This window comes from Nelumbo nucifera, chromosome 3 (assembly GCF_055504915.1).
Source record: "Nelumbo nucifera cultivar China Antique chromosome 3, China Antique-T2T, whole genome shotgun sequence".
Classification (NCBI taxonomy): domain Eukaryota; kingdom Viridiplantae; phylum Streptophyta; class Magnoliopsida; order Proteales; family Nelumbonaceae; genus Nelumbo; species Nelumbo nucifera.
In genome coordinates, this window is record NC_142651.1 from 61,239,688 (window position 1) to 61,361,200 (window position 121,513).

General features: G+C 37.7%; 2 protein-coding genes and 1 pseudogene across 3 annotated transcripts in view; 2 read left to right on the top strand and 1 right to left on the bottom strand.

The window, feature by feature from the left end:
- Positions 1–3,563, top strand: part of LOC104609453 (uncharacterized) — an 11,706-nt gene extending 8,143 nt beyond the window's left edge. The window contains exons 5-7 of the mRNA XM_010275778.1: positions 2,142–3,224; positions 3,361–3,425; positions 3,521–3,563. Of these exons, the coding sequence (XP_010274080.1) occupies positions 2,142–3,224; positions 3,361–3,425; positions 3,521–3,563 (1,191 nt within the window). The remainder of the gene's footprint in view (positions 1–2,141; positions 3,225–3,360; positions 3,426–3,520) is intronic.
- Positions 3,564–8,220: 4,657 nt separating this feature from the next.
- Positions 8,221–10,023, top strand: LOC148801257 (DNA replication licensing factor MCM5 pseudogene; annotated as a pseudogene).
- A 19,530-nt stretch (positions 10,024–29,553) lies between these two features.
- Positions 29,554–113,395, bottom strand: LOC104609403 (vacuolar protein sorting 38-like). 2 transcript variants are annotated; one of them, XM_010275697.3, is made up of 6 exons: positions 113,068–113,395; positions 112,671–112,877; positions 93,913–94,093; positions 64,818–64,957; positions 64,278–64,502; positions 29,554–29,945 (listed from the first exon to the last, which is right to left on the bottom strand). In XM_010275697.3, the coding sequence occupies exons 1-6, from the start codon at positions 113,209–113,211 to the stop codon at positions 29,838–29,840; spliced, it is 1,005 nt and encodes a 334-aa protein (XP_010273999.1). In that variant the 5' UTR covers positions 113,212–113,395; the 3' UTR covers positions 29,554–29,837. The 2 variants fall into 2 exon arrangements, with proteins under 2 accessions (XP_010273999.1, XP_010274000.1); XM_010275698.2 differs by having other exon boundaries at positions 112,671–112,899; positions 113,068–113,209.
- Between the last annotated feature and the right edge of the window lie 8,118 nt (positions 113,396–121,513).

Genomic DNA, 121,513 nt, shown 5'->3' on the forward strand with positions numbered 1-121,513 from the left:
TTAGTTTTAGGAAGGAAAGAATAACTCTTTTATATAACTTTGTGTTGCCATTGTGCATGAAATTTAGAATATAACTTTTTAAAAGAATTTGTTGTATTTGTAGAAAAAAACAAAACAAAAACTATTGTACAAAAATTTCTGACTGTACTATAAAATAATAACCAATAAGTAAAACATTCTTCCTTACAAACTTACTAATTACCATGCTAAAATGCCCGATACAATTTTTTAAACATATATGTTTTTTCGTGAAATATAAAATTAGTAGCAAGCAAAATGTGTTAAGGAAACTAAATAGTATTTTCACTACCTTAGGCTGTGCTTGGAAACAATGCAAATAAATGTGAGTGCAAATATATAGAGTGTAAAATGGTTCATATAAATTGCAAAGTTGGGTTAGTTTTGCACTGACAAATTTACTTTCTTACCAAACAGACTTTTAGTCGTAATGGATGCAAACATGAATTTCAAAAAAGCATATGCTTTTTTTTATCAAAAGCCAACTTGAATGCAAATTTACTTCTTTTTTATTGATGTACTTTTACATCTTATTATCAATGTAAATATGCATTGATCTGTCATTTGTAAATACATAAATGTAATGTTGCCAAACACCGGCAAAAGTGAACCAGAATGCAAATTTACCCTGAACCGGGATTTACACTCCATTTGCATCGTTTCCAAATGCAGCCTTAGTATCTTAAGATTGCATTTTTCCAAAACAAAGAAAACTATCTTTGTATCTAAAATCACTATACAATTGTTCAATGTTACATACATTAGGTTTTCATGTCACAATGCAATAGTATCAATGGATTTTTATATCACAAATCAACAATCCAATGATTTGACTGGTAACATTGAAGATCAGAGTCTATAAAAGCATAACATGAAAAAGTTTCAATGTTTCTTGTGCAACATGGATGATAGGATAGTGATTCACAATAACACCAAAGACTATTATTCGGTACCATAAAGTGTGCAACACATTTGTAACTTCCATTTTGTTTACAGTAGAATGAAGAAAAATAAAACGGTGCCATGTATGTTTGGTAAAATAGGAATGACACTAGTGATTTTTTAAAGTAATAATATTGAAGTTAATCCAAAATTCAAAGAAAAATCATTTGCTTCAAGTAGTAGAAAAATGTGAAGAACAAAAGTAGCGTTTCGAAATTGTATTGTTTCTCTTGTACAGTTATACTTCATAAATTAAAACCAAGGCAAATCATAACACAACTAAATGCTTGTTTAGCAAGAAAGGAAACAAAAGTTACAAGAGGTTTATTTGATTTTTTCATTTTAGATAAGACTTTGATGGGAATGAACCCAAATTTTATCCAATGTCTTGTTTATGCTATGTGCAAACAAGACATTGGAGATACTATATCCCAAATTTTCACTACTACACTACAAGGAACCATTCAACCTAAAAGCTTAATTTGTTAGGTAAAGATTCTGAAAAGGTTTTTATTCTCTAACACACCCCCTTTCATGAAAGCCCATTGGGCTTGAAGTGTGGATAAGAACAAGTGGAGGTTCCTGAATAGGCTTTTATTCTCTAACCAAAGCAATATTTTACATGTAAAGTTAAGCATCTTAAGTTATTGGATAATGTATAATGATATTCTTTGGCATGCATTTTATAATTAGTTAAAATACTTAGCATGCTATTATTTAAATGTCATGCTCTAGAAATCATCATGATAACTGTATGATGCATAAATTAACTATGTGTTAAAGAGTTTCAGCTAAATAGTTTTGCTCCATATCTTTAATATGGTATTTTTCTTTCATTCTACATTTTTCGAATCAGATTTAGACCCTTCATGTTTCATATTCATGGTTTTTACATTCCCTGGAATTGAATGCATGTATATGTGAGTTTTGTTGTGCTTTGACATATTTGTGTGTTTCTTATCATTATAAGCCATCATATGGTTAGCAATCACATAAAATAAAAAGTAGGTTTCCTAGGTTGAAAAAGGTTATTTTTTTCTTGATATACTAGGTTTATTTATTTGAATACAGTGAATTTGGTAGGCTTATTTAGAGTTGAATCCTTAAATTAATGTTTCTAATATGGTTTTTCCCTCACCTTATTTATGGACAATGGTGGCAATACTCATCACAATCTGTAGAAATACCGCATCTTCTTAAAGCGACTTAAGCAAGCAAGCCAAGCTCCTGAACCAAGTGTAGCAAGATCCTTGATTAGTAAATCAAGCTTTGCAGTAGGTCATCCTTCACTAGTGCTCCACTTACAAGGTAGACTTCCAGAGTTGCAGGATACTCAACAATTTACTGGAATGTCATTCAGGCCAAGACACGGAAGTTCTCCAATGTCTCAATTACATGAACATTCAATTTCAGCTAGCAATCAGGGGAACCTGAAGAAATCTAATTTTCTTGAATCATCTCTTGATCAACGAAATGGTACCAAACATTCAGGTTTTGAAGTGAGATCCCACATTGTCACAACATCTTCCTTGCTCGGTGATACTTCAAATAGTCATAGAAGTGGTGAAGATATAGTGCAGATGAACCATCAACAGCCTCAGATGCAATCGAGACCATTTGCCAGTAGCTCACTAGTTAATAGAAACATGGGGTCATCCAACAACCATAACCAGGTCCCTTATTTCAATTACACCAATTATAACCATGCTGGAATTCAGATTGCAAGTGCTGGAGAGCCAGTTGGATTTGGTAAAACTGTGCTCTTTGCTAATAGACCATCAAAGAGTATGAGTGGTAGCTACAACTCCATGAATGAGATGCAAAAAGGCAAGGGAATTGTCACAGCAACTGGGAAATATCCTCCATTTCTCGAGTTTGGCTCATTTCGTTCTGGTTTTTCTCCTCAAGGATTGGATTCTTCGTGTGGTTCCCAATGTGCAAACCATTTTCAGATGATGTTTCCTTGTGTGATTCAGAAACAACAACCTTCGATCCAATCATTCCTCAATGTGAGTAATCAACAACAACAACAATCTCTAGTGCCATCATTCCCCAATGTGATTCAAAAGCAACAACTTCCACTACCACTACAGCCATTGCCTGAACAGAAAAGACCAAACTTAACCGAGTTTGAAAGTGAACTTGATAGCCTCTTAGACCTTGTAACAAGCAGCCCTGACATTGAAAACACTTCAGCTATGCAACCATTTGATGAAATTAATGATCTCTGCGCTATCCTCAATCAAGTGGATCAGGATGATCAGGCATGTACAATGCTTATTTATTTAAAACCTGTCTTAATTTTCTTTACTGTTGGAAAGATGGCTTCCCTCTAGATTATTTTGTTTAAATCCTGGTAGTTCTCCTCACTAATTAAACTTTCTTTCTTTCTATTTATAGAGTCAAGGTGGTGAAGTACTCATGGACCCGGACTTCAATATCAACGAATATCAGATGGATGACTTGTAAGTTGGCCATGAAGAAGCTTTTATAACAAGATTGGATTCTCTTCTTTAGAGTAATGAACTTGTATATAATAATGTGAACTTGGTTATTTTAGTTGCTTAGTTGAGAATGTAGATAAAGAGTTTGAAGAACAATAATGTCTTTGTATATTTTATGTAGGAAAGAAATAGGTAACAACATTTATTTCAATGTTTATTTATTGATGGCCCCCAATGAAGTCTCATTTCTCTCTGAATGACCATACACCAAAAAGTTACAATCAACCTCAGTTGTGTTAAGGGTTTAGGTTGGACTACACTCAAGCTTAGTCCAAGTCTTAGGATTGGGTCTAGTTCGTCCTAGACCTAACCCAACACTACCCAAGTTCATAGCTATCAGATGGATCTAAAATGGAATTTGAATTTGAGTGTTGGCTTGGTATGATATGAAACTCATACTTTGTTGGTAGCCTAAACCATTATGTAGAAATTTAACAGTCAATCATCATAGTTACTAGCTCATTTCCTGTCAAAACACATATGGCTGAGATCCATCATTTTTAAGTTTATATCATTTGGATTTCTACCCAAAACTGAAATAAAGAAAATTGTCTCCAACCTACATCTAACTTCAGTTTAAAATTTTAGATGAAAAATCTTATGAACAAACCCAAATTATAACTATTCATAATCATGAACATGAGTTCACCGTATGTTTACTTTTCTGTAGAAGATAGCAAGATTCATGATGATTAGGTTAACTTATAAGTTGTTATGATGTGTAGTTGCAATGTATATATAGTTTCCCTTCATAACATTGAATGGAAATGGCTTCATGGTTCGGAGGTGATTAAAAGGGTGTGTGAACACCAGAGGTTGGCACAAGTCCATTACAAAGCCAAATACCCTCTCTCGTTCTTGCACAAATTAGCACTTCAGGCGTTGCATTGGGCCTAAATGAAGTGCCTAGGTAAGGTAGAAGGTGGTTGGTTGTGAAGTGGCTAAATCCAGGTGTAAACGGTATATAGGTGGCTAAAGCAAGAGTAAGGGTATACCTGAAAGACGGTGCATAGATGACCTAAGAGGAGGAAGAAGGCAGGAGGGTGGGTTGCAGAAGGTTGTGATGGGGGCTATAATGGAGGTTGAGGATGTAGTCCAGAAGAGCTTATGCAAGACGATGACTATGTAGTTTCTTAAGAGCTTTGGGCCTTTATTTATAAAGGAGTCTCCCTAATCGAATAGGAAAATCACACAGCATAAGAGGGAACTTTCCCCAAAGTGGGAAAGTTTATTATTCTATTATATATGAGGTAGAAAGGGAACAAGTAGGGTTTGGCCATGTGTTGTAGAGAGATCCTAGGATCTGGGCCCCTGCCCCTCCTCTCAAAATCTACACGTGAACCCGACTCCAACTACAACCCTACTTCTAGAAGCCTCTAACACCTTAGCCATTTGCTTGTGGCATTGTTACGCTAGTTAACACATTACGTTGTTGTAGTTTGGTGCTAAATCACAAGACACTAGTGTTTGAGATAAGCTCAATTGCATTTTGCATTGCGACCATGATTTACTACGTCTCATCACAAGGATGTCTATTTGTTGCGATTAACACTTAGATAGGACTTTGTTGTGAGGATTCTTGAGTTGTAAGTCATATGTGGGTGTTCTTCAACATTATTCAATTGCTGCTCAAGTATGGAAACTTGGCATTGTGAGTGTGCTATTGTCACTTACTCGAGTGTCCTCGGCACAATCTCCAAAGAGCATGAATCCACATACTTACATTAAAAGAACTTATTTATATATTTTTACATAGTCATCTTTTATTGGGCTTATGGTTCAATTTAAAAGTAGAATTGATTGAAAAAATGTACAAATTTCATTTACAAATTTACATAAACATAATTTATACATATACACATGTATGTATAATTAGAAAAAGATAGTTTATATAAATATAATACACATAATTATGTATTTTTTTCAAGTGATATCAAGTTGGGTTTGACTTGGGTTGTGTTAGGCCAGGCCTGAGTTTTCTGGCCCAAGCCCAACACATTCAAAACCTTGAGTTGGGCTCAGGTTGGAGTTGTACCCCTATTTAGGGGCCTCTACTAAGCTTTATGCATGTTATCTACTTTGTTGCCATTTACTAGAAAAGTGAAACATAGAGTTTTAATGCACTTCATGATACTATCAACTCAAGTTTGATAAACACCGAGCTAATGGAACTTCTATATAGGTTCACTCAATTCTATCATAAGCTTTTTCCACCTCTTAACTTTACCTACTTCTATTCCTTTTTCTTTAACTGAGTTCATCACATCTTGAGTTAGTAGTACGTTTAAACATTTGCCTTCTTAGAATAAAAGCATTGTACCAAGGTGATATAATTTTGTCAAAAAAAAAATCTCTCATTCTATTTATAACAATTTTCATTATAACCTTGTAAGCCATGTTACACAACTTTTTTTTTGTTGAAAAAACATGTTACATAACTTGCCTTCTCTAAAAAATTCTTTAACCACTTCACATGGACTAGGACTTGCATCATCTAAAAAAGATGAAAAGAATTCCATTGTAGGTCATTTAGGCTTAGAGCTTTCAATAGATGTACTTGCATTAAATATTATCTTATTTCCTTATCCATAATTGGACTACATAATTAAGCTACCCTTAGGTTCCTTCAAATTAGCTCGCTAATGATTGTAGTCTTTCTACTTTTCTTTGTTGCACAAATATTCTAAACCAAGAGAGGGTGAAGTGGCTATAAAAAATATTTTTCCCAACTAAAGCCTTTTAAGACAATGAACAAAAATTTGATGGAATGGAAGATTGTGTGAGTGTGTATGCGTGCTATGCAATACAATGCACATATTGGAATAATCAAATAAGTAAAGATAAACAAGTAAAGTGATTGATTGTAGCAAGCATACAAGGATTTTTATAGAGGTTCATCCAAACCTCACCCTATGGCCTCCCCTCGAGAACCCTCTTGAGAATTCTACTAAACAATTGGATTTATGGGTTCTAGCAAAACCTTACAACCAATCCGACTTTTGGGTGCCTATAAGACATGAACAATTGAATTTTTTGATGCTGCTAGCACCGAATTATTGCTCGGCCCCTTCACCCTACCTCCTTAAACTCTCTTTTTTAGACCCAAAATTTCAAAAGAAAAACAAATCAACCCGAGACCTATCAAAACCTATAAAATCCCTTTTTATCTGAAACTTCACAATTATGTGTTAAATTTCATAACCAAACTCTAAAGATCTATTGTTCATCACATCAACCCCCTTTCCAATAGTTTGATCTACGCGATGTTCAAATCTTGGTAACCCAAATCCAAATCCAACACATTAATTTCATTAAGGATACTAAAATACAATAAACCTCCAAATCTCACCTCAAATCCATGATGATCAACATTGAAAACAATAAGACTCTATTTCGATAGCCTTGACCAAAAGCTAATAAAGATAGACAACCAAGACCAATCAATTCTTTCTCAAATCAGAACCATCCACCTGATTCCTCACCTTAATCCATGCCCACATGCCAAATTTAATACCAAAATTACCTCGTTTGACCCTCCATCATGCAAAGATTTTGTTTCAATAAATCTCGTTGATCAAAGCTTACCAACCGTAGATCTTCACCATCATATCCTTGTTTGACCAATCAGACCTCACCACTATGTTCAAAAACCAAAAAAGTCCCCAACACATCAAAACTCCTTCGTTTGACTATTAGAAAAGTGAGATTCCATTTTAAGCCTCTTTATTAATTAATAAACCATATGCTAATAGAACCTTAACAAAATCCTATAATCCATACCTTTAATCAAATATCCATCACTTCCATCAGATTTGAGACATTCAAAAACGTTCATCCACCAAATCTCATCCTAAGATTCTCTCATTTGACCTTCAATCAAGCCAAAATTCTATTTCGGCAAATCTCGTTAATTAAAGCTTACTAGCCATAGAACTCTAGCATCCCAATTGCACTTATCCAATCAGACCTCACCATTATGTTCAAAGACCCAAAAAAACCCCAACACATCAAGTTTCATGACCTAATTCTCTCGTTTGATTGTTAAACTATAAAGATTTCATTCAAATGTTCCAGATTAAATTGTCACTTCATTTGTTCTAACTTGAAACATCAAAAGGGCGATGACTGATGTCAGATCCATACTTAACCTATTAAACACTTATACCAATAAAATTAGGCCTAGTATATTTAAAAATCCTAAAATCCCAAAGATATCCCTACTTAAAACCAATAAAAGACAAAATTATTGTTATGGGTGATTTAAATTTACATTTTATGCCACTAACCCCAAATACGATATTGCAATGGTAGGCATGCCCCAAAACCTCAATTGACACACAAAACCTGTGAAAATCAACCATAAATCAAGGATAATCCTTTCACCAAAAAGGAAAAGTCAACTAAGCCCCATTTTCTTTGAAAAATCTTTACCTTTTACTTAAAAAAGTTGTCTTGAAGCCCAAACTCTTTGATTGGGCAAATTTCAGACATGTTCCTTTCTTTTCTCTATAAAAAGTGGCCAACTCAATCTATAGAAGTAGACTTGAGAAGAGAGGAAAAAGGGGGAGAGGCCTGAGAAGCATATCTTGCCTCTATAAAACCCTCATTTACTTAAAATCCCCAAGCATGTGAACCTTAAACTTTGAATTTGCCCCTCTGCTCTCAGGCTGAAGATTTGCAACCAGAAGTACTCTCTAACTCAATAGCCTATTCAGGTTTCATTCTAACTCATTCTAACTACTAGAAAACCTTTTCCATGGTTCCACACAAGAGGTAAGCCTCTCACTCCTTTTTTAGCTCGAGTTTATAATTTCTGGTTTGTTTGAAGTTCCGAGACCATGGAGAACTTGCATTATCAAATTCTCCTAGACTGAGAAAAAGAGGTAAAGAGGTGAGATACTTGGGGAAATTAGTATCTAAGGCCTAATTACATCACCTCAAAGGTAACCTATTGCTTTTTCATTAGAAATTGAACCTAAACCATTCCTGTATTGGGCTACTAGAGTAGCTTGAAGAGATGAGTGCTTAACACCTGCGCTCTCACAATCCTTTGAATTGAAAATCTCTTAGTTAAGTGCATTTCCTGGTAGAGAACGGAATCACTATCAAAGAAGATATATCAATTTTTAAAGCTAGAAACAAAGGTCCATTTGCTCAAAAAAATGGGTGGCAACTCCATCTTTTTGAGCTGGTAATGAGCTTGTCGAAGCTTACAACTGGCAACTCCACTAGGAACAATAATTAATACCTTTACTAGGAGTTGTTTAGGCCTAATTTTGCACCTAAGTATTGTGAGTGATTAAAGTTAAAACTTCAAGAGTTAAAGTTGTTGGTTTTACAATTTGGAATCGCATAAGAGGTATCTCAAAGAGGCTTGGCACGATAAGCCCTCTCAACTTAGCTAGAAATTGTATTTTAGCAATGCTCAATGCAATAGACACCCCAATGTAGATTGAAACCACAACTTGGCGATACACAACGCAGCACGCTTTACCTCTATCCTACTTGTAATTGCACCCTAAGTCCCCATTGTAGCTACAATCACACCCAAAATCGCACCTTAGTCAAAATCACACTCAAAACCACACCTTAGTCAAAATCGCACCTAAAATATTACCCAAAACTGCACCTCACCCAAAATCACATATTAGACCTTGCAACCGAAAATTGTACCTTAGTTCAGCTCCATTGCAACACAATTAGTCAAAATCACACCTTATTTTAGCTTCATCGCAACCCAAGTGCAACCATCATGGAAATTTATAAAAGCAGTCAATTCTACTGCCAAGAAAGGAGTTGTTGCAGTTGGACAACCTTATATTTGAATTGTAGGAAATGAAGAAGCAAATGAAGTCTCCTCTCAGGGTCCCTCTACCTTCATACAAGAGGAATAGAAGAATTTTAAAAAGTTTGTTGCAGGTCAAAGTTCATATAAGAATACATGTTCCAAGATTGTTCCCTCTATATATGGACATGAAGAAAGATGTTGCATGTCTTTTATTTGGAGAATCAAGGAATGAATTACCAGATGGTGTACAACCAAGTGATGAAATCAATGTCTTATTGTTAGGGGACTCGTTTACTACCAAACCACAATTTCTTAAGTTTGTTGAGAACACATCGATTTGAGTTGTTTATACTTTAGGGAAAAGCTCATCTACTACTGGTCATATAGCTTTTGTGAATTGCGATTCGTGATAGAAGCTCACATGGATTTTATCTTGAAGGTGAAACCATAATTTTGACAAATGGTGGAGTTTGTCTGTATTGATGAATTTGAGAAAATGAGGTTTGAAGTCAAGTTTGCCACTCACGAGGCAGTGGAACCACATCCATTGCCAAAGCTGCCAACCCTATGCTTGCAACTGCTAACCCTCCGTCAAGATGTTATGATAATCTAAAAACTACACTGAATAACATTGATTTGTAGACAACAATTCTTTTCAAGTTCAATCTTATTTTAACTATGAAACATGTTAAGATGTATAGTAAGGATAAACTTATAGCTAGCCATATTATAAAGTCCATGTCTCACAATCAGTATTTGATTAGAAATTAAATTCAATGGGTATTTGATTGATAAATTTAAAGTTTAAAATTTCACAATGTATAGGCCTACGCGTTTTGTTTTAGGAGAGATCTTATACATGGAACATATAGGATTTCATAGTTTCATACTTTTCAATCGTATAAGACCAATACACACATTGTATCAACTGAGTTTAATTTTCCTCTCTTTTTACTTTTTAAATTCAAATTTAATATTTTTTATAAAACAAAAAAATTTAGTTTAATTTATCTCTTTTCTCTCTCATTTATATCACTTTTAATTAAACCTTTAGATTTGAGACATTGTTAAATGCTAATATTATTTAGTTAAATGCTTATGAGTTACCTTTAATTAAGGCATTTAAGACATCACTAAATTCTAGTTAAGTCAAATAACTTGTTAAAATCATAATTTGAAGGTAAGAAGTTTCAAACCCTAGTTATTTATTTACAAAAACAACAACTAATTAAGCACTATGTCAACCTTAATGGCTTATCTTAATACCATGAATTTTTATTCTTAAAGTTATTTTTCTTCTCTTAGTGGATGTTTCTTAATAAATGCTAAAATTTAACTATTAAAATTTATATAATAATAAGATTAATACAAATTATATTTATTTATTAAAAACTAACTAATAAATAACTTCAAAAAGATATTAACTAAAAATATTAGTATATATGTACACATACATTTTAGTTCTTCTATTATTTTTCAACAGTTACTAATTATGTCCCGATACTTTATATAAATCATTAAAGTATGGTTTTTATGTTTACATAAATTAGTTATAATCACATAAAAGTCATTTTTGTTGTTGTTACCATATATTTCAAAGGATTTTTTTTTATTTTCTAGCTTATTTATGTGTATCTTGATTTTTGTCTGTATCTATGCATTTCCAAAGAGTATCTCAATACATCTCTTAAATTTACCTTTCCGATACACCTTGCGTTTCTGATACTTTGGACTTTGGATTAATTACATAAAAAAATACACATACACATGCACTTGAAAATGGTTTTAAATTTCCCACCATAACTAGTTTTTTAACTTGGTTCTCTTCCTTTAAGCTTTGTCCCACATTGGAAAACTATTGAACATGACTTGAGTTTTCAATTAAGAGCTTGTTTACACTCCTTAAAATTATAGAAAGGAAAGTATAGAGACTTGCTACCGCACAATGCGTGTGCACGTGTGTGTGGAGTGCAACGAGGCACTTTAGTGCAATGACACTTGATGCGATGAGATGGTTTGTGATGGCACAATATGAAATTGCATATTGTAGACTGTAAACCTTGTGAAATCACAAATCATACAATGGACAAAATTGTAAATCGCATGTCATTTAAGAAATAGCAAGTTGTGATTCACGATTCACAACTACTCAAAAAACCACATTTGGTTTCAATCACATATAAGGATCTATTTGACTTGATTGAATGTAACCAAGAAACATTATTTAAACATTAACAATAACTGTGAACAATCACAAAATTTGAATTCATGATTGTACTAAGAGTCTCTACAAACGAAGCTGATTTATACAAGTTTTCATTCACTTTTAACTAAAACACATTATCTATTTCAGTCTAACCTGCTATTGTCTCACAGAAGGTTTCTTTAGAGAATCTTCAGCTTTGCTGGTTGTAGCTTCTCACCCAAGGCTTTGTTGTATTTCGAAAACGAATTTGCTAGTAATCCGAGAGCAAACTCAGTACCACTAAGTAAAACTGAGTGGAGGCAAAGAATGTTCTAAAGGCTATCTTTAGATACACCTCAAAGCTTCTCCTCCCGAGTTTTTGACCACATTTACCAACAATTTTAGAACATTATTTGGCTATGGAAGTAGAAGCCAACACAACTTCAACCAAGATGATGAACCAAGACCTTGTTTGACTTTACTAGTTCAATAGAGCCAATTTTAGGTAATAAAAAGATAAGATGATCCTCTTTCTAACTATGTTGAAATTGTACCATCTCTTGAATCCAATTCTGCAACCTCTTCCTTAAGTTACCAGCAAAAACACAACAAAATAATTGAAAAAATGAGCAAAATGAGAAGGACTCACTTTTGTAGTGAGACACATATTGAACGTTATTACACTGGTTCTACAACTTTTACAAGAAACTCTCATCTCTTAAAGAAATTTGAAGGCTTTGGAATTCAAGTACAAGTTGTAAGAAACAGGTATGAACAAATATCTCATTGTAGAATACTTTGATTTCGTCATGAATGAACATAAGCCCATATTAGAGCAAGTCACAAGTTACAGGTGATAGTCAATAAAATTCGGTTTCTAAACATCACCCTTTCCAAGTCTTTCCAAGTGTGAACAATAATTGTCAAACTTCCATCCTCTTACAGGAATAATCTTTTACACAAGGCAGAAGAATTTACCTTGGAGCAAATTCTACAACACCTTCGCATTGAAGAAGAGTCTTGAATTAAAGACTATAGGGATAAAACCCTAGCAGTATGTTGAACTCCAATGTTAATTTTGTAGAAAATGGACCGAAAAAAATAGGACAAAAACCTTAAGAAAAGAAGGGGCACTATCACTACAAAAAAATGCATATTTGTGACATTAGACAAATGTCACCAAAGATGGCCCAAACATCACAAAAACATTTTCATGACGTTTGCTCCCTTGTCACCCAATGTCATGTCAGTAAAGGTTTTCATGACGTTTACTTTAGTGATGGTGATGTATCGCAAACATCACTAAAAGTTTTCAAGAGTCACCTATGCACATTTTTTGTGACATTTATTTGTTTATTTTTGTTACATTTTCTAAAACGTCACAAAAAAGACATCCTTAAGTGACATTTATTTCAACGCCACAAATAATGCAAACAATGGTGATATTTTACAGGCATCACAAAAAGTTTTCAAGAGTTACTTAAATGTATATTATATTCATTCATTAAATCACATGAAACCATTCAAAATAAAAGATAATATCATTAAAAACTGAAATCCAGTATTAAATAAAATGTAATATATTTACAATTGTTCACATTATAGTTCGAATGGAATTAAAAGATTACAAAAAAAAGGAAAATAAAACAGTCATCAAAAGAGTGTATTTCCCTTGCTAAAATGATTACAAAAAAACGGAAAATAAAACACTCATTAAAAGACTATGTGGTAATCTTTTAATTCCATTAAATAAAACACTCATTAAATAAAACACTCTTTACCTTGGACTGTTTATATTAGCTAGGACAAATATGCAATTAATTCAACCAAGAGTCCATATCAGTTTTGCACTTTCAAGAGAGACTTTGTAGTAATATTTGGGCTATGAAAGATAAATCTTCTACTCTCCAACATATTGACCTTCTATGCTTTAAGCTCATTTGAGAAAGGTCCTTGTGAGCATTGGAAAATGGCTCACTTAGAGCTGATATGGAGTTGCCACCCATCATTCGTAAGAATTGGAGGTGAAAGGGCCTCCAAGAATTATATTCAATATCATTTTAATTCAATAGCGACTGCAAAACCCCAAGGCGTAGCTGAACCAGCCTAGGTAAGACTTAGGTGGGAGAGAGGGAAGGGGTTAGGCACCCCTCTCCCTATCTAATAAGTAAAGTCCACATGGAGCTCTGAAATATGGAAGATAACTTGAACTGTCCAGCATAGATTTTAAAACTACATATACCAAATTAAACATGTATTTGGCTATACTAAAGAGGAGAGGGAGTCGGTCCTTGGAAAAATATAGCAACAACCAAAAAGAGAAACTATATATTTGTCGATAACATGAAATCTAAACAAAGAACTACTTAACAATTAAAGGCTAGAAACAAGCCTCAATCTAGAAAAGAATCTTACATGATCACTGCCTTTTCCTCTATTAAGTAATTTTATAAAAAAAAATTCTAATGAAAAAATTAATAAATATTTTCAATTTTTATTAATTTGATTTTGGTTCACTTGTTCTCTTATTTTGAGTGGGAAACATATCAATTAGTGCATTTTATTATACTGTCACCAAACATATAGAGGTCAACTTTCAATTTTGTTTTCAAGAACACCAAGTTTATCATCAGAGTCGTCGCTAGTTGACACATATGGCTCCTCCTCCTCGGTGGTAGATTTGTCCAAGTCCTCTTCCTATAACAAGTCATTGATGAATTCACTATCTGGTTCTTCGGAAGTTCTACCATGTGCCATGTTGGGAGGCTTTTCCACCACATTTGGAGCAATGTCATCTCTAATCTATTCCATGTTTTCATCATTGATGCAAATATTTTCCCTCGCCAAATTAGATAAAATAGGTGCACCATCCCTATATGCAACATCTCTTTCAGGTTCTATGACACCTACATCATATAAATCCTGAGCCTTTGTGTTGATCACTATATGCCACTCCTTATTCAAATCATCTTCAATGTAGAATACTTGGTGAACTTGATTCACAAGCACAAATGGCTCATCATCATCTCTTTCTCCCGTATGACAAGGGTATTCTATATGTATATTTTTTATGCCAAATATGAACCTAATAGTTGATCCTAACAACCAGAAGGACCAGCAAGGCCACGTTGACCATATGTATAGGATCATCTAGTTGGTCAAACTTTTGTACCAAGAGATCTGCTAGGTACGTATATCCGTAGTTTTCTTTCTTAACTCCTTGCCAAGGGTTAACCCAATCACACCAAAACATTACAAAATTTACCTCCTTTGTATGTCTTAATTGAATTATCTCTTTCACCCTACCATAGTTTTGGAGGTCACTTCAGATACCCTGCATGTCTTTCCTATTTGTGTATGAGGTGGTGTCTGCAACAACTACCACCCCACTATTTTGATAGGCCTTTCCTTTGTCTGAAGAATATGGTCGGAATCTATATCTATTTGGCATACATCCAAATAACTTGAATGCATCAGCCATAGGCCTCATCGCTAGGGTTGCAACGAGTTTAGGGAACTGCCTACCAACCCCATGATCTTGAGCATCTAGCACACGACCCCGTAACCACTAAGAAAACACTTGTTGATGAGCCCTTTGTATTTGTTGTTGCTTTCTTGGAAATCTTGGGGCCAATGTTTTTAAATGGTCTCTGCACTAGTAAAGTTTGAGTCAGTTTAAGGAATTCATAAATTATAATCCATATTTAAATAATTTCCATAGGGTAGGAGCAATTACATAATTTATGAGGCCACCTCATCCACATGTTAACACATAATGGTGTGCTTGGGACAGTGAACGTGCATCTAGTTGCACAACTTTTTGCACACCAATTGCTCTACCCTTACCAAAGAAGGATATCTCCTCCACATCACCCTCAGAGTTCCTAATCGCATGAACCGAGTATCAACATTATAGAGATACATAGAACAAAATGTCATGTACTCCACTAGATACGCTTCTACGATTGAGCTTTCTGGATGTGCTCTATTCCACACAAGCCTTTTATACCTGCTAAGCACCCTTTAGAGGTTGACATGAATAAATAAGACAGAAATAAAGTTAGAGTATGTAATGAGATGAGTTCCACTAATAAATTGAACATGAATTGAGATCATTACCTCTTGACTAGATACACCCATCGATATTGGACTGGTCCTTCTAATTTGACTTTCTTCACAAGATGGATGCACAAGTGGACCATTATGACAAAGAACGATGGTGGGAAAATCATCTCTAGTTCACATAAAGTCACTGCTATCTTCTCTTCAAAATTGTTTAGATCCTGAGGTCGTATTACCTTATTACAAATTTCCTGGAAGAAATTGTTCAAGTCCATGAGGGGACAAGCAACATCCTTTGGAAGTGTATTCCTAACACATATAGGAAGGAATTGTTGCATGATGACATGATAGTCAATCGTGACTCTTCAATCCATGCAATCTCCCATCGGCTAGATTAACTCGTCTAGAGATATTTGAGGAGTATCCATCTGGCACTCGCACATTCTTCAAAACTTGGAGAAATCGTACTCTCTCATTTTTCTTGGGCAAACAATATCATCTGCATCGTATAGTTGTCCTACCTATACTATCATCTGTGACTAGGTGGAGAGATTGTCGAATGCCCATTTCAACTAAAACATATCTAGCCTTGATCATGTCCCTTGACTTCCCATCAGTGTTCAACATAGTTGCCAATATATCCATACATTTTTTCTCTATGTTCATGACATCTAAGCTATGATGTAGAAAATTATGCCTCCATGCAATAAGGCAACTAAAAGAATATGCTATACTTCTTAAAGTTTCCTACACCATTTCTGTCTGAATCTTCTATTAAGCATCATTTCTTCTGCACCTTTCCATACTCAAAATTCTTCCCCTCCAACTTTGAAACAATATCCACACCAAAAAGAGGAACCGATGGAGGTCTCAATTCTTGAGTTCCATCAAAGCTTCGCTTATTCTTTCTCCACCTGTGGTCTATAGTGAGGAATCTATGATGTCCAAGGTAGTAATGCTTCCCACTATAGTTCAACCACATAAACTGTATTTCAAATTGGCAACATGGACAAGCAAAATGTACCTTGGTGCTCCAACCAGACAATAATGCATGAGTTGGAAAATCATTATTTGTGCACATAAGGCATGCCCTCAGATTAAATTTTTGGTTACTAGCTACATCATAGGACCATACACCCTTTGACCACAAGATTTGAAGCTCATGCACAAGAGGTTGTAGGAACACATCAATGTCATTCACCAGGCCTCTAGGGCCCAGGATCAATAGAGTGAACATCACGTAGGGTGGTTTCATACACATCCAGGGTGGCAAGTTATATGCCATAACCATTACAAGCCAAATGTTGTTCACTGATCTCAATACAGAATGTGGATCGAATCCATCACTTGCTAATGCTAGTTGTATGTTTCTTTTATCAGCTAAAAAGTCAAGATACATCTAGTCGAAACACTTCCAAGCCTCACCATCAGCTAGATGGCGAAGCATACCATCCTTGACCCTCCTGTTCTCATGCCATATCATACTTTGGGCAGTCTTAGTTGACATGAATAGTTTTTGTAACCTTGGGATTAGTGGAAAGTACTGAAACACTTTCCAAGGCCTTTTCTTCCTTGAAAAGCTAACCTCATGCTTAGGATCATCTACTTCACTATTGTTCACACTTGTCCTTTCCCTCATTGTCACCCCAAAAAATGCATACAATCATGTGGACATACATCAATTTTTTCCATATTACACCTGATATTTACAATGATCTTCTTGCACTAGGAAAAACTATTGGGACATATGGCATCATCAGACATTGCCTTTATGAACACCTTCAATAGTTGATTGAAGGATACACCACTCCAACAATATAGTGATTTGAGATGGAGAATTGCCACAATGAATGTCATTACTGTGAAGTGTTTGTTTCCAAACAACAATGGCTCTTCTGCATCCTCAGTGAATTGTAAGAAAGTTTCCATATCCCCACATGGCTCTTCTAGAGATATTTCTAGTTTGTTTCCCTGATTGTTATCCTCAAAACACATGGGATAAACATCCTCAAGCATCTTTCTTACATCTTCCCCAACTCTCACGTTCACATCGTAAGAAAGTTTCCATATCCCCACATGGCTCTTCTAGAGATATTTCTAGTTTGTTTCCCTGATTGTTATCCTCAAAACACATGGGATAAACATCCTCAAGCATCTTTCTTACATCTTCCCCAACTCTCACGTTCACATCTGAATGGGATTTCAATCTAGTTGGACTAACATGTGATATTTTCTCACCATATATTGGGTCCAAACATCATAGTTCTCCATCATCCCCTCCCAAATACAATGATTCACAATCTCTTTTCATTCCTAAAATCTCATGTTGCAACACTTTTTGCAAGGAATATTACGTTGAGAATTAGCAACAACATGTTGGAATGCATATAACACCATGTTCATGACCCCTAATTTGTATTCCTTAGTATTCCTAATGAAGAAAAGCCAACACATCCCAAAGCATTGTTATCATTCAATAATTTTTACTTACTCTTTCCCAAGCACACCAAGAATAAAAAAGAATGGATGAAGATTTCTGTGGTGCCTTCATCCATGATTTATCTGGATGGTCTTCCATTTTTAACCCATGCTTTGACTTCAACCTATATAAGACACATCCAAACCCTTCAGCCTTGAAAAACAATATTTAACAAAGACATGCACCTGAGCTAAGGCACGAGTGCACTATACTTGAGCCTAGTCGGATTTCAAACCCTAAATAGTTTGCCCCTTGATGGATGTTTTGTTTTACTGAACCGAATGACCTCATGTATTGTTTTTTAGTGGATAAAATAGATAAATAATAAAATATTCAAGGGTATGGTAAGCTACCCTAGTTCAGATTCCTCCATTAAGGAGTCCAATATCATTCATACAAAGAAATAAACTTTTCAGCTTAGCTAGCCACTTTAATCTATTGTCATATATAAAAATGAGAATATGATAGTGTGGCTGAGCTTGTAACAATTATGGTGAGTGATTCTAGACACATTGTAAGTGATTTTGGGTACTCTATTCCACTCTATTTCCTTATCCATTTATTCAAAAAGCCAATATAGCCTCAACAACAATAAATTTCTGATCGAGGAAGATCATTCAACCTCCTCTCTCTCTCTCTCTCTCTCTCGTGATAGTTTATTCCAGCCCTACTACATTATTGTGTGTAGGTGGCATTCAGGTGGTGAATGTCTAGAAACTAGCCTTATATTTAGGCCCATACTGAGTTGGGCATTTGGACATAGATGTGCAAATGAAGAATTGACAAGATTGCCCTAATGGGTGGTTATAAGGCCAAACTATTGATAAAGTGAGAGTCATAAAGCTATTCTTATGTGGTTTATCATTTGGTTTTGTGTTTCTAGTTCTTTCAACCATCCTACAATTAATGATGCAATTCATAATTTGGATGAGGTAACTTAGGGGTCATTTGATAATAGATGAATATGCTGAATTATTAAAACTTATTGTTTTGTCTTTTAGCGAATAAGTTCTTAAGGAGGTTGTGGACTCCTTAATGGCATAAACTGAAGTTTGGTAGATTACTATGGCTACACTTAGCATTCCTTATTTTAAGGAGTTATCTCCTTCTTGTAGTTAACAACTCAGTGTTCATAGAGGCATTTTAAGTGCAAAAAAGAGACAAAGTCCTTAAAATAAGGAATGCCAAATGCAGCCTATACATATAATTTAATAATGACTCCCATTAACAATATTTCCAAAAACAATGTCCTTATTTAAGCCTTGGGCCTTACACATCACATGGCCAAAGGCTTAAAGGCATAGTACTCTAACAACTCGAGACCTAAGCCTTGGCAATGGAGACAAAGGCCTTTTTGGTCACCCTTGCCTCAATAGTTTTAAAACCATGTGAGAAATAGGGAGAACCTCAACGCCATGTTAGTTTAATAGATGGTAAGAGAGACATGAAAATCAAGGGAAAGTTCTTATTTTCTCAACTTTCTGTTTCTCTCTTATTTTTTATCAAATCATATACAACTTAAAGACCAAAAACAAGGTGAAAAAAACTTTGTTCTGCTTATGCATTTAATTCTTTGTGGTGACAGGCTTCATGAATCTGCCCCGAAATAATTTGAGAAAAAACCAAAGGAAAAATTTTATAGTGGTTTATGGTGGAAGTGTAGGGCTTGGGCCGCTAGCTAGGTCCGAACCGAATATGAAGGGTTATGTATTTCCAGGGGTTTTCTCTCTTGTACACTGCTGGTCTTTTGTATTGTGAGAGAGGAGACAGACATTGGGTGTATTTTGGAATTTTAGAGTTTTTTGTGAGTGAAATTGTGAGTACACAACTCAGTATTTCTTCTACATTGTTGACTTCATAGTGAAGATTTGCTCCTCCTTCGCCCATGGATGTAGGTTATAAGCCGAACCACATAAATCTGTGTGTTCCCTTGCTTGCTTCTCTTTATCTTTGTTTTACCTTTTATTTGGATGCTACTCGAATCTGTTTTCTTGGGTTTTTCCACTACAAACTTAAATAGAAATACTTGGTTGTATGGTTTTAGATGGGTTATTATGAGAGATGTTTTCCTCTAAGCTCAGTTCATTTTTTTTTTGAATAATAATAATTGTTTACATTTTTATAGAAATGTATTGAAAAAAATTGATTATTCTACAAATACTTAGAAAAATGAATATTATACAAATGAAAGAAATAGTATTGATGTTTACTAACAAGTAAAGGAATAAGATACAACCAAGAAATGAACTAATCCTAAGGTTCAATGCTAATAGATCCAAAATAAAAGCATGGGAGGTTTAAGGAATAAGGGAGAAAAAAAGATTCATCTCATGGGAAAAAGTAATAAAGAAGAGAAAAAAAAAAAAAAAAAGAAAAAGAAAGATCACAGACCTACACTTTGATTCAGCCGATATAATTTTAGGTTTTAATTTTTTCGACTTGAATATGCAACAACACCTCTTCCCTTTGTATTCACCTTTCTCTTTGTTCTCTCTGTATTTCTATCTCTGATTTCTCCCTTTCTTCTAGGGTTTTGATTTTGGACTTAGAACGTAGCAACAGCAACACCTCTGTTATCTCAGAAGCGACAACTCGTCTCTCTCTCTTTCTCGACAGCGGCACCTCCTCTCTCTATACCCAATGATCGGCACCTTCTCTCTCTATACTCAACGGCCAGCACATCCTCTCAATACTCTCCTCTCTTCTCCTGCTTTCTTTTTTTTATTCTCCTCTCCTTCGTTCTCTCTCGATAGCCACATGTCCTTCGTAAACCTCACTCTCTCTTCCTTCTTCGCGCTCACATGTGAATGTTATTTTAATTAATTTTTATTTTTTAACTTGAAATAAATTAGGATTAGTCCTAGTTGTGGGCTGGGGTAGGGTCGGGCATAGAGTAAGGTTCTAGGTGTAGGTCCAATAGGGTTAGGCATCCAAGCTTACCCATAGTAGAAAGTAATAAATTAATTATTTTTGGTCTCAAACTAATGGGATTGTAGTATTTGTTTTCAACTATGGGTTAAGGTAGGCCTGATGCCCGAAAATCTGAGGCCCGATCAAACACCTAATATGATTATTTCCGATTCAGATGATGTATTTATGCAATTAGATTGGATCGGATTTAGATTTGACCCATTGGTCTTATTAAAATCTGAATTCAATTATATTATAATATTTGTTAATTTTAATATATAATTTTTATATAAATATATTTAGAAGTGTAAAAATATATTCTATATATTGTATAATATATGAATTTATATATATAATAAATTTATTCTTTTACATTTATATTAATTTATTATATATAAATGTTGAAAATAAATATTTTTTTATTTTTTTATATTTTAGAAAATTTATAGCAGAGTCCAATTAAATTTGAGTAAGATCCAAGTCAATTAGGATTCGAACCTTACCCTTATTAATTAATTATTTTTTAGACTTGAAAATAGTGGCAACATAGGATCGAGTTCCAAGTGTGGGCCCAGGCAGCGTTTGACATCCGGATTTACCCAAGTTAGAAGTTATTTATTTATTTATTGGACTTGAACTTATGGGACCTTTTGGGTGTGGGCCTGGGCAGGATTAGGCATTCAAACTTACCCATAGGGATGGCAATTCATAGGAATTTTAGGGTATCTAACCCGTCTTGGCCCTAATATATAAGTAGGAATGGCAATGGGGTGGGGTAGGGCAAGGTAGGGTTGGGTTTTGCTTACTATATCCTCAACCCCAAACTCAAATGCCCACCCCTCCTGCCCCAAAACCTAGAGGAGTTAGAAATCCTAACACCATCCCCGTCCTCGTAGGGAATGAGCCAAAGCCTAAAGTGAATTTGGAGGGTGGGGGGAGAACAAATATGGATTGGCCATTCAGAGTGGCCAACCATTAAGGTAGGAAGTGGGGGAGGGGAATATAGACTTTCAAAAGTATGTATTTCTAGGGCATAGGGGCACCATGGGTCCCTTGGCTCCACCCCTAATAGTCAATGGATTAGGTGTAGGTACGGATGCAAACAGATCAAATCATATTTGTCTTTTAATCAAGGTATATTTGAATCAAATCCGATCATATTAGATATCATAAACTAACGTAGATTTGAATTTGAATCTGATAAGACCGTCGAATATTTGGATTTAATTTGATCCGATCTAATTTTAAAAAATAAATAAATAAATTATTAAAAGACAAATAAAATACAACAATTTAAATAAACACAAAAATACTAGTATCTTTTCAACTAATTTGATCATATGTATACATGTTTTTTATAAAAAAAGTAAATAATATAATACATTTACAAAAATGCAATATAAATAAATAATATATATGTTAAATGTATTTATATAAATAAATAACATATATGTTTGATTACATCTTCTCGAATCAAATAGGGGGCGATCTAAATCCAATCTGATTTATGATCAAATCCTATTATTTGATCCAATCCGAAGATCCAAACTAGGAGACCCGACTGATAGAATAGGATTAGATCTCAGATTAGTATGATCCATTTACACCCCTAGGTATAGGATACTTCTAGTTAATTAGGGTTAGGGTTGAGGCAAATCCATTGACATCCCAGCCTAATTAATTAATTTATAATTATTAATAAAATATAAAATTATAATGAAAATTTAAAACTAATTGATAGAAATGTAAAAGTAAATTAGCAACAATCATAAATTTGCAAAAATTTTCACAAAAAAAAAGAATTTTGGTGACATTCCTACCTAATTAATTAATTGATAATTATTAATAAAATATAAATTGCTAAGTTTTAGCAATAATAAATTGCTAACTTTTTCACAATTAGAAAACTTTTTGGTGATGTTTGGGAACATCACCATAGGTGGAAAAAAAATAAACTTTCCGTGATGTTATTTATAAACGTCACTAAAAGTGCTTTGCACAATGTGGCGGGAAGCTCTATTTTCGTGACATTTACAGATAAATGTCAGTGAAAGTGCTTTACGCGCTTTGGCAGTAAAGACCATGGTGGCAGGAAGTGCCATTTACTGACATTTCATGTAAATGTCACTATAAATAAAAACAAACATCAGAAAAGTGAATGTTTAACAACGGTTTTGAAGAACTGTTGCAGATACTGATTTTTTCACGACATTACCTATTAACATCACAAATACATAGCTTTAGGTGATGGTTTTTCTAAACATCACAAATATAACGTCACAAAAAGCCCCTTTTTTTGTAGTGCATGCCCGCATTTTTCGACATTAGAAAGGTGGAAACAAGTCTGCAAATATAATAGCAAAACAACTAGTGGCCATGATCACTAAAGTAAACATGGTAGAATCATCTCCTAGATGGTGGCTCGATTCAAGCACCATAGTCCATGTTTGCAAGGACGAGTCTTTATTCAAAAGGTATGAAGAAGTGATTGATGGCCTAGAGATACTAATGAAAAACCAAGCATGTGCTAAGGTTGCTAGAAAGGGCAATGTGGAATTGAACTTCACATCTATAAAAGCATTTACACTCTTGAATGTTCTGCATGTTCCTAACATTAGGAAAAACTTGGTCTTAGTAAATCTTATCTACAAGAGAAGATTTAGACTTGTCTTTGAATCCAACAAATTAATCTTATCTAAAAATGAAATGTTTGTTAGAAAGGGATATGATTGTAATGGGATATTGAAATTGGGCATTAATGAAGATACAAATTCTACTTATATTATTGATTCTTTTTCTTTATGTCATGGTAAATTAGCATGTTTGAATTTCAAACCCATAAAGAACATGAATAAACTTGATATGATTACGTACACTAATCATGTAGATGATAATTGTGAAGTATGTGTAAAATCTAAGATGGCTAAGAAACATTTCCTAAGTGTTGAAAGAAATTCTTAACTTTTGAATTAATTCATTCTGACACTAGGGGAGGTTCATAACCTTTATTGATGATCTTTCAAAGTATACCTATGTATACCTTGTGAAAACTAAGGATGGAGCCTTTGACATGTTTAAACAATACAAAACTAAAGATGAAAATAAAATAGAAAATAAATTTAAAATCCTTAGAAGTGATAGGGGTGTTGAATACTTTAAAAGTGGGTTTAATTCATTTTGTGAAGAATTTGGAATAATACATCAATGTTATACTCCTTATACCCCCCCAACAAAATGGTCTAAATAAAAGGAAAAATATGACACTTATAGAAATGATAAATTGTTTGCTAATGAATGCTAATGCACCATTGAATCTATAGAGGAAATACTCCTAAACAGTGTTTAGAAAACCAAACTAGACTAGTAGGTTGAATCATGACCTGGGGCTCTGACAAGTTCGGTTATACCTCAATAACTAGACTTGCTCAAAACCCATTGAAACTGGCTGATTAGCTAGTTAAACCAAAAAACCGATGAACCGGTCCCAGTTTCATAAAATCACTCAGGTCCATACGTAAGTGAAATTTTTAAATGTTATTAACAAGATTTGAACCCAAGACCTCTTATTTTACACAAATTACTTAATTACCACTAATCCACCCCTTTACTTATGATAATTAATGACTATTATTATACATATTACATTATTATGCATGTATTTTAAAGAAAATGTAGGTTAAAAGGCTTGAACGCTAGTCAATTGTTTTAAAATTAAGAAGCTTACCATCCATCACCATATTTAAGTATATTAAAAATTGTAAAATATATTATATAAATTATTTATATGACTCGTAGTATATATATGTATTTGCCATGTTATCACGGTTCGACCTCTGGTTTGACCCTAGTCAAACCTCTAACCCATGAACCTCTCCCTTTTTTGGTTCTATGCCCTGTTTGGTTCTCTAAAAATTGCTCCTAACTACCTTCCATTTACATAATAGAAATGTCTCTAGGACTAAAATAAATGTCCATATGAATTATGGAAAAAGGAGAAAACCTAACTTAGCACATCTAAAAGTGTTGGTGTGGTTAACATATTACAAAGTTCTAGACCCTAAAAGAACTAAGTTAGACTTAGGGTAAGGGAAAGTATGTTTGTTGGATATGCAGAATATAGCAAGGCCTATAGGCTTCTAGGTTTGGAATCCACCATAATTATTGAAACTAGAGATGCTGAATTCTTTGAAAATAAATTATATTCTAAATCCACAGAAAATGATAGCGAACCTAAAAGAGAAACTTGATTCCAAGACTTATTGGTAACAATGAAACTAAAAGAAGAAATGAAACAATTGTAATACCTATAATAGAACCCAGAAGGATTCAGAGACAAAGAAAAGAAAGACACTTATGGCATGTTTGGTTTGAAGGAAAAAGTAGGGAAAGGTGAGGAAACCTTTGCAAATCTTGTATAGGTGTTCATACCTTTCCCTTCCTTTCCCTACCTTTTCCTTCAAACCAAACATAGCTTTAGGTTTTGACTTCATTTCTACTCAATCGATTGTATTCCTAGTTGAGACTAATAGAGGAAAAGTGTTAAACAAGATACCCATTGTACTAAACATTAAAAATTATCCAAAAACCTACAATGAAGCAATGACATCTAGAGATGTTGCCTATTTGAAGAAAGATATAAATGATGAAATGGATTTGATAATGTCTAACAACACATGGGTATAAGTAAACTTGCCTCTAGGATCAAAATAAATCAAGCGTAAATGGAGGTTTTGAAAAAAAATACAACACTGATGGAACTATGTAAACATTTAAGGCTAGATTGGTAGCAAAGGGTTTAGTCAAAAAGAATGAATTGATTACTTTGACACCTATGCAGTAGCATCCATTTATCACTTGTTTGTTCATCAAATAGATATTAAAACGACTTTTTTAAATGATAATTTAAATGAAAAAGTTTATATGGAACAACCAAAGGGTTTTGTTCTTCCTGGAAATGTGAGGAAAGTTCATAAACTAGTTAAATCACTATACAGTTTTAAATAAGCACCCAACCAATGGCATGACAAATTCGTCTAGCATTTTAGCTTTTATATTTAAGCATAATAATGATGATATGTGAATTTATTCAAAACTTATTGAAAATTATGGTGTGATTGTATGTCTTTATATTGATGACATGCTTATTGTTGGTACTAACATGATTAGCATAAATGAAACCAAAAACTACTTATCTTCCTTTTTCAAGATAAAAGATCTAGGAGAAATAGATACCATCTTGGAAATCAAAGTTAAGAAACATAATTGGGTTTATGCATTAAACCAATCAAATATATTGAAAAAATACTTGAGATTTTTTTTTGTAATAAATACTTGAGAAATTTAAGCATTTAAAATTTAAATAATATAGCACACCATATGATAATAGTATAAAATTAGATGTATTATCACATTATAGTAAGTAAACTTAGTAGGTTTACAAGTAATCTTAGTGTAGAACATTTGAAGTCAATTAGGAGAGTCCTATGGTACCTTAAAATGACCTCAGAACTTGGTATATTGTTGTGATTATCCATCTATACTGGAAGGGTACATTGGTGCAAGTCCTAAGGTACACTTTGCTCGCACTTTGGTTCACATGAAATGACAAAAAAAAATTAGTGTGATGACACTTGATGCGATGAGATGGTTTTCGAAGGCACAATATGAAACCATAGACTACTATTTTACGAAACCACAAATCATAGATTCTGGACCTTGTGAAATCACAAATCATAGACTGCGTATCTTGCGAAATTGTAAGTTGCAAAATAGACAAAATCACAAATTGTATGTTGCAAAATGGTAAAACCGCAAGTTGTAATTTGCAATTCATAAGTAGCAACTCAGAAAACCACACGTGGTTTGAATTTTAGATAGGGATGTGTTTGGGTCTCGGAGGCTGAATCGTGACTGTTGACATTTTAAATTAATCCAACGGTCATGACTTGATCAAGTGTGATCTAGAGACATTATTAAATGTTAACAGTCATTAACTATTAACTAACTATGAATAGTTATATAATTTGAATTCTTAACTGTGCCAAGAGCCTCTTCAAAAGGACACTCCCCTCTTTGTGATGACTCTCCAAAAATTATAAAAGGGTGTAAACCAAGCCGATTTATACATAAGTTTTCACTCACTTCTCACTGAAAATACCTATGTGTCTCTTAGTCTAATTTGCTACTATCTTATAAAAGGTTTCTTGGAGAATCTTCAACTTTGTTGGTTGTCATTTCTCACCCAAGGCTCTGTTGTATCCTAGGAACGAATTTGCCAGTAACCCAATAGCAAAATCAATAAAACCAAATGGGGGCAAATAACGTTCTAAAGACTATCTTTAGATACGCATCAAAACTTCTCCTCTAGATTTTTGTGACCCCATTTACCAATAGTACAATCAGGATAAACTTAGCTAGCCATATTATAAAGTCCATGTCTTTATTGTAGTCTTAAATGACATTAGACTTTCAAAAGGAAAGAACTGACTACATACAATATTGCCGAACTGAATGCCATCTTTGTCTATTAGAGCCTATAGCTACCATGCTACAAAACAACTATGTTAAAATCAAATTAGACAGGGTATGAGGATGATGTTAATAAAAGGGTATAGTGAGGCACTTGCCAAGATGAATGTCTCAAATTTCAACTAAGGATGATGTTAACGAAGTAATATGTCTCTTCAATGTATCCACAAGGATGCAACATGATCTAGAATAAATCAACATATGAATTTGACTGCAAAAATGGCAAATGAGAAAAAAGCAAATTGAGATGTTTTTAAGGTATCTGACCCATCCCAACCCAATTGGACCCATTTATTAGGACCTTATAGGGTTTAGGACAGGTTTGGGTTTTGACCTTAGGGTATTTGGTACTCTAATTAATGTTATAAGTGGTGTGTTAAATAAGGTTAGTTATGAAGTCAATTATGATAAACTAGTGGGACCCGTGCAATGCACGAGCTTTGTTAAGCGAAAGCAAAACAATAAAAACACATAAGAGTATACAATTGTTTCATATTTTAACATTTTAAATAATTAATAATTATTTTTAATAATTTTTTACAATAAAAAAATAAAAATAATTAATTTCAACTAAGGTTGTTCATCAAACTGATGAAACCGGCCAACCTAATCCAACTCGTCCCGAGTTTGTCAGTTTTCAAATATTTCCAATCAGCTTTGGTTCAATAATTTCCCAACCTAACCAAGTTAGGTTAGTTTTGGTTTGGTCATTTGTAAACCGACCAAAACCGAACTGACCCGACCACATATATATATTAATATTTTATATTTTAAATATAATTATTTTAATACAAGAAAGTGGGAAAATTCACATATTTCTTAGTCTATAATATTTTATATTATAAATTTATTTTTTTAATAATACCACTGTAATGTTTAAATTTAAACTTAGTTTTTTTTTTTTTTTTACGTTTAATTCTTTTAAACCAATTGACCAAACAGAAAATCAACTCAAACTAATAAAACCTAAGTTGGCTAGTTTGCACCAATGGTTAGTCGATATCAGGTGAGCAACTACCCAACGTGGCCAGGTCAATTTGGTTGGCCAAACAACTTGTAACAAAACTGAACCAACTCGTGAACACTCCTAATTTCAACTAAATTAATAGTCTAATCTCTAATAGATAACAATAGTTTAATCTCTAACAACAATTGAAAATTTGTAGCGAAAGTACATAATTATTGAAAATAAATTTATTACGAAAGTACAATAAATAATTGATACAAATGAAATAAATACAATAATTACAAATAATACAACAAATATTGAAAATAAAATACATAAATACTAAAAATAAATTTATAACAAAAAGACAATAAATAAAACTAGTAAAATAAATTAATTTTAAAAAGTTAAATAATAGTGGTTTAATCTCTAATAATTATTGAAAATTTTCTGTTAAATAACAACACAGAAATAGATTTATACGCAACTATTGAAAATATATTTATCACAAAAGTACAATAAATAATTACTGAAAATACAATAATTATTCGTATATATAAATATATAATAAATATAGATTAAGGATTTAAATTGATTATTAATAAATATTAATTTAAATTTATTTGAAAAAAGTAAACGGGTTTGGAATCAAAGATACCTAAACGGATTCAGGAATGGGAAAGGCAACTTTCACGTTGCCATTTCTAGCTGTTGATTATGCACCAGAGAGATGAAGTTGAATACAAGCAAGAAAGCACGTTGTAGCTTATCCTCTCGGGAAAAATTTAGTGATGGAAACAAAGGAAGTTTCGCCACTAGAGTAACCAGCCTTGTTTGAATTACCAAGATGGAAGGAAGATAAGGTAATTGTTAGTTTGTAATCCGATACTCACCAAATCAGCTATTTCTTTTTTTTTTTTTTTTTCTATCTTTGATAATTAGGCTGCATTAAAACTGGTATTTTAATGCAATTAATTGAAAAAGCAATCCATCTTAAATTCAAAAAAAAAAAAAAGTCTGATATATGATATGATTTTTTTCTTCAATTTAATCAAAGCTGCACATGGAGTCTTTATTTGATAAATACCAGAAGCTAAATTAATGCACGTAAAAAGTATAGAAGAGGTATAGACATGCTAGTAGAGGATAAAATATAGAAACCATTCAATCTCATAGAAAAAAAAGTGTCCATTTTATAACACGTCCCAATTGTTATTCTCTTGATATTAGAATTTATGATAAGCTTGCCACAACAAATATTATTAGGTTTTGTAACAGAGTGCAAAATATCTGAAGGTTTAAGTCACCCTATTTACAGCTGTAAAATCAAGAAGTATGATTCACTTTGTGAAATACAATTTTCATTTTCATTCGGCATGACTTCTTACAGGGCTTTACAATCAAGGTGCTCCAGTAAAATATGCACCCTAATAGCAGTCAGTCGGGGTTAATACTACGAAGATTATCACATCACTCTATATTTCCAGAGATTGTATAGTCCTCAAGAGCTCATTTAAATTTGCCAATATGTGACGTGGCCCCAGACTCTTAACCCCAACAAAATTCAGTAACTGCTCTAAATCCTGCATAGAGAATATGGGAAAGCTCATTTGGATACTACAATCAATACAGAACATAACAGGACTTGAGCCTGTAGCTCAAGGCATTATTTTATGGCATCATTACTCATGATGCAGCCAGATAAATTTTACTCTCAAAATAAAAGTAAACTTAAAAATTGAATAAAAAGCATATCACTAAAATAAAGTGAAAGAAGTACATTGAAAAGACAGAACAAGAATAGGAAATCTGCAAATTCTTTGTCTCTATCCCTATGAAGTTCATTTACCCGTCATGTCCTAGCAAGACATATCTTATTCTCGTCATACATAACCAACCTTTTACCTTTCATCTAGAAAAAGAAAATTGAAAATATAAAATAATTGCTAAAGACTCCCTTAGAACTAATCTTGTCTCCCCAAGTACGAGGGACTTTTGTTTTTAAATGAAAAAACAACTGCAACATCAGCAAAAACCACCTTCATGCATTCAAATCATTCCAGTAATGATTACACTCCCATCCTATGACAGGACAAATTTAAGCAATAGGAGGAAACGAAGGCTCTAATTGCTGCAACTGAAAACAAGTTTTTGGTGGAGAAGGGCAAGAAAAACATGATCCAGTCAAAAGAACTGTTGATGCTGGCCTGGGGACTGAACGAAAATGGGGGAAGTGACAGCAGAGAAGCAATTTTTTTTTTTTTTTTTTCAATAACAACATTTCATTACTTAATCACAAAAGTAATTACAGTGAGGAAGATAAACTTTCTTATCTTCCAACTGGAGCTCAAACTCCCAAAAACAAAAAAGAAAAATTACACTTGTGCCCAAAACATTAACTCCCTCTCGACTCCTTGCTTAGCTAACCCATCAGCAAAAGAGTTAGCTGATCTTTTCACCCAGCTGATCTTAACTTCCATCTCTTGAACCAGCCACCTAAATTTCCCCCTCTCATTACTGTACATCCATAATCTGCTATTTTCTTTATTCAGCCACCCTACCACCACCTCCGAGTCCCCTTCAATGATGAGTTTTCTTATATTCATCTCCTTAGCTCTTTGAACTCCTTCCAAAACTGCAAAGATCTCAGCCCTAAGAGAGTCACCCACTCCAATTGGGCCAGAGAACATGGCTGAAACAAACCCATTCTCATCCCTAAACACACTTCCAATCCCCGATTGTCCAGGATTCCCCTGACTACTCCCATCAAAGTTAAGTTTTAAAAAGCCGGCCAGTGGGAGAGTCCAAGATACATACAAGACTGCTTTGGTCTGGGTGCAGTTAGCAATCTCACTCCACTTCTTCAACAAATCATCCATTGTGAAGTCTGTAAACAGCTCTGAAGGCTTCAGCCGCTGTACTACCCTTATATGGATCAGTTCTCTCAGTTCTTCATTGCTTTTTTCTACTTTAGAGAAGATTTTGGAATTCCTTTCCTCCCATAGGGCCCAACATACTGCAGCCCTCAAACATCTCGACATGGTCCTTCCCCTTTTCATTCGGCATTTGAAGAAGGAAGGGGAAAAAAGGCTTTGCAAATTTGATGGAGGATTCCATCTACACCCAAAAAGGGATAGTGCCCACATCCAAATGGACTTAGCAAACTGGCAAGTCACCAATAGGTGAAAACCAGTCTCCCCCTCCGCTTTACAAAGAACACACCAGTAAGGGGATAAACATGTCTTGGGTCTTAACCGGGAAGGGAGGGCCAATAGGACTAGGGGGCTGACTTAAGACTTTGAAAAAAGAGGCACAAGAAAATGAGCCAGTGGGGTTGGGGGTCAAATTCTAGAATCCAACTTAGTAGGGTCCAAGAAAACATTATCAATGATACCAAGGAGGCTCGAGATACTATCCAAGTCTGTATCTCTCACAACCCTTCTCAAACCCAAATTCCACCCAAACCCAGAAGAGGAAGGTGAAGGGGTAACAAAGGAAGAAAATGGCTCATTTTTTAAATCAGAGAGGGCATACACAGAAGGAAACAAGTCCTTAAGAGGGGCATTCCCCACCCAAGTTTGTTCCCAGGATTTTATGGAATTACCTGAGTTCAAATCATACCTGATGAGAGGGGTGTGTTGTTGCTTGTGGTGATTGAGAGAGAGAGAGAGAGAGAGAGAGAGAAAGAGAGGTACGGATGATAGAAAGAAAAGCAAAACTCAGTATTGGCAACCGCCAGTCTTCTATTTATATTAATCTTTATAAAAAAGACAAAATTACAAGTATGCCCCTGGTGGCATATCCTAGGATAAGAACAATAAGAAAAAAAAGAAAGAAAGGACTAGTAGCTGAAACTGTCCCACTAACATCAGTTACAAGGAACACTTAAGCCTTACAACACTCCCCCTCAAGTTGGGCTGAAGATGTCTATCATGCCCAGCTTGTCACATAGCTCATTGTGCCGCGAACACGGAAGTCCTTTTGTGAGGACATCAGCAAGTTGTTCCTTGGAGTTGACATAAGGGATACAAATTTCCCTTTTTTCTAGTTTTTCTCTAATGAAGTGCTTATCCACCTCAATATGCTTAGTCCTCTCATGTAGGACCGGGTTGCTGGTGATGTTTATTGCAGCCTTGTTGTCACAGTAAAGAGACATAGGATTATGAACAGAAACTCCAAGCTCACCTAGGAGGTTCTTTAGCCGAAGGACTTCAGCCACCCCATGTGCCATAGCTCTATAGTCAGCTTCTGCACTTGATCTTGCTACCACACTTTGCTTCTTGCTCTTCCAGGTCATCAGATTTCCTCCCACAAATGTGCAATACCCACTAGTGGACTTTCTATCATCTACGGCTCCTACCCAATCAGCATCTGTAAAGACTTCCACCTTTAGGTGATTGTGTTTACTGAATAGTAGGCCTGTTCCTGGATGTTTCTTCAGGTATCTAAGGACTCTCTCTGTTGCCTCCATGTGTGGCTTCTTAGGAGAGTGCATAAACTGGCTCAGAACTCCAACTGAATAGGCAATATCTGGACAGGTCATGGATAGATAAATCAGCTTTCCCACTAACCTTTGGAACTGCTTTACATCTTTCAGAGATTCACCAATACAGTCACCTAGCTTGTGGTCCGCATCCATAGGAGTGTCTGTCGGCCTTGCACCTAATTTACCTATATCCCGTAATAGATCAAGGGTGTATTTCCTTTGAGAGACAAAGATACCCCTTTTGAACGGGCAACTTCGATCCCAAGGAAATACTTTAGGAGTCCTAGATCTTTCACTTCAAATTTGGATGCAAGGAATTGTTTCAATTTCTGTATCTCTGAACTCCAACTCCCTGTAATGATGATATCGTCTACATACACTATCAATACGGCAACCTGCTCCTGACATCTCTTCACAAAAAGTGTATGATCAGACTGGCACTGTTGGAACCCCATCTCTTGAACTGCCATGTGAAACTTACTGAACTAGGCTCTGGGAGACTGTTTTAAGCCGTAGAGAGACTTCCGTAGCTTGCACACCTTGTTTTCACTTCCCTTGGCAGAGAATCCAGGAGGTTGAACCTTGTATACCTCTTCTTCCAAGTCACCATTCAGGAAGGCATTCTTTATGTCCAGTTGATGCAATTCCCAGTCAAAGTTAGCAGTTAAGGATAGGAGAACCCTAATTGAGTTCATCTTAGCCACCAGAGCAAAAGTCTCTGTAGAGAAGATGGGCCGAATGGTCCATAGGTTGCTTATTCCTTCTTGTTATTTATGTTTCTTTTCTGTAATGGGCCTTATTCTGGGTCCATCCTGTCAATATTAAGTTCTGTGTAAATTCTTGCCCAACTAAGGGCCTCCTTGTAATTATTCAAATATTTCTAATAAAACAGTGTTAGGGGGCTGAGAGAGTGTGAGTTCGAAATCCTCTTCTCAGACCCTCATTGCCGAACCCTCAACTCTCTTCTCTTCAGTTTTCTTCATGGTATCAGAGCATACTTGAACTTCAGTATCCTAGGGCTGGAAGCTTGACTCGTGTTGCCTGATTCTTGGAGGTCATTGGAAGTGCCCAAGACTTGAATCTCTTGGAGAAGTGGTTCGGTGGCCAGGAAGAATCAGAGAAAAGAAAAGGGGAAGAGGAACAATTCGGTTCTGTTTAAGCTCAAAACTGTAAGTTGTACTCAGATTTCTGGGTTCAGTTTTCTTCTGGTTCGAAACTGTAAGTTGTACTCAGATTTCTGGTTCGAAACTGTAAGTTGTACTCAGATTTCTGGGTTCAGTTTTCTTCTGGTTTGAAACTGTAAGTTGTACTCGAATTTCTGGGTTCAGTTTTCTTTCGGTTGTTCTGTATTGCTTTCGACTGTGTTTGGACTGTTGAACTGTCCGAAAGCTTTGGTTGTTCTGTACTACCTTCGGCTGCCATTGAAACTGGTTTAACCCAGAAATTTCTAGGCTGTTTTTCACTCCTTATTGGACTGTCAAACAGCCGAAACATCCCTGTAACAAGGCTGTGGATTGTTGCTTATATCTGGCTGTTTTTGGGGGGCTGTACGAACTGTTCTTGAGGCCTTTTTTCTCCTCTTGACAGTGGGGTTGTCTCTATTGCCCACATTGTGTTTGTAAAAAGGGTACTTCGGCTGAGTGTCAAGTGGTATTTACTTTGAAGTCCAGATTTGAAAAGGGTACTTCGGCTGAGTATCTAGAAGTTTCTGTTTTACTTCTTGAAGGCTGAACTCAGTGTATTGCCTACTTGTGGTCGGCTGAACTCTGTTCTTGCTTGTCCTTATTCAGTATACTTGTAGAAGTCATCTGAAATCATATTTGGAGTGTTTACATGATGTACTCCTCAGAGTTTGAAAACAAAAGTGGTGCTGAATATGGACTGGTTCAGGGGACTCCAAGTGACTCCTTATTGACTGTAACCACAGTTAAACTAGATGGAACTAATTATCTGGCATGGTCACAATCAGTAAAGATTCATGTATGTAGTAGAGGAAAGTGGGGGTTCATTTCCGGGAGTAAAAAGGCTCCCCCAGAAGATGATCCATCCTACAAGAAGTGGATGCAAGAAAATTACACTGTCATTGGGTGGCTTGTGAACTCAATGCAGCCACAAATCAGTCAACACTACCTATGGAAGAATTCAGCAAAGGAAATTTGGGACAGTGTTGCAGAAACCTATTCCCAAAAACTCTATGTGGCCTGGGCATATAAATTGAGAAGTGATGTAAAGAATTTAAGGCAAGGAGAGAAACCTCTTGCTGTATATTTCTCAACCCTTGAGTCCCTATGGCAAGAGATTGACCTAATAGAAGCTGTAACTTGGGACACCACCAATGATGCAGAGACCTACAGAAAATTGGTTGAAAGGAACAGGGTTTTTGAGTTCTTAACTGGACTAAACCCAGAATATGATATCACAAAACTGAATATTCTTTCCAAGGAGTGTGTCTCTTTGTCACAAGCTTATGCATTTGTGAGTAGTGAAGAGAGCAGAAGGGCTGTTCAGGTGCAAGGGGCTGATATTAATGATCACTTTGCCAATATGGGGATTAAACCTAAAGGTAATGCTGGAACTTCTAGTGGCACAGGAAAGAAAGAAGTTATATGTGAGTACTGCAAGAAGCCGAAGCACACCAAAGACAAGTGCTGGAAGTTACATCCTAATCTTGTTCCCATTCGGTTTTAGAAAAAATATGATAGTAAAAGATCAGGAAGTGCAAATGTAGCTGCCGGGCCAGATAGTGAAGAGATGTTTGCTTCTGCACAGTTGGCAGCCATGAGAGCAAAATATGAAAAGTTTGGGAAGATGATCAATCAGCTGAGTGATGTGACCTCTCCTTCCAACCCTTCAGGAAATTCTACTACTTCAGCATTTGCTCATTCAGGTATAAGGGCTTCTGCCAATCATGCTACCTCTTCAGGTAATCTCAAGATCCCTTGGATTATTGACTCAGGTGCTTCTGACCATATGACCAATCTGTCTACCTTGTTTGTTTCATATGACTTACTTCCTGGACGTGATAAAATCACTTTAATTGATGGTTCACTTGCCCCTATCTCTGGTAAGGGAACCATCAAGGCTACGAATTCCTTGTACCTACCTCCTGCCCTTCATGTACCTAAACTAAATACAAATCTGTTGTCTGTGAGTAGTTTAACCAAGTCACTAAACTGTTGTGTAACTTTTTTTCCTTCCAACTGTGTTTTTCAGGATCTGGAGTCTCAGAAGGTGATTGGGAGTGGCCATGAGGCGAACGGAATATACCTGCTTGATACTCTGGGACAATGCACTGATCATCTTGGGAATGTTGCTCTTGGATCTGTCTCTTCAGAGTCTGTTAGTCGGATTATGTTGTGTCATTATCGTTTTGGTCATCTGTCTTTTTTTGCCTTGAGTCATCTATTCCCTGAACTGTTTAAGGGAATTAGTCTGTCCAGTCTACATTGTGAGTCTTGTGAATTGTCAAAGCATTGTAGAAGCAATTATCCTTTGAGCAATAAAAGATCTTCTGTTCCTTTTAATATTGTGCATTCTGATGTGTGGGGACCTTACCACTTACCCTCCATGGGTGGCTACAAATATTTTATCCTGTTTATTGATGATTTTTCACGGTTCACTTCGATATTCCTGATGAAATCCCGTGATGACGTTCCAAGACTTGTAAAACAATTCCATGAATTTGTTCTAACCCAATTTGATACCAGGATTAGGATCTTCAGATCGGACAATGCAAAAGAATACTTTGAGAAAAACCTATCCTGCTATCTTTCTGACATGGGGGTTATTCATCAAAGCTCATGTGCTAGGACCCCAGAACAGAATCGGGTTGCTGAGAGGGGAAACAGGCATATTGTTGAGGTTGCAAGAAGTATCTTATTTGCCTCACATGTTCCTACCAGGTTTTGGGGTGATGCTGTACTTACTGCTACCTACCTTATAAACCGCATGCCATCCAGGGTTTTGGGGTTTAAGCCTCCCTTCACTCTTCTTCATCCGGACAAGGATCTTTTTCTTGTTCCTATTCGTGTCTTTGGCTGCACCTGTTATGTACATGTTCCAAGTGTCCAAAGGCATAAATTTGAACCCAAAGCTCAAAAGTGTATCTTCCTCGGTTATTCCCCCACATAGAAAGGTTATTGTTGTTTTGATCCAAAATCTGGCAATCGGTATGTCTCAATGGATGTCACATTTGATGAGCTTTCCCCCTTTTATGGTTCCTCTCCAGAAGGACATTGTCCACAGGGGGAGAATTTGACACAGGTGTTTGCTCTTCCTCTTCCTATCCCTGTTGAGTCTCTTGATGTGTCTGCCTCAGTCACTCCATTCTCCTTGTCCCAGTACTCTACCTCCTCGTCCTATCCTCAATCCCAAGGTGTATCACAGGCAAAGATCCAGAAATGTGCAGATTGTTTCTCCTACAACACATGAGACTCATACACTTCCAATCACAAAAGAGACAACAGGTACTGTTTCAGCACCTTTGGATTCATCCTTTCCTGACCTTGATATTCCCATTGCTGTTAGAAAAGGAAAACGGAAGTGCACTGCACACTGCATTTCCAAGCACCTTTCTTACAGTTTGCTTTCACCTTCATACTTTGCCTATCTCTCTTCTGTTGCTTCTCATCCTATTCCCAGGTCTGTGTTAGAAGCTCTTAAGATTCCAGAATGGAGGGATGCTATGAGATCTGAAATCAATGCCCGACACAAGAATGACACATGGGAAGTGGTGGATTTTCCTGAAGGGAAGGATCCTGTTGGTTGCAAGTGGGTCTTTACTATCAAATACAGAGTTGATTGCACCATTGAAAGGTACAAGGCCAGGCTGGTTGCAAAAGGCTATACACAGACATATGGGATTGATTATTTAGAGACTTTTGCACCTGTTGCCAAGATGACATCTATGAGGGTTCTTCTATCTTTAGCTGCTCACTTTGACTGGCCCCTTTATCAATTGGATGTGAAGAATGCATTTCTGAATGGTGAATTACATGAGGAGGTTTACATGTCTCTTCCTCCAGGGATGTATGGAACTGATATGAAAGGGAAGGTATGCAGGCTGAAATAATCTCTTTATGGACTAAAACAGTCCCCTAGAGCATGGTTTGAGAGATTTAGAACAGCACTTGTTAACTTTGGTTATGCGCAGACACAGTCCGATCATACTCTTTTTGTGAAGAGGAGTGGATCTCTGGCAGTATACCTCAATGTGTATGTAGATGATATTGTAGTGACTGGTAATGATGCCTCATAAATTCATGATCTAAAATCTTTTTTACATACAGAGTTTGAGATTAAAGATTTGGGGGAATTGAGATACTTTCTTGGCATAGAAGTGGCTCGATCCAAGGACGGGATTCTTATCTCCCAAAGGAAGTATGTTCTTGACTTAATCTCTGAAACTGGAAAGATGGGTGCTAGACCAGTTGCTACTCCTACTGATATGAGTCATAAACTCTCAGCCTCAGAAGGGACATTGTTAGAAAACAAAGGAATATTTCAGAGACTTCTTGGGAAACTTTTGTACCTATGCATGACTCGGCCAAATATTGCATATGCAGTCAGTTGCATTAGCCAATTCATGCATGCTCCCCGAGACACTCATATGGCAGCTGCAGAGAGAATCCTATGTTATTTGAAGGGCTCCCCAAGAAAGGGTATTCTGTTTGCCAAGCATGGTCATATGAAACTTGAAGCCTACACCGATGCTGACTGGGCCGGGAACATTGATGACAGAAGATCTACCTCTGGGTATTGCAGCTTGGTAGCTGGTAATGTTGTTTTTTGGAGTAGCAAGAAACAATCGGTTGTTGCTCGGTCTTCTGCTGAAGCAGAATACAAGGCCATGGCACATGGGGTTTCTGAATTATTATGGCTAAAATCTTTGATGGAAGAACTTGGAGTTGAATATGACAAGCCAATGATGTTGTACTGTGATAAACAGGCTGCCATCAGCATTGCTCACAACCCAGTGCAACATGATAGAACCAAGCATATTGAAGTTGATCGACACTTCATTAGGGAAAGGGTCTCTTCGGGTGAAGTGTCTTCCTTTCATCACATCTGAAGGACAGTTGGTAGATTTTCCCACCAAAGGCATTCCCAAGGCAAAACTTCAGCATGATACCAGCAAGCTTGGCATGATTGACATCTATGCTCAGCTTGAGGGGGAGTGTAGAGAAGATGGGCCGAATGGTCCATAGGTTGCTTATTCCTTCTTGTTATTTATGTTTCTTTTCTGTAATGGGCCTTATTCTGGGTCCATCCTGTCAATATTAAGTTATGTGTAAATTCTTATCCAACTAAGGGCCTCCTTGTAATTATTCAAATATTTCTAATAAAACAGTGTTAGGGGGCTAAGAGAGTGTGAGTTTGAAATCCTCTTCTCAGACCCTCATTGCCGAACCCTCAACTCTCTTCTCTTCAGTTTTCTTCAGTCTCATCATAGTCAACTCCATATACCTGTGTGTACCCTTTGGCTACTAGTCTTGCTTTGTACCTTTCAACTATTCCATCTGCCTTGTGCTTGACTGTGAACACCCATTTGCACCCCACGGGTTCTTTCCCCTCTAGAGGATCCACCAATTCCCAAGTCTGATTTTTGTAGGGGGCATCAATCTCCTCCTTCATGGCATCTATCCATTCAAGGTATTTTAAGGCTTTTGCAACATTCTTGGGAACAAGGATGCAGTCAACTACCAATAGGAAGGCTCGGTACGAGGGAGAGATGTGGTCATAGGAAACAAAGTGGGTAATGGGGTGTTTGTTAGTGCAAGACCTGACTCCCTTTCGTTGAGCAATAGGGATGTCTAGGTCGTCCACAGTGGGAGTAGGGTTAGGGGTTGGACTTACCTCCTGGGATTTTGATGATGTCAGTTGCTCAGTGTTTGGCTGCTCCACATTTCTATCACACTGCTGATCTCTCCGACGACTACGTTGGAAGACACGGAAGGGAGTGAGATAGAAGGAAGAGACACCTGAACCTGCTTCTCCTCTTCCACACTACGGCTCTCCCCCGGAGGAGGAGGGAAGAATGGCTCAGATTCAAAGAATGACACATCCATAGACACAATATTTATGACTAACTGGGTCAAAACACCGATACCCCTTTTGAGAGGATGGGTACCCTTGGAAGACACAAGGAATGGACCGAGGGTCTAACTTACCTCTGGATGGAGACAAATCATGGACAAAGGCCCAACAACCAAAGACTCTCATGGGGATGGAAAATAAAGGTGACTGAGGGTACAGTAACTGATGAGGGGCCATGTAATTCAATACTCTAGAGGGCATGCGGTTGATGACATACGCAGCTATAAGTATAGCATCCACCCAAAACCTTTTTGGGACATTCATGTGTAACATCATTCCGCGGGCTACCTCAAGGAGGTGTTTGTTTTTTCTTTCTACAACCCCATTTTGCTGTGGTGTTCTAGCGCATGAGCTTCTATGAATAGACCCATGGGAGGCGAAGAACTCATTTAGCTCCCCATGGAAGTATTCCTTCGCATTATCGGATTGGAAGATCTGTATTTCAACATGGAACTGTGTAAACACTATCCTCTAGAAGCCTTTCACTATCTTTGGAACCTCGTCTCTGCTACGCATAGGGATTACCCATGTATAGCGAGAGTAATCATCAATCAATGTAATAAAATACTTATATCCACCCTCAGAGATTACATTTGTAGGCCCCCATACATCAGAAAACACAACATGAAAATGAACATTTGATCTTTTATTGCTTGAATGAAAGGTTGTTCTACATTGTTTACTCAACTGACACGTTTGACACATGAACTCTGACACTGAACATGACTTAAATAAAAGTGGGAACAAACATTTTATTACTTCGAAAGAAACATGACCTAAACGAATGTGCCACAACAAAATTTGACTCTTATTTGACTGACTATGTGACTCTGAGGATGACACGGAGAGAGCAGCTTTGTTGTCAAGAATGTAGAGACCGTCCACCAGGCTTCCTCTACCAATCATCCTCCCAAAAGTTAGGTCCTGAAAAACACATGTGAAGAAAACTGAGGAGAGGAGAGCTTGAGAGTTCAGCAATGAGGGTCTGAGAATGAGAGTTTTCGAACCTTCACTCTCTCAGCACCCTAACATTCTTTTATTAAGATATATTTGAATAATTACAAGGAGGCCCTTAGGTGGGCAAGAATTTACAAAGAACTTAATATAGACAGGATGGGCCCAGAATAAGGCCCATTACAGAAAAGAAACATAAATAACAAGAAAGAATAAACAACCTATGGGCCATTCGGCCCATCTTCTCTACACTCCCCCTCAAGCTGAGCATAGATGTCAATCATGCCAAGCTTGTTGGTATCATGCTGAAGTTTTGCCTTGGGAATGCCTTTGCTGAGAAAATCTGCCAACTGTCCTTCAGATGTGATAAAAGGAAGACACACTTCACCAGAAGAGATCCTTTCCCAAATGAAGTGTCGATCAACTTCAATATGCTTGGTTCTATCATGTTGCACTGGGTTGTGAGCAATGTTGATGGCAGCCTGATTATCACAGTATAACTTCATTGGCTTGTCATATTCAACTCCAAGTTCTTCCATCAATGATTTTAGCCATAATAATTCAGAAACTCCATGTACCATGGCCCTGTATTCTGCTTCAGCAGAGGACCGAGCAACAACCGATTGTTTCTTGCTTCTCCAAGAAACAGCATTACCAACCACCAAGCTGCAATACCCAGAAGTAAATCTTCTCTCATCAATGTTTCCGGCCCAGTCAGCATCGGTGTAGGCTTCAAGTTTCATATGACCATGCTTGGCAAACAGAATACCTTTTCCTGGGGAGCCCTTCAAATAACATAGGATTCTCTCTGCTGCTGCCATATGAGTGTCTCGGGGAGCATGCATGAATTGGCTAATGCAACTGACTGCGTATGCAATATCTGGCTAAGTCATGCATAGATACAAAAGTTTCCCAAAAAGTCTCTAAAAGATTCCTTTGTCTTCTAACAATGTCCCTTCTGAGGTTGAGAGTTTATGACTCATATCAATAGGAGTAGCAACTGGTCTAGCACCCATCTTTCCAATCTCGGAGACCAAGTCAAGAACATAGTTCCTTCGGGAGATAAGAATCCCATCCTTGGATCGAGCCACTTCTATACCAAGAAAGTATCTCAAGTCCCCCAAATCTTTAGTCTCAAACTCTGTACGGAGAAAAGATTTTAGATCATGAATTCCTGAAACATCATTACCAGTCACTACAATATCATCTACATACACAATGAGATATACTGCCAGAGTTCCACTCCTCTTTACAAAAAGAGTATGATCGGACTGTGTCTGCACATAACCAAAGTTAACAAGTGTTGTTCTAAATCTCTCAAACCATGCTCTAGGGGACTGTTTTAGTCCATAAAGAGATTATTTCAGCCTGCATACCTTCCCTTTCATATCAGTTCCATACATCCCTGGAGGAAGAGATATATAAACCTCCTCATGTAATTCACCATTCAGAAATGCATTCTTCACATCTAATTGATAAAGGGGCCAGTCAAAGTGAGCAGCTAAAGATAGAACAACCTTCACAGATGTCATCTTGGCAACAGGTGCAAAGGTCTCTAAATAATCAATCCCATATGTCTGTGTATAGCCTTTTGCAACCAGCCTGGCCTTGTACCTTTCAATAGTGCCATCAGCTTGGTATTTGATAGTAAAGACCCACTTGCAACCGACTGGATCCGTCCCTTCAGGAAAATCCACCACTTCCCATATGTCATTCTTGTATAGGGCATCCATTTCAGATCTCATAGCATCCCTCCACTCTGGAATCTTAAGAGCTTCTAACACAGACCTGGGAATAGGATGAGAAGCAACAGAAGAGACATAGGCAAAGTATGGAGGTGAAAGCAAACTGTAAGAAAGGTGCTTGGAAATGTAGTGTGCAGTGCACTTCCGTTTTCCTTTCCTAACAGCAAAGGGAATATCAAGGTCAAGGAAGGATGAATCCAAAGATGCTGAAACAGTACCTGTTGTCTCTTCTGTGATTAGAAATGTATGAGGCCCATGTGTTGTAGGAGAAACAACCTGCACATTTCTGGATCTTTGCCTTTGATACACCTTGGGATTGAGGATAAGACGAGGAGGTAGAGTACTGAGACAAGGAGAAAGGAACGATTGATCCACCCTTGATGCATTTGAAGGAGAAGCAGACACATCAAGAGACTCAATAGGGACAGGAAGAGGAAGAGCAAACATCTGTGACAAATCCTCCCCCTGTGGACAATGTCCTTTTGGAGAGGAACCATAAAAGGGGGAAAGCTCATCAAAGGTGACATCCATTGAGACATACCGATTGCCAGACTTTGGATCAAAACAACAATAACCCTTCAGTGTGGGGGAATAACCAAGGAAGATACACTTTTGAGCTTTGGGTTCAAATTTATGCCTTTGGACACTTGGAACGTGTACATAACAGGTGCAGCCAAAGACACGAATAGGAACAGGAAAAATGTCCTTGTCTGGATGAAGAGGATTGAAGGGAGACTTAAACCCCAAAACCCTGGATGGCATACGGTTTATAAGATAGGTAGCAGTAAGAACAGCATCACCCCAAAACCTAGTAGGAACATGTGAGGCAAATAAGATACTTCTTGCAACTTCAACAATATGCCTATTTTTCCTCTCAGCAACCCCATTCTGTTCTGGGGTCCTAGCACATGAGCTTTGATGAATAACCCCCATGTCAGAGAGATGGCAGGATAGGTTTTTCTCAAAGTATTCTTTTGCATTGTCAGATCTGAAGATTTTAATCCTGGTATCAAATTGGGTTAAAACAAATTCATGGAATTGTCTTACAAGTCTTGGAACTTCATCACGGGATTTCATCAGGAATATCCAAGTGAACCGAGAAAATCATCAATAAACAGGATAAAATATTTATAGCCACCCATGGAAGGTAAGTGGTAAGGCCCCCACACATCAGAGTGCACAATATTAAAAGGAAAAGAAGATCTTTTATTACTCAAAGGATAATTGTTTCTACAATGCTTTGACAATTCACAAGACTCACAATGAAGACTAGACAAACTAATTCCCTTAAACAGTTCAGGGAAAAGATGACTCAAGGCAGAAAAAGATAGATGACCAAAACGACGATGACACAACATAATCCGACTAACAGACTCTGAAGAAACAGATCCAAGAGCAACATTCCCAAGATGATCAGGGCATTGTTCCGGGGTATCAAGCAGATATATTCCGTTCGCCTCATGGCCACTCCCAATCACCTTCTGAGACTCCGGATCCCGAAAAAACACAGTAGGAAGGAAAGAAGGTTACACAATAGTTTAGTGACTTGGTTAAACTGCTTACAGACAACAAATTTGTATTTAGTTTAGGTACATGAAGGGCAGAAGGTAGGAACAAGGAATCTGTAGCCTTGATGGTTCCCTTACCAGAGATAGGGGCAAATAAACCATTAGCTAAAGTGATTTTATCACGTCCAGGGAGCAAGTCATATGAAACAAATAGGGTAGAAAGATTGGTCATATGGTCAGAAGCACCTGAGTCAATAATCAGGGATCTTAAGATTACCTGAAGTGGTAGCATGATTGGCAGAAGCCCTTATACCTGAATGAGCAAATGCTGAAGCAGCAGAAGAATTGCCTGAAGGGTTTGAAGAAGAGGTCACATCACTTAGCTGACTGATCATCTTCCCAAACTTTTCATATTTTGCTCTCATGGCTGCCAACTGTGCAAAAGCAGACATTTCTTCACTATCTGGCCCGGCAGCTACATTTGCACTTCCTGATCTTTTACTATCATACTTTTTATGAAACCGACTGGGAACAAGATTAGGATGTAGTTTCCAACACTTATCTTTGGTGTGCTTTGACTTCTTGCAGTACTCACATATAACTTCTTTCTTTCCTATGCCACTAGAAGTTCCAGCATTCCCTTTGGGTTTAATCCCCATATTGGCAAAGTGATCATTTATATCAGCCCCTTGAACCTGAACAGCCCTTCTGCTCTCTTCACTACTCACCAATGCATAAGCTTGTGACAAAGAGACACACTCCTTGGAAAGAATATTCTGTTTTGTGATATCATATTCTAGGTTTAGTCCAGTTAAGAACTCAAATACCCGTTCCTTTCAACCAATTTTCTGTAGGTCTCTGCATCATTGGTGGTGTCCCAAGGTACAACTTCTATTAGGTCAATCTCTTGCCATAAGGACTTCAGGGTTGAGAAATATACAGCAAGAGGTTTCTCCCCTTGTCTTAAATTCTTTACATCACTTCTCAATTTATATGCCCGGGCCACATTGAGTTTTTGTGAATAGGTTTCCGCAACACTATCCCAAATTTCTTTGGATGAATTCATCCATAGGTAGTGTTGGCTGATTTGCGGCTGCATTGAGTTCACAAGCCACCCAATGACAGTGTAATTTTCTTGCATCCACTTCTCGTAGGATGGATCATCTTCTGGAAATGAATCCCCACTTTCCTCTACTACAAACATGAATCTTTACTGATTGTGACCATGCCAGATAATTAGTTCCATCTAGTTTAACTGTGGTCACAGTCAATAAGGAATCATTTGGAGTTCCCTGAACCAGTCCATATTCAGCACCACTTTTGTTTTCAAACTCAGATGAGTACCTCATGTAAACACTCTAAACAGAGTTCAACCGACCACAAGAAGACAATATACTGAGTTCAGCCTTCAAGAAGTAATCAGAAACTCCTAGGCATTGTGCAATCAGCCGAAGTACCTTTTCAAAGTTGTGCACTCAGCCAAGAAGAGTAAATACCAATCGGTATTGCTGAACAGGCCTTTTCACAAACACAGTGTGAGCAATAGAGACAGCCCCACTGTCAAGGAAGAGAAAAGACCCCAAAAAACAATTCGTACAGCCCCTTAAAACAGCCAAAATATGAGTAACAATACACAGCCTTGTTACAAGGATGTTTCGGCAGGTTTTAACAGTCCAAGAAGAAGAGAAAAACAACCTAGAAATTTCTGGGTTAAACCAGATTTAATGCAATTGAAGGTAGTACAGAACAGCTAGGGTTTTTGGACACTTCAACAGTCCAAACACAGTCGAAGATAATACAGAACAACCAGAAACTGAGCACAACTTACAGTTCGAGCTTCAACAGTCCAAACACAATCGAGCTTCAAAAACAGAACAACCAGTCCAAACACAGTCGAGCTTCAATAGTCCAAACACAGTCGAGCTTCAGAGCAGAAAACTGAGCACAACTTACAGTTCGAGCTTCAATAGTCCAAACACAGTCGAGCTTCAAAAACAGAACCGAGCTGTTCCCCTTCTCCTTCCCCTTTTTTTCTCTAATTCTTCCTGGCCACCGAACCCCTTCCCCAAGAGATTCTAGTCTTGGGCTCGTCCACTGACCTCCAAGAATTAGGCAGTATGTGACTAAGCTTCCAGCCCTATGATATTCAGGTTCAGATATGCTCTGATACCATGAAGAAAACTGAAGAGAGGAGAGCTTGAGAGTTCAGCAATGAGGGTCTGAGAATGAGAGTTTTCGAACCTTCACTCTCTCAGCACCCTAACATTCTCTTATTAAGATATTTGAATAATTACAAGGAGGCCCTTAGGTGGGCAAGAATTTACAAAGAACTTAATATAGACAGGATGGGCCCAGAATAAGGCCCATTACAGAAAAGAAACATAAATAACAAGAAAGAATAAACAACCTATGGGCCATTCGGCCCATCTTCTCTACAACATGAGTCAGCAAAAAAGGTTACACTACAGTTTAAAGAACTTGTAATGCTACTAATTGAAAGCAAATTTATGGGAAGTTGAGGAACATGCAATACACAATTCAGGTTAAGGCCATGGGGAAGGGATATCGATCATTGACCTGCAATGGAAGAAAAGGAACCATCTGCAACTCTCACTCTATCCCTTCTTGACAAAAGGCTATAAGAATGGAATAGGTTAGGCTTACTGGTCATGTGATTTGAGGCCCCTGAGTCAATATTCCAAGGGGAATCTGTGGGAGTGACATGGAATGCAGAAGCCACATTACCTGAAGTAGATGCAAAAGAGGTAGAGGGAGTACCAGTGACTGAGCTGTCCAATTGCCGCAATGCCCTACCATAAGATTCCAGATGCTCTCTGAATGAATTCATTATATCCTCCTTGGGGTCAGGCTTATTAGGAGGGTCCCGGGTACTACCGGCAACCTGAGTGTCTTGGGTTTCCACATGTGCTGCACTCATTCTTTTCAAGTGACCTTTACCCTATTCTTAATTCTTTGCTGCCCACTTGGGTTTCCCGTGGATGTCCCAACAGGTGTCACATGTATGTCATGACCTTCTACAGTGGGTACAAAAGAGTTTATCTTTATCATCTGCCTTCTTAGGATCACTTTTCTTCCCTGTTGAGTTGTTATTTACCACAGCCAAGGCAACTTGTCGCTCCCCCTCAGCTATAACCATCACACTTCGCCTGCTTTCTTCAGATTGGACAAGGGAGTATACTTCGTGTACTATAGGCAATTCTTTGCTTCCTAGGATCTACACCCTTAATGGTTCATATACAGGGTTCAGCCCTAACAAGAAAGCAAACACTCGTTGCTGAGAGATCAGCTTCCTGTAGGCCTTAGCATCATCATCGTGCTTCCACTCTATGGCCTGATAATGGTCCAACTCCTTCCATATGGAGGTAAGAGCTGAATAATATCAGGACAAGCTATTGTTTCCCTGTTTACATGTCGAGGACTCAGCTTGTAGTTGGTAAATCTTGGCATAATGCCTTTGCTCAAAATAGGTAACTCTGGCCTGTTCCCAGATCTCACTGGCGGTGTCTGCCCACATAAAATTATTTTTCACATCAGGTTCCATGGCTACGAGGAGCCAAGACATCACCATACTGTTTTCTTGGTCCCACCTATCATGTTCAGCCGTCTCACCCTTGGGTTCTTTCACCCTTCCATTGATGTAACCGGCCTTACCCCTTGCCGTTACATAGAGTTTTACACTCTTAGCCCACTCCAGGTAGTTCAGACCGTTCAAGGGGGTAATTGGCATGGAAAAAACCATGGTTTCACCTCCCATACCTGCTGTGTTGCGGGTTGGGGTGTTCCCTGGTGAAGTTAGTTCATGACTTTCCATTGAATATTACAACCAAGCAGTCCAAATGCCACCTAACAGCACAGCCGCCACAACTGGAATGTGGCAACTTAGGGTTTACTCCTAGAATGTGAGCAACAAACTATTGAATATTGCTGAGAGTACAAGAACTACTGCTGAGAATAAGAGATCAGTCACTACAACGTCCAAATAGAACAATAAATAGTCTGGTCATCGGTTCAACACCACCAATACAGACATTACTGTCAGTCTGAATGTGGTTCCCCCACTCTAACCATCCAATTATTCAAACTAGTAATCATATAATCAAGGCATAAGCCCTACGCACCATTGGATAAAGAATACTGAGATAAACTGAAACAAAACCACACCTGTTCAGCACTAGATCAAAACCTGCTAGGGTTTCATTGCACCATCAACACCCTCCTTCGATTAGGGTTTCAGCAGACCAGCACCATCCCACGGCCAGACACAGCTAGGGTTTTTCAGTAACTGTCACTTGGGGCCACTAGGGTTTCAGCAGAAGTACAACCGCAGGACTTACTAGGGTTTCTGCAAGCACAGCCGCCAGAGAAGATTGAAAACACAAGCCGCCGCTAGGTTTTTTTTTTTTTTTTTTTTTTGATAGAAAATTAGCCACGTCCAATCCTCTTTAGAAAGGCTGATGCTAGGATCGTAGGTCTTCTCCAACCCAGAAATTCCGCTCTGATACCATGTTGTTGCTTGTGGTGATTGAGAGAGAGAGAGAGAGAGGTACGGATGATAGAAAGAAAAGCAAAACTCAGTACTGGCAGCCGCCAGTCTTCTATTTATATTAATCTTTATAAAAAAGACAAAATTACAAGTATGCCCCTGCCGGCATATCCTAGGATAAGAATGATAAGAAAAAAAAAAGTAGCTGAAACTGTCCCATTAACATCAGTTACAAGGAACACTTAAGCCTTACAATAGGGTGAAAGCTGCAAGCAAATCGTGAATGGCTTTCCAAGGTGATGTACTTGTGGTCTTAGCTCGGATCCCAACATCCCATCCATTTTGCTCCATCCCATGTATGCTTACCACTATTTTAGCCCATAGTCTCTCCTTTTTATTGGGAGTCTCCACAGCCATTTCCCCATAAGAGCCATACTCCTTTTCCTGATGTTCCCAAGCCCCACAGAGCAGTAAATCATCAAGGAGATAATCTATGGACAGAATCGAATTAAGCACTTGGAGTATCCAGGCCTTGGCTAGGGAAGGACATTAGTTGCTGGCGGATTTTTAAGAGAAAGAAAACCAGATATTTTAATAATGTTGCTAGAAACCAAATTACAGAAGCTAAAAAGACAAAGGTCAAAAGTGTGTGGGGATCTGATCCATGCGATTCGTTAGACATTCCAGCAATTAACACAGCAGGTGGTGTGGCTCTAATCTGGAACAGCAACACTTTCAATCTACTAGATAAACAGGTGGTGGCTGTTTCTATTTCAGCAAGTGTTATGGACTCCCAGTAATTTGCAACTCATGATAACAGGAATCTATGGGCCAGTAAACGCTAGAATGAAGGAAGAGCGGGATTCTACCAAGGTCATAGTTGTTTTCCATGGTATATTTCTTGGGAGAAGAGAAAGAGAGAGAAAGAAGAGCAAGAGAGAATCTGAAGCCAAAAAAAAATAACGGGGTAACAACCCCTCCTGTTATTATAATAGGATGAATACAAAATAAACTGACAGAAATGCCCTTAAGACACTACACTGTACAATATAGACATTACATCATCAGAAGTTACATGAATCAGTCAGTGAAGATAGACAAGACCATAAGATTCAAGGGTTCTCATCTACTACAAAATCAAAGGAACTGACGAAGAAAGCAAGGGGTGATGGCAAGAAGGATTGTTCATTTGAAGTAGCAAACATTGCTTTATGTGGCCTTCAAGATACTATGATGGTCCTAAACAGCAGCTACTTGATTGTGGGTGGCAGAAATGGTGTTGAAGCAATGTTAAAGGATGATGACGAAGCTCAGTAGGGTAGACCATGGGCCAGGCCAGGTTTATTTTAAAGTTTAAACTTGTTATGTATTCCAGGCCAGGCTGGGCCTGATGGGTCTGGACATAAAGCTTGGTTCCAAGCCCGGAAATTTGCAGGCTGGTTTGGGCTAGAAATGGTCACCCCTAATAATTCTCAGGTTGGAATCTTTGATGGGACAAAGGAGGTGTACTGTGGGGGCAAGATCTGCTTTGAGAAGAGCAAGAATATAAGTATCTCAGCTATGTTTATGGAAAAGGTCAGTCCACATGTGATTTTTATACTTTTATCTTTTTCCAGAAGAGGTTTCTTTCTGGACAGCAGTGATAGAAAACATCAATTTTTCTAGATTACACTCGGGAAGGAAACATTTAGAACACTGGAATATTTGCCTACATTGAAGATGTCATTAATTTTTGATTGGTAACCAAGAAAACATTTTATTGATTATGGAAAAAAATAGTATGTAAAAGTGTCTGTGATTCTGTTTGTTAAGCTAACCAGCTACTTAACCCCAAACACTTCATGCCAATGAGAATTAAGTTAACCCTAAGTACAATGAAGATCTCTTATTACGGGAACAATGTTAGTTTGTCTCAGAAAATCAGTAGTGAAGAACACTCCAAGACAAGAATTCAGATTGTTCTTGTTAGAGGGGAGGACATGGTGATGCAGGCATGAAAGCATGGAAAGAATATTTGGAAGAGAAACCGAAATTCTTCATATTCTTAAACCAATGTTAATTTTGCAATTTTGGGTTATTCACTTGTTTGAAATTTTGACATTTTTAGCTTTTTTCTGTGTAATAGGATTTTTAATTCTTCAAGAAATTTACTTCTCTTAATAAAAAACGATTTTGAAATTACCATCCACAGTAAATTCCATTTTTTTTTGAAAGATGTAAGAAGAATTGTATTACTATGAAAAGTGGGAGGGCAAGAAACCCTCACCAAGTAATAAAAAGTCTGCCTCTAACAGATCATTTATATTCAGCTCCTAGACAAAAGCTCAAAAAGTAATAGACAACAAACTATTAGAAAATGCACTAGCCGGCACTCCCACAAAAGGATTCGAGCAACCATCCCAACTCTGAAAAGCCCACTCTGCTTTGCCAATAACTCCACTTGGATTTGAAGATTCTGTGGTTCCTTTCTTTACAGACTGTCCCAACATAGAGCAAAACGCAGAAAATTCCACAGAAATTTTCCTTTGGCTGTGAAGGCACCACACCTCCAAGAGGATAACAGGTCAGGTACAGAGCCGGATAAGATCCACTGAATGTGGAACAGCCCAAAGAAAGAGAACCACACCAGATGTGTAAACAGGCATAGTAATTTCCATAATTACTATTTATAGTAAAATCATTATTTATACTTTTAGTAATTTATGGAGTCTTTTACAATAAAGTAGTTTTAATAGGATTACTAACTGGTACTAAGAGTTATTTTAAGAATTAGAAGTCCCTATTTGAGAATCCCTATGGATTACCTATCAGGTTGCCTTAGTTTTAAAGTAGCTAGAATTTGTTTTGTGTCAGTTTCCTAAATGAAATTGGATCTGTAGAGGGACATCCAAGTTCTCATGTTTGTTCTATATACAGAGGTACTGTCATTGAACTTTTAAGAGTAGAATAAGTGGAATGAAAATTTTCTTTTGAAATTGCCTGCAGGTAATAGTTTGGTTTTCTTCTTTTTCTCTCTATTCTCCTAAATGTGCAATCTTTCTATTTAATGTGTGAATCTTTCTCTAATAATTCAGATCCCTAATTCTCCCTAACCTTCCAACCACGTTCAACCAGTAGGACTTTTCCATTTCCTGTCCTAAATCAAATGGTTGAGACATCTTCTGAGGAGGGAATGGATGTATTTCTCAAGAAGGTATTCCATAGTCTTGAAGTAGATGAGCCTGTAGCTGAAGTTGAAAAGGAGATTATGTAAAGAAGAGGCCCAATGTATGCTTTAAGTAAAAGAACAGATGGCTCAGTCTTCAAATTTATTAACAAAGAGATAATGAAGGTCAGCAAACATGATCTACTCAAGAAGTTTAGAATGAAATAAATGGGAAGCGAGGTTTGTGATGGAACAAAGTAGGAAGGTCTGAGGGAGATAATGCATTGAAGGAGGAAGGTGAGGAAAATGAAGACCAAGAGGTTCCTTAGATGAAGTGCACGAGGGTAAACAAAGTACACATTTGGAGAAAGTCATTGGCGAAGAGATTGAAATAGGAAGAGCATTGGAAGTGCTTTATTTAGAATGGAAAAGAAGCAGCAAAGAGGATATTTAAAGAGTTGGAATAAAGAAGGAAAGAAGAAGAAAGAATAATTTTGAAAGGATTCTGTTGAAATAATTTAGTTATTTGTGTTAGGGTCTGTTTGACTAGTTAAAGCCTTTTTTTTTATTTTCTGTTATTGTACTCACTTACAGCAGGGGCACAAGAGTCTTTTCTCTTCTTATTTCTGCCACCCTATATAATATAATAGAAGCTGGCGCCGCCAGTACTGTTCCATTGCTCCAAACCTTTTCTTCTTCCTTTCTTTCTTCTTCTCTTCTCTCTTCTTCCCTTCTCTTCTCTACTTCCTCATATTTCAATCGGATTTATTGCCAAGATGGTATCAGAGCAAGGCTGTTGAATCTGGGCGACCAAGTTTTCTCTTCAAGTTGCTGAATCTGGACAGAACAGAGGATTGAATCTGGGCTGATCAAATCAGATCTGCAACTGGTACAACCCTAAAGTTTTCTTTCTTCTTTTATTTCTTTCCTTGGTCGTGTACCAAGTGGAGAACAAATGAATCCAAACCACTGAATGTCGGCAGACTTTTGTGAGGGTTATACCTCTTTTATTTGTTAGATCGTGTGATCCGGTACCTGTGAAAAGGTGACTGTAAGTCACAGATGACCTGTTTTCTCTACTCATCAGTCTGATTTCATGTGTGGTAGGATCTTTCTTATTGATTAATGCTGTGGTGGAACTTACTGGAAAACCAGTAGGTTGGGGCTGTTCTTCATGCAGATCTGAAAATCAGTCTCGTCATAGTTCTTCTTTGGAAATCGGTGCTGTTTTTTGTACTTAGATTAAGTCCAAAACTGAATTGTTGTGCGTGGAGCTTTTGTCGATATAAGGAGGGATCCTAAGTTGAGAGTTTAGATAAAAAAAACTGTGTTTACCATGTCGTCTGAGAATTCTGCTACTTCAGAGATTTCAGGGAGCCACAATGGAATGAGTGGGGGAATGGATATGAATTTCCCCATGGTTGTTATTCCCTTTGATGGTCTGAACTACCTTGAGTGGTCTAGGGGAATAAAACTCTACATCACTGCTAGGGGGAAAATAGGATACATCAATGGGAGAGTGAAGGAACCGAAGAACGGAAGTGCTGAATATGATAGGTGGAACCAAGAGAATAGTATGGTGATGTCATGGCTCTTGGTTTCCATGCTGCCACAGGTAAGGAAAACTTTTATGTGGGCTGAAACTGCTTATGAGATATGGGAACAAGCAAAGTCCACCTAATTAGAGTAGAGACACTATGCCAAGATATACCAACTGCAAGCTGAATCCTCTACTTGTAAGCAGGGGGAGAGGAGTCTCTCGATGTACTATTCTGATTTGACATCGATATGGAAAGAACTTGATCACTACCAAAATGTGAATTGGAAGTGTGATGAAGATGCAAAGGCGTATAAGTCACTTGTATCTCAACAACGGGTCTTTGCCTTCCTCCTAGGGCTGAATCCTTCATATGAGTCCATCAGGGTGCAGATCTTGGGCAGTAAAGACTTGTCATCAGTTCAGGAGGTGTATGCCTTAGTGCAATCAGAAGAGAGTAGAAGAAGTGTGATGAATTGTGTAGAGCGGGAGTCAGTTGCCCTAGCTGTCCGGGGAAATTCAGATATAAATGTTGGAGGTGCTTTTAAGAAAGGTGACTCTCAGAAGAGAACAGATGATAAGAGTAAACTTTGGTGCACTCACTACCAGAAAACAAGACACACCAGAGATACATGTTGGGATCTCCATGGAAAGCCTAAATGGGCACAGGATTTGGGTAAGAAGTCAACACCTGATCAGGGCAAGAAACAAAGTCAGCAGAATCAGAAAAAGTATAACTTGGCTAATATGGCATCTCCAGAGACTAGTCCATTGGTAACTCAGGAGAGGAATCCCAATTCTAACCCCAAGGAAGAAATTATCAACTCCTTTCGTGACCATTTTGTTAGACAATGTATGCCCTTAGCTCCAATCAGAATGATGTACATTATGACATTTAATGTAAATGAATAAAGTATGTATTTGATTCATGTTATTATGATGTGTTTCTGTGTAATACCCTTAAACTGTACACATATGAGACTCGTGTTATTTTAGAATCTTCACAGTCGTTGGATAGATCTAGGGAGATCTATCCTGCCAAGGCTGACACTAATGTGCCGCCAAGTTGGATGGGGTGGCTTGTTTCAGCTGCCAGGGTGAGACCTGAGGTACATGTAGTGTGGGTTTTCTTGAAACCCTAAACCAGACCAGAATTCCAGTATTGCCCTGGACCTTGGAGATAAATAGGCAAAACTGGAATGTTACACCTGACCCCTAGACTTGATTATGATACTGCACTAGGTGTCGGATTGGGCTATCTTTGATATGCCAATCAGTGAGATCCTTAGAGGGGGTCAAAACCTGGGTATGTTGGGACAACCCGAGAATTCATCTGAGTGGGTGATCATATTGACAGGATCAGCCCCTTTGTCGGACAAAGTGAATGATCAGGGATGCACTCTCTCTGATGGAAACCAAAACTGCCGGCAGTCGATTGCAACCGTTGAAATTTGTTTTGCAAAATATATTTATATAGAGATATACATATATTATATATTATGGTTTCAAAATGTTTGCAAAAGATTTTAATTCCTGGGATCCATGTGAGTAGAGAGTGCAGCACTGTTACCTTGTAGCCGAGGGAGAGGACCTCTCTTGTCAGGTAGTGTTTGATCATTATGGGTTGAGAGGTTAAGTGTAAGACCATTGAGGGTAATACCAGATGGGCTAATCTTGCATCCGCCCACAGTCCTTGGGTTTTTTATAAGGTGGCTTGACCCAGGGACCATTTAGTGTAAATGTTGGGCCCATTAAGAGCCCATGGTGATGGACTCAAGGGTTCACTGTCTCCTACAGTGAATTCAGCCAGCCCTTGTAAAAGAGGCTGGGCTGAACCCATGTGGCTGATGTGTAGATCAATGTTTGGGTCCCACGCAATACAAGGATATCCAACTGGGCAGCAGTTAAGAGGCTAAGTGAGCAAATGAACTTAATGGGCCTAAAGCCCAATTCAAACTGGCTTAATGAGATTAATTAAAAGGGGGTGGTTCTGGGATTTAGATCAACAAATAGGATAAGGGATTATCCCTATCCACTCAGAGAGTCCAGATCCAAATAAAGATTTGGATTAGGAAACTCCTAATTAGATTAGGAGGGCTGATCTTTATCTGCAAATAAGATTAGGAATTATCCTTATCTCTTAAAGAGAGTCCAGATCCAAATACAAGATTTGGATTAGGAAACTCCTAATGGGATTAGGAGACACTCTCTTTAAAGGCTATAAATAGAGGAGCAGGGTGAACCTTCAAATTACAACATTCAGATCGCAGACTACAAAGAGAGAAGAATCTGCAGTTTGACTGCTCCTATTTTCTGCTCTTTCCTACTCTTGCCGCCCCTGCCAGTTCAATCTCCACCTATGGGAGTGATCAAGAAAGGTTCTTGATATTACCTTTTGGTAGAAAAGGTAATCTGAAGTCGTGCTCATTAGCCCTCCATCAGATTCTTGCTGAAGAATCAGGTTCTTGCTAAAGAACCATCTTGCTAGTTCTGCTTCATCCTGCACCGTGTCATCTTCGGTGGAAGCACTCTTTGGATCTTTCCTTGGGCATGAACACCTTCATTGGAGGTTATTGTTACTTCGTATCAAGTATATCCCTCAACTCCCTTTTGGTTTCATATCTGGTCTGGTTTAGGTTCAAGATTGAACCTTGAAAATGTAGTTTTCTAAAATAGGGAATGTGATTCCCACATGGGAGAGAGAAATTTTTGAAATTTCGCCCAACCTTCTTGCAAGGTTCGGCCATCCATATGATGGATCTCTCATCCCTTCACATTTAGAATTGTATGGTAGGACTCTCCGCCAGATGGATTCTGGTCCTACTCCCTCTACCTCTTTCGCGTCTACATCAGGTAATGCTGGCACTGCCTTCCATGTGTCATCTCATACCACTGATTCTCTTTGGGTTATTGACTCCGGAGCCTCAAACTACATGACCAGTAAGTCAAATTTATTTCAGACATATAACCTTCTCTCTGGAAGAGATAAGGTGAGACTAGCTGATGGTTCTTTCTCTACCATAGCTGGCCAAGGTACCATAACTCTCCCACTCGGCCTTACCCTTTCTAATGTATTGCATGTTCTGAAATTACCTATAAATTTGTTGTCCATTAGTAGTATAACTCACTCCTTGAACTGTTTAGTCACTTTCTTTCCGTCTTCATGTGTGTTTCTGGATTTGGCCTCAGGGAAGACGATTGGTAGAGGAAGCATGGTAGATGGTCTCTACGTGTTGGAGAATAAAGTTGGTCTTGTGGCTACAGAGTCCATGAGTTTGTCCAGTGAGAATCGAGCCTATTTATGGCACAGTCATCTTGGTCATCTTTCTTTTGAGTCATTAAAAGTTATGTTCCCAAAGTTGTTTGAGTCCTTGTTGTAAAGAGACTGGGTCGAATGGGCCCTAACAGCCTTTCGTGTGATATCCTTTATTTTATGTTGATGGGCCTCACTTAATGGGCCTGTTATTTGTTCTTAATTTATTTTCTTTATGTAACTGCCAAACTGGCCGCCCACTTAAGGGTATACTTGTCATCATCAATTTTTTAGAGATTAATAAAATAGGGTTAGAGGAGAAGGGTGATTAATTCGACTTCTTCTTCTCTTACCTCTTCTCTTCGCCATCTTCCTCTCTTATACAGTTATTCAGATCTGTTCTATTCTGCTAATCACTAAGTTTAATCTTGATATTAGAGGACTGATTTACATCTTGTTATCAGAGCAGGTTCAGTTCCTCTTCCTTCTTTTTTCTTTGTTCCTGTACACTCTAAAATCAAGAGAGTGTATGGAGAGATAGGTTATCTATAGTATAGAGAATCACTTGCCTAGTTGGTAGAAGGGTTTGGAGAGTTTAGTTCTGGCCAGATTTTGCCAAGAAGTGATGTTGTTTTGTTGCTACCCAAAACCCTCGCCGACTAGAGATTTTCGAGGTTACCAAGAAAGGTGAAGCTTGGGTGTGGCGCTCTGTGCTTGGAAGGTGTCTTGTAACTGCTAAAGGAGGGCAGTTCAGGTTTGGAAGAGTTTGGGTTAGTCTGGTGGGTGCGGCAGTGTCTTCTCTCTTCCTCTCATCTGCTGGACAGAGCAAAACCCTCGTTTTTCAAGCACCCAAGTTCTGGTTTGACTTCAAGTAAGTTTACATAGTCAAAATTTTCTGTTCTTTGATTTCCGTTTGATTAATGGAGGCATACGGAAGTGAGTTCAAGCAGGTGCCAGTTTCTAGACCTGCTTCAGTAGATTCTGTTTTGACTAGTGTTACCACAATTAAGCTAGATGGGACGAACTATCTTGCTTGGGCACAGTCTATAAAAATCTATGTTTGTAGTAGAGGAAAACTTGGGTATCTCACAGGCAGCAAGGTGAAACCCGAAGAGACAGACCCTTAATTTGAAAGATGGATGCAAGAGAACTATACTGTTATAGGATGGTTAGTCAACTCTATGCAACCCCATATAAGCTAGCACTATCTCTGGATGTCTTCAGCTAAGGAGATATGGGACAGTATAACTGAGACCTATTCACAGAAACTAAATGTAGCCAGAGCATACAAATTGAAAAGTGATGTGAAAAAACTGAGACAGGGGGAGAAGAGTGTGGCAATCTACTACTCTATACTAAAATCCCTATGGCAGGAAATTGATGTTATGGAGACAGTGATGTGGGAGAGTAAAAAGGATGCTAAAATGTATAGAAAGCTAGTGGAGAGAAATAGGGTGTTTGAGTTTCTCACTGGACTCAACCTCTGAGTTTAATATTATCAAACAGAACATTTTGGCCAGGGATGAGGTTACTCTTTCACAGGCATATGCTATGATAACTAGTGAGGAGAGTAGGCAGCAGGTGCAGTTTGTAGAGTCCATCTACAGAACATTTTGCACATGCGGGAATGAAACCGAAGGGCTCTACTGAGAAAAGAGAACAGATGTGTGAATATTGCAAGAAACCACGACATACAAAGGACACCTGCTGGAAGCTTCATCCTGAACTTCTTCCTGATAGGTTTAAGAACAAAAATAACCCTAAGAAGGGCAGTCAGGTGGGAAAATCCAAGACTGCTAATGCTGCTACAGTGCCTGAAGGGGGAAGTAAGGAAAGCGAAGAAAAATCAACTATTGAGCAATTGGCTGCAATGAAGCTGGATTTTGAGAAGTATGGGAGGCTCCTAAATCACTTGGAAGCTACAGTTTCTTCAACTCACCCTTCCAACAGTACATCATCTTCATTGGCTTTTGCTCACTCAGGTACTCGTGCTTCTGTGAATCATGCTTCAGCTTCAGATAATCATAAAATCCCTTGGATTATTGATTCCGGTACATCAGACCATATGACCAGCCTATCTAACCTGTTTTGCTCATATCACCTCCTCTCTGGGAAAGAGAAAATATCCCTTGCCGATGGGTCCCTTGCCCCCATCTCTAGTAAAGGTGATATAAAGACCTCTGACACCCTATTCTTATCTTCTATTCTTCATGTCCCTAAGCTTAACACAAACCTCTTATCTGTTAGTAGCTTAACAAAGTCAATGAATTGCAGCATAACTTTCTTTCCCACTCATTGTGTTTTTCAGGACCTGCAATCTCGGAGGATGATTGGGAGTGGCCATGAGGCGAACGGAATATACTTGCTGGACACACCAGATCAAGCTTTGGGACCAACTCATGGAGTTACCTTAGAGTCGGTCGTGTCAGAGTCTATTAACAAAATTTTATTATGTCATTTTCGGTTTGGTCACTTGTCCTTTTCTACTTTGAGTCATTTGTTCCCAGATATGTTTAAAGGAGTGTCTTTATCGAGTCTTCATTGTGAATCATGTGAGCTGGCAAAGCATTGTAGACATTCCTATTCAATTAGCAATAAAAGATCATTTTCTCCTTTCCATATTGTTCACTCTGATGTGTGGGGGCCATATCACATGCCAACCATGGGGGGTTACAGGTGCTTTATCCTTTTTATCTCATGCCAACCATGGGGGCCATATCACATGCCAACCATTCCTATTCAAAGCATTGTAGATGTTACACTTGGATTTATCTCATGAAATCCAGGGATGAAGTACCAGCTATTGTGAAAAATTTTCATGAACTCATCCTCACCCAATTTAATACCCGTATCAAAATATTACACTCTGACAATGCTAAGGAGTATTTTGAGAGAACCCTCTCCACCTATCTTGAAACTTTTGGGGTTATTCATCAAAGTTCTTGTTCCTACACTCCACAACAAAACGGGGTGGCGGAAAGAAAGAACAGGTATGTGGTTGAGGTTGCCAGATCCCTCTTATTTGCATCCCATGTTCCTATAAAGTTTTGGGGAGATGTTGTTCTTACTGCTACCTTTCTGATCAACCGTATGCCCTCCCGGGTCTTTGGCTTTAAAACCCCTTTTAGTCTTCTCTTCCCGGATCAGGATCTCTTTTCTCTTCCTCTTCGTGTGTTTGGGTGTATTTGCTATGTGCATATTCATAGTCACCAAAGGCACAAGTTTGAACCTAAGGCTCATAAGTGCGTGTTTCTGGGATATGCTTCCACACAGAAGGGTTATTGTTGTTTTGATCCAGTTCGTGGCACCCGCTTTGTATCTCGGGATGTCACCTTTGCAGAGTTGACTCCCTTCTTTAGTATTCCTCCTGAGGAGGAGAAATCTGATGAGTACTTTGCTATGTCTCCAGCTGTTCCTCTTCCCATCCCTTGTGAGCCCGATCATGGGGTGTCCACCTCTTCCACTGGACCTACCCTGATGTCCCTGCTGAAGCAGAATACAGGGCACTCTTGTCAGTGAGTCAGTTATAGTGTCAGACATGTCAATTGAGTAAACATTGTAGAAGTTCTTTTCCTTTGAGTAATAAAAGATCTGAATTTCCATTTCATATTGTTTATTCTGATGTTTGGGGCCCTGTTACTCTACCTACTGAGGCTGGATATAAGTACTTCATTACCTTGATTGATGATTACTCTAGATACACTTGGGTTTACCCTACGCGATCTAGAGATGAAGTGCCAAAAATTGTGAAAGACTTTCAACGCATGGTGTTCACTCAGTTCCAAACTGAAATCCATATCTTCCAGTTGAACAATGCGAAGGAATACTTCCATGGAGATCTCACGGAGTTTTCTGCTTCGAGTGGGTCACTTCAACAAAGCTCTTGTGCTAGGACACCCCAACAAAACGGTATTGCTAAACGAAAGAACCGTCACCTTCTCGAAGTAGCTCGTGGCTGATTAATTCATATAAATGTGCCAAAATGTTTTTGGATGGATGCAGTTTTGTATGCTACATACATCATCAACCGTATGCCATCTCGGTTACTAGAGTATAAGGCCCCACATCAGCTTCTGTTTCCTATAGCTCCGTTGTCCACCATTTCGATGCATGTTTTTGGGTGTCGTTGCTTTGTCCATAACTTGTCCCCTACTCGAGGTAAGCTTGATCCTCGGGTTATTCCTTATGTTTTCCTTGGTTAAACTTTATCTCAAAAGGGGTACCGTTGCTATGATCCTACCTCTCGCAAGTACTATGTCTCCATTGATGTATCCTTCTTTGAGAATCAACCTTTCATCTCGGTTTTTCCTCAGGGGGAGAGTAGGGTTGAGGAGAAACAGGTGGCTCAAACTCAACTACCTCCTTTACCCGATCCTCCTCCATTCCGTGTCTTCCATCGTCGCCATAAAAGCCAGTAGAGCTCAAGAGTCGTGGAACCTGACACTATGCAACCAACATCAACGGATTCGCCAGAGGCAGATCCTTCTCATCAGCCAGATACACTTGCTCCTATTGATATGCCTGTTCCTCTCAATGTTGATTCCCCTATCATCAATGATCTTGATGTTCCTATTGCTAAGAGAAAGGGTGTTAGATCTTGTACCACTAATCATCCTATCTCTAATTTTGTGTCCTATGATCACATTTCACCTTCATTCCATGCATTCCTCTCTTCTGTGGACAGTGTCCTCGTTCTTAAGAATGTGGCAGAAGCTTTATCTAAACCTAAATGGATAGATGCAATGCAAGAAGAAATTGATGCATTACACAAAAATGGCACTTGGGAGTTGGTGGATTTTCCTGAAGGGAAGGAACCAATGGGTTCCAAGTGGGTGTTCACAGTGAAACACAAGGCTGATGGAACTGTTGAAAGGTATAAGGCTAGACTGGTAGCAAGAGGTTTTACACAGGTATATAGAGTGGACTATGCAGAGACTTTTCCTCCAATAGCCAAGATGAACTCTATCAGGATTCTTCTTTCATTGGCAACAAATCTTGACTGGGAACTTCACCAATTGGACATCAAAAATGCTTTCTTGAATGGTGACTTGGAAGAGGAAGTGTACATGACGCAACCTCTAGGATTTTGTGCCAAAGGCAGTGAACAAAAAGTGTGCAGGTTAAAAAAATCTTTATATGGGTTGAAACAATCACCTCAGGCTTGGTTTAGTATGTTCCACTTAGCAGTTCAACAGATGGGGTTCAAACAATGTCAGTCAGATCACACTTTATTTGTGAAAAAAGGTGAAGGGAAAATTGCAGCTCTAATTGTGTATGTGGATGACATAGTGATTACAGGAGATTGGGAGGCTGAAATACGGAGACTAAAAAAGTTCTTAGCCACTCAATTTGAGGTGAAAGATCTAGGCCCCTTACGTTATTTCCGTGGAATTGAAGTTGCCCGCTCTCACAAGGGCATCTTTATTTCCCAATGGAAATATGTACTAGATCTACTAGAAGATACAGGCAAGTTGGGGGTAAAACAAATTGACTCACCAATTGAATCTAATCATCGGCTAGGAGACAGTTAGGGAGAGTTTTTGAAAGATGTGAAGAAGTTCCAAAGACTCGTAGGGAGACTCTTGTATTTGTCTATGACCAGGCTTAATATTGCTTAAGTAGTGGGTGTCCTTAGTCAGTTCATGCACAATCCTAGGGCAACTCACTTTGAAGCTGCAGAGAGGATCCTTAGATACCTCAAGAAGTTTCCCGGAGCTGGTTTGTTGTTCCAGAAACATGGGCACTTAAAGGTGGAAGTATATACTGATGTTGTGATTGGGCAGGAGCAGTTGATGACCAAAAGTCTACCAGTGGGTATTGTGCCTCTGTAGGAGGAAATCTGGTTACATGGAGAAGTAAAAAACAAAGTGTGGTGGCTAGATCTAGTGCTGAAGCAAAATATAGAGCGATGTCTCATGGGGTTGCTGAAATCATGTGGATAAGAAATTTGTTAGGTGAACTGGGTTTTGCAGTGAGCAACCCTATGTCACTCTACTGTGACAATAAAGCTGCCATCAATATTGCTGTTAATCTAGTCCTGCACGATAGGACGAAACACATTGAAGTGGACAAGCATTTTATTAGAGAGAAACTTGTAAATGGAGAAGTGTGTACTCCATATGTCAGCTCAGAAGATCAACTTGCAGATATCTTCACCAAAGGTCTTCATCATGTGTGGCACAATGATTTGTGTGACAAGTTGGGCATGATTGACATCTATGCTCCAACTTGAGGGGGAGTGTTGAAATAATTTAGTTATTTGTGTTAGGGTGTGTTTGGCTAGTTAAAGCCTTTTATTTATTTTCTATTATTGTACTCACTTACAGCAGGGGCACAAGAGTCTTTTCCCTTCTTATTTCTTCCACCCTATATAATATAATAGAAGTTGGCGCCGCCAGTACTGTTCCATTGCTCCAAACCTTTTCTTCTTCTCTTCTCTACTTCCTCATTTTTCAATCGGACTTATTGCCAAGAGATTCAATAGACAAAGGTCTTCTAACATGTATTTGGGAAGGACAAAAGGAGAGGCAAGGATGGTATTCACATTGGGTATGGAGGATTAGCAAAGAGGAGAAAAAGAGGTGGAGTTATAGGGGAGAAGGTTTGTCTTGGAAGATTTTATGGTGAGAAGAATGGGATAATAGGGCCAAATGAGAAAGTTTATTTTTATATGTTGTTGGTGGTTTTGGTTGCTTGAAGTGTGGGTATGGTTCTTGATCAAAGAGAGGCCAAGGTGTCAATCTCTGCAAGTAGTGGTCCCTTTGCTGGTCCAAATTTGCAATTTGAGTCTATTGTATGTAGTTTGATTGTATGTATTTGGGATTGGTTATGGTGGTGGTTACCCTTCGTCAGAAGCAATCAGAGTGATTGTTGTTATTCTTATCCTTAGTGGTTGATTCCTTTTAACCTAATGCTGATCTTCTTTTAGTGATTCTTTTTCTTTACTATGAAAAAAAAGTATCATTAGGAGATCAATACATCCACTGGGATGAGACATTCAAGCTCGGTACTAATACATGCCTCCCCAAGGAAATGCATTAATAGCCATAGCCTCCAAATAATGCCACCAAGCTAACCAACAAAAAATGGATCTTTTTTATCAGTGCACAGGCTCTATGGTAGTTAAGGGATAAAATCACATCCAGAATACCACAAAGGATAAAATGACTCTTTTTGATAGATAACTGATTTTATTAAAAGAGCATCAAAAAGTATATACAAAGCTTATATACAGACCCAAAGATTGGTGAACCATCCACCTATCCTCATAGAAATTTTCTTTAAAATTGAGTCCAAAACATCTGTTCCCTATTCACAGATCCAACACATTCTAGCATGCTAAAACAGCTTCCACAAGTCGGCCAAAAATTATAAGAACATCCAAATCTATTTATCAAGCATGAAGCCTAAAGCCATCTATGAACAGGTACCTCTATTTATCAATGGTGCACTCTAGATTTATCTACTACGGTTCCCACACTACCAAGTTTTTTTAACCAATTTTACTTTTCTAATCCATGACAGCAAAGAAAATCCAAGGAGTGCATAACAATATCTAGATGAGGTGGCATTCTAATCCATGACAGCAAAGAAAATCCAAGGAGTGCATAACAATATCTAGATGAGGTGGCAACCACTTCTAATATGCCTAGAAGAAAGAGATAACAAAGCAGAAAAGGCAAGCACACCTTGTTCAACAAGAATATAGCATAAGCTGCTCTAGTCGTATCTTGGCCTTCTAGGAAGAGAGGAAATTCTGTAGGCTTATAATCTGCGGAAGGTAATAAATTTGGCGTTGAATCGGACACTGGATCAATTGAAGGTGCATTGTCTATGATACATGAGTATGAACCTCCAAAGCGAAGAGGGTATCGCAAACGAACATCTAAGTAAGAAGCAATAAGTGAAACTGCCTGCAAGGCAACCAAACTAACAAATTACTCCAGCACAAAATTCCAAATTTCATTGGTGAATCAAAAGAAATTCTACCACTCGTACATATCATTTTTTATTGTTAATTCATATATATCATATTAACTAGAAAATTAAACGTAATAACTACATTCTCGATACAACATACCAAAAAAGAAAAAAAAATAGAAAAAAAATGTTTGGCATTGATCTATAGAAAATGAGAATAGTTTGAGAGAGAAAAAAACAAAAAGAACAACTAGCAAGAAGAATTTGCAATTGGATTATTTCATGTCAAGGAACATATCTATACTCACATGTGCAACATATCCCAAAGAACTTGCAGATTTCTTAACCTCTTCCTTACTGAAAAATTTCATCATCTTCAAAGAATGTGAAGTATGTTCCAGACCCAAAATGGTCAAGGATCTTGGATCAAGAGGTTTTGAGGAATTCCCTGCAAAATAAATATTTATCAGTATTTATCTTCAAATAATTTTTTGCTAATAAATCAAAAAGAAAAAATTTAATTAAAGAGAAAGAAAATGCAACTAGGTGACAAGATATCACCCATAAGATAGCTTGGGTTAACAGGGCTCAACCCAAGCTTTTCCATGATTTTTTTTTATGAGCAAAGAAATTCATTTATTAAATTAAATATTTGAAAATAAGTTACAGGTATATGGACCCCATAAATACTAGGTTACTACAATGCCCAAAATAAGGATGGTCTACTAGTTCCCTGCTTGGCTAACACATCGGCCAACCCATTTTCTTCCCTTTTAACCCATCTTTAATAGAGTTATATTTCTTTGAAAGTTGGTCAATCTGTCTGAAAATGAATCTGAGTTTCCAGGGTGCTGACTCAATTTGTTTTGTTCATGTTACGACCAGAAGGGAGTCTCCTTCAATTTCCAATTTTCTTGCCCCTAATTGTTCAGCAAATTTCAGTCCTTGCAACAGTGCTTTTGATCCAACCTGAATTGAGTCACCAAAACCGATTGATCCTGAGAATAAGGCCATCACTACTCCTTGATGATTTCGAAAACTCCCCCTTTTCCTACTCTTCCTGGATTTCCAAATTAAACTTGGTGGTTTCCACTCCATTCTTATATTTTCTCTATGTGGTTCTGAGAGTGCCACTTCTCTCCAATTTCATGGAAAGTTCCAAGGTTTTAACCCAATGTACTGATCTGATTTTAATGGCTTCAATCACCTCCTCTAAGGATTTACTTTTCTCATTGAAGACCCTCTGATTTCTTTCCTCCCAAATAGACCAAACCAAGGCTACAAGTACTACCTTCCACATACATCTTCCCCTTTTCTTTTGTTGCCTCAGGAAATTTGGGTTGAAAAGGCTCACTTCTCCTTGTGGGGGAGCCCATATGCAACCAAAGAGAGAACAGAAATAGTCCCAAATATAAGAAACAAATGAGAAAAAGAAAAGTAAGTGAGAAAGGGTTTCACCACAAGCCTTGCAAAGAACACACATATGGGGAGAAAGGCAAATATTTGGTCTTCTTTTCTGTAGCATGTCACAGGTGTTTTCCATCCCTAAGAACATTTCCCAACAAAGAGCTTCTACTTTAGGAGGAATTGGTTTGCACCAAATTTCTCTCACAAGGAGATTTACCCCCACTGAGTCCAATTAGGCAAGCACGTTAAAGAAAGAAACACGAAAAAACAAGCCAGCGGAAGTTGGATGCCAAATTCTTTTATCAAGGCCATTTTGATCCAGGTAAACCACTTCCAATTTTGAAAAAAGGACAAGGAGAGAATCACACCCATTGTCTCTTAAGCCCCTTCTGAACCCTAAGTCTCAATTGATCTCAGTTTCTGAGAGTGCAGCGACCCTAGCTATAGTTCATCTGTTCAAGCCTTTAGGTTTGATAGAGAGTAAAGATTAGGGAATTGCAAGCAAAGTGGTTAGTCCCCAAGACAAAGGTTTTCCAGATTAAAATCTTATTCCCACACCCAACATCAAGACAGATGAAATTAATAAATAAAGGCAAGATTTCAGAGATTTCTTTCCAGGGGAAATTTGAAGCTGCATTAGCTGCTACTTTTGCATCACAGTCATTATCTACTGCATCATGAATGCTTTCAATGACCCTGTGCCACAATCTATCTTCCTCACGGGGAAACCACCACAACCATTTCCCTAGTAGAGTTGTATTTCTCTTCATTAAACCACCACAATCTATCTTCCTCACTGGGGGTTCTTCGCTCGCTCACCGAAGCTCTGAGAACCCCCAATTTGGTGTTCATTCATTCATCCTAATAAAATGTCTTCTTAAAAAGCAATTAAAACTATAAAATCATTATTTTTTGTGTGAAAATTAAGAATTTAAGACCTAACGTGGACTTGTTTGGGCTTGCCTCGAGGGGCCTGGCACAAAGCCGGCTCATAGAATCAGGAATGTAATATGTTTTACACATTAGCTATGTGAAGTACTGCAATTGAGTGAAAAAAGAAATTAGAGGTTTTACATGCTTAAAAATGTTTTATATGTTTGATTTTATTTTTAAATTCTCATTTGAATATGCTTTACATCTTATGTTTATGTATTTTAATTTTAGATAATAGGTTTTTTAAAACATTATTTTAAAATTTTAGTTTATATTTTTTTATTAATATTATGTTTAATATTTTTTTTGATTTTTTGAATTTTTTTGGCATTTTTTTGAATTTTCTAACATTTTTCTTTATTTTTTAGCATTTTTTTTAATTTTTGCACCTTGTATCAAAAAGACGTGCGCCTCGCCTTGCACCTTAGGCACAAATTGACCCCTGCGCCTTGTGTTTTTAAAACACTGAACTTTCCTAATTGGACTGAACCAAACCGAGTGCAACCCATGCATGCATTATTTCTTAGGTTTTATTAACTATTTTTAGATAATATTGAAGCCAAAAGAGCTACGGAGGATGGACAACCCCTATTGTGTAGCCCAATGAAAATTTTGATAGTGTATTAGCAGTTTTTAAGGTTGCTTGGCCTAGCCCAACCCACACTTAAGTGTAATAATATTTGTTTGGGCCTACAAGCTTTGCCCATGTTAATTATAAAACTATGTTTCTTTTGCAAATTAAATTTTTTATTTAATTCTAGTATAGTATAAAAATATATAACATTTCCATATATATTAATATAAAATTTGTTATCTAAATATTATATAATAATGTTTACCATATATGCATATAACTTCCAGGTTGAGCTTATTAGGGGTTTGCTTAGCTTGGACCCTATCTACTAGGGTCGTCATTAAACTTTGAAAGTTCGACACCCAATTAAACTTCGAATCCGATCATCCTAGATTTGGATTCTAGAACTTGCATCTAGTTAATAATGTGGATTTAATCCTATCCAATTTGATTAAAATCCACACCTAATAAAAAATTATTGTTTTGTATATGTAGTATAATTATTGTATACACAGATATTATGTGTAATTATACATATATGCATTTAGAGTTTAAAATTCAAAATCCAACATAATAATAACCAAATGTGGATGCAGATCTAGAAATTTCATAATTGGATGTTGATGTGGATTTAACTGGATTTGATTTGAATATCGTTTACAACCCTACTACCCACATTATATGTGGGCTTGGTGGATATTTGAGCTAGACCTAACTCAAAAGAAAATAGTGGCTTGAGCATGAATTTATAGATTTAACAGGATTACGCCAAGTTATAAATGATTTGTTACATTTTATTATTAATTTTAATTATCCCATCAATACTAATTTTTATTAATTTCTTAGCTTTTAATAATTGCTAGATAAAAGCTGCTAAAATTTATAGCCCTACTGCGATCTGAGCTAGACCCAACTTAGAAGAAAATATTTGCTTGAGCCCAAGGTTGGGCTAAGTTATAAATGGAATGCAAATGGTCTATTTTATTATTTATTATTAATTTTAATTACCCTATTAATATTAGTTATATTTAAATAGAATTAAATTGTATTTTAATTTTTTAATTTATGAACTACTAATTTTTATTAATTTCTTAACTTTTAATAGTTGCTAGTAAAAACTTGCTAAAATTTAGTAATTTTTATTAATTATAGTTATCAGGTTTCAAATTTTATATTATTATTATATTAGTATTTATTATTTTATATATTTATTATCTAGATTACAATTATTTTTTTTGTATGTCTTGTATCACACGCTATGGGGTTTCTAGATGAACTGGAACCATTTTCGAAAATGGGTCAACACAGACCTGTTTAGCTTGTCTTTTTTGTTTGAGTGATAAAATGGGTTCTACATTTTAAATTTTCATTATTTTTCATTTTAGATCATTTTTAATGGGTCCTTTATTTTATGTAAGTCTCTTGAGCACTATGCACAATAAAGGTTTCAACTCATAGAAATTATTAATTTTAATTAGTGTTTTCAAAACCAGAAAAAATAGGAACCAGTCAGCTGAACAGTTTTGTTTCACCCCAAAGCCGCTTTTTGACTAAATACCGTTGATTTGGTCAGTGAACCGCTACCCCGAGTGATCGAACCGTCAACCCAGACAACGATTGGACCGAAAGGTCAAACCGTTCGACTTGGGGTTTGGTCCCCAGAACAGTTCCCTATACGATATGGTTTTAAAAACCTTGATTTTAACAATATTATTAATTAATTTATTAAAAATGCATTTATACATAGTTATCAATAAAATAAAAAGAATAAACAAAACATAATACAACATTAGAAAATAGGTTCTATTTGCAATATATCAAACCCATGTTTAAATCATAATATTATTAAAACTATCAATTAATATTTTTTGTATTTAAATTTCTTATTTTTATTAGTGTTTATTAAGTTTGATTTTTAAGTGGAACTGAAATGTTCTTAATTTTTATTAAGTTTTGTTAATATTTATTAGTTTTAAGGGAAAGTTTAGTGGATTTTTAAAATAATATTTTTATTTTTGTTGTTTTATGTTCGATTGCTTAACCTCAACCTATAATAACATGCATTAAAATAAGAGGTCTTGGAAAACCCAAAAGTCTCTCTCTCTATTAGTGTACAATTTTATTGATCTAATCAAAATATGATTAATTTTTTATATTTTTAAAACAAAAGAAAATAGAAAAATGTAAAAAATGGAGAAAATAGATAAATAGCTTCTCTCAAAAGAGAGACAAGCTAACATGGACTGTCCTATTTTATTATATATATATATATATATGGTCTTTTTTTCTCTCCTGTCTCCCATAAGAAATCCTTCATTATCTTCTCTAGCTATCTAACTAATTTTTTCGGGATCCTAAAGGTGGATAGAAAGTAAGTGGGCAAGTTTGCTAAGGTGGACTTAATCAACATAATCTTTCCCCCCATTGAGATGTAGTTTCTCTTCCACATGTCTAACTTCTTAGTGAATCACTCTACAAGGTTTCCAAAATCCCTCATATTTTCGATTTCTCTCTACAATTGGTTTCCAAAAGCCTTCATATTTTTTATTACCATCCAAAGGCAAACCAAGGTACTCTAGTGGCCAACTTTTTACCTCACAACCTAGTATTTGTGCCACTAATTGGATTTCATCCTCTTCCATATTAACTCCTGCCACACAACTCTTTCCCCAATTTAAATGTAACTTTGAGATCCTTTAAAACTCTTCCATTAAAGCTTGCAAATTCCTCAAGCTGAAATCACCAACATCCCTCACAAAATGATAATATCATCTGCAAATTCCAAGTGAGTTATTACCACCTCAAATCTCCTAACCCTCCAAACTTTGACAAGACCTTCTTGACCAACCTTGACGATTTGACTACTTAGAACCTCAGCCATAATTGTAAACAAGAAGGGAGAGAGAGGATCTCCTTGCCTTATTCTTCTTTTTGCTGGGAAGAAATCCTTAGCCACTCCATTGATTAATATTGAGTAATGCGCCAAACTAATACAACTTTTGATCCACTTTCCCCATCTCTCCTAGACCAATTTTCTCCAACAAACATAAGAGGAAGGACCAATCCACCATATTATAGGATTTCTTCAAGTCCAATTTACATATTTGGGTTGTAGGCTGGTATGTATATGAATATTTGAAAATGAAATTTGTATATATTTTCCAATCAATTCTTCTCCTAAATCGGACCATAAAGCCCAATAAAAGATGACTTTACAAAAACATATTCATAAATTCTTACAAATCAACCATCCCACCCTAGCTCGATTAAGCTCTGCCCAGTTGTGTTGGGTTAAGTTCAGGTTGGTCTTGGGTTGATAAACATGGGTTTCACCTTGGGTTAGGCCTGGGTTGACCCTCAACTCGACCCAACCTGCCCGAGTTGCACCCCTACCCAAAACTCTCCAAACCCTTTTAATACAGATTTTTCTTCACCAAATTTTTCAACACAACAATACTCACTACCAAAAACCAAGATACTTCAAAACCCACAAACCCCACTAAGATCCCCAACCCAACAATGACCCTAACAATTTTCAGCATTCAGACCTCCCCTCCAAAGCTTTCTTTGTTCAAAGGATATTTCTTTTCCAATTCCCAGAACATTGTAACATGCTGAAAAGTCATTGGACTAGACAGCTAAAAGGGGTATTCATTGAAAAAGAAAGAAGCACAATTCAAATATTTAAATCTGAAATAAGATACCTGCAAACTAGACAAATTTATAAAATCTCGAATAAATAAAATAATCAGATGTCATTAACTTTCTTTAGATACCAGGCTCAATGAAAAAGATGTGACACAAGTAGGGTTTTATGCCCTAGAAAAGAAAATCTGCAATATTGTTTTCTGAAAAGCATTTAGGGTCAGAAAGAGGATTGTTATTTTTTTTTTTAAGTAAGATGATTTAGAAGTGGAATTGTGTCTTATAATTTCCAAATAAGGGTTCTAGTTGACCATTTAGCCCACATTCAAATGTTATCATCATCGAGTATGTTGAAGACCAGAAAAAATGGAGCAGGTATCTCAAGGGCGGTTTCTCTATCCTTTAATTTTTCTTCTTTTTTATTTTAGGAAAGGTAAAGATACCTGTGTTGCAAAAAGATTTTTATACAAGGGAATGTACATTGATGTGCAAAAATGTGCAAATCAGCCCTCCACCAAAACAAAAGAAAAAAACCAGGTAAAGGGTTGTCACTAAAAACGGACCCTTTTCACCAACTCTAGCCAACCACCCACCACCTCATTGAGTTTTCTTGGAATCAATATGATATCAGAAGTTATGGCATCCAAGAATTCTGTGATTTCACTAAGTGAGCAAAACATTAAGCACCTCTTCCAACAAATTTGTTAAAACTGTTAAAAATCTGCAGTTTAGTACCACAGGAGCACATATGTAATTTTTTCTTTCTTTTTTTTTATATTTGGGTCGCCCTAATATAAATATAGAAGCTGGCGCTGCCAGCCAATGTTTTTTGACTACAAATCTCATCTCTCTTCTCTCTTCTCTCTTCTCTCTGTTCTGACTTTCTACTGGTCTTTTACCAAGAAAACATGGTATCAGAGCGGCAGATCTGGAATTAGAAGCATACAATCAAGATTTCTCTCAGATTCCTCAGTTTTTTCTTTTTCTTGTGTATCAAATCTAAGAAAGGGTGCATTGGGTTGACCTGAAAGGAGTTCCTGTGCAGTTCTTCCCTTTCCCTCTTGGTTGTGCCAAGAAATCACCAAGGAAAGGGAAGTTAGATGCTATGAGGGTGTTTTTTCTCAATTTTTTGTGGATCAAGTGATCCTTTTGTACCCAGGTAAGTGGGTTATGTAGGTTAGATGACCTGTGGCTTCTGTGAAGGTGTGTTTTCTCAGTTTGTGTGGATCGAGTGATCATTTTTTGTACCCAGATAGGTGGGCTGTGTAGGTCTGAATGATTTGTGACTGCTGTAACAGCAGTTTTCTTCTTGTTTGTTGGAGACTACAGTAGTCGTGTGGCCAAAAGTTTGATGAAGTGTTCTTTGTATGGACTGTTCAGACCTGAAATTGATCTTCTTTTGCTTCTGGAATTGGTTCAGTAGTGTGGTAGTGTGTGTGGCCTGAAGGGGATGATCATATAGTGCTGTCTGTGTGAGAACAAGTACCAAATTGTAACTTAACTGTGACTGAACTGAGAACATGTACCTTGACAGAACTGTGACTGAACTGAGAACAAGTACCTTGACTGAACTGTGACTGAACTGAAAACAAGTACCTTCCTTATCATGTCTTCTGAGGATTTTAGTATGTCTGGTGTGTCCTCTAGTCAAGGTGGAGTGAGTGGAGGATTTGACACGAGTCTCAATTACCTAGAATGGCCAAGGGGAATCAAACACTACATAACTGCAAGGAGAAAAGTGGGCTATATTAATGGTAAAGTCAAAGAACCGAAGTTTGGGGGTGTAGAACATGATAGGTGGGCCCAGGAAAACAGCATGGTGATGTCATGGCTGTTATTGTCTATGCTGCCATAGGTAAGGAGGACCTTCATGTGGGTAGAAACAATTTCTGAGATTTGGGAGCAAGCTAAATCTACCTATTCAAAACAACGGCATTATGCCAAAATCTATCAATTGCAAGTTGCATCCTCAACTTGTAAGCAGGGGGAGAGGAGTCTCTCTTTCTACTATTCAGATTTAACCTCAATTTGGAAAGAACTAGACCATTATCAGAACATAGACTAGAAATGTAATGCAAATGCTAAGGCCTACAAGTCTTTGGTTTCCCAACAACGAATCTTTGCCTTCCTCTCGGGGCTGAATCCTACATATGGCTCTATTAGGGTTCAAATATTGGGAAGTAAAAATCTCCCATCAATACAAGAAGTGTATGCCCTAGTACAGTCAAAAGAGAGCAGACAGAATGTGATGAATAATTCTGAGGAGCAAATTGCCTTAGCAGCTAAAGGGAGTGTAGTTACAGGAGGTGACAATTCCTTTAAGAGGTGACTTCCAAAAGAAAGTTGATGACAAGGATAAGTTATGGCGCACCCACTGTCAGAAGTCTAGGCATGCTCTAGATACATGTTGGGATCTTCATGGGAAGCCGAAGTGGGCCCAAGAGCTGAGTAAAAAATCAGATCAGAATAAGAAACTAGGACAACAAGTTTAGAAGAAGCTTAATGCAGCAAACATGGCCTCTCAAGAGTCTCAACCATCTACCACTACCTTGAGCTAAGACCACTCTTCCATGACTAATCCCAAGGAAAATATCATTAATTCTTTTCATGACCATTTAGAGTTGTATAGTAGGGTAATCCGCCAAATGGATTTTGCTCCACCTCCCTTGACTTCCTTTGCATCTACATCAGTTAATGGTAATTCTGCCACCGCTTTTCATGTGTCCTCTCATCCCTCAAACTCCTCTTGGATAATAGATTCTGGAGCCTCGAACCATATGATTGGTAAGTCAAACTGCTTTCAATCCTATTATCTCTCATCTGGCAGGGACAAGGTGAGACTAGCTGAGGGCTCTTTTTCTACCATAGCTGGTCAAGGAACTCCCTTCCTTTTGGAGTTACCTTTCTTAATGTGTTACATGTTCCAAAACTGCCTATAAACTTGTTTTCTGTTAGTAGTATTACAATTTCGTTAGACTATTCAGTAAGCTTCTTTCATTCTTGTGTGATATGAGATTTGGCATCAAGGAAGATGATCGGTAGAAGGCCATATGGTGGATGGTCTCTACATTAGAGAACAAAGCTAGTCTTTCGATTACTGAGTCTAAGAATCAGTCTAATAAGAATCAAGTTTGTTTATGGCATAGTCAGTTGGGTAATTTATCATTTGAGTTGCTAGAGTTTATGTCTCCAAAGTTGTTCAAGTCAATGTTAGTGTCTGAATTCACATGTCAAACTTGTTAGTTGAGCAAATATTGTGGAAACCATTTTGCTTCAAGAAATATTAGATCTGATTTTCCTTTCCATATTCTTTGTTCTGATGTTTGGGGCCCAATCACTTTACCATTTGAGATTGGCTATCAATACTTTATTACACTTACTGATGACTACTCCAAAAATACATGGGTGTATCCCATGCGGTCAGAGATGAGGTGCCAAAAATTGTACAAGATTTCCAAGGCATGATATTTACTCAACTTTAGATGGAGATCAAAATTTTCCAATCTGACAATTTTAAAGAGAATTTCCATCATGATCTCACGGAGTTTTTTGCTTCCTATGGGTCCACTCATCGTAGTTCTTGTGCCAAAACACCACAACAGAATGTTGTAGAAAGAAAAAACCATCATCCCTTGGAAGTTGCTCATGGACTACTCATACAAGTGAATGTTCCGAAACGATTCTAGTTGGATGTTGTGTTATGTGTTGCCTACCTTACCAATCGGATGCCATCTCGCTTGTTAGAGTACAAGATCCATCATCAGCTCCTATTCCCTAAAGTTCCCTTCTTTTCTATCCCTATCCTTGTGTTTGGTTATCGTTGTTTTGTTCAAGACTTGTTTCCTACTCGTGGTAAGCTTGACCCCTGTACTATTCCCTGTGTATTCTTGGGCTACCATTCTTCTCAAAAGGGCTGTCAGTGTTTTGATCCCATTTCCAAAAATACTATGTTTCTATGGATGTGTTTTTCTTTGAGAGTGATTCTTTATTTCCTATTTCTCCTCAGGGGGAGAGTAGGAGGAGAAATAGGTCCAAGTTCTTCCTCTACTACCTAACCCTCCTCCATTCCATGTTTTCCTCTGTCATCGAAGGACCAGCCAAGTTCAAGAACTGTAGAGCAACTTGAAGCTATACCAACATCATCATATTCACTGGGGACAAATCCTATCCAACCAAGTACTCTTATTCCCATTAATGTTTCTGACTCTATTGCTATTGATCCTTCTATTGCTAATGACTTTGACATTCCTATTGCACAAAGGAATGGAGTTAGATCTTGTACCACTAAGCATCGTATCACCCATTTTTCTTTTTATGAGAATATTTCACCTTCTTTTCATGCTTTCCTTTCTTCTATTGACAGTGCCCCTATCCCTAAAAATGTGGCAGAGACACTCTTAGTACCTGAATGGACAAATGCAATGAAAGAGAAAATCAATGCCTTACATAAAAATGGTACATGGGAGTTAGTGGATCTTCTTGAGGGTAAGGAACCGGTAGGGTGTAAGTGGGTGTTCACAATGAAGCACAGGGCTGATAACACAGTGGAAAAGTACAAGGGCCAGCTGGTGGTAAAAGGATTTACTCAAGTGTATGGAACAAATTATGCCAAGACATTTGCTCTAATAGCTAAGATGAATTATATCAAAATCTTTTTCCATCTAACTGCTAATCTTGATTGGGACCTTCATCAATTAGATATCAAAAATGCCTTCTTTAATGGTGATCTTGAACATGGTTTCAAATGTCGCCAAATGTCACTAATGTCGCCCGACATATGTCAATGTTGAGGCTCACCGACATGAGAAAATACAGTTTTTCCTATTATGTCGACTAATGTACATTAAAAATATAATATATTAGTATATTATATTAATATAATACAGTATATTAATATAGATTATTCCATTAATAATTTCTATTTCATATTTCAAATAAAAAATTTATAAAAAGAATTAACAAAATATAAAAACAAAAGAATAAATTAATTACTTTATAATATAAAACATAAAATATTTTTCAAGTAATAAAGTATTAACTAGTTAGTATTTTTAAAATATTTATTAAGATCATAAAATGTTTATTAAATTTTATAATAAACCATATTCTGCATTTAATATAAAAAATCAGAATAAATTTAATATATTTTATACTAAATCATAATTTATTATAAATTTAGTATTAAAAATCATAATAAATTCATTAAGTTTTATAAGAAATCAGAATTTATCATAACCTTAATACTACAAAAAGGAGAATCAGTTTATTAAATTTATAATAAAACATTATAACTTTAATATTTAAAAAATCAGAATAAATGTATTTCTATTTACTAGTGTGAAATAAATATATTAGAATTTATAATAAATCAGAATTAAAAATAAGAAAAGAAAATATCAGATAACCTTGTAAAAACATCAAAATGCATAATAAATCAGTAAATAGTCATTTACTAATTGTTATTGATCTTAGTTTCTTAGCTTTATATAATGGTTGGGAATAAGATAATAGTCTACAAATATGTATTAATGCTTCTTTTATCATTTTACAAAATATCTTTGCGTATTTCCACATATTTCCACAATGTCTCTAATTTTTACAATACTTCCCCTCGACATTTCCGACATATGTCCTATTATTTTGGTAAGCGACATTTCCATCGACATCGACATTTTAAACCTTGATCTTGAAGAGGAGGCATAAATGGTACAACCGCCTAGCTTTTGTGCCCAAGGCAAAGAGTAGAAAGTGTACAAGCTAAAGAAATCCTTGTATGGGCTAAAACAATTGTCAAGAGCTTGGTTTAGCAAGTTTCATCTAGCAGTGCAAAAAATTGGCAATAAAGACTACAGCCTTGTAGTGTATGTTGATGACATAGTAATCACGGGTGGTTGGAAAGTTGAAATCCATAAATTAAAGGAGTTTCTAGCCACTCAGTTTGAGGTGAAGGATACAGGACCCTTGGTATTTCCTTAAAATTGAAGTGGCCCACTCACAAAAGGGGATCTTCATTTCTCAAAGGAAATACATCCTAGATCTCTTACAGGATTCAGGAAAACTAGGGGTTAAGCCAACTAACTCTCCCATTGATCCAAACCACAAACTGGGTGATTGTTGTGGTGAGACTATCAAAGATGTAAAACAATTCCAGAGACTTGTGGGAAGGCTCTTGTACTTGTCGATGACCCGGCCAAACATTGCTTATGTCGTGGGTGTTCTTAGTCAATTCATGCATGCCCCTAAAACCACACAATTAGAAGCAGCTGAGAGAACCCTCAAGTACCTAAAGAAGTTTCTGGGAGTTGGTTTACTATTCCAGAAGAATGGGCATTTGAAGATTAAAGTGTACACAAATGTTGACTAGGTCGGGTCAGTTGATGACAGAAAGTCCACAAGTGGGTATTGTACCATTGTGGGAGGAAACCTAGTCACATGGAGAAGCAAAAAACAAACTATAGTGACTAGGTCTAGTGCTTAAGCCAAGTATAAAGCAATGTCCCATGGAGTAGCTAAGGTTATGTGAATAAAGAACCTGCATGAGCTGGATTTTCTAGTTGATAAACCCATATCCTTGTATTGTAACAACAAGGCTGCCACCAACATTACAGCCAACCCTGTTCTTCATGATAAAACTAAACATATTGAGATGGACAAACACTTTATCAGAGAGGAACTTGTTAATGGGGAAGTGTCCACTCTGTATGTTAGTTCCAAGGAGCAACTTGCAAACATTTTTACAAAGGGCCTACATCACTTGCAGCACAATGACTTATGTGACAAGTTGGGCATGATTGACATCTATGTCCCAACTTGAGGGGGAAGAGTTAAAACTGTTAAAAATTTGTAGTTAGTGTCACAGGGGAACATATGTAATTTTTCCTTTCTTTTTTGTATATCTATGTCGTCCTAATATAAATATAGAAGTTGGCACCACCAGCTAATGTTTTTTGACTCCAAATATTTTTTCTTCTCTCTTCTCTCTTCTCTCTTCTCTCTGTTCTTACTTTCTACTGGTCTTTTACCTAGAAAACAAAATTGGTTCCATCTAAAAGATTGCTGAATTTCCAACCATGACAATTACATGTTATAACCTTTACAATTGGAGATCCTATAGTCAACGTCACTAATGGGGCCACTAAATACCAAACGCATTTCTCCATTAGGTTTATAAATAATACTCCTATACCTGAAAGTCCTGGATTTCCTTGGTAGCTTCGCTCAAATTTAATCTTCTCACACCATGGTATGCAGGAGGTCCAAGAGCTCGCAAAATGGGGAAAGTAGGGTTGGATTGAAGAATCTCCAAGAGGTACACTTTTAGTTCATCAGGATATATATACCTTGAAATTCCTAGAAGACAAAGAATCTCCTTGGTCATTTCTCTTTTTTTTTTTGATAAAGATAAAAGAAATAAACTATTAAATAAGAAGAAAAAACAACATGGTGATAAGATATCTATCTTCCAATCGAAAATATAATTCAATACCTTTGCTTTTTTGATAAGCCACTAGTCAGTGTCTAAGGTTCCTTTTGGAGGGATACTACCATTATTCTTATGTAGGGGCATATGAAGGATAAAAGATACCAAATACTTGAAGATAATAGCTTTAAGGAATAAGAAAACTAGGTGATAGAATCATTTCACTAGGCCATGATTCTAGAGATTTCAGGTTAAATGGTTTCTATAGCCTATATTCAATCTACAATGTATTAATCTCTAATTCCCTGAGGTTTTCAGCTCATAAAGCTGATTTTTTTTAGAATTTCTACCTTAGTATTAATTAATAGCAAAAATAATGATGGTAGCAAAAACAAAAGCAATGAGCAACCAAGCCAAAAATAATAGTTGAACATACATCAAGTCACAGAGTCTCCACACTCCCCCTCAAATTGATGCCTAGACATAAGCATCAGTTTGTCTATAAGAAAGAGATGTCGAACTCTAGTCATAGTTTTGGTGAAGAATCGACAATCTGCATGTCCGAGGCTACATGAGGAAGCGATATAGAACCAATAGTGAAAAGATCTCGGATAAAGTGGCAGTCCACCTCGATGTGCTTGGTCCTCTTATAGAAGACAGGGTTAGATGCAATCTTGATAGCACTCATATTTCTGCATAGAGAGGAATAGGAGTAGGAAGCTGAATGCCAAGATCCATAAAGAGAGTTCATAACCAAACAATCTCACTGCAAACAGAAGACATGGCCCTATACTCTGCTTTAGTGGAAGACTTGGAGACTGTTTGTTGTTTCTTACACTTCCAAGAGATGAGTGAATCACCCATAAAGACACCACCCAGAAGTGGAATTACGAATGTCAGGACAACCAGCCCAATCTGCATCTGCATATGCTCTCAACTGAATAGGAGAGGAGGAGAAGAACAGTCCCTGAGAAGGTGTGCTTCTAACATATCGAATGATGCGATGAACAACAGTCATATGAGGCCAATGAGGAGCAGAAACAAATTGACTAACAACCTGAACAGCATGAGAAATATTAGGCCGAGTCATAGTGAGATAAATGAGGGACCCCACAAGCTGGCGATAAAAGGCAACATTGGGAAGTAATGGACCTTCGAATTTAGATAGTTTAAGATTTAGCTCCATAGGTGTATAAAGATGCTTCTCATCATTAAGACCAACAAGTTTATACAAGGTCAGAGGCATATTTCTACTGAAAAACAAACCCTCGATCACTACGATGAACTTCCAATCCCAAGAAATAGGTGAGAGGGCCCAAGTCCTTCATGTGAAAGGAATTATGAAGTAACAATTTTAATTCATGAATACCCTCAGCATCATTCCCAGTCAACAACATGTCATCAAGCTGGCAATACAAGGCAACATCAGGAAGTAATGGACCTTCAGATTTAGATAGCTTAAGATTTAGCTCCATAGGTGTATAAACATGCTTCTCATCATTAAGACCAGGAAGTTTATACAAGGTCAGAGGCATATTTCTACTGACAAACAAACCCTCAATCACTACGATGAACTTCCAATCCCAAGAAATAGGTGAGAGGACCCAAGTCCTTCATGTGAAAGGAATTATGAAGTAACAATTTTAATTCACGAATACCCTCAGCATCATTCCCTGTCAACAACATGTCATCAACATATAGTAGGAGAATGGTAATGCCCTGAGGCCATCGCCCAACAAAGAGAGAGTGATCAGAAGAACTCTAGCTATATCCAATAGCAACTACAACATCTCAAAAGCGTTCAGACCATGCCTGGGAGCTTGTTTTAGACCATATAGAGATTTTTTGAGGTGGCATGCTAAAGAAGAATCACTGCAATATCCATAAACAGCTTCAGCAATCAAGGATTCGAGTTGGAAGTCCAAAAAATGCAAGTTTTAGGACTGTCGAATCTAAAATCTCTCAAATGTCAATTCTAAAATCTGAAACAAATAAATGGGAAGTAAGAAAACCCTAGGACGACACCAGATCTAGTGTTATAGGTTGATCGATTCATCTGATTGAGAGAAAACTGTGGTTTACCAACATATCAGGCGTCTTTTCCAAGAACAAAGAAGTATCTTGTGCTGATCGAAACAGCCCTTAGAAGATTCCAAACCAGAAACTAAGTGTAAGGTTAAAAAGAGTTTGAACCCTTCAATCTGGAGAGTGTTTCCACTCCAAGAAGACCTTGTTGGAATAATGTTAAAATAACTTAGTTGCAGATGTTAGGGCCTATTTGGCTAATTAAAGTGTTTTTTTATTTCTGTTATGTCTGTTATTGTACTCAGGGGCACAAGGGTCTTTTCCCTTGTTATTTCTGTCGCCCTATATATAGTAAAATAAACACTGGCGCCGCCAGTACTGTTACATTACAAACCTTCTCTCTTCTCTCCTCTCTCCTCTCTTCTCTTCTCTTCTTCTTCTCTTCTCTTCTCTCCTCTTCCACTTATCTCTGGCTGGCTACACTGCCAAGATGGTATCAGAGCGGGAATGCTGATTAAAAGAGAGTAGATCGACCAACCCTACTGTCAAGAGAAGATCGATCAACCCAAAGAACAGATCGAACAGACTAGCAGAAAGGAAATCTGATTCTGGACTACAGAATAGCTACAACTGGTACAGTTCTCCCTATTTTTTCTCTTCTTTACTCTCCTTGGTCATGTGCCGAGTGAAAACCCTATGAATCTGGGGCGGCTGAATGCTGTCGAACCTGTGTAACCCTAGTTTTCTTGGATCGTGTGATCCTGTTCATGTGTTAAGACAACTGTAGGTCAATGCTGACCTGTCTTCTCAATGGTTTGAGTTGACTATAAGTAAGAAGGATCTCTCCTGCTGATTAGTGGCTGTTAGACATTCTGGAATTCTGGTAGGTGGGGACTGATAAAACTATACAGGTCTGAAATCTGCCGAATATTACCTCAGTTTTTGTCCGGAATTTAGTATTGTTTGTGCTCAATCTGGTTGGTAAACCCGAGTGTGTGGGTGTGAACTGAGTGGAGCATTGTTTTGTGGAGTAAGGAGGGGTCCTAAGTCCGGTGTGTGGGACTGATTAACTGCTTGACCATGTCGACTGAGAATTCTGCTACTTCAGAGATCTCAGGGAGCCACAATGGAGTGAGTGGGGGAATAGATATGAGCTTTCCCATGGCTGTCATTCCCTTTGATGGTCTGAATTACCTTGAGTGGTCTAGGGGGATAAAACTCTACATCACTGCTAGGGGGCGAATAGGATACATCAATGGGAGAGTAAAGGAACCGAAGTATGGAAGTGCTGAGCATGATAGGTGGAACCAAGAGAACAGTATGGTGATGTCTTGGCTCTTGGTTTCAATGCTACCACAAGGAAGACTTTTATATGGGCTGAAACTGCTTGTGAGATATGGGAACAAGCGAAGTCCACTTATTCAGAACAGAGACACTATGCCAAGATATATCAACTACAAGCTGAATCTTCTACTTGCAAGCAGGGGGAGAGGAGTCTCTCGATGTACTATTCTGATTTGACATCAATATGGAAAGAACTTGATCACTATCAGAATGTGAATTGGAAGTGTGATGAAGATGCAAAGGCCTATAAGTCACTTGTATCACAGCAACGCGTGTTTGCCTTCCTCTTAAGGCTGAATTCGTCATATGAGTCCATCAGGGTACAGATCTTGGGTAGTAAAGATTTGCCATCAGTCCAGGAGGTGTATGCCTTGGTGCAGTCAAAAGAAAGCAGAAGAAGTGTGATGAATGGTGTAGAGAGTCAGTTGCCCTAGCAGTCCGGGGAAATTTAGATACAAATGTCAAAGGTGGCTTTTAAAGGGGTGACACTCAGAAAAAATCAGAAGATAAAAGCAAGCTTTGGTGCACTCACTGCCAGAAGACACAACACACTAAAGATACATGTTGGGATCTCCATGGAAAACCTAAATGGGCACAGGATTTGGGTAAGAAGTCAGCACCGGATCAGGGCAAGAAACCAGGCCAGCAGAATCAAAAAAGGTATAACTCAGCTAATATGGCATCGACAGAGACTAGTCCTTCTGTAACTCAGGAGAGACATCCCGGTTCTGACCCTAAGGAAGATATTATCAACTCCTTCCGTGAACATTTGGAATTGTATGGTAGGAATCTTCGCCAGGTGGATTCTGGGCCTACTCCTACCTCATTTGCGTCTACATCAGGTAATGCCACAGCCTTCCATGTGTCATCTCATACAATTGATTCACCTTGGATTATTGACTCCGGAGCCTCAAATCACATGACCGGTAAGTCAAATTTGTTCCAGACATATAACCTTCTCTCTGCGAGAGATAAGGTAAGACTGGCTGATGGTTCTTTTTCTACCATAGCTGGCCGAGGCACCATATCTCTCCCACTTGGCCTTACTCTTCCTAATGTCCTGCATGTTCCGAAATTACCTATTAATTTGCTGTCCATTAGTAGTATTACTCACTCTTTGAACTGCTCAGTCACCTTTTTTCCGTCTTCATGTGTGTTTTAGGATTTGACCTCAGGGAAGACGATTGGTAGAGGAAGCATGGTGGATGGTCTCTACGTGTTGGAGAATAATGCTGGTCTAGTGGCGACTGAGTCCACAAGTTCGTCGAGTGAGAGTCAGGCCTATTTATGGCATAGTCGTTTAGGTCATCTTTCTTTTGAGTCGTTAAAAGTTATGTTCCCAAAGTTGTTTAAGTCCTTGTCAGTGAGTCAGTTACAGTGTCAAACTTGTCAGTTGAGTAAGCATTGTAGAAGTTCTTTACCTTTAAGAAATAAAAGATCTGAATTTCCGTTTCATATTGTTTATTCTGATGTTTGGGGCCCTGTTACTCTACCTACTGCGGCTGGCTATAAGTATTTTGTTACTTTGATTGATGATTATTCTCGATACACTTGGATTTACCCTATGCGATCTCGCGATGAAGTGCCACAAATTGTGAAAGATTTTCAACGCATGGTGTTCACTCAGTTCCAAACGGAAATTCATATTTTCCAGTCGGACAATGCAAAGGAATATTTCCATAGTGATCTCACGAAGTTCTTTGCTTCGAGTGGGTCACTTCAGCGAAGCTCTTGTGTCAGGACACCCCAACAAAATGGTGTGGCTGAACGAAAAAACCGTCACCTTCTCGAAGTTGCTCATGGCTTACTGATTCATATGAATGTGCCAAAACAGTTCTGGATGGATGCAGTATTGTGTGCGACATATATCATCAATCGCATGCCCTCTCGGCTACTAGAGTATAAGGCCCCACATCAGTTCTTGTTCCCTACAGCCCCGCTGTCCACCATTCCGATGCGTGTTTTTGGGTGTCATTGTTTTGTCCACAACTTGTCACCTACTCGTGGTAAACTTGACCCTCGGGCTATTCCTTGTGTTTTTCTTGGTTACCCTTCATCTCAAAAGGGGTATCGTTGCTATGATCCCATTGCCCGCAAGTACTATGTTCCATTGATGTCTCGTTCTTTGAGAGTCAACCGTTCTTCTCGGTTTCTCCTCAGGGGGAGAGTAGGGTTGAGGAGAAACAGGCGACGACTCAGATTCAACTACCTCCTTTACCCAATCCTCCTCCGTTCCGGGTTTTTCATCGTCGCCATAAGAGCCAGCAGAGTTCAAGAGCCATGGAGCCGGACACTATGCAACCAACATCATCGGATTCACCCGAGGCAGATCCGTCTCATCAGCCAGGTACACTTGCTCCCATTGCTCCTTTAAATGTTGATTCACCTGTCCCCAATGATCTTAATATTCCTATTGCTAAGAGAACGGGTGTTAGATCTTGTACCACTAATCATCCTATCTCTAACTTTGTGTCCTATGAGCATGTTTCACCTTTGTACCGTGCCTTTCTCTCTTCTGTGGATAGTGTCCCCATCCCTAAGACCATGGCAGAAGCTTTGTCAAAACCTGAATGGACAGATGCAATGCAGGAAGAAATTGATGCCTTACACAAAAATGGTACGTGGGAGTTGGTAGATCTTCCTAAGGGGAAGGAACCAGTGGGGTGCAAGTGGGTGTTCACAGTGAAACACAAAGCTGATGGAACTGTTGAAAGGTACAAGGCTAGACAAGTAGCAAGAGGCTTCACACAGGTATATGGAGTGGACTATGTAGAGACTTTTGCTCCAGTAGCGAAGATGAACTCCATCCGGATTCTCCTTTCCTTGGCAGCAAATCTTGATTGGGATCTTCACCAATTGGACATCAAGAATGCCTTCTTGAATGGTGACTTGGAAGAGGAGGTGTACATGACCCAACCCCCAGGGTTCTGTGCCAAAGGCAGTGAACAAAAGGTGTGAAGGTTAAAAAAGTTCCTATATGGGTTGAAACAATCACCTCGGGCTTGGTTTAGTAAGTTCCATTTAGCAGTCCAACAGATGGGATTCAAACAATGCCAGTCAGATCATACCCTGTTTGTAAAAAGAGGTGAAGGTAAAATTGCAGCTCTTATTGTGTATGTGGATGACATAGTGATTACAGGAGATTGGGAGGCAGAAATCCAGAGACTAAAAAAATTCTTAGCCACTAAATTTGAGGTGAAGGATCTAGGCCCCTTACGATACTTTCTTGGAATTGAAGTTGCCCGCTCTCACAAGGGCATCTTTATTTTCCAACGGAAGTATGTACTAGATCTACTAGAAGATACAGGCAAGTTGGGGGTAAAACCATCTGATTCACCTATTGAACCTAATCACCATCTGGGAGACAGTTAGGGAGAGTTTTTGAAAGATGTAAAGATGTTCCAGAGACTCGTGGGGAGACTTCTGTATTTGTCTATAACCAGGCCTGATATTGCCTATGCAGTGGGTGTCCTTTGTCAATTCATGCACAGCCCGGGGACAACTCACTTTGAGGCTGCAGAGAGGATCTTGAGATATCTCAAGAAGTTTCCTGGAGCTGGTTTGTTGTTCCAGAAACACAGTCACTTAAAAGTGGAAGTATATGCTAATGCAGATTGGGCAGGAGCAGTCAATGACCGAAAGTCTACCAGTGGTTATTGTGCCTTTGTAGGAGGAAACCTTGTCACATGGAGAAGCAAAAAACAAAGTGTGGTGGCTAGATCCAATGCTGAAGCAGAGTATAGAGCAATGGCTCATGGGGTTGCGGAAATCATGTGGATAAGAAATCTGTTAGGTGAACTGGGTTTCGCAGTAAGCAATCCTACGTCACTCTACTGTGACAATAAAGCTGCCATCAATATTGTTGTTAATCCAGTTCTACATGATAGGACGAAACACATTGAAGTGGACAAGCATTTTATCAAAGAGAAACTTGAAAGTGGAGAAATGTGCACACGATATGTCAGCTCGGAAGAGCAACTTGCAGATATCTTCACCAAAGGTCTTCATCATGTGCAGCACAAAGATTTGTGTGACAAGTTGGGCATGATTGACATCTATGCTCCAACTTGAGGGGGAGTGTTGGAATAATGTTAAAATAACCTAGTTGCAGATGTTAGGGCCTGTTTGGCTAATTAAAGTGTTTTTTTATTTTAGTTATGTCTGTTATTGTACTTAGGGGCACAAGGGTCTTTTCCCTTGTTATTTCTGTCGCCCTATATATAGTAAAATAAACACTGGCGCCGCCAGTATTGTTACATTGCAAACCTTCTCTCTTCTCTCCTCTCTTCTCTTCTCTTCTTCTTCTCTTCTCTTCTCTCCTCTTCCACTTATCTCTGGCCGGCTTCACTGCCAAGAGACCTGAAGTCCAAAGTTGTTGCTGTCCAAAAAAGGAAATTGTACAGTATTGCTGCCCGTAGAAGAAGATCAGAACTCCTTCAAAAACTTCACCGAATTAGATGTTGTTTGTAGGGAGAATAGATCAGGTCTAGGCAATACCAGATCTGAAGTTTGGCCTCGAACCAAAGTCTCCCAAGAGAGATCTAATTAAATCTCTCCTGATGGTTGTGCAGAGAAGACTTAACAGAAAATGGTTGATCAAAACAGCCCTGATACGACAAGATTACTGCTTCTAGTGAGGTTCAAAAGAGAGAAAGGATAGATCAGAGAACAATCCAATACCATGTCAACACTCTCGGCTGAATAGAGAAAAGAACAAGAATAATTTTAGAGGTGTCAAGAATGAATTGACACCCACCTCAAAGAGTCTCTTATATATTAAAAGATATGTACAATTACAAGAATACCCATATAGGGCCGAAAGAGAAAAACAAGAATAAGATACATAAGTAATATACAACAGGGACTATACTAATAAGATACATCAAGTCACAGAGTCTCCACAGAACAAATATACATTATATGCATAATATTAGAGCAACTAGCCATAATTTTTTAAAGGGAAAAAAGTACAGTAAAAAATGTGGTTAGACAAGATAAGGGAAGATACATCCAAATACAAATAGAAAGTTCAATACTAGCAGAAGATTCCTAATTTTTTTTCATTTTGCTTGATGGATTTTGGTTTCAGCATGTTGTGAAAGGAAAAGTAACCATACTTCTCTACTTTTTCCATTTATAGAAAACCCATTTTTTCAACTTTTCTCTAAGTTAACTATGTCTTTTATCCATGACTATAACACTTTTTGGGAATTTCCAACAGGAATTCTCTAAACAGGCATATCTTCCAGTAGAAATCACTAATTGCAGATTTAGTCGAATTTCTTGTGAAGGGAAAGAGGAGGAAGATGAAGATTTCAGCAGCAGAGAAGAAAAGAGAAGGAGAAAAGAGTAGGAAGTCAACCAGGACTCTTAGATGAACCCTAGCCGCCAACCCTTCATTATATTTATACTTAACTTAAAGGATGAGATATTACAACGATGCCCTTAGTAGGGTGGCTACTAATGTAGCTAAACAGTCACAACTTAAAAACATAAACTAATGGGCCTAAAGCCCAACAACTTCCTAACTAAATAACTTAAAATAAGAATAAAAACAACTAGGCCCAACTCAACACTCCCCCTCAAGTAGGGAGTAAATGTCACACATTCCCAACTTGCGTAGATCATGCTCCAGCTTGTTCTTTGCAACACCTTTTGTGAGAACATCAACGAGCTGTAGATCAGAAACAATGTATGGAAGACAAACTTCTCTAGAAGTCACTCTTTCTCTGATAAAATGTCTATCAACTTCAATGTGCTTAGTTCGGTCATGCTGGACTGGGTTATGGGCAATGTTAATTGCTGCCTGGTTATCACAATACAACATCATAGGTTCTTTAGCCTGTACACCAATTTCTTCTAATAGGGAACGGATCCAAAGAAGTTCTGAAACTCCATGTGCCATGGCCCTGTATTCAGCTTCAACACTTGATCTTGCCACCACTGTTTGTTTCTTACTCTTCCATGAGACAAGGTTACCCCCAACAAGGGTGCACACTCCTGAAGTCGATCTCCTGTCATCAAGGCATCCAGCCCAATCTGCATCTGTATAAGCCTCTAGTTTCAACTGTCCATGATCAGTAAACAATATGCCTCTACCTGGGTGTCCCTTCAGATAAGCAAGAATCCTGTCAACTGCCTCCCAATGCTGGACTCGTGGAGCATGCATGTATTGACTTACCACACTTATTGCATAGGAAACGTCGGGTCTTGTCATACACAAGTATAGCAGCCAACCCACAAGTCTCTAATATCTCCCAATGTCCTTTACTGGCTCACCTTCTAATGCATTGATTCTAAGGTTCTGATCAATAGGGGTACTAATTGCCTTCGTTCCAAGCTTCCCTATCTCTTGAAGAAGATCCAAGACATACTTCCTTTGAGAGATAAAAATTCCATGTTTTGATCATGCAACTTCAATGCCTAAGAAGTATCTCAGTTCTCCAAGATCCTTAATTTCAAATTCTTTATGTAGATTCCTTTTCAGACAATCAATCTCACTTAGGTCATTCCTCGTGACAACAATATCATCCGCATAAACAATTAGGACTGACACCAAAGATCCCCTTCACTTCACAAACAAGGTATGATCGGATTGAGTCTGAGTGTAGCCAAAAGCAATCAAGGCCTTTCTGAATCTGTTAAACCATGCTCTGGGAGATTGTTTCAAGTCATAAAGTAACTTCTTAAGCATGCATACCTTTCCCTTTTCAGCATCACTATAGAAGCCAGTAGGAAGATCCATATACACTTCCTCTTGCAGATCCCCATTTAGGAAAGCATTCTTCACATCAAGTTGAAACAAGGGCCAAGAGTATGAGGCAGCAAGAGAAAGAACTATCCGAACAGAGGTCATCTTTGCAACTGGTGCAAAGGTCTCTAAGTAATCAATGCCATAGGTCTGTGTGTACCCTTTTGCAATGAGTCTTGCCTTGTACCTTTCTATACTTCCATCTGCCTTATATTTTACTGTGTAAACCCATCTGCATCCAACTCTCTTTGCCTTCTGGTAGATCCACAATGCCCCATGCCTGATTCTTAATCAAAGCTGCCATCTCTTCTTGCATAGATGTATTCCACTCAAGTTTGGAGAGAACCTCACTAACACCCTTGGGTATAGACACTGATTCAAGAGAGGAAGGAAAAACACGATAGGAAGGAGAAAGTCCACTGTAGGATAAGTACAGTGAAATACAATGAGCAATACACTTTCTCTTCCTTTTTCTGAGAGCAATAGGAAGATCAAGGTTATCTGTAACAGGGTTAGTACAATCAATTGGAACTGTGAAAGGGATGAGAGATCCATCATATGGACGGCCGAACCCTGCAGGTAGGTTGGGCGAAATTTCAAAAATCTCTCTCTCCCATGTGGGAATCACATTCCCTATTTTAGAAAATTGTATTTTCAAGGATTAATCTTGAACCCAAACCGAACTAGATCTGAAACCAAAAGATAGGAGAGGGATATACTTGATACGGAGTAGTAGTAACCTACAACGAAGGTGTTCATGCCCAAGGAAAGATCCAAAGACTGCTCCCACTAAAGATGACACAGCGTAGGGTGGAGAAAAATCAGCAGGATGGCTCTTCAGCAAGAACCTGATTCTTCACCAAGAATCTGATGGAGGGCAAGAGAGCACAATTTCTGATTATCTTTTCTCCAAAAGATAATACCAAGAACCCCTTCTTGATCGCTCCTACAAGTGGAGAACGAACTGGTGATGGTGGCAATAGCAGGAGAAGGCAAGAGCAGAAGATGGTGTCAGTCTAACTGTAGGTTGTCTTCTCTCTTGAATCAGTAAGCTGAAGGATGAACTGGAGGTTCGCCCTTCTCCTCTATTTATAGACTTAAAGAGAGGTTCTCCTAACCTCATTAGGAGTTTCCTAATCCAAATCTTGTATTTGGATCTGGACTCTCTTTAAGAGATAAGGATAATCCCTTACCTTATCTGCAGATAAAGATCAACCCTCCTAATCTAATTAGGAGTTTCTTGATCCAAATCTTTATTTGGATCTGGACTCTCTGAGTGGATAGGGACAATCCCTTATCCTATCTGTTGATCTAAATCCCAGAACCGCACCTCCTTAATTAATCTAATTAAGCCAGTTCGAATTGGGCTTTAGGCCCATTAAGTCCATGTGCTCACTTATCCTCCAAACTGCTACCCAGTTGGATATCCTTGTATGGTGTGGGACCCAAAAATTGATCTACACATCAGCCACACGGTTTCAGACCAGCCTCTGTTACAAGGCCTGGCCGAATTCACTATAGGAGACAGTGAACCCCTGAGCCCATCACCATGGGCTCTTAATGGGCCCAACATTTACACTAAATGGTCCCTGGGTCAAGCCACCTTATAAAAACCCAAGGACTGTGGGCAGATGCAAGATTAGCCCATCAGGTATTACCCTCAGTGATCTTACACTTAACCTCTCAGCCCATAATGATCAAACACTGCCCGACAAGAGAGGACCTCTCCCTCGGCTGCAAGGCACAGTGCTGCACTCTCTACTCATATGGATCCCGGGAATTAAAACCTTTTGCAAACATTTTGAAACCATAATATATGTAAGTATATCTCTATATAAATATATTTTACAAAAACAAATTTCAACGGTTGAAATCGACTGCCGGCAGTTTTGGTTTCCATCAGAGAGAGTGCATCCCCGATCATTCACTTTGTCCGACAAAGGGGCTGATCCTGTCACTATGATCACCCACTCAGATGAATTCTCGGACTGCCCCAACATACCTAGGTTTTGACCCCCTCTAAGGATCTCACTAATTGGCATATCAAAGACAGCCCAATCCGACACCTAGTGCAGTATCATAATCGAGTCTAGGGGTCAGGTGTAACATTCCAGTTTTGCCCATCTATCTCCAAGGTCCAGGGCAATACTGAAATTCTAGTCCAGTTTAGGGTTTCAAGAAAACCCACACTGCATGTACCCCAGGTCTCACCCTGGGAGCTAAGACAAGCCACTCCAACCAACTTGGCGGCACATCAGAGTCAGCCTTGGTAGGATAAATCTCCCTAGATCTATCCAACGGCTGTGAAGATTCTAAACTAACACGAGTCTCATATGTGTCCAGTTTAAGGGTATTACACAGAAACACACCATAATAACATGAATCAAATATGTACTTTATTCATTTACATTAAATGTCATAACGTACATCATTCTGATTGGAGCTAAGGGCATACACTGTCTAACAAACTGAAACAGTAGCAGGACCAAGAGGAATACCTGAATCCATGTTAGTTGAATCTAGAGTCTCCAAGGAATCGACAAGAAGTGATGTGTTTTGTTGTAGTGGAATCAACTTCCTTGTGAAGTCTCTGTCGTAAGTAATGCTGAGAAGCAAGACGCAAAGGAGGTGGTAAGGTAGGTGACATAGGAGGGTCAAGCACAGGAGTAGACACAGGGACTGGAACTGGAACTGGGAGAGGAATAGACTGCTGACTCACTTCCCCAAAACACTCCCCCCGAGAAGGATTCTTTAAGAAGAAGTATGTGGATTCAAAAAAGGTGACATCCATGGTAACATATCGACTCCTAGAGACTGAATCATAGCTGCAGTACCCTTTCAGATTTTCTGCATATCCAAGGAAGACACACTTCTTTGCCTCGGGATCAAACTTCGAGCAGTGAGGACCAAGGATATGGGCAAAGCAGACACACCCAAACACCCTGAGAGGAATATGAAACATCTCCCCCTCAAGAAAAAGGAGATTGAATGGGGTGCTGAATCCAAGTATACGAGAGGGCACCCTGTTAATCAGATATACTACTGTGAGAACTACATCACCCCAAAACCGAACTGGAACTGGCTATATCCCGCTGGTTCAGAAGTTGCCCATACCTCTCAAATTCGGCCCTTACTGCAGCAGCTACAAGAGACTCTAGAGCAGTTGTAGCAGGAGAGGTCGGAATGTCACCAGTAACTGCCATGTGTGCATTTCCCTTCTTATTTTTCAGTCTAGTCGGCACAAGATGTGGGTGAAGCTTCCAGCAAGTATCTCTTGTGTGTTTAGGCTTCTTACAGTAGTCACAGATCAAATCTCTTTTATCTTCCTTCTTGATTTCACTGTCACCCCGATCTCCATTTTGTTTAGGTTTCACAGTACTCACCATCTCAGGCTAATTAGAAACAGGATTTTTCATCATCACATCTCTCCTGCTCTCATCCCCTAACACAAAAGCATATGCCTAGGTGAGGGTAACACTGTCCTTGGAAAGAAGATGTTGTCTTGCAATATCATACTCAGGATTAAGGCCAGCAAGAAATTCAAACACCCTATACTTCTCTGGATGCTTCTGATAGGTAGCTACATCCTTAGTGGTTTCCCAAGCAAATGTCTCTAAATGGTTAATCTCCTGCCATAGGGTTTTAAGGGCAGAAAAATATGCTGCAACAAGTCTATCTCCCTGCCTTGTAGAAATAATCTGATTTCTCAACTGATAAGCCCTAGCAACATTCTCCCTCTGTGAATAGGTTTCTGCAACCCCATCCCATATTTCCTTAGCTATATTTGCCCATAAAAAATTTTTACTTATATGGGGCAACATGGAATTACACAACCAAGTCATCACCATATAATTCTCCTATACCCACCGAGAGTTGCGAGTTTCGGGTTTCACTTCTTCACCAGTAATATACCCTAATTTCCCACGAGCACCAATGGCCATTTTTGCAGATTGTGACCATTCTAAGTAATTTGCACCATCCAAACTAACTATAGTAATGGTCCCAGTCCCGAAAAGGTCTCCAACACCTCTTCTCATTGGTTCCATTTCACTCCCGAGCTTATTTTCAACTCCGTGACCCTCCATGCTTCTCAAAAAGTGTAAAGAAAATAACTGAAATATGCAAAAAGATCAAACAAAACACTTCTGGAACCAACAACACCTTTCTGGTGTCCTAGACTGTCTTTCCACAAAAGATTCCTTTTTTGCGGGATGAGAGAAGAGAGAGAAGAGGTAGCCGCTCTCTCTAGAAGCCTCCAAATCAGGCAGGACTTGAACCACCCCTTACAGAAAACTCCAAACCCTAAAAAATTAGGGCGCCACTTCCTAGGTCAAAATTGAAGTGTCCAATAGAAACATAACTCTTCCCCTTTCTCCAGTTTTTCTTGATTTTGATGAAAAACCCTAGACCAGCTACAGGGCAAACAGATCCACCAAAAACTCCAAAAACTGGCTTACCTGAGAGCTTCGATCAGCCTCTTAAATCACCATGCAGTCGGCCGATCTAGGGCTGCATGAGAAAACAACTCAAGGAACCTTCGGCCTGCTCTGATACCAAGTAGAAATCACTGATTGCAGATTTAGTCGAATTTCTTGTGAAGGGAAAGAGGAGGAAGATGAAGATTTCAGCAGTAGAGAAGAAAAGAGAAGGAGAAAAGAGTAGGAAGTCAACCAGGATTCTTAGATGAACCCTAGCCGCCAGCCCCTCATTATATTTATACTTAACTTAAAGGATGAGATATTACAAGGATGCGCTTAGCAGGGCGGCTACTAATGTAGCTGAACAGTCACAACTTAAAAACATAAACTAATGGGCCTAAAGCCCAACAACTTCCTAACTAAATAACTTAAAATAAGAATAAAAACAACTAGGCCCAACTCAACACTTCCTTTGATGGAAAATTGTTTCAGCTACAAGGAGGATGATGTGGCCAATCTAGATTCTAGATTTTACCTCTGGATTGACTATATTCAGTGTCTTGATCCAGTGTAAACTCTACACACCACCATAAGCTTTTGTTCCTATCCATGCAATGATGAGCGATTCCAAGTTTTGTAATCCATCTGAAGAGGCTTTGTTTTTCACTCAAAAGAGGGTGTAGTGACCAACATATGGAGACTTTTGGACCCAAAACTAAGCTGTAATGTGAAATTCATCCAGTTACAGAGATCTCTATTTTTTTTTTTGACAAGTAGTTATAGAGACTTTTTTCCAAGATAACTCGTTTAAATTCATTCTAATAACAAAATTCAATATGTAGCAACAAAACAATCTTGAAAGTTTCATGGTGTACTAGTATGTTACCCAATTTGGTGCCATTAGAAGATGAGTCAAGCTTTACTGCACATGTTGATTCAGCTGATGGCTTCACAGGGTAAAGGGTGGAAACCTGGCTTATCATATATTGTTGCCTTTTTACTAACAACTTCAGCAAATTTTTAAGCTGACTGTGACCTCTTTGTCCAACTAGTAACCTATTTTCCTCCTGCAATTTAATCTGATCAGATTATTTGTAGCATACTAGCATCAACATTTATTTTCAACATACCATCAAAGGAAGAAATAAAGTAATTTTGAAATCTACTCTTAATGCTTGGTTTTTCTCCATTCTTTACATGCCACAAGCTTACAATCAACATACTGATGGAGATAAATTCACTTATAGAGCTCAATGCCTAAAAGCAAACACCACACAGCACCATAAGAAAGAAGCCTCTCTTTGGAAACCCATAAAATATGTTGCCTAAAGGGAAAAACACTTTTGGAGAGCAAGCTTTCAAGGAACCTCTCTTTGGATAGCTAAAAGACAGTAGCACCATAAAATATGTTTCCTAGCAGTCTAGAAATGAGGTCTGGAGTTTTAGTCATTTGGGGGTGAAATAATGCTTAATTTTAACCTTTAGATCCTGTAGCTTCCTGTGAAATTTCATTCTTTTCCACTTTACCCTTGGATTACATTCTTTCCACCACTTCTTAACCTATTGTTTAAACTCCAAATGACATAACCACATGTTTTCAAATCTAAAAGGTGTCAGGCCTCTCCTTCCTTGTTCTTCCTTAAAGATGGAAATTGGCCAATGATCTAAGGTTACCCTTGACAGAGCTCTTGAAACTTGTTAGAGTTGGCCGAGTAGGGTAACTTAGTCTTTTCATTATACTTTAAGTGGTGACTTGGCAATACTGTTTTGTTTAAAATTTCTTGTCCCATACTTAAGTAGGGGCATATTTGACTTTGTACCCTTAATGAATATAATAAAAGTTATGGTCGACTAGGAGGGTTTAGACTCTAGTTTGATAGATTTCCCCTTTCTCCTCCTCTCTTCTTTATCTTCTTCTTCTTCTTCTTCTTCTTCTTCTTCTTCTCTCTCTCTCTCTCTGAAGAGAACTTATCTGAACCATCAAAACACGGTATCAGAGCCATAAATATGAAAAAGGAAGGCTGCGATCTCAAAGTTTCTGGACCTGCGATCTCTCCTCTTCTTTTTTTCTCCTTTTTTCTAGGCTACAATCTGGGTTGCACCAAGTAGAAGGCTGCGACAACCTTTTTGGTGATTCCAGGACTGCCTCGTTTTCCATTACAGGTGTTAGGAAGGTGCAGCAGCCCTAGGTTGGTGATTCTATGATTGCTGTCACCACGAGTGACAGCCCTAGTGTTTGAGTGGTTGTGTATGGTGGTTCAGACCCTCTACTGAGCAGTTTCAAGAGGATTTTCTTCCTTTGTTTGTTGCAGTTATGGTGGTTGGCTATCAATAGTGGTGTGACGATGTTTTTTAAAGGAAATGGTCGAATGGGTCTGAATGTCTGAATGGTGGTAGTTTCTTTTTATGGTGGCTGATTGAAGAGTGCCGTGAGGTGATGTGTAGACTGCAGTAGTGTTGACTTAACAGCAGAAATAATTTTCTTTGGTTGGTTGATAATTCAGAAGTAGGAAGAGCAATTGATAGTTACCTGTATTGAAAACACCATGGCAGCAACCAGAGATGGTGGTAGTGATCAGAAATCTAGTGTGATGATCCCCTCAGACTACTTAGGTGTGCAGATGACATCAATTAAACTTAATGGTGAAAATTATGTGCCATTGGTCAAGTCGGTCGAGGTTTATCTCAAGGCCAATAGGAAGGTGAAACATGTGAAGGAAGATAAACCATCAGTTGAATCTCCAGGGTTTGATGATTGGGAACAAGAGGATGCTCAAATAATGGCATGGTTATGGAACAATATGGAACCCAAGATAAGTGCAAACTTTATGTTATTAGATACAGCTAAGGAAAGATGGGAACATGCAAAGAAACTTTATTCTGGACAGAACAAAGTTTACAGCAAGGAAATCAAACCCTTGAAGAGTATTATGCCAGTATGAGGAACCTCAGTAATGAACTTAATGTCTATCATCCCCTCACTTCAGATATGAAAATTCAGTAACAACAACGGGAGCAACTTGATGTAACCAGGTTCTTAGTAGGGCTGAAATCAGAATATGAACTAGTTAGAGCACAAATATTGGGAGGTTCTGCTCTTCCTACACTTGAGGAAGTATTTGTTCGGCTCCGTAGGATTTCCCTAGGACCCACAGAGAGTACCACAACTTCTGACATATCAGTGTTTGTTGTAGCGAGAGGAGGTAGACGTGGAAATAGAGGGGGAGGACATGCATTTCGAGGAGGCTGTGGTAGTCCCATGTTTGGTCGTGGTAGTGGAAGTGGTGGAGGTCGTGACTCAGGGGGAGGCCGTGGTAGAGGAAGAGGGCACACTACTAGGAAGTGTACACATTGTGGCAGTGGCCCACCTTCCACATGGGCTAACCATGCAGTCGTTGGTAGTGGTGATGTGAGTGCTAATCAACAAACAGATCAAACACATTCTACATCTACATCTGCTTCCAAGAAAGAGATGGTGAGTGTACCACGAGATGAGTATGAGAGGTTCTTGTAGGCCACTTCGCAACAGAACACTGCTAGCCTTGCTCATTCAGGTATGGCTTGCCTAGCATCCAAACATTCTCAATGGATCATTAATTTTGGAGCCTCTGATTAGATGACCGGGATTCCAAGTGTGTTCTCTTCCCTCTCTGAAACTTCCACATCCCAAACTGTTACCCTAGCCAACAGTTCTTGTTCTCCCATTTTTGGTGTTGGTAATGTTGATACTGCATCTCTTTCTTTATCCTTTGTTCTATGTGTCCAAATTTCCATTCAACCTTATGTTTGTTAGTAAATTAACTAAGGCCCTTCATTGTTATTTCACTTTTTACCCTTCATCTTATGTTTTTCAGGACCTCAAGACAAGGAAGAAGATTGGTGGAGAGCATAAAGCCGGTGAATTATATTATCTTGACGGTGGTGGATCTTCAGTTGCACTTCAGACTTCCCTGACTCCTCTCCAATGGCACTGTCATCTGGGGCATCCATTTCTCAAAGCTCTCAAGCTACTAGTTCCCTCTTTGAGTCATTTGTCTTCCTTGCAGTGTGAGTCACGTCAGTATGGGAAACACCATCGAGTTTCCTTTAGTCCTAGGGTCGATGGTTGTATGTTGCGTCCTTTTGCTTTAGTCCATTCAGATGCTTGGGGTCCAATCAGAATTGAATCCTATAATGGTTACAAGTATTTTTTCATTTTCATTGATGATTGTTCAAGAATGGCATGGATTTATTTAATGAAAGAAAGGAGAGAATTGTTTTCTATTTTTCAAAAATTCCATAATAAAATACGTACGCAATTTGGTATTCCAATAAAAATTCTTCGTTCAGATAACGGCAGAGAATACTTTCTTACTTCCTTTCAACAATATTTGGAGCAACATAGCATCATTCATCAGACTTCGTGTGCATCCACCCCTCAACAAAATGGGGTGGCTGAATGAAAGAACCATCATTTTCTTAAGACTGCTCGGTCTATCCTTCATCATATGAATGTTTCTAAGCATTTTTGGTGTGACACAGTGCTCACAGCTTGTTTCCTCATTAATTGGATGCCCTCATCCATCCTTCATGGTCGGTCTCCCTTTTCTATTTTGTTCCCCACTTTATCTCCATTTCCATTGCTTTATTCACAATCTAGGCTCTTGAATAGACAAGTTGGACGCATGTTCTATTAAGTGTATATTTCTTGGCTATTCTCAAACCCAGAAAGGGTATTAGTGTTACAATCCTATCACTCAGAAGTCATTTGTCTATCCTGATGTCACTTTTTTTGAGTTCGTGTTGTTCTTCTTGGGTCCTGATGTTCCGGCCTCTTACCATTTATCCCTCTTCCTCTTCCCATTAGTGATCCCATTCCAGTTGTTCCTGTTACGCCTGAGCCTTCACCTCCTCCAATGCAAATTCCTACTGAACGACCACCGATTCGGCATGTGTATACTCATCAACAAACACCGGAACCTCCTCCAGCTTCTACCTCATCTACGGATCCTGTCGTTGCTCCTATCCTAGAGCTGCCTACCTCTTTTGACCTAGATCTTCCCATTGTGTTGTAGAAAGGTAAACGTAGTTTTACCTTACATCCCATATCCAATTATGTTTCTGTTTCTCATCTTTCCACTTCACATCACCAGTTTGTTTCTTTGTTGTCCTCTATATCTATACCCAAGGATGTCCAAGAGGCTCTTACTTCAACAGGGTGGCGTCAAGCAATGGAAGAAGAACTCTCTGCTCTTCAACACAATCATACATGGGAGCTCACCACTCTTCCTCCAGGTAAGCATGTTGTAGGTTGTAAATTGGTATATATAGTTAAATATTTACCAGATGGAAGTGTGGAACGGTTGAAAGTTTGATTGGTTGCTAAGGGTTACTCTCAATTGTATGGAGTGGATACTATGGAGTCCTTCTCTCTCATTGCTAAGATTTGTTCAGTTCGTGTCTTGATTTCCTTGGCAGTTATGTATGATTGGCCTTTGTTTCAACTTGACATTAAAAATGCCTTTGTCCACGGTGATCTTTTGGAGGAGGTCTACATGGAGCAACCACCAGGGTTTGTTGCTCAAAGAGAGGATGGTAAAGTGTGTAGACTCAAAAAGGCAATTTATGGGCTGAAACAATCTCCTGGTGCTTGGTTTGGGAAGTTCAATGAAGTGGTGAAAGATTTCGGAATGAAACAATGTCAGGTCAATCACTCAGCGTTCAGTTATGATTCTAAAACTGGAAAGATTTTATTAGTGGCTTATGTGGATGATATAGTCATAACTGGTAGTGACAGACTAGGGATTGACAGGCCAAAGTCCTTCCTACAAGACCATTTCCAAACAGTTGAAGTATTTCTTGGGTATAGAAGTTGCCAGGTCAAAACAAGGTATAAATTTGTGCCAAAGAAAATATGTTCTTAATTTGTTGGAAGAAACAGGATTGTTAGGTGCTAAACCAATTGAAACACCCATGGAACCAAATGCTAAGTTGAGAAGTGATGCAAGTGAAATGTTTGATGATCCTGGAAGATATAGACGATTAGTGGGGAAGCTGAACTACCTAACTATTACTAGACCAAACATCTCCTTTGTCATCAGTGTGGTGAGCCAATTTATGCAAAATCCTTGAGTACCTCACTGGGATGTAATTCTTAGAATTGTATAGTACTTGAAGGGAGCTCTAGGTCACAGGTTGTTGTACAAGCTAGGAGGAAGTCTTGAGATAGTCGGATATATAGATGTAGATTGGGTAGGCTCAGTATCTGATAGGAGATCCACTACAGGGTATTGCACGTTTCATGGAAGAAATCTGGTGATATGGAAAAGTAAGAAGCAAACTGTTGTGGCAAGGAGTAGTGCTGAAGCTGAATACAGGGCCATGGCAAATACCACATGTGAACTAGTATGGTTGAAAAATCTTCTACAAGAAGTTGGATTCTCAATGAGCAAACCTATGAGATTGTACTATGATAACCAAGCTGCAATCCACATCTCATCTAATCCAGTTTTTCATGAGATGATGAAACATATAGAAGTTGATTGCCATTTTGTAAGGGAGAAAGTCCTTACTGGAGAAATAAGCACAGAGCACGTTAGTTCGAGTGATCAATGGACAAACTTGTTCACAAAAGGTTTGAGTTCAAGGAGAGTGAATTATATATGTAACAAGCTGGGATTATATGGCATATATTCTCCAGCTTGAGGGGGAGTGTTAGAGTTGGTCGAGTAGGGGGCATATTTGACTTTAAGTGGTGACTTGGCAATACTGTTTTGTTTTAAATTTCTTGTCCCATACTTAGGTAGGGGCATATTTGACTTTGTACCCTTAATGAATAAAATAAAAGGTTATGGTCGACTAGGAGGGTTTAGACTCTCTAGTTCGATAGATTTCCCCTTTCTCCTCCTCTCTTCTTTTTCTTCTCTCTCTCTCTCTCTCTCTCTCTCTCTTTGAACAGAACTTATCTGAACCATCAAAACAAAACTAAACCTCCCATTGGTTTAAAATGTCCCTAATTTCCATGACATATTTCCATTTCCATGGGTAGTGACACGAAATTTTACTGGAATGGACATTTCCCCAATGAACACTACCAACACAATGTGGAGTGCAAGAGATAGTTTCCACGACATACTTTCATTTCCACTTCCATGGGTAACATGAAATTTTATTGGAATTGACATATTCCCCATTGAACACTACCAATACTATGTGTAGTACAAGAGATAGTATTATAACATAATTTGGTAACAATATTGCAAGTATGTGAAGTAGCAAGTTATTGTCCACCTAACTTATATGATTACCACTTTGAGCTAACTCAATATTCATCTCAAGTATAAAGTTAAATATTAGTTTTTGTCTGTGTAATAGATTTCTTGGTCTATTACAACCATTTACATTTTCTATGAGTTCAAATTTTGCTTTAACTCATTCTATCATGAAGCTCCGAACCTTCAAGTTTATAGGGCAACTTTAGAATATATTTTTTTATCTATAACCGTTGTTTCTTAGCTTTGTTTAATGATTTAGAATAAGATAATAATTTAAAAAGGTGTGCCTATGCTTCTTTTATCGTTTCATAAAAAACATTCTATATTTTGCACATTTTACAATGTTTCCACCATATCTATAATTTTTACAATATTTCCATATGATATTTCCGACATGTTTCTTATATTTGGATGACCGACATGTCCACCGACATCGACATTTCAAACCTTGCCTCCCAATGCTCTTCCTAGTCCACTGGGAATAAGAATTTATCTAATTTTGAACAAATGGGATTGTCTTAGAGGTTTGCGCAGGTAAAACTACCATATGAGAGAGGCAATTCCTTAAGTTCAAAGGTATTGATAAACTAATTAAACCTTCTCATACTAGTAATGATACCTTGTCTACTGTTATTTGTCCCCTCTAGGAACCTAATTACATTGAAATCTCCTCCTATACACCAAGGTCCCTCCAACAATCCTCTAATGTCTCTCAACTCCTCCCACAATTCATTCCTTGCCCTATAACCGTTAGGACCATAAATATTTCTTAACACCCATTTGAACCCATCTTCCACCTATTGGAAGTTTATGGAAACTGTAAATTTACCCACTAGCACTTCTGTTCCAACCACCACCTCATCTCTCCATAATGTCACTATGCCTCCTGAGGACTCCTGAGATGGAGCCATCGCCCAACTTACACCCCTAGTCCTCCATAAACTTCTAGCCATCTAGCCCACCTTCTGTCAAATTCTACCAACTAGGACTCTTGAAAGATAATTACATCAGGCTTTTCTTTTCTTATTACCTCCTTAATGATTGAAGGATAATCTTCATTTTCAATACTTTGTTTTTACCTCTTGCTCCTCTACCTACTTTTTTCCTTTTGTCTTATCCCTTCTCCCACTAAATTCCTTATCTCCTACATTCAACCTCAATCTTTCTACTTTACTCAATTTCCTCTTCCTCACCTTTCCTTCCCCCTCATTCTTTCTGAACCCAATCATTTGGGTTCTTCACTTCACAACCAAGTTTCCCAACAAATTCGGCCACTATTTCTTCTTTGTCATTACATTCATTTTCACCCTCTCTCTCTCTCTCTCACTCTATTTTCCCCCTTATCCTCCACCTTCTTTCTTAAATCATTTCCTTCCTCCCTTTCTTTTAGAGTAATATCTCCTTCTATTTCTTTCCTCAACTCCTCAAACAGAACTATTAACTGTCACATTCTTTGTCCTTCCTCCTCTTCCACTAGTACTTCCTTCCCCTTGCTATTCTCATCCCCTTCCCTTCCAATAGTAAAATGGGTAGTACTGCCAGGGCCTTGCATCTCAGCAATTGGTTGGGAACGTAGAGAAAACTAGCAGACACAGAGAAGGAGTTTATATCAGAAACCGAAAGGACAACAGCACCTGAAGTTGAATGATGAATGGAAACAGCAGCTAGGATTGAAGGCTCTGTTGTTCTTCCCTGTAAACTTGGTTGGACAAAGCTATCCCCACCAGTAGGGTTTTGTTGGGAAAATCCCCCCGTCTCTATTAATACTTTTTTATTACTCCAAATGTTCTGTTGCTTGGACCCACCTGGATTCCGTCTAGCATACACATGAGGAGTCTTGACTATTTTCTTACGGACACTCTGCTCAAGGGTTTGGTTGGGTTCCAGTTTATCCATTTACAGGCTTCAGTTTTCTCCCCCAACAACCTCCTTGTACAAAGTGTTGCCATTGCCTTCTACAATATTAGTTGGAAACAAATTATAGGTTCGATTTTCCTTAACCCCTTCATCACCAAATAACAAGCCAACATTAAACATGTCCTCCTTATCCTCTTCATTCTGTTCAGCATCCCCTGAACTTCCAACGTGAGACACAGTATCAAAACTAGAATCTTCTTCATGCAATACATCACAATCCACCCAGCCCTGATAACCATCTTTAGAATCCTTCAATCGTACCCTTGTATATCTTGTGTTAAGTCGATCTGTAGCTGATTGATTAGAAGAGGCTTCTTGAGATTCCAACTTAGATGCCACTAGAGAGGACTTTTTCGATTCTTCCTTTGCCAAAGACCCAAAAGGAGAAAATGATGACATAACTTATCATCTCCTGTCGGAGCTCTTAAAAGCCTAACTTTTTTTAGGGCAAATTACTTAAAGTACCCCTAAGTTTAAGGAAATTGACTTACTCAGCCCTACTGTTTAGAAATTAACTTAAGTACCCTTAAGTTTTCTGACAATTGACTAATTCCTCCTTGCCATTAGTGTCCATTAACGGAAAGATGGAAAAGACTATTTTACCCACCATTCTTTAAATTTTCAAAATGTAACATTTGAGTAAAACTTGCTGTTAACAGAAATGTAAACACCAAACCTACTGCCCCACACCCCTGATGGTCTTCTCTTCAGTTTATTTTCAATTTTACGGTGAAAATTAGTGGTCCCTATCTTAGTTTCAAATGAAAAGGAACTGTTGATTATGTTCATGGATTCTCAACAACCCAGTTGTGTCTTTATTGAAGAACCCATCCTATGTTCTGAGATTTTTCTTACAATGTTAGACCCACCCCTGTAAACGAGAGATTTGAAACGCGCCTTACAATGTTAAGACTTTGTGTATATTTTTAAAGTGAATCAAAACCAGAAACCAGAACTGAGATTCACATCCTCTTAACCGAGCCTCTTCAACTCACACATGGCTCAAAACATGGAGAGAGAAACCACTTCTGAATGGTACAGTGCACATGAAATAATAAAATCACAAAATGAACGATCATAATGGAACCATACGGCACTGCACAACAACATGCTTTTGCACCAAATTTTAATTGGAAAAATGCCACTAGAGAGGGAGAAGATATTGATACATGAGACAGCATAAATACAGGTGCATTGAGTGTATGTACGAGTATATATGACATGTTTTCTGCTACATCATTTCCCCAGTTCGTGCATCCTTTATTTCTCAAATGGCATTCTCCGTCCATCACCACATTACACTCAAAGTTCCAGAAATTGGCTGCAGAAAAGTGTGTTGAAAAAACCATGTTTCTTTATGTCAATTTTAGGGTTTAAGTGCATTTTGGCAGTGTTTCAGTTGCAATATCTATGTTTTATTGAGAAAGAAAACAAGAAGAGGAAGAGGATAAGATACGAAAAGAAGAGAGAAAGGAAGTTTCAAATTGAGAAGAGAGAGTTGTTGTTCACTCTCTCAAACTTGAGATTTTATACTATTGAGAGAAATTAAAAGTAAACCCTCATATGGGTGCCTAAATAAAAAAGAACACCCAAATACAAATGAACAAAAAAGACAAGAATACCCTTATACCCAAACAATCTCAACACACCCCCTCAAGTTGACCATATATGTCAATCATGCCCAGCTTGTCTAAGTTCTTAGCAAACTTTGGATGATGAAGGCCTTTAGTGAGACAATCATCAAGTTAATCTTTTGACCTTAGAAAGGGTAGGCAAATCTCTCCATTTGCTACCCTCTCTCTAATGAAATGTCTATCCACTTCAATATGTTTTATATGGTCATGTTGCATAGGATTGTGGGCAATGTTTATGGCTGGCTTGATTGTCGCAATAGGGTCTAATTGGAGTATCAGTTTGGATGCCTATCTCAGTCAATAAGGTCTTCAATCAGAGTAATTTACACTTCATTGGCCATTGCCCTATATTCTGCCTCAGCACTAGATTGAGCAATAATTGATTGTTTCTTGCTTCTCCATGAAACAACATTACCTCCAACTAAGGCACAGTAACTAGATGTAGATCGTCTATCATCAATAGACCCTGCCCAGTTTGCATCTGTGTAGGCCTCAACCTTTAGATGCCCATGGTTGGAGTACAACATCCCTTTACCAAGATGTCCCTTCAAATAGGCTAGGATTCCATTAATAGCCTTCATGTGATAGGTTCTGGGCTCATGCATATATTGGCTGACCACCCCGACTACATATGATATATCAGGTCTAGTCAAACAAAGATAAAGGAGGTGGCCAAGCACTCTATAAAAGACCCCTTTGTCAGGAAGAACATCTCCTTCAGTAGTACTCAACTAGTGATTGGGATCAATTGGAGTTTCTATAGCTTGCATCCCAAGTTGAACCATCAGTAGTACTTTCTTGGAATTAGGTATATCCTTTGGCCACAAGGCGAGCTCTATACCTTTCAATTGAACCATCAACTTTGTGCTTAATAGTGTACACCCACTTACACCCAACAAGAACCTTATCCTTGAGACGAAGCACAATCTCCCAAGTTTGGTTCTTTATCAAGGCCTCCATCTCTTGGCTCATAACTTCCTTCCAGTGAGGAGACTGCACTACTTTTGTAACACTACAAGGAATAGAAAGAGAGGAGATGGCAGAAATATAGGCATAATAGGAAGGTAAGGAATTTGTTAAGAAAACAAAACCCGGATGTGGCTTTGATACAAGAAACTAAGCTGGAACATTTTGATTTTAGGATGATGGAGGAGATTTGGGGCTCTGATAGAGGGGAGTGGGCTGAACTGGATGCACTGGGTCTATCAAGAGGTTTGGTGGTTTTGTGGGACTCAAGTAGCTTAAGGAAAATTGGGGAAAAGAAGGGGAGATTTTCTATTTCTAGGAATGGAAATGGGGGCTGTCATGTGTGTACGAGCCAAACATAGAAGGGGAGAGAGGAGAGATGTGGGAAGAGCTGGAAGGGGCAAGGAGAGGGTGGGGGGGACTTTGGTGCTTGGGGGGGGGGGGGGGATTTTAATCTGTTGGCCTAGGCTGAATGGAAATAAGAAGGTAAATCTACTATGGAGATGCATCCCATTTGCAATCTGTTGGAACATTTTGAAGGAGAGGAACAAAAGGATATTTGAAAATAGAGCTTGCAGCATGGACAAGGTGGTTGTTGCTGTAGGTAGACCAGTGGTAGATTGGTTGCTAATTCTTCTAGAATTCAGCCAAGCTGAGAAAGAAAACTTTGGTTTTAGGTTAGGAGAACTAGATTTTCATATATGTACTGTGGAAAATGTTCTCTAATTTGAATTGTGGTCTATAATCGGGTGATGTCTTGTCTCCTCATGATTGTAGCTTCCGGATGTAACTCCTTTTCTCTTCGATAAAATTTTTATTTTTACTTATCAAAAAAAATAATAGGAAAGTGAGAGAGCACCATACAATACATAATTAGTAATGGGATACTCGATACATGTTCTCTTTCCCTTTTGAAGGGAAATAGGAAGATCAAGATCAGGTTTAGCAATAGAAATACTAGGAGGTTCAAGATTACCTAATTCTAAGGGATTAGATTGTGGTGGGCAATTAACGTCCAGAGCCACCCTCTTACTGTGTCCAAGGAAGAATTGTTGCTAGGATCAAACTTATGTCTAGAAGGACTCATATCATGAACAAAACAGACACATCCAAAGACCCTAAGAGGTAAATTGAAGATAAGTTCATCAGGAAGAAGAAGTTGGTAAGGGGACAAAATTTAGCACCCTTGATGGTAGCCGGTTAATAAATTGAAGGTGAGCTTCAATAGCATCTCCCCAGAAACAAGTAGGAACATGAGTCTGGAACAATAACCCATGAACAACTTCAACCACATGTCTATTCTTCCTCTCAATAACCCCATTTTTCTATGGAGTATGACTACATGAGCTCTGGTGAATAGTGCCCCGTTCTTTAAGAAACACACTAAGGCAGTTTTCGAAGTACTCCTTTGCATTGTTAGATCTTATTATCTTAATTCTTTTCTCAAACTGGGTTTCCACCATATTCATGAAATTTTGAACAATCATAGGAAATTCATCATGTTGTTTCATCAAATAAAGCCATGTATATCGAGTGTAGTCATCCATGCACAGAATGGTATATGGGCCCCAAACATTAATGTGAATTAAATGGAAAGCAACATTACTTCATCTATTACTCGCAAAATATGTGGTTCTACATTATTTGGATAAATGCAAACTTCACATTAAGGATTCAAGTTAGACACTAAAGTAAACAAAATTTGGAAACAAAAGTTTTACACACTTAAAAGACATATGACCAAGATGACAATGCCAAAATTGCAAAAGACTCAATTTCTCATTAGAATAAGACTCATCCTGGCGACAATCCATATTCTGAAGCTTCATCAAAAAGGTAGACTCCATCGATTTCATGCCCACGTCCAATCATCTTCCTCATGCTCAGATCCTAAAAAACACAATGGGTAGAAAAAAAGGTTACAAAACAATTATGGGACTTGGTAAGAGAATTGACAAATAATAAGTTTTTATGCAATTGAGGAACATGAAGAATAGATTCAAGGGAAAGGTTATGGGTAAGTTTGACTTCTCCCTGACCTGAAATAGGGGTCTAAGATCCATCTACAACAATAATCTTGCCCTTCCCAAGGGTTAACTTATATGAAGTAAAGTGTGAAGGCATACCAATCATATGGGCACTAGCCCCATAGTCAACAATCTATGGGCTGGAGGTAGAACAAGCAAGTGCAATACCTATATTAGCATATGCACTGGATGGATTACCAGAACCAAATGAGGAGGAAGCCCCACTCTTTTCCAAGTGCAATAGAAGACTCCAAAGTTTATCCATCATGTCAAAAGAGTCGTGAGATTGAATGGTCACATTAGAAGACTAACCCTCATTACCAATTATGGCCAAATGAGCATTGCCTTCCAATTTTAAACTTGTTTGGTTTCAAGTGAGGATTGAGTTTCCAACATCTTTCCTTAGTATGCCTCGGCTTCTTGCAATATTCATAGATGGCATCATTAGACTTCTTAGTAGTAGGATGCCTACTACCACTTGGCCTAGGCTTAGAGGGCATAAAGGCAGAGTGCCCAATCACAAAGGGTTGCATCATGGCTGCCCTTCTACTTTCTTCCCCTTGCACAAGAGAGTAAGTAGTAGCTAGAGAGACAATGCCCGAACTCAGAATATGTTGCCTAGTGAAATCAAACTTTGGATTCAAGCTAGCCAAAAAGTCAAAGACTTTGTTCTCTTCAATGTACTTCCTGTACTACTCGGCATCTATAGGATCCTTCCACTCAAAAGTTTTCAAATGGTCAATTTCTTCCCAAAGAGATTGTAGAGAGGAGAAATACATAGCCATTGTTCTCTCCCCCTGATGCATACTACAAGCTTCTCTCCTAAGCTGATATACTCTAGCAGTATTGTTAACCTGTAAGCGGCGACAACCCTACCCCAAATATCTTTAACAATTGAGACTCGAGAAGAACATGTAGTTACGAGAAATGTAATGTTGCATTGAAGAAGCAAGCCAAGATATTACCAGTGAGTTATCTTGTTCCCACTTTGCAAACTTAAGGTCTTCAATTTTCAACTTCACCTCCTTGCCTATAATGCATCCCAACTTACCTCTCCCTGTGATAGTAAGTTTAGCCGATTGGGATCACCCCAAAAAGTTGGTCCCATCAAGTTTTATAGTGGTTATCATACCACTAGAAACATCAACATTTCTAGGAAACACACTGGAACCCACCTGTACATCTTTTGGTGATTTCGTACCTCACAAATAACTATTTCGGCAACCAAGGAGCATCCCAACACCCAACCAAAACACAAACAAACCCAAAAGGAAAGGTCAAACTCAGATAAAAGCTAGAAAGGGGCCCAAAAAGCTAGCTAGCAATAAAATAAAGGGAGAAGAAAAACTCCCAAAAAGTTTTTAAGGTTCAGAAAAATATGGAACCACTTCCTGTCATTCCCAAAATATAAACTGACCTAGAAGAACCAGCTTTTGCAGAATAAAAACCCATCAAACAAGAGAAACAAGCCTCTAAACCCGATATGGAGTTTCTACGGTTTTTCACTTGAAAAATCCACAACAAATCATAAAAACATTAAACCACAACGAGACGTATACCAAAATTCATCTAAAATTAAGGTGAAACAAACCATACAATTTTTAGAGATTGCCATAGCCAATTGTACAAACTACTGATGTCACCCAGTGGCGGTTTGACGTCAGCAAGTCACCCTCCGAGCGAACACCAGTAGAGAAAGACTCTCCCACGACCTTCTAGTTTCTCTGATACTAAGTTGCAATATCTAGGTTTTATTGAGAAAGAAAACAAGAGAAGAAGAGAGAAAGGAAGTTTCAAGTAGAGAAGAGAGAGTTGTTGTTCACTCTCTCAAACTTGAGATTTTATACTACTGAGAGAAATTACAAGTAAGCCCTCATATGGGTGCCCAAATACAAAAGAACAAAAATGACAAGAATACCCTTGAACCCAAACAATATCAATAGTTTCAAAGTGGTTATCATTAGTTTTATTGTTAAGAAATGGATATTTTGCAGTGCCAGAGTTTGCTAGTTTCATTTCTTCATGACTTTAGGCTCTTTTTCGTTTCTTTGAGTCTAAAGGAAGCTTCAAACTATATACCTGCAGCTCCGACTAGCAACTAATCAACGTAGAAGATAAATGTTTGTTTCCAAAAAGGCCATTGTATCTTTTTGACCCAAAGTTTGCAGAGAAGGCACCCAAACTAGGTTCTGATTTATTAGTTCTTTGGTTCTATTTATCTAGGATTTGCAATTCTGGGCTGATAAAGAGGAGATTAGGGAAAACAGAAATTATGGATTGTGGGCAGAGATGTTAAAATTTCAAATTTTGTTGATGCTAAGCTGATATCTCTTTTGAAGTTTGTTGAACTATATTTTGAAAATTTAAAGAATAATGGAGGGAAAAATCAACCACAAAAGGGTAATTTTGGGTTTTAAAAAAATTTGTGTCATGCGATGTCACATGTGAATAGATTATGATGAAATATCAGCGAACACTAACGGCAGGGGAGGATTTAGTTGATTGTCAGAAAACTTATGGATACTTTAAGACAATATGTAAACAGAAGGGGTAAAGTTAGTCAATTTCCTAAAACTTAGGGGTACTTCAAGAAGTTTGCCCTTTTTTACTGAAAACAGTAACTTCATTAACATAAAATTAGGATACAACTGTCAACCCCTAAAATAGGGAGTTGAACCCAAAGTAATCTTCTTACAACACTACCCACAACAAACTCCCCCTCACAGTCCCTTGTTTGGCTAAGGTATAAGCTAGCCCATTAGTTGATCTTCTTGTCCACATGTAGCAAGCTCCAGTCTCCCTTGTTATGTTGAGGATTTCTCTTATGGGTTGTCTATATATCCAGGCTCCCAATCTATATGAATGCAACCGATCAATTAACAATTTAGAATCTCCTTCTATGTCAACTTGATGTACCCCCAGCTGTTTAGCATATCTTACCCCTTGAAGCAAAGCCATCACCACCGCTCTCAACGAGTCTCCCACTCCTATTGGCCCCGAAAACATCACAAAGGTTCTACCCTCTCCATTTTTGAATACTCTACCTATTCCTAAAGGACCCAAATTACCTCTAGAGCTCCCATCAAAGTTCAACTTTGTTCTTTGTTGTGTTAGTGGAGACCATAGTGCCTGCACAATAGGTCTTAGGGAAGTTGTAACTGCCACTTCTCCCCAGTTCCTATATATGTACTTAGCTGAGAAATTTTTGAACAAGTCCAAAGTTTTCAACTAGTGGATAATCATAATGGTTATTTTTTCTATAGTTTCCTCCTTGGATTTCTCCACTCCTTTAAAGATCCTATTATTCCTTTCTTCCCAAACAGACCAAAGAATAGCTACTCTTGTGGCTCTCCACCTAACCCTTCCACAGTTCTTTGGTTGCCTAAAAAAGCTTGGGTCAAATAGGCTCACCATGTCCAAGGGAGGTGTCCACCTGTAAGGCTGCAACCAAAGAGAGAAGAGAACCAGGACCAAATAAAGAACACAAAAGGACAAGAGACTCCGAGTGATCCTCTACCATTTTTGGTAAAATCCCATTGTGGTGGATCCATCAAGAGCGGAGGCTTTGTTTTGTCCATCTCAAACATTGCTATTTTCAAGCATTGTTTATGGAAAGAAAATATGTTGGTTGAGGCGGTGAGCAGCCTTGGTATTTTTAGGAATTAAGAGCTACAAAAGTTGCATTGACATCCCTACTGAAAATTCTATTTCCATGAAAATCTACAAATACCTCCATAAGTCCATCTTTAATGATCCCCTACCATTTTTGGTAAAATCCCATTGTGGATCCATCAAGAGCAGAGACTTTGTTTTTGTCCATCTCAAACATTGCTATTTTCACTTCATCTTCTCCAAGTGTCATTCCATTCTAACCACTCCACATGCAATTTCTCTTTGTGGAGGATGGGAGGAGGGAGAACTAAGCTGTTCCAACTTCAAACTTCAGAATGGTTATTCAAAACCTAGCTATATATATATATATATATATATATATATATATATATATATATATATATATATATTTTTTTTTTTTTGTAAAAGGTAAGGTATTTTATTAAATCAAATAATAGTACAAAGAAGCCTAGGCCAGTAAAGGCTGCCTAGAGCCACCTCAGATTACAAATGCATCCAAGTCTGACTAAACAACAATCTCAAATTCTGATTTTTAAATTCTTCCGTTGCCGATACCCAAGACAGTAGTTTACCCACAGCTTTCTGCACCATTGCCTCTGGAGATTTAGCTTTGCCCTGAAAAATTCTGTTATTTCTTTCAATCCAGATAGTCCAAAGCACTGCAGCCGGAATAGTTTTCCAAACCAAGGTTCCTTTCTTTCAATCCAGATAGTCCAGAGCAGAAACTTCACTTTAGAAGGACTAATTGAGTTCCAAACCTGCCTAGCCGGAAAGTTCCCCTGACCTGAACTTATCAACTTACTGAACATAGACTTTACAGTGAACCTGCCATCAGCCTCCCATTCCATCTCCAAGCATCCTTCTTGTTTGAGTCAATCCTCTGGTTATGAAGCAGGCACAACAAATTTGCAAACTCTTCGACTTCCCAATCAAAGAGGCACCTCCTACAAAATAGATTCCAACTGAAAGAGTTACCAGAGGCATTGAAATTCTCAGCCACCGAGGAATCCTGATTTACAGAAATTTGATACAAGAGAGGAAAGGCATCTTTCAAAACCTAGCTATATATTTTTGATTAGTCACCTCAATTCGATCAACTTCTACTTAAGAATCAGATTTTCCTTTTCCTACCATGAGTTACATTGTGGAAAAACCTCAAACTCCTATCTCCCTTTTCTATCCATCTCTATCTTGATTTCTGCATCTTGTTAATCTCTTCCCTTGTAAGCAATTTTTTAAACTCAATCTTTAAGTTTCTTCCTCCTCTTTTTCTCCAAATTCATTGAATTTTCTACCACTATTTTGTCAGTTTCTTCAATCTTTTTTAAGATGGATATTTTCCTTCCTCCTATCAAACCAAAGACCTCTTTACTTCATGCTCTTAATTTGTTTTTTATCTCTTTGTGCTTCTTCCAAAATCTGAAACCAGCCCATCCAATCGCCCTACACCCAAACACCAAGATTCCATACTCTCAGAGAAAAAAAAGGATAAGACAACCACATATGCTAAAAATAGAATGCAACAGACTACCCCTAAAATGAAAGAGTTCTGAATTCCACAGCTCCACAACAATGATCCAAGATTAGTCTAGGTATGGCTAAACAAGACAGATTTGGGATACATTCTTCCCAATCAAAGATCAGCAAGAGTCTGTCAAGATAGCAAACAAGGTTCTAAGGCATGGTGTGAAAAAGTGCATCAGAATTTTTTAAGATTTATGTCCATAATGAGTTGGTTGAATCCACATAAATCAGAGCAATTTGCTAACCGTCAAGAGATTCAAGACATACCGAAAGAAAGAAATAGGCACATCTTCAACGGAAGGACATGATCTGAGATCCATTAGTAGCCAAGTGGAGGATATAATTTTTTCTGGTAACTTATTTTGAAGCGCTATTCAGATCTTAATTTTTCTCATTCATGTAATAGTTTGCAGGATATCATTTTTCCCTGTAGTGTGGATGTTTAGACCTCAATTTATAAATTGTACATTTTCATAGACGGGACTCAGCCCCTTTCTGTCTTACAACTCTTACAATAATATAAATTTGAGATTCCTATCAACAACAGAAACAATTAATAATGGACAACAGCATTAACAATAGCAGCACAATGCATAGCATATGTCTCTTATAAACAAACTTCTAAAATGGTTAAACTGAATCAACAAAATATCATACTACCATACAAGATCAAGAGTAATTGCTAATTACCTGCAATTGCTTACTCGCCACACAAAGAGATTTTGCAGCAACTAGAAGTGATCCAAGTTCAATTTTAAGCTCCTCCTCTTGGTTCCTCACATCCTCCGAAACAACTTTTGAATACATCAACATTTTTCCCATCACCAACTTCCGAGCCCTCATTTTATCGAGCATCTCCTCCACCTCATTTGACCTACTTAGTGATTCTGCTTTTACCTACCCAACATATTGTCGCCCGCTATACAGCGGGATAATCAATTAAATCCCAGACTTTCAGAAGAGAGAGAATATCTTTCGAAAGCACAGTTCAACTTTTCTTTTAACTCTTTGAAGAGAGATAATCAAAAAAGAACTATTTTAAGGGCGAAGCACAAATGAAATTCTCAAGTTAGATATAAAACCCTACATGGATGAGTGATTCAAGTTGCTTTTCCAGTAAACTCTTCCTCTCCTTAGCTTTGTTAAGCACAGTTGAAAGGCTCCATAGTCGAACGACCTCCTGCTCAAAATCTTCCCACTGGATGATCTTCAAATTTTCCTTTTCGTTCATCTTCTTTTCCGAAGTCCTTTCCGATCCCACTGTGCAGAGAGCCAAGAGATGGAATATGCAGATTCAAAGTAATAAAATCATAAACTAACATTATCAATCCGGAATCACAGTTAGGGTTTAATGACAATCTATCCATGAAATGAGAATAAAAACAAGACAAGAGTTAGTTGAAGAAGAAGAAAAAGAAGTGTAACTGCGACCGGCAGGTGAACATGGAAGTCGTTTGGGTTTTGATCAAATGTGTCATGCCCTTCTAACTTTAGAACGGAGCCTTCTTATTTCTCCTGATCCACCAATCCAACGGTTGTAATCCGTACTTATATTTTTTTCATTCATGGGAGATGTTACCAATAAACGGCTAGGATGACGTTAGGACAAATTTTGTTAGGACCAAATCCGGATTCCTGAAAACACACGATCGACGGTACGTTCTGTCCACGTGATAAGTTAACCCACACGGTACCGTTATAATGTCGGGCCGTATTCCTATAAGTTGAACACAGAACGCTGGCCACATCCGGTACAAACATCTCCCCGTAAACGTCACTAGCAAGGTTTGACCGTGAAATCAATGATAAGATTCTAGGCCAGTATGTAAATACATGGACCCGTCCGCAACCTTACAGTGGTACTGGGGCCTATAAATTTATTACCGGCGTGGAATTTCATCATTGGTTCCACAGTCTATTGAAATTTGAATGTGACCGTGATCAAATAAGACTATAGAAGTACAAGTAAGGCGGGTTGGGCCAGATTTATGGTGAATGTGTATAATCAAGCCATGTTCCGGTTGAGCCGGGGCAAAAAAAAATGATTGAGCTAGAGATTAAGCCCAATCTTCTCAATTTAAGTTCAACCTGCACTATAATTTGATGCATTTGAGTTGGACTTGGCACAGGAGGGGTTTGATTTGCTCAACGAACCCATTTTAAAATTATACATGCATATATGCATTTATGCAAACTAGTACATGTGCATGTACTTTGCGCAAGACAATTTCAACTAATAACAACAACAACAATAATTCTATATATATTGGTGATTTATTGCCTTTCAACTTGAGGAGTTGTATCAAATCTTCTTATTCTATAACTTATATCTATATTTTCAATTTATTGTGCTAATTGAACCATTACTTGCCTAGACATCGATCAGACTAATTAAATAGTTACTTGACCAAGATTTTAGGTTCATTTTTCACTAAATTGCTTATTTGTAAAAAAAATCATTGACTTGACCAACACCATGGTGACCTGTCTAATCAAACTATTGAATCATTTGATTTGTTTAGTAAGGTGGTGGAATAGACATTAATTTTCTTTTTTCATAATTTTTGCATTCCATTTCCATCATTTAACAAACATGATAGTGGTTTCATTGCTAAGGCAGTTTTCAATTTTGTATTCCGTTTCTATTATTCATAAAAAATCTTCTTATTTATCATAGCTAAAAATTGGTTTTGTTTCCAAGCCAATTTTGAATTAAGTTTTTATACTATTAAAATTGTTATTCACAAATTTAATTATATTAAAATTTTATGCCAAGAAACAAAAATATATTAAATATACGATTTTATGAGAGAGAATGAAAATTAACCTTAAATATGAGACTTAATGAGAGAGAATAGGATGAAATTAAAAATAGTATTCAATTTACAACTTATATCTTCATAATAGAGAGAAGAGTATTTTAATTTAAGAAAAAGTCCAAAAGCTTTAAAGATCTATTGCCACTTCTTATAGATTCCAAGTAATTTGTAATTCATCTACAAATCAACATATAGCACCAAGTGTCTAGAGTAATTAAATTTGTCCAACTAAATATTCCTTGTTATTTCAATTACAACTCATTAAGTTCTATGATTTATATATGTCTACTTAGACACATTGTGAGTTATCAAAAAAAAAAAAAATCAGACATGTGTAGTTATTTAAGAAGCATAAAAGAATTTCATTTTTATCCTCTTATACAATTCAGCAAGAATTTAACAATGGATGGCTCAATTTGTCCTATTTTGATCTCATTTTAAACAATCAACAAAATATTTGATTTTCCCTCAAATTCAAATATGAAAGCATTAACATATAAGGGAAAAATACTTCTTATAAATTTGCTAGAAACTCTAGGGCTTTTTAGTAATTTTCCCAAAAATAAAAGTCATTAATTTGTAAAGCCTTTTCTAACTTATCCTACAATTTCTCCCTTGCCTTCTCTTGTGTCTCAATAGAATTGACTTTGAATTTTATCAATCTTTTGGGGAGTATATTCATTTGAACATCATTTGAAATAAAGGAATTACATTTTTTTTCTTTTTTTTTTTTTGCTCCATAGGGCTACACAATGGGGTGGCCCATTCCCCAAGCCCATAACCCCAACCTAGGTGCAGGTCGGATTTAATCCAAAAGACCTTATTGATTGGCCAGTTGACGCCTTGTAAATAGAAGAACTACATTCAAAACTTATTTGATAAGGATCACTCTTTCATCTTTAAAAACAATTTTCAATTTTCAACCCTAAATTTTCTTCTTAATTTTAGTTTGATGTTATTCAAAGCCTTCTTATCAATTATGCCTTGAATAATTGGGGAACCCAAGTATTTTTCTTTATTTGTTGATATTGAGATGCTCATAATAATATAAATCAATTTTTAAATCATATCTAGCAAAATTTTTAGGAAAAAGATTGATTTTTTGAAATGGATATTTCGGATGAGACCCTCTCAAACATATTGAGATTGAGCAAAAACTACTTATAAACCAATGGAAAAGCTAACCTAAAAACCATAATCAAAATTGTGGAACCACACTCAAAATTCACATTTTAAAATCATTAAATAGTGACAATTGAACCTACTTTTAAATATGACCAAATAATAATGATTTTGTTCAATATTAATTACAAGAGGGAGAGAGAGATCTAGCTAAACACTCTATGAATTTTCAGTTATAATTCATTACTAATTAAAAGAGAGATAAATACATCCAACTAAACACTCCATTAAAAATTCAGTTACAATTCATTTAAGTAACTCATTTAAAACAATCAACAAAATATCAATTTGTCCTCAAATTCAAATATAAAAATCTAAAAGCATTAACACAAAGGGGCAAAACTCGTCCAACTAAAATTCCAAAAATCTTTAGAGGCTATTCATACATTCTAAAGTAGTATATATATATATATATATATGCATGTATTAATGTGTATAATCAAGCCATGCTTTTTTGAATTACCTAAGGGTTGGGCCTAAAAAATAAAAATGCCTGAAATCTTGGGCCCAAACCTAGCTTGAGGACTGAAAATCCAAGCCCAGCCCATTAAAAATTTCGGATTGGATCAGTCTTGGCATGGGTTGGACCCATCTATGTTGCACCCCTTTGATCGAATAGCAGTATAAAACATATTCCCAATATATGGATATAAAGTGCTATTCACAACATATTGTGCTCAATAGATCCAAACTTGTCAGGAAAACATTGACTTGCTTATCGACCTCTACTCCGCATGACACGTGTTAACTAAACATTCCATTAATGGTGTTTTAGACATTTAGTGCAACTAGTAATGTGCAATTTGCAATTTTTTGTGATAGTGTATGTATATAGTGTCTCTCTCTATATATATACACAACTTTTTTTTTTATATTTGTCTATAAAAATTATTTTTATTTGGCGTAATTATTTTTTTAAAATGATGGATATACAATGTTAGAAATGTGCCCAAATGTTTTCTACATATTTTATATACTTTGTGTGTTTTAATATTTTTACTTTTTATTATTATTTCATTATCACACAAGGGGTTAACACATTTGACCCTAAAGGTTGAATTGTTGACTTACCACCAAATAGGAAAACAACTTCATTTTTCTGTTGGTTTTAAAATATATATTTCATTTCTATCATAAATAAAATTAATTATTCTTTGCCACACTTATTTTTCTATAATATGGTTAATTAATATAAAATATTAGAGATATACCCAAATGGTTTCTACATAATTTATATATGTTTTGCATTTTTATCTTTTTTACTTTTTATTAATTAATTATGACTTCACGGGTTGGTCTACCACCAAGTAGGGAAATAATTTATTTTTGGGTTAGTTTTAAATATTGTATTATATTCCCATCATCAATAAAAAAGATAAAATAATTTTTTTGTTGTATTTAATTTTTAATATGATGATGTGCCCAAATGTTTTCAATAGAGTTTTACATTTTCCATTTTTTGTAATTTTTATCTTCTTTAAATTTTATTATTAGTTATGAGATTAAGGGTTGATGCATATCACACAAAAGGTTGAATTGTTGACCTACCAGTAGAAAAAATTTTTCATTTTTGGGTTGGTTTTAAATTTTACATTTTATTCCCAACATCAATAAAAAACAACTATTATTTATCACATTAATATGATTAATATAAAATATTAGATACGTACCTAAACATTTATTTATAAAATTTCTGCATTATTACATAATGCTTTTTGTGTTTACTTATCTTTTTTTCATTTTTTATTTAATTATTATCAAGGGTCAACACATTTGGCTCGAAAGGTTCGATTGTTGATCTACCACCACAAAAATCATTTTTATTTTTATTTCATTCCAATATCAACAAGAATAATTATTATTTATCACTCTTATTTTTATTTAACATGATTAATATAAAACATTAGAGATGTGCCCGATTTTTTATTTTTTATTTATTTATATTTTAACCTTTTATTTAATTATGGCATAATGGATTGACAAATTTGATCTTGATGATTGAATTGTTTACTTGCCAAGAGGATTGAAGAATGGTTTTATTTTTGGGTCAATTTTTAAAGACATGTACTTTATATCATTAGAAGTATAAAACATAGATCTAACTGATAGAATTTATTAGAGAAAAGAATAGCTTAAATATAGGATCCAATGAAAGAATGAGAGTTAATACCAAGATTCAATGAGTGGAAATTGAATGAGGAGAAATGTAGTAGTTCAAATTACATTTTGTACCCTCACAACTAGAGAGGGACCAAATAATTCAAATTACATTCAGTATCATATCATGTCTTTCCAGCAACATATATTGTCCTTAATTTTTTTATACCAGAAGGGCTTTGATCAATCAACCCTCCCGCCTCCCAAATTTGATAAATAATTCATCCTAACAACAAAAACAACAATGATAATAATAAGGGGTTTTTACGGGCAACTCCACCTCAAAAAATGAAAACTCGAATAGCCCAGTACGGCATTCGAAACCTATCAACCCCACTTAACAAATCAGTATTTATGGGCAACTCCACCCACCTCATACGTCAACAAAACATTTGGGGTTTTTCCCATTATACTCCTGAACGCAAAAAGAAGAAGAATTTTCTTTTTCTGCTTCTTCCCGAGTTTTAAAACATTCGAAGGATTCTTAGTGCCCCCTTGTGTTCACCAATTTGGGGTTTTTCCCATTATCCACCAGTAGTAATTGCCAGTATGAGCAATCCAAAAGTGGTATGAACACCTTATCGGACATCAATATTTCTTTAGGTTTCAGCCACTGATACAAAACATCATGTCAGGCATCTAAAAAATACAACTACATTACAAATACACAACATTGAAATTATATTACAAAATGCATCGCCATGTTGTGTGGATTTTAACTACATTGCAAGCAATAACCCATACCGATGTCATTGAAGACACATAACATATCTTGATGGTGTTGATGGGTCTTGCCATCATACAAAACCCATACACATCCATCACCTACACAATGAATAACGTCAAATAAGCACAAGTAATGGGATTTTTTATGGGCAAGTTTACCTCAGAAACTGGATCGCCAATTAGCCTTATACGGCAAACAATACCTCCCTAAACCAAAATAGTACCTCATTGTAAATCCATGCTTCAAGGTTGAAGAGGGGCAACAAGAAATCTGGGATCAAAAACACCACACCATCTTTCCATACTAATTATTCACTGCCATGAGAATAACCATTCATCAACCTCATTACACAATAAAAATTAAATGGACAAAATCAAGTATAAAGAAAATCAATTAAATAGAAAAAATTCAGTTTACAATCATGTGCACTTTCCCTCTCTTAGAGTTGTTCAAGAATCATTTCACAACTTCAAAATTCTCCTTCGAAAACAATTCCTTCCTCTTAAAAGAAGACCACAAAGATCGTGCATCCACAAATTGCACCAAATACTCCACAAGCCACTACAATACTAAGTAACTCAACTATAGAGACAAGACTGAGACAACAGCAACGGTTATCACTAAATCTTCCCCTTCTCTCTTTTGCTACCTACCCTTGCTACCCAAGAGCTAAGGAAGGCGACACCACTATGCTGCTTTGCTTCCGCTCTCTCCTTGATCGGGAAAACCTACATTTATAGATAGAGGCAATGGAGGGAGACACTAGCGATCTCCCAAGATGGGGCTACAATATTTGTTCTAGCCCTATCAGGAGATTGCTCTACCCTCATGGTGCCACCTACGACTTTAAAAGGCAGGTCTACACCATAATCATCAATTTCTAGCGCGTAGGTTGCCAAAGCTATCAGGTCCTCACTCAATGCTACTCCATTCGGATCCAGACCATTACTTGTCAACATTGTAAGGAGCCTTATAACTTCATTATGAAGTGCTTCGTTTTGCTTTCTCATCGAGGCATACTCCTTGGCCTCCGTGCACAAAATTTGATATTCCATAGATTCAACACAAGATTTGCAAAATCCCTGTAAAATCAAGTTAGGAGTTGGTTAACAAATCTCAACACTAGCAATTTGTCAATTTATATATAACTCAAAACATGTAAGCTACGCTAATAATACCTTTTGCCCCTTTTGACCTCACCGGTGACCAGGGTCCTCACAATCACTCAATGGTTCCTTACCCTTGCTATGGCCCCCTAATTCCACAAACTGCATATGAACACCAATGGTTTATTGCTCTATAAAAATCAATTACTAGGTAGTTGGGTCACATAAAGGACTCAGAAAACAAAAACAATCTCATGAATTCAACTTACATGGCCCTCCAACTAAACCTCCACCAAGGCCATCTCCTCACTGGTAGGGTTTAGAACCTCAGCAACATATAATGAGTTCAAAAATCTATGTTAGATCTTGGATCTCCCCATAACTAAAGGAATAAAAAAAATACAAACAACATAAGTAGAGGAAAAGAAGTGAGAACCATTTTCGGCCTAAATTTCTTCAACAAATCAGCTCTCTTCATGTTCCATTGGTAACCCATGTTCCTCCACTTGAACGGACGAGGACTGGCAATGGGAATTGAAGGAGTGAAAAGTAATGTATACTCGTACAACCATGACTACAAAAAGCAAACAACCAATAAGCAATGGTTAATTGAATGAGATTTATGTAAAGTATAAATCAAAAGAAATGAATGAATACCATTAACACTAACCATCAGTACAATGATCATCCAAATAGGTTCCCGTTGAACGAGGATGCACCTTTACTCGGATACAATCTGGTCAATACCACCAACCAAGAAATCATGTACACATTTTCCTCAAGCATAATCACTGATGCATTGTAAATCGTCAACGTATCCAATGCAAAAGGAGCTCACTCTCAAGCTGCCTTGGGGAAACAACACACAACTGAATAAGAACAATATAATCAGCTTCATCACCTACTCAATGTGATCCTCACCATCCAAGAGAATAATTTTCTTCAGTCTACACCACACCACATCCAACTCTATAGAGGTGGAATGATTTTCGTCCAACCCAAACGGAGCCATGAACAATCTCCTACTAGGAAGGCCTTCCGATAGGGCAATAGTACTACCCGACAGGCCAAGCCCCATTATCAATGCAACATTGGCCTCAGAAAATTTCACAATCCTTCCACTAACTATAAAGCAATGGCTATCCGAGTCCCAGGATTTTAGTAGATCACTCAAAAGGGACGTCTCCACAGGTTTGTGTGGCAAATCTAAGAAGTGACCAAAGGGAGTCTGTTGGAGCCTTCGTTTGTGCTCCAAACTTAGTGGCAAACTATTCACCATCTCCCTAAACCGTTTAGTGGGGCTCCTTGTCCCAATATTTGCACCTGACATTTCCTATCAGGAATTTAACCCCCATACATTAGCGCAAAAGACAATCCTCACATAGTGTACCATTTCAATTAGATATAAGCAATGACAAAACTTAACACTATCACTCAACCAAATCGAGAAATCAACTCCCAAATATAAATCATTCAATACAAGGCATTCACCAAACAAATGGTTTGTACAGTGCAATTTGTATAGCGCAACAGTGTTCTAGT

Excerpts from the sequence above, each read along its gene's own strand:
- LOC104609403 (XM_010275697.3), bottom strand. The coding sequence starts at position 113,211 with ATGAACGAAAAGGAAAATTTGAAGATCATCCAGTGGGAAGATTTTGAG. Across the intron at positions 112,878-113,067 it reads AACTTGAATCACTCATCCAT|GTAAAAGCAGAATCACTAAG; the intron begins GTAGGGTTTTAT and ends TATGTTGGGTAG. Across the intron at positions 64,503-64,817 it reads CTTTGGGATATGTTGCACAT|GCAGTTTCACTTATTGCTTC; the intron begins GTGAGTATAGAT and ends GTTGCCTTGCAG.